The sequence below is a fragment of the Myodes glareolus genome, chromosome 5 (genome assembly GCF_982192425.1).
Source record: "Myodes glareolus chromosome 5, mMyoGla1.1, whole genome shotgun sequence".
Lineage (NCBI taxonomy): Eukaryota > Metazoa > Chordata > Mammalia > Rodentia > Cricetidae > Myodes > Myodes glareolus.
The window spans coordinates 86,652,949-86,797,127 of NC_142030.1; the positions used below are offsets into that span (position 1 = coordinate 86,652,949).

Genomic DNA, 144,179 nt, shown 5'->3' on the forward strand with positions numbered 1-144,179 from the left:
ACATATCATTAGACCCAAATTTTGAAGTCAAGATATCTTTAAAACATTTATATTGGTTTAGCTTAGCAGCCTATCCAATGAAATGTCTCTCTATACTTAGCTCATTCACAGTCAAGAAATTCAAAGAAAACACAATAGTATACATAATCTAGACTTTCTGTATACTTTCCTTCATTACAGGGCTTATTTTTCTTTATTCTTTTAATCTATGACTGTCTGTATTCTGTCTCTTTAAAGACTTGGTTTCATTTTTCAGAATTATTTCTTTTTGTGACTGTTTATACCATTTTTCTTCTCTCTCCCCAAGCCTACTTACACATTTTTTTAAGCACACTGTGTTCTGTTTAGAGGTTTCTTCTGTCTGAATAAGTCTTCGTTGTGTATCTGTAATCATTTTTTGACCAAGAACAGTTTTAAAATGGTAAGCAACTTTGTCACAGTGGTCCTGGATGCTGTCTCTGCCTCTCTCAGCCTTTCAATATGGCAGAGATAGTTTACCACCAGCTCTGGGATCATCGGGAAGGAGCCATTCTCACCAAAGGAGTTGGTCTATGCTGCCACCAAGTAACTTGCAACATGCTGTCCACAAACCCCATTCAAGTGCTCAGCTTCCTGAAAGAGCCAGGCCTGCCCACGCATCTAGTACAAACCAGGAAGTCTTCTTAAAAGAGCCACACAGATTTTTTTTTTTTGCTGAGTTGGGAATACTTCTCTTAAAAGAATGGCACCTCTGCTTGCTTCTAGCAAATAGGACCCACCCAAGAAAATGGTGCTACCAAAAGGTCATGCTTAACTCTGTTCTTTGTGTCTAATATTTCTCCCCAAGTTCTCTCAGGTTTTTTGTAGATGCTGTTGGCCCAGAGTGGTGCACCATTTTGAAGGCTGAGACTGTGCTTCATTTCCTAGCTGCTCAGAATAATCACATAAAAACAATAGCTTAGGCTTCTTATTAACTAACTTTTACATCTTAAATTAACTCATTGCTATTATTTTATATTTTAGCATGAGGCTTGTGGTTTACCCGTAAGGTTCCAAGGTGTCTGTCTCCTTTTGGCAGCTATGTGGCGTCCTTTGACTCCACCTACTTTCTCTCTATAATCTCTGCTCAGATTTCCCACCTGGCTATTTTCTGCCCTACCATAGGCCCAAAGTCACTTCTTTATTAACCAATGGTAATAAAACATATTGACAGCATACAGAGCATAATACCACATCAATTTTGTATCCTGTTACTTTGCTGAAAGTATTTATCAGCCTTGTAAGCTCCCTTCTGGAGATTTTAGAGTTTTTATACATAAAAATCATATCATTTGCAAATAACTATACATTGACTTCTTTTCCTATTTGTATTCCTTTGATGTCTTCAAATTTTCTTACCACTTTAGCTAAGACTTCAAGCACTGTATTGGATAGGTATGGAGAGATTGAACATTCTTTTCATGTTTCTAGGGGTTTTTTGTTTGTTTGTTTTACAAATGCTTCTGAGTTTCCCTCTGTTTAGAATACTGTTGGATGTAGGATTCTTGCATATTGCATTTTTGAAGTGGAGATCTGAACCTCATATCTCTAGTTCCACCGGGACTTTTATCAGAAAGGGGTATTAAATTTTGTCAAAGATCTTTTTTGTATCTAATAAGGTAAGTCTCTATGTGGTAGATTATGTTTATTGATTCGTGTATGTTTAACCATCCCTGCATCTCTAGAAAGAAGTCAACTTGATTACAGTGAATAATCTTTGTGCTCTTAGGTACAGTTTGTAAGCATTTTATTGAGAAATTTCAACAGCTACATTCTTAAGGGAAATTGATATATAATTTTCTTTTTTGTTGAGTCTTTGTGTGATTTTCCCATTGAAATAATAAGTAGCTTTATAAAAGGAGTTTGGAATTATTCCTTCAGTTTCTATTCTTCAGAATACTTTGAGGCATATTGGTGTGAATTCCTTTGGAAAGCCCAGAATTCTCTATTGAATGCATCTGGCCCTGTACTATATTTTAGGGAGAGTCTTTATTATACCTTTTATTTACTTGGTGTTATAGCTCTGTTTAAATTTTTTATTTAATCTTAGTTTAACTTATGTAGGTCATGTAAATTAAGAAAAATCATCTTTTTTTCAGTTTGGTGAAGTGCTGATTTTAAATGTCTTTATGAGAAAGTATTTAGTTTTCATTAGAGTAATGGGAATTAGAAGCAAGATTAAAAATACTTTGAAAAAAGTGGGCAAGAATGGTTAAACAGACACCATTCCTGACCTCAAAGGTTAGAAGAGTTATTATGAAAGACAAGTTGATGGTATTTGCTCCCTTTGTTTCAAGAAGATAGAAAAAAATAGCTACCTTGGAATGATTCATATGGTCTGAAAAAGAATTTGTGTTTTGAACTTGATGGCTCATGCTAGCAATTGGTGCTGAGGCAGGAGAACCACTGTGAGTAATTGGGCAGCCTGAGCTACGTAACATAAACCCATCTCAACAAACAAGCAACAAAGTATTAGCATAAAATAGTTCCTAACTGCATCCTAAAAACTTGCTAATACACCCACAGGTAAGTGAAGTTCTCACCCTTAATCAAAAAAACCTCTCTTTACAGCAAATGGAAGCCATTACGGAAGACCACATTAGTCGAAATGCAAAACAGCTGATCGTATTGCCCAGCCCCACTGGACACATTTACAGCACACACCCTGCATCTAATGCTTTGGGAGCATTACTGCTGAACAGGGGGCAGACGGATTGTAAGAGCAGAGAACCAGGAAGTCTGCTATGAGAAATGATGTTGCACCCATGGTTTCTTAACAGGATGGCTGTCTAAACAAGACCTGAAACTGACAGCAACAGATGGGCTAACACGGAAAGAAGATTTCTTCCAGGTCCCTGCTCTAGACAAAGGACTATAGGCAACTAATGATTGCTGAAGGAGGACAATCTGTCTGCCACAGGGATGAGTTCTTTAATTGAGTATCAAATACCAAGTGGTTAGCTCTGAATTCATATAAGCAGTATAATATAAGCAGTAATAATATATATAATACATATGTCTATAATATATGTATATAGAATATATAATAAACTGCCTATATTATATAATATATACATATATTGTATGTAAGGGTAATATATAAATATGTATTACAACCTGTAATATATGCAACATGTATATGTGTGTGTGTGTGTGTACTGTATATAAAAATAATTTTTCAGACCAGGCGGTGGTGGCACATGCCTTTAATCCCGGCACTCGAGAAGCAGAGGCAGGTGGATCTCTGTGATTTCAAGGTCAGCCTGTCTCAAAAAACAAACAAAAAAAAGTTACATAATCCTCATCCTCATATTCTGTTGGCCAAAAGAATTGTCCAGTGTATGAATCCAAGCACTGGGAATGTAGAGGCAGAAGAATAAGTGTCGGAGACGGGAGGAGGTCAGTAGGGGTTGGAGGGAGGGAGGTGTGCTGATGTACAGTTGGACGGCCCAGTACAGCGCTGTCTCTGATTTCTGAGCAGCAAGGCTTCTCTCTTCTCTTGCTTTGTGAAATCACAAAGCTTTGTTGAATCTTATTTTGTAATTGTCTTAGAATCTCCAACCTTTCTATGATTCATCATTTTCTATTGAATTTTATTTTGTAAATGTCTCAGAATCTCTAACCTTCCTATGATTCATCATTTTCTGGACTTAGCTTACTGCGTTTGAAAGACACACATAACTGATCCTTTTCCAGTCTCCAGGAGAGTGCATAGCTGCCCACATTTCCTCGGAGACAGACCCCGTTTAGTGCTTTCGTCTCCTGGTTCCTCCAGGACCCTGCCTTGTGACCTGAGTCGGCCTGCAGGCTTGAACTCACTTAAGGCAACTGTGTCTCATTTAATCTTCCAGCCTGAGCTTTCACTCTCCCTTAATGATTACTTCCTTAGAGGGTTTGCAAGTTCAGACAAATCCAGTTTGGCCTCTGCCCCCTTGTCATTTAGCTCAAATTAGGAACCCTGCAATGTCTCATGTTGGACTGTTTTCATTTGGTCTCATGGATTATCAGATAGTGTTCTGAATGGCCTTGTCCCAGAAGGTTTGCTGGAAAAGACTTTCTCTGTAAAATTGCAACTTCCTATCGCTCCATCATTATTTTAGCAAACAGTCTGTCAGGGGAATATTTTCACAGCCATTGGATACCAAATAAGCCACCCAGCCTATGGCCCTTGCTGGGTGGGAACAGTCCCATCTGATAGCAACCACATTGCTTTATATAATTAAAAGAATAAAGGAGTCCCATTATAAGAGAACGGATGATGCCTTTGAAATGTCTAACTTCTAATATTTCTAGAAATTCAATCTCCTGAAATTTCTTCCAAACTAAAGAAAATAGAACTCCTTTCCAGTTAGGACTTTCATGTTTTAAGTTCCAGTCAAGGTTTTACAGCAAACTTCTAAATATCTGAAAATGAGCAGCCGCATAGATGGCCTGGTGCCATCTCTCTCTGACTTGCTTCAGCAGTTGGGAGAAATTCCTCCAAGATACTGAAGTCAGAGACACTGCTCCAAGACCCTGAAGCAAAACAAGACACTCCTCCAAGACTCTCATGTCAGAGGGAATGGGCCTAAAATTCAAGGAGGAAATGAGCCTTTGTCTATTTACTTGTCAGTAAACTGGCACCCCTAACATCACTTCTGAACATCTAAGTGACTTCACCTTGCCAACTTTTGGAACCCAGACTAAAGTATTCAGGTGATTCTGACATTTTGACACCAGAAAATTAAACAAAATCCCTTAAGAACTTCATTGTTGTCTGCCTTGTTAAGAAACAGAATAATGCAGAAACAGATTGCAAGTCTTAATTCTTTTTAATCCCAGCATTGCATTTTTCTTATTCTATATTGCTGAGAAAGTTGGCAAATTTATCCTAAACACAGAAAACTAAAGTTATCATTATGAGAAGTTACCAAAACTTTGATCTCAATTTTTCATTTGACCAAAAACTTTATTAGAAAATATAAAATTTTAATTGGGGAAATTAAACATCTATAGCAAATGTATCTGCCTAGAAGACTGATGAATTGTTAACTGTAAAACTGTAGATCAGACACCTGGATATATCTTAAAACTTACACAAAATTGGGTTGCGTCCTAAAATATTTTACAGTTTGTAAGATGTGTGTCTTTCCTCATAAACATCAAATTCTTTTTGAAATTATACTAAATTTTATCTTAAATGTTGTGTATTGTGTTTGCTGTTCATTTTCACAGAAAAAAAACTAGCAGAAAATTAGTATCTTAAGAATCAATGCCCTGGGTAATTATGTCCACTTGTTTTCTAACAGTTGCCACAGTTGCCATCAGAAATACCATGGTAGACAGTCTCAGACTTTTGACAAGCAGCATCACACTGGTGGGGCTAGAGAGATGCAGCAATAATGAAGAACCCTCCGTGCTCTTGCAAAGGACGCATTCCTAGTACTCACATCAATTGATTCATAATCAACTGCAATTCCAGCTCCAGAGGATTCAAGGCACTCTCCCAGTCCCTATGTGTGCCTGCACATACATGCACATCCTGTCCTCCACTTGCTCCATACACAAACACATACACATAGTGAAAAGTAAAATAAAATATTTTAATATACATTTTTAAAACCTTAAGTTTAGAGGTTTATGTTCAAAGTAGGTCTACTTGGGATAAAATGGAGATGTAACACTACTGCATTCTATTGAGGCTGAAGAGGTTTCATTGCTTACTTTTTTGTAATATTTTTATTGACTATTTGGAAATTTCACATCATAAACCCCAAGCACACTGACTTCCCAGTCCTTCCAGGTATGCTCTATCACCTATGTGACACCTCCCCCACAAACAAAAAGAAAGAGAAACTTGTTGGAGAAGGCCCGCTTGTTATTTTCCAGCTGCTCAGTTAGCTTAGTCCCGAAATAATCACACAGAAACTGTATTAATTAAATCACTGTTTGGCCCATTAGCTCAAACTTCTTATTGGCTAACTCTTACATATGAATTTAACCCATTTCTATTAATCTGTGTATCTCCACATGGCAGTGACTTACTGGCAAAGCTTTGACATGTCTGACTCTGATAGCTTCATGGCAGCTTCCTGACTCTGCCCTTCTTTCTCCCAGCATACAGCCTAGATTTCCCCCACTTAGTTCTGTTCTTCCCTGCCATAGGCTCAGAGCAGTTCTTTATTCATTAACCAATTAAAGCAACACATAGACAGAAGGACCTCCCACACCAGAAAGTCAAATTTGTATTGTCCATATATTCACTGGAACATGGCCAAACACCCAGTGGCCATCCCCTTAAAACTCAGTTCTACCCTACCCACACCACTCCCAGGCACCATCAATTGTGGTAGGCTACACCTTAGCAACCTATCACAGTTTTTAAGAGTTCTCTTTGATGGCTTTATGTCTAGGCTGTTAGTTCTTGTGGATTGAGAATAGGGGTAGAGGTTGTTACAGAAGCCTTCTATGTCCCTCTGTCTCCACTATGCATCTCTAGTCATCAATACCATGGCAAAAGTAGCTCCCTTGTACTTTACAGTCAACAGGAGCATGGATCACAGACATCCACATGGTCTCCAGCATCAGTAGTTGTCGTGGACTTCAGCATGGTCTCCAGTAGCAATACAGACCATGGACATCAACACAGCACTCTGCCACTGCATGAGTCATGGACTCTAGTAGTCTTTCGTGTTGGACTTTCTCTTGGGGACAGCCCACTCCCAAATAATCACATGGAGGCTTATTAATAATTATGAAAGGTTGTCCTTAGCTTGAGCTTTTCTACAACTAGCTCTTATGTCTTAAATTAACCAGTTTTTATTAATCTGCATTCTGCCATGTACCTGACGTCCAATTTCTTCAGTGTCTCTTGGACATCTCTCATGTACCTAAATTCATCCTGTTGAGTTCCTCTCTCTCCAGTAAGTCCTACTTAATCATTCTCTGTCTAGTTATTGGTCATTCAGTTCATTATTAAACCAATCAGAAGGTGCCTTTTCAAAGAACACCTTTAGTATGCAAAAAGATTTTACAGACCCTTTGCCACTGCCTGGGTCATGGATGCCATCACAGCCCTGGGCAGTAGCAAAGGCTAAGAACATCAATATGGTCTCAGATGCATTTCTTTTGATAGTTTAGGGAAATTGCCCTTAGTGCTTTGTTTATGGCTCTTTCCTCCACTTTTTAAAAACAAAAATGAGTCTGATTTGTCTCATAAACCTTTACTCTGCTCTCTTCCTCTGTCGCCTTCATTTTTAAGGGCCAATGACAACATGGGGGTCAGTATAATCTACCTATGATAAATTCATCTTATTGGCAGTCCTTTTTAAATTTTTTTCTTTGTTCTTTTTTAATGTATGATGTTTCTCCTGCATGTATGTCTGTTCAATATGTCTGGTGGCTGTGGTGATCAGAAGAGGGTATCAGATCCCCTGAAACATGAGATACAAGCCCCTGTGAGCCACTATACAGGTGCTAGGAATTAAACCCAGGTCCTCTGAAAGAGTGGTCAATGATTTTGACCTCTGAGCAATCTCTCCAGCACCTTGATCATCAATCTTTAACTTTGATAAGTAATAACACATTCTCATTTCTGAGAATTGGGACAAGTTGAGTGCCCTTTCTATCAAATACAGATTTTAGTTTTCATGAACCAAAATAAAATTATGTTCATTTGACTTCCAATTACCAAAGCTGACTTTCCCCATACACTTTTTAAGGTTATTTCTTTTATATTTTTTGTTGCTTTCAGTTTTTCAAAACAAGGCCTGGTGTAGGAGGTCCTTCTGTTTATGTGTTGCTTTCATTGGTTAATAAAGAAACTGTTTTGGACCTATAGATAAGCTATAAGAGAACAGAGCTAAGCGGGGAAAACTAAATGGAATGCTGAGAGGAAGAAGGCAGAGTTGGAGGAAGACACTATGAAGCCACTGCCTGAGTCAGACATGCTGGAACTTTGCTAGTAGGTCACAATCTCATGGTGATATACAGATTAATGGAAATGGGTTAAATTAAGATGTAGGAGTTAGCCAAGAAGAAGCTAGAGCTAATGGGTCAAGCAGTGATTTAATTAATACAGTTCCTGTGTGATTATTTCTGGACAAAGCTAGCTTGTCAGCCAGGATGAACAAGTAGGCACCCTCCATGCAAAAAAGGCCTTCCTTTGAAGCCCTGGCCGTCCTAGAACTCACTGTGTTCTGGCCTCATGCTGACCTCCAACTCACAGAGATCGGCCTGCTTCTGTCTCCCAAGTGCTGTACATCATATTCCCGTTCCCTTTCCTCCCTCCAAAGCCTCTCATATCCTTCCTTGTTCTATTTAAATTCTGTCAGGGTCCAGCCTCTATGGGTTCATATGTTCATATGTAGGGACATGTGGATGAGAAATGTTAGGCATACAGATTCAATGCAATGCCCATCAAAATCACAGCAAAATTCTTCAAAGACCTCGGAAGAATGGTACTCAACTTCATATGGAAAAGCAAAAAACCCAGGATAGCCAAAACAATTGTGTACAATAAGAGAACTTTTGGAAGCATCACAATCCCTGACTTCAAAATCTATTACAGAGCTACAGTACTGAAAACATCCTGGTATTGGCATAAGTACAGACAGGAGGACCAATGGAACCAAATAGAAGACCTGGATATCAATCCACACATCTTCAAATACCCGATCTTCGATAAAGAAGCAAAAAATATCAAAAGGAAAAAAGAAAGCATATTTAACCAGTGGTACTGGCATAGCTGGATATCAACATGTAGAAGAATTAAAATAGACCCATATCTATCACCATGACAAAACTCAAGTCCAAATGGATCAAAGACCTCAACATAAAGCCAGCCACACTGAACCTTATAGAAGAGAAAGTGGGAAGAACACTTGAACACATTGGCACAGGGAACCACTTCCTAAATATAACCCCAGCAACACAGACCACTGAGAGAAACAATTAAAAAGTGGGACCTCCTGAAACTAAGAAGCTTTTGTAAAGCAAAGGACAGGGTCAACAAGACAAAACGACAGCCTACAGAATGGGAAAAGATCTTCACTAACCCCACATAGACAGAGGTCTGATCTCTAAAATATACAAAGAATTCAAGAAATTAGTCACCAAAAGAACACATAATCCAATAAAAAAAATGGAGTACAGACCTAAACAGAGAACTCTCAACAGAGGAATCTAAAATGGCTGAAAGACATGTAAGGAAATGTTCAACATCCTTAATTATCAGAGAAATGCAAATCAAAACAACTGAGATTCCATCTTATACCTGTGAGAATGGCCAAGATCAAAAACACTAATGACAACTTATGGGAGAGGATTGAAGGGAGGAGGGGAGAGGCAGGGGAGCAGAAAAAAAAAATGTAGCGCTCAATAAATATCAATAAAAAATGCATAATAAAAAAAGTTAAAAAGTAAAAAAGTGTTAGGCAGAAAAAAAAACAGAGACACAAAAGAAATAGACAGAGGCACAGGATAGAGTTGGGAGGGCAACCCAAAAATACTGAATTCACCCGGGTTTCTTTTCATATGCTTTATGTAAGTGGGGACTCCATTTTAGTTTCCCGGTCACCCAGACCAGAATAATTACACAGAAACTATATTAATTACAGCACTGTTTGGCCAATGTCTCAGGCATATTTCTAGCTAGCTTTTACATCTTAAATTAACCCATTTCTATTAATCTGTGTATCGCCACAAGGCTGTGACTTACTGGTAAGGTTCTGATGTTTTTCTCCTTCAGCAGCTACATGGCCTCTGACTGACCCTGCCTTCTTTCTCCCTGCATTCAGTTTAATTTTCCTGCCTAACTCTATTCTATCCTGCCACAGGCCAAAGGAGTTTCTTTACTAACCAATAGTAATAAAACATATTCATAGCATATAGAGGGAAGACCCACATCAGCTTTATATACAGGGGGAAGAAGCAAAAGACTTCTTTACCATGATACAAAGAACAAACAGAGCAATTTTCTCTTCAATACCTGAAACATTGAGTAACTATATCCTGAGTTAAATATTCTATTGTTTAGGCAGGACATGAAGCAACCACACCTTAGGCCAAGCAACCTGTAGATAGCCACACCCTGGGTCAAACCTCCCATTATAACCTTAAAGGAACAAAATAACTTGAACACTATAACCTTTAGTCAAGGTGGAATGGATCCACTTCTGTGGGTTTCAACACAATTTCATGCTCCCTTTTTCACTAATTGTTGTTACATACATATAAGTACATACATATATTTATTATGATTTTTATATAGTTTATATCAATAGACTTGAGCAGTCAGTATACTGTTATTTGCATGTATATTTTTAGTGCTAACCATTTGATATTGGATAATCAATTGGTGTACTCTTCCCAAAGATGGACTTTCTCCAATACTTGCATACATTTTTTAGAAATATTTTTGTAAAGAATAATTTTAAAACCCTTCACCTAGTGGGTCACTTGGTAGCTTTTGTATGAATCATTAAAACTGGCTAAGTGTATGCTGCTGTGGCTACTGTCATTTCTCTCACTGACATCAGAGGTTTAATCAAATATTTCAAAAGAGAAGATGCATCTATATTAATATCCCTTCTGTACCGTGTATGATTTTTGTTTCCACAGATTCAAAGCATGTATGAATTTCATTCATTTGCTCCCCAGATAGCAAACATCTTTCATTCAAAGACTGTATATATGAATAAAATTTAAATATTAACATTCAAAGTGGTACCAAAATATAATAGAAAACAGTTCAGTAGTTCTCTGCCACACTACTTTTCTATTAGGTACATACATCATAAATATATTGGATTTTATAGTTTAAGAGAGAATTCAAGGCCAAATGAACTCTTGTTTTTATTTCAGTTCCAGCACATCTTCAGCTTTGTGACACTGGGAATTGGTAAAGGATCCCAGGATCCTAGAATGACAACACAGACCTTGGTACCAGAACACAGATGCTCACTGTGCTGCAGGAGCAAAGAGAGATGCTCACCGTGATGTGGAAGAACAGATGTTCACTGAGCTGCAGGAGTCTCCAGCATCACCTTCCACCCTCTGCAGCCCAGAAATAGTTCTCACCCCTCCCGGGACTCTTCTCCCTTGAATATCTTCCCTTTTCTCAATGATTTGGTGTCTTGAAGACCCAGCATATCTATCACCCACAATAAGAGTAAATTAAAGGAGGGAAGTTGTCTATCCACGAAGTCATGAGTGTCTTTGCCTGGTTATTTCAAGCAGATGTTTAACACTAGTTCCTGTTTCATGAGTGTTGAGAACTCAGCCTGCTGCTACAGCAGAATGCAGTAAATTACTCAGCCCGATGCTCCTTTTCCTATGTCAGGCAGCCAAATACTCACTGCTTTGGCCCATGTTAGTCCACTTATTTCTCTGTTACCTACCTTCTTTAGCTGTAAATAGAAATATTTTGTGAATTGACCGTGTGTGTTCTTAAGGAATATTACTCACAAATTTGCAAGTATTGTCATTATTTTCTGTACTGGTAAACATGCCCTTTCCTTTAGTCATATTGATAATCAGAAGGAGGAGGGATGCTAAACTAATCATGGATTCAGTAGGACAAGAACTAGACAATTATATAAGACTCCATCAATATCTCTTTTTATCCCTGTAAATTAATGGGTGTGGTTGCTTTGTTGTCATAGTGGAAAGCTGACTAACATGACACTCTGTGCTGAGAAGTGGGGCTGTCCTTGTAATTGCCCCCTAATAATTCTTATTAGGGGGCAATAAGATTGCAAATGGATTCTTAGAAATAGTTTATATGATGACCGTGGGAGAATTTTTACAAATGGGCTAAAGAAAGCCTATCAATTGTGTCAAAGTTTCAGGAGACTGGAACAGCAATGGTAATTTGAACATTAAAGGTCTATGGCAATAACATTTCACATAAAGTGGAAGCCCTATTGGCAACTGTGCTAACAGTTACCATGTTACCCTAGGAGAAAGAACTTGGTTTTCTCTGTCCTCACACTTTGAAGGAGAATGAGCCTCATGATGGACCTGGATATTTCTAGGCAAAAAAAAAATGATGGAGTTGGATTTCAAGGCAGTAAAGTATTCAGGTTGTTGGTAAGAATTTCTGTCTGGTTTTAACCAAATCTCAATTAACAGACATGGACCAGGAAGACATGGACCTTAACTTCAGAACTCATGAATAAGGCACATGCAAATGTGCATATATACTGATATGTGTATATGTATGTATGTGTTTATATATATGTATGTATGTGTGTATATATATGTATATATACATACATACATATACAGTCACTCATATATGAGAGCAAACACACACACATAAATACACACATGCACACACACTGAAAACTTTTGGAAGTAAGGAAAACTTCTGCATAAAAGTTCAACAATGCAGCAGCAATGAGGTCACTAGCTCTGTTTAAAGAGCCAACCACTTTACACAGGAACACTCGGAAAGACGTGAGAAGCATCTCTGAACTTAGCAAGGCCTTGGCTATCACAGACCAAAGATACAGAACTTCAAATTTAAAGATTTGCCAAATCACACATTTCAAGAAAAATGCATGTATAGTGAAATGTGAAGTGTAATGAGTACGCAGAACAGGCTCCCTTATCCATCTCCCCATTGTCTGACGGCAAAGCACCCCACTACTGAAGCTGTGGTCGAGAGGCCCAGGCCCAGCTCCTGCAGGCACAGCCTTAGTGTGAGCTACGTGGTTCTTATTTGAAACACGGAATGTGAGCAATGTGGGGCCATAGAGGTTTCCACTGAGCTCTCAAGGAAGCATGAGGAGTACACAGTGAAGCTAGGGGAGTGAGGAAGAAGTGGTAATGGAAGCCACGGAAAGTACATGGCAATAACAGAGAGCATTCACCAAAAGAAGGTCCAGGCAGAGAGAGGCTGTGATGACCACAATCAGTAAGTGAACAGGCGGAGGGTTGCTGCAGCCCTTGGGGCCTGCTGGCTACCACACTGCTACCCGGAGGACAGATGTGAAGTGTCAGAGTGTCAGGGTAAATGTTCATCCTGACAGATTTGGGCTTTGATTCTAGCCCTCCTTTTTTGAATAAGAATGTCTGTCCCTTGTCTGCCCCATCATTATATTTTATAAATAAGTAGTCTTAATTTTTTTAAGAGGGATCACAGAGGAGACTTTAGACTGGGACCTTAGAGCAACATTGGGTCAGTTAAGAATGTGTTATTGGAGATGGAATGAATCCACTCTGCTTTGTGAGAGGGACCAGAAAAAGAATGCTATAATTTAGTTGATGAATGTCCCTCAAGGGACCATGTGTCTAAGCTTTGGTCCCCAAGGTGACATCATTGATTCATGGTGGGATCTTCAGGAGGTGACCTAGTGGTGGTAGGTCTCTGGGTCAGTCGGGGAGTGACTAATCCTGGGTTGAATGGTCTGTTTAACCATTTGGAAACCTAAATCTAGGAACTTCTTAGTTTCAAATTGAAATCTTATTTTTTTATCGCTTTGTATTTTTTATTCTGTTTTGCTTTATCCCAGATTGACCTTACACTTGACACCAGACTGAGGACAACCTCAAACCTGTGTTTCTCCTGCTTCAGCCTTCCAAGCACGCACCACCGCATCCGGCACATCCTTTGTCTTTCCAAGTTACCTGTTTCTGTGGTAACAGGAGGCTGAGGACACAGTCACATATCATTCTGCCTCCTGATCCTAGCATGATCCCTTTCTTGATGATCCACTTATTTTCTTTAGACAATCATGCAGACTCTGATGACTGTCGTTACTTTGAAGTGGAGAAAATGGAATGATCCTCCCGTGACTTATTACATTTGAAACTCTTGCTGGAATTAGCTGCCACGCACCCTCAACAGCCATTCCCTGGGTTCTGGAGATTGATGACACCAGGTGAAGATGCTGCGAGGCTGGGGCTGTGCCGGTACTCTGGCTGCTGTTGCGTTCAGGGAAGCTACCCTGCATGTCAAAAGCAAGCATAAATCTAGATTATATTCACTGTGGTGTGAGCCTTGCAAATCAGTCTTAGTAGGGGTTTATTATTAGTAGGGGTATATTATGTTTACATAATTCTGCAGGCAGAGTACTCAGAAAGGTTGTACAGCCCATCATCTACTGACCTCGCCCACGTCTGACCCCAGGAAAGACCTCTGGACACTTGTGGTTTCCCTAGCAGAAACATATCCTCATTTCTGTCCTTCAGTGTCAAGTAATGCTATGTGGCTCTCAAAATACATCCTCAGATGGTGGCACAGGCTTGTAATCCCAGTCACTGGAGACACTGAGGCAGGAGGATCATTAGTTTAAGCAAGGGGAACATAGTAACTTTGAGTCTGGTATGCCCAACTGACTCAGTGATATGCCATCTCAAAATAAAACATTAAAAAGAAAAAAGACTGGAGAGTGTATCTCAGTGGGTGGGAGCCTGCCTAGCATGCATGAGGTCCAAAACTCAATCCCAGTTGTGGATAGCATTTCCAATATTCAAATAATTCTTGGACTTACAATATCACACTTTTCCTTGTTCACATAATTTCATATTTTCTTAACTGATCTCCTTACCTCTAAATCTTATGATGTGTTTAAATGTATGCCAAATAATTTCAAAGCCTAGCTTTGCAGCGACTTCTAATTTAGCACAGAGTGCAATGCAAATTCTCTATTGTAGCCTACATTGTCCTGTGCTGTCTGTCTCTTGAAGCATTTCTAACCCCTTCTTTTCCAGAATGAACTCCATTTTGTTTCTTAAATAGAACAGTTATGCTCCTAACGTATGGTCATGAACATGTTTGTCTCCCCCCTTGAACTCCTCTTTTGGCAGGAGACATGGGGTTGAGACTTTGACATCATAACGTTTCTATTTGAACACAATAACATCAGTGCTACATCGCAGCTAAAATCGTTTTGAAAAACTCAGTCTGCATCCCTAACTCTGTCACACCTCTTTGGTACATTTTACTAACAGCTCTGGTTTGTAGTGATTTGAGGATGATCCCCTGCAATACATGCGCTGAGAATCTGGTTTTCAATATGACAGTATTGAAAGGTGACGCTGTTTAAGAAGGAGCCTACTGGGAAATCCTTGAGTCTGTTAGCGGGAAGGGAAGATCAACTTCCCTGGCCTCTTGTTCTGTGGTTACATCTTCATCCCACATGTGTTCTCAACACAGAGAGAGCATCTGCTATGAGGCCCTCCCCAGAGTTGAGCCAGTGATGGGATCACAGTTTGAACCTCCAGAACTGTGAACTCAGCAGATCTTTTTTCTTCATAAAGTTATCCTGCCTTAGGTATTTTCAATATAGTAGTGAAAAAACAGACAAATCCATTCACTATTATATCTTTAGAGCCTAAATGAGGAAAAACTCAACACACATTTTTAAAATCTTTTAAAGGTCTAGCAATAATTATAATAGTAAAGGAGTTGGGATTATACACACCACACACACACACACACACACACATACATATGGAGATAAGTGTAGAAGTACATACTTACAATCCTAACTCTTGGGAGTCTGAGTTCAAGGTCATCCTGGATTACATATGTAGTTAAATCTTTAAAAAGGAGGTTTTTGTTTGTTTTTTGTTTTTGTTTTTCAGATAAAGAACAAAAGAGAACTGTAACTCGCATGTTCCACAGACGCTCTGAGACACGGGATATTATCTCAGTGATCCAGCAGAACGAGGAAAGCGAGACAGAGGTGCAGAACAACACAGCTCAGTCTCTTCCGTCTTTCCGGTTTAACCCAGTTCACTGCAGAACACTGGCCTGGCTTTGGTCTAGCCACTGGTTTGTTACACTTGAGACTGATTTTCCTCCTACTAATGGTGTACCGTGCACTGGAGAAGCAGGAAGAGGTGCCCTGAAGAATAAACCCTGTCACATGAATTTGCTAAGGCTGTGTGACAGGGGAAAGAAGCAGGGGTTTCAAATGCAAGCCACAGGGGAAATTAAACTTGAGACCTCTTGTTTCTTTCTAAAGAAAGATTGGGGCTTATGAAACCTAGAGCATGTGGAGAAGCGTTATGAAACAGGGATGTGTGCTTGTACGTGTTTCAAGTTAAAAGGCATACACAAATAAAATTTTATGTAGTTAAGTGTTTAAATTTAGGAGGAAACATTTGACTAAGGGGGCATATTTATTAACCTACAAGGTGTCTCTTGGGCCCAAACCGACATTCCCTGGTATCTTTCCTAGTTCAAGTGTGTACTAAACCCCGGGAGTTCAATTCCAAAACTCTGTTTTTTCTGTTACTAATTTTAATGATCACTAAAAGCTTGTATGCATTTTCTGCTTAAATGCCACACTGTTTTCTGAGTCTGAAAATTCAGACTTCTAAAGCTGTCGGTGCCAAGGAATGTTCCCATAACTTCTCTTTTTTAACAGAAATATCTGCTCCTTGCTTTGTTTTTGCACACATAAAACCATCAGGCACAAAACCTAACCTAGAGCATTGCTGAGTCTAAGGCAAGAGAAAAAGTCAAAACTGGGAATGATCCTAACCCCAGCATCCCAAAAACACATACACATACAGTAAGCTACTTGAGTTTTAGAAAAGAAAACATTCTAAAAAAAATAACTTGGCTATTCTTGGATTTATGGGCCAAATGGCTTGATCTTAAAATGCATTTTATAGCAGAAAGCAGGAATACTGTTTGGGAAAGTAACATTTTAAAAAAATTCAAATCCAAATCCATCTGTGAATCAGAGGTCTGAGATCTCTTCTTGGCATCTCTCTCCTAACCACTCCCAGACTCCCACAAACGCAGCACTTTGGGTTTATAGCAGGTAACTATTATTCTTCCCGGGTCACAACACTGCACAACTGAATGACTAAGAATGCAAGACCCTCATCAAATGGTAAAGTTCTATGCACATCCATTGTTGCTGCTCTGCTCGGTCCCTACCAAGAAGATGTATCTGAGCAGAGCAGGGAAATGTTTCACGCAGCCATCACTGCCTAACCTCCCAGCAGTTAGAGCAATTTCCTTTTCCTAAACCCTTGACAAAAATCACACAACTACAGCCTAAATAATCCAAATGACGGGAAATTACATGGTTTTACACATGATGGCCTATACCATTGCCAGATATTTCCTCCTTTTCATTTCATAGCTCCTACCACAACCAGACACAAAACCCAAATACCCTATCTATTCTCTCCTATTTGTTGGTAAGTCATTGCAAAATTTGCTATGACTTACTCTTGCATTAATTAAGTTGTGCTATGGTATTGCTTTCTTTTTCAAATGTTGTGACAAAATACATGATTAAGACATGTTAAGGAAGGAAGATTTTTACTTTGGCTCCCAGTTCTGCTGTATAATCCATCAGCAAGAACCCGACACAGCTGGTCACATTGCATCTATAATTGAGAAGTCATGCATGCTGGTGCTCAGAGAGCGTGCTCCTTTTAATTCAATCTGAAAGCCCAGCCCTTGGAATGGTGCTGTCCACATTTAGGGTGGGTCCTCACACTTCAGTTACCCCAATCTAGAAGCTTCCTCACATGTATGCCCAGAAGTTTTTTTTCTATGGTGATTCTAAATCTCATATAATTAACAATCAAGATAAGCCATTATAGTTGTGATACACGCCAAAAATCAGAGCGGAATTAGAGTTAATCCCTATCTTCAAGTAGGGTAGCAGTCAGAATGGAGAGAAATAGAAAGAGAACAGTAGTCATTTCAAGTTAGTGGCACTCAACAGAGACAATTGGTTACTAAGAACACGGGGTAACAAGGACTGAGGCAACTGGATATTGTCTACCAGAAACAACTATGGTTCCTACGGCTGAGGCATCTCTGATATTGGGGATTACAGAAAGCAGCCACTTTCATATGAAGAAAGTAGAATAGGCTTGTACTCCAGGATGCAAGTGTTCCAAATTCAGGCCATCATGCTTGTATAGCAAGAACTTCTCATTGAGCCATCTCCCTAGCTCCAAAGACTGTGTGTGTGTGTGTGTGTGTGTGTGTGTGTGTGTGTGTGTGTGTGTGTGTGGTGTGCTTGCATATGTGTGTGTATTTTACATGAACATGCTTGCATGTGGGAGGTGTATATATGCAAGTGTGTGCATGGGCATGAAGAGGCCTGAACATCCATAATGATAGAGAGGCATGATAAAGCAAAGCTGTTTCCCTTATAATGTCCAGAAAGCAAAAAGAGAGAAGAAAAATGGATCAACTACAAGACAGCCTTCAAAGACATTCCTCAAGAGACATACTTCCTCCTACCATGATCCAGTTCTTAGCTTCCCAATCAGTATGAACTTGCCAATAACTAAGTCCATCAATGAATCTAGCATGCTTATGGCCCAATCACCTCCAACTAGCCCCACTAAGTATGGGAATTGAGACTTAAGAGCAAAATCTTACTTCATATTCCAACCACAATAATCCCTGTCAGAGTGAGACATGTTGTCCTTCTCTCACGCCAGACCACAAAGGAAAGCCCCTTAAAGTCTTTCAAGACTACTGGTATCCTTACGTTTGTACCTTAATCAGTTATTTCATAAAGGACTGCTCTTTTAGCAAATCATTTCTGGGAAGTGTCAGGGGTCTGCTCAGTGGTTGACAGGTTCCAGAGAGGAGGCAAGATGTGGGAAGGATTGAGTCAGGTCGTGATGGTTAGTAGATTCTTGCGGCCTGGCTGATCAGCAGTCAGAATGCTTCTTTATACAAAATTTAGTAAGCAGGCATAGATTCATATTGTTCTAAAACATGGATCCTATCATTTTTGTTTCTGGACATGTTTAACATTTTCTCTTGAACATTAATCATCATTAATGAACCATGACAGAAGAGAGTTATCTTTTATAATCTTTTTCCCTCAAGGTTAGCCATCGTTGATAAACAGAGTAGTTATCTTTTATAATAATTTTTATTCATCATCCCCATAACCCAGTTTGTAACAATCTAGAGGCACATGGCAGCCTGTTCTCAAGATGGTAGCTCTGTGGCCTCAAGGACACTAGACAGAAAGAAATCTTCAAACAAGCCTGGGGATACTGCCATGTCCCAAGCAATGTATTATTAACTATTAATGGTCAGAGTGCCCCCCGAAACTCTTCAGGCCAAAACTGCTGCAGTTATTACTCAATTTCTGGCATAATACAATACATATTTTATACCTTTATAGAATTTGTGGGTTTTTTGGTTTCCAATGTGTTTAATTGGTTGATTGGTTGGTTGGTTGGTTGGTTGGTTGGTTGGTTGGTTTTTCGAGACAGGGTTTCTCTGTAGCTTTGGAGATAGAATTTGTTTATGTGTCTACTCCTAGCATTCTTTTGTTCCTTGGCCATATGATACCATGGTGGTTCTACAAGAGCTAACTTTACTAAGAACGGGAGGTCCTGGCGTTTCTTTCTTTGTATCTTCCTTCCACCTCATTCTTTGCTCATCAGTGTAAGCCCTTCAGTAGGGTAGAGGTAACCTCAGCTAATTTAACTTTATTGCTGAATATGCCAGGCAGTCACCTGAATGTATAGTAGGAAGAGATTTGTAATCTGACCTGCTGCCAAGTTCTCGCCAAACCTTGCTGACCCTTTAAGTTTATTTTGCTTTGATTATCTTGTTCCTGAGTAAGTACAGGGGCAGATGCTTCGAGAATGTCTCAAAGCCTCATAAAGAGACCTCTGACTTCTTTATGTGTGTCACAATCTCCAAGGCATAAGGAAGACTTTCAAGTAGATAGGAATATTTCCCTAAAAGTTGGAGGGGTGGTATACTCAGGACTGTCCTGGTGAAGCTTAGAAGCAATACTCCTGGGAGAAGGCACAAATGAGTCACAAGAAATTTTCCAACAATCCAATATCCCCAAATTGTACACATAATAAAAGTTCCCCAAGTATGCAATAGCAGAGATCAAAACCGGAAGTGGCATAAGGGCCATCATGAAGCTCAGCTTTGCTGGATCTTTGTCGAGCAGCTGTGCTGGCTTTATGACTTTTGCCATTCTCATTGGATATGGCTCCACCAAGGAAGATCCATAGAGCATAGAGTGACTCTATTAGAGTCTATACACAAAAATATACCACAGTATTCGTAAGCCTGTGAATGCCTCCTTGTCTACTATGTTCCCATTGTCAGTGTTGATGATTTAAACATGATGCTTTGGTTACTCATTGTCTTTTACCCAAACCAGAATGATATTAACCAGGAAGTGGCAAACTGCAGCCTACGGGCTAAACATGGCCTACTACCTAGTCATTGTTCCCACAGAACATAGAGCTTAACCTTTGGTTTCCATTTTATCTATAATATCTTTTATACTCCCATCGGAGTTAATTCATCACATTTCACAGACAGAGATGATTGATAGATAGAAATGTAGATAAATACCTAAGATAGATGGTATATATGTAAAGATATGTAAGATAGACGATATATATGTAAAGACAGGTAGATAGATAGATAGATAGATAGATAGATAGATAGATAGATAGATAGATAATTGATATTTAGCAAAAAAAAAGGAGTTTTAAAGGGAACACTTATTCTAAAGACACCTTCCAACCTATTACTTAGAAGACCCCAGCACTAATTCCTGCTGCATTAAAAGGGAATTAGCCTCTGAGAGACCGATTCATAGTGCTGAAACATATACCAAAGATGGGCCCAGACATCATATTTCTTCACACAGAGAAATATGTCATGGCATATGCTATGCACCTTCATGTGATGACCATATGCTATGCACCTTCTCTCCTGCCACCAAGTTAGAGGACAGCCACAGCTGAATCAGAAGTCATTCTCTTGATTTTCTAGGAAAAGATTTATTGGCAAGCAAGGAAAAGCATAACAAGTACATCATTAGTGCTTTTTCATGTGTAGATAAACTTACAAGATAGTAGGAGGCTATGCAGTAAATATGGAAATAACGTATAGGCAGTGAGAAAACTGGAAATTTAATAATACCAAGGTCGTGGGAAACTCCCATCAGATCACAATGGAGACCTTGTTAGACAGCGCAGAAATAGCTGAAGGCAATGCTGAGAGTTCTACAAGCCACCTCCTTTCCCTGTGCCTCTGAGATGACCCAATTGTCATCAAAATGCTACAATTGTGTCTCTAGATTTGCAACTTATGAAGTCCATGTGATCTCTTACTTTCAGGTGACTTTGTCACTCTCAGTTCTAGGGTGTCATACATCTTGTGATTGCACACTCCAACAAAAGTCCATCACATGATTATTTATTTATGACTCTTTCCACATAATTCTTGTGAGAATTGAACAATACAGTTTGTGTGAACGTGCCTATTAAGATTCCAAGCAGGTAGGAGGGGCTCAATAGTACATACTACAAGAGGCAAACGTCACAGCAGTCAATTTGACTGCAATACAAGGTGTACTAAGCTACACATGGTATGTGCAAAGCATTATATGTAATGATGCATAGATGAACTATTCCTAGGATTTCTTCAGTGTTCAATGCATACAACTGAAATTATTTCTTCTTCGTCTTTGTCACTTTTCCTTGGCTATAATCCACAGCATACATGTCTGATGTCACGTGGGGCCCGGCATTTAATACTGCACCTTAGAAAGGGATTCAGCTCCCACTGAGTGCAGCAGAAACATCACTTCTCTGTTAACTTAGACCCAGCCAGGGTGCTGCTCACGTGGGCTTGCAGCTACCCAACTCCTGTGGATTTTACATCAGTTTTCTCCAAACCTGGTTTTATAGAACCGATTTCAATGGAAGCAAAAAGATCCAAAGAGTACATTTGCTGACACTATTTATTTCTTCTAGACAACAGGTAGCCTGCTTTCCTGTTTGCATAGTGGCACCATAACCCATATGGTAAATCCAAAACTTTAAAGTCACAATCTGAAGTCACACATCTGAAGAGCCAACGCTATCAGACCTGAAACTGCTCTCAACTAACTTCATCCTTTCGCACCTATTGAGTCATTATTTTTTAGCTAATTTACCAAGCATATCATGGCAGGAATTGTTCTAAACACTTTGAAGAATATTGCCTACCCAGGCAGGGGTAGTGTATAACTTTAATTCCAGCACTCAGGAGGCAAAGGCAAGTGGATCTCAGTGAGTTCAAGGCCAGCCTGGTCTATAGAGTGAGTTCTAGGATTGCCAGGCTGGCTATACAGAGGAACACTGTCTTGGGAGGAAAAACATTACCTCATGCTATTCTCCTAATAACCCTCCGAGAAGCAACCCTACTATTATCGCAAAGCAAAGAGAGGCGACAGTACCCTCTCACACATGCTGCCTGTGGATGTGACTATGAATGCAGGCAATCTGCCTCCAGAATGTGAGTCATCTCCATTTTGCTTCTCAGACACTTAGTTCAGGGTCTCATGATTGCTATCCTCACCAGCGTCAGAGCCCAACCGTTAATCTCGCTGTCTCCAGGCTGGTCTCTCCCTGTTTGAACTTGTTATCTACACGTGGGTTGTAAAGACCCACTGAGGGTGAAACTGGAAATGAATAAGAAGAGAAATCGTGGAAACTCATATATAGCACAAGTATTAGCTTGTTCAAAACTAGGACGTTCTTCTGAAAGAGTGCTGTCTGGGCCAGCCACTGACCCCAGTGCAACACGAATTTATGCTCGGGCCTTTAAGAACTTACAGTAGATCCCACCCTTACCCTGAACCCCAGTCAGAGGAAGAGACTTACAAAATAAATAATAACATAAAGGTGTGTAAATCTTCACTTTTATTTTATAAGCACTCTCTAAAGCATGCAAACTGTAGGACAATGTGACCCCAAGTCAAGGAAATGTCCAGCTACAAAAGAAAAATCAACAGGTAACTTAATTAACAGAATTAGCAGTTCTATAACAAACATGGGGTTGTGTTTTGAATCTGGAGTGGCTGCCACAGGTTCATGTGTGACACGTGTTTCCCAGTTGAAAGTATTTTGGGAAATCTGAGTAATCTTTAAGAGGTCGAGCTGGCTAGTGGGTGCTGGGCATGAGAAGTGGGTCTTGGAAAAGTAGGCATAGCTCCCACTGGGTCCCATTCCATTCTGTGTTTCCTGGTCCACACTGGGACAAGAAGCGTCTACCAAAAGATCCTGTCAAGCCACTCTACCATGAGTTCCTACCTATGATGAATTGGAACTCTCAAAAATTTGAGCCGAATAAACTTGTCCTCCACTAAGGTCGTTTCTCCCTTCTTGCAGCAACACAAAAGTAACTAACTTGCCATATAACCAGTTCGCAGATCTCTGAAACTTGAGAGCCGCAAATGACATCAGTGAGAACCCTGAGGTTTGAAATCGAATTGTCATTGGAAGGTCTTAGAATCTGATTGGTTACTAGAAGAAATCATAGGCACATTTGAATACTTGAATGAAGAAAATCAAACTAAAAGACCGAGAAAAAGATTTAAAAAAAAAAATAACCCAAGAACACAGATGGTGTGTGAAATGTCAAGTGATCTATGCAAATGCAGTCTTAGAAGGAGTGAGCAGAGGCGTGAGAGTGGATGAAAGGACTTGAGGGAAATCAGTCAAAAAGTTCCTAATTTATTTTAAAAATAAACCCACCAATTCAAGAAATTTAAGAAACTCCAAACTGTTCAAATTAGAAAAGTCTCATCTAGGCACACTACAATCAAGTTTCTAAATATAACATGTATAAAAAGGAAGTCCTGAGAGAATTTAGACAAAGACAGCATGCTACCCTTAAATAAATCACGATAAAATGACCTCTGAGGTCTCATTAGACAAATGTAAGCTGAGAAACAATGAGACATCAGTTTACAAGATGAAAAGAAAAGACAGGAAAAGGAAGGAAAGCCGATTGGAGAGAGGGTAAAGAAATGAGAGAGGGTATCAAGTATGACTCCAAACACCATACACCAAATGGCCTTAGTGATTGGTTTCCTACAGATCTGGAAGGTGAAGTTGAGGGATGAAGGTGCTGGCCTGGTTGAGGCATGATGGGGTCTCTCCGAACTGCAGGCCAACAGCTCCCCGAGTTCTCCCAAGGAGAGATGAGGGTAAGTCAGTTCTCCACCCTTCCCACATATGGTTGCTGATCTCACAAGGGCTCTACTGTCGTGATCTGGTTACTTCTAAAAGTTATATCTCCAAATTCTTTCCTAATCTCCTCCACACCGGGGATGAAATTTCAGCATACTAATTCTAAAGGCATACAAACATTTATAATACAGAAAACAAAGTCTATATTCAACTGAAAAATCTTTAAAAATAAAAATGAGGCCAGGTATACATTCTCTAAACCCAGGAGGATCTCAAACATTTAAATAAGAGATGTAAAGCAAAGACATACTTTAATTAATGAAGCCTTGAATTCATCATCAGAAAAATAAAACACATACAAAATAAAAAGGTCTCCAAAGGAATTAATTCCAAAAATAAATATCCCAGAAGGAGTCAAAAGATCTAGAAACATTCAAAAAGAGACTACCAGGCTGCTAAGTGTCTAATAACTGTTACAATATTAGTTACAAGGAAGGCAAATTAAAAACACATTGAGGGAAACTTCACACCCATTAGAATTGCTAAATTTAAAACAACTGACAATAAATATTAGCACTGGGCATGTTCACACATATTCTATCTCCCAAGATTTGCCTGACATGCACGAAACTTTGGTTTGATCTCCAGAATAAAGAAAAATGTAAATAAGTAGAAAACAGTATTGGTATTTTCGAAGCAACTAAAAACTTACACTTTTTTTTTAAGTGGGAGACCAATCACTTTTAAAACATGCAGGGATACTTTTTATAAAATTAAAAATTCACAAGCTCCAACAATCTGTCTTCTGGGGAAAACTGCAGACATATATGCACAGAAAAACTTGTAGAAATATTTGAAAATCCAGAAATGAAAACAACGTGAGGATCCAGCTGCAGAAAGACAAACAGAAACTATAAAAGTGCACGTCTACACAATTAAAAAAAAAAAAAAGACTGAAAGACTGAGACAGAAGACAAAGTGAAGAAGTACCGAAAGCATTATTATGTTAAGGGAATGTACACAAAGTATTTGACTCCACTTGTGTGCAGCCCAAGAATGGTCCAAGCGCCTCACTCTGCAAGGCCCCAGGAACTTGATCTGCCTGGGACAATGAAAGAATGAAGGACAGAGACACAGAAAATCTGGGATCAGTTGGGCTTGATGCTCTGATGGAGACCCCTCAGAGTCCCAGACTTAACATGTTCATTATATACAATTGAGCAGGGAAGCAGAGCTATTGCATACAGCTGGATGAGGAGACAGGCTTATCTAATCCCTGCAGGAACAGTCAGCAGGGACGCAGTCTTCAGAGGGAAGAAAACCATGGTGGGCATTGTCTGCATACACTGTCGACAGACCTGAAGTCAGCTTTACCATCCCTATGAGCCTCACTTGAAGAAGGCTTTGAACTCCCAGGGACTCTTCAAGGTACTTGCATCCTTGGTAGGGCCCTGCCCTTGTCAACAACATGAAGACAGTCAGGACTTCCCTTGATCCTTTCAGCTAATCTACGTCGATGGAAATCACAAAAGTAGTTCTTCTTATTGGAACTGAATAAAACAGAACACAAAGGAAACCCTAGGAAAACTGCTCTATGCCTTCATTTGAATGTGAACTACATTTGTCAAAACCCATCGACCTGTATTTTAAAGATATGTCCTCAGTAAATAAACATCCATTTGTACTGATTACAACTAACAAGCCAATTTGTTATGTCCCCTTGAAGTGTATGCCTTCCGCAACTTACAAAAACTGTTTTGTTTTGTTTTGTTTTTTCTTGTGTTTCAAGACAAGGTTTCATTGTAACTTTTGGCTGTCAGGGAACTCACTCTGTAGACCACACTGGCCTTGAACTCAGAGAGTTATGCCTGCCTCTGCCTCCCTAGTGCTAGGATTAAAGGCGTGCACTACCAATGCCTTTTAACCTACGCTGCAGCTGGCAGCATTTAGAACTAGACGCAATCAAACATTCTGCATTTTCATTCACTATTGAAGCTAATGTCCATCTGGTTCTGAGCATGGCACACGTCAGTATTTTCATGCGCAGTTTCACTGTTAGTCTCAAATTTATCATTGTTACTTAATGAAAACTCACACCGCATCTAACAGCATTAGGAATTGCTCTGAACTTGTCCATCCTCTCCAGTTATGTTTCCAGGTGGAAATGCCCACAAATCCTCAAAACAGGGCCATCAATCCAACTCTAAACAAACGCTTAATTCCTTTGTCTTAGTGATTGTTCTAGCATGTGCAGGCAACTCAGACTGGGCCATCAGAATCTTCCAAATATCATATCTTTCAAAATCAGAGGAAAAGCATTTTTTGATTTTTTTATATTTTCTTGATGAATATAATCTGGGGGTTTCTGAAAGTACTTTACTGTACTTCCAGAAATCAGGCAAGTTTATGATCTAAGAACAAAAGTTAAATAAAAGGAAACCTACAGAAGAAGAATTCTGAACTATAACTACAGTTGGTTCCTACCTTATTGGATGCAGCTAGAATTGCCAAGTAATAAAACCAGACAACGATATAGGAGAGGAAGCAACAGACCAACATCTCTCACAAAAATTGACATGAGAACCTGAAACAAAGCATTGCATCTTACTGAACAACAATTAAAAGGAATTAGAGAGGCTACCAAAGAAAAACTTATTAATGTCATTCATCATATTGCCAAGCTAAAGAGCTTGACAATATCTAACACCTATTTATTATAAAAACCTACCAACTGGGGACTGATGGAGATAGCTCCTTCAACTGCACACTTTGCAAGAATGAGGACCTAAGTCTGACCTTTAGGGCCCACAAAAAGAAAATGTAGGGTGTCACATGAGGTCTTAACACAAAATCTACAGGCAACTGAGTAACATAAGGAGCAGGAGAGGTGACCCTTCCTAGGAGAGAGCATACCAATTGGTTGTTCAGTTCCAGTCAGCCACATACATGCAAGTAACATTACATGAGCCCAGTAGGTTATACTGCCCTTTCAGAGGATCAAAGCACAGCACCTACGCCAGGAAGCTCATAGCCGCCTGTAATTGCAGTCCCAAGGAATCCTCTTCTGGCCTGCATGGTACTTTCACTCCAGGACACATAGTGACTCCCACCCAAGTACATGTGTGCATATGTAATTAAAAATTAAAATCTTTTAGAAAAAGAACTAAGTGGATAAGCCCTGTAGAAATGACACCAGAGGCTGTCCTCTGGCCTCCACATTCTAATACACACACACACACACACACACACACACACACACACACACAAAATTAGTTTGTGTAAAGAAAGAACTCCCTCAACTTCCTAAAGAAAATCTACCTCTCAAAAAAGTGAAGTGCTTTGGGTGGAGGAATGTGCTACACACAAATATCCCACTTATACAACTGAGCATTCCGTAGCCTTTTATTCTCTGCAGTTATAAATCACTGTATTAATCACCATCTACTTCAAAAGGAGATTTGTCTGATGTGGTTGGAGAGATGAGCTAACCTGTGTGTATAATTTAAGTACTTGGGGGAGCAGGTTATTATTGTGTCCATTTAGCAGGGGAATAGTATTACGATCTTCCCTAGGGCCTATGTCCTAGCCATCCACAGATTTTTTTGTTCCAGTTAACCATACTAAGCATGAGTTCTGTCTAGTGGAATGGTCTTTAGACCTGAGCAGAAAGTAGTTGGTTACTCCCAACACATTCAAGCCACTTTTGCCCCAATAACTTGTGAGGCCAGTCATTATTGTAACTCACAGGGTCTCAACTCTGTAAGGCTGTTGATTACTTTTTCCCTGATTACATTCATAGAACCTTTCAACACTATGAAAGCTAGCCAATAAAGATGAAACGTCTGGGTCAGCTCAAGTTTGAGTCCTCCATGCCCTGTAAATAAACTACGTGGTGTTTTAGGCTATAGGATCTTAACCATCAAGGTCTGAGGGATAATCAAGGAAGAGAAGAGAAAAATTATAATTCAAAAAAGTTATACGATTCAGAGATAACACATAGGTTTGCAGTGAAACAGTATTTGCTGGACATGACAGGGCTATTGCACACATAAACTCACTGAAGCATGCACAAGACCTGCATAAGACAAAGCCAAAAAAAAATCCCATCATAAAAATCATCATAAAAAGGCTTGTAGCTTAATATCATTCCTAAGGTTAAGAGTCTCATTGCTTTCCTCCTAGGTCTGAGAACTAGGTAAGGATATTTCTTACCACTTCTACTAAGTATTATAGAAGAAACCAAAAACAGAACATCAGATAACAACCTAGACGGCATCAGACAGTGTGAGTTTGATAATTTAACATTTATTAAAACTGAAAATATTTAATAAATAAATAAATAAAAATGCAAAAAAAGAGAAAATATATGTTCTGCTAAGTGCATTCTTAAGAGGATAAAAGATAAATACATATTACAAGGATATATTTGTAAAACCTTCATTTGTTGAATTACTTATATCTAAAATATACAAAAATATTTTAAAACTCAACAATGTAAAAGCAAGTCCCTCTTAAATTAAACATCAACGACAACAACAGAAACACCTGAATGGATACTTCAGAAAAAATCAGCTACCCCACTGGTAATTATGGATAAGAAAAGCTGTTTAACACAGATGGTTTGGGGGCTGTCACAGCAGAGCAACATTGAGGCCCTAACTATACACCTGTTAGAAGGGCAAACACTAACAAGAAAAACAATATAAAAAACTAACAGTGCTGGTGACAATAAGGAACAGCAGTACTGTCACTCATCGCTGATGGACACACTATACTACCACCACTGTAAGCTACAGTTGTATACAAGGCAACAATTGCATTGCGAGATATTTACCTTATTGAATCTAAGACAGGTCCACATGAAAGCCCTGAGCATGAGCATTTGTAGTGACTTTACTCATAATTGCCACACACTGGATTCAAGGAAGAGGTTCCTTGGTCAAATGGACGTGAAAATGACCTAGTGGTCATTATTCAACCAGAAAATGAATTGAACTACCAAGCCAAGAGAACATGGAGAAACATTAGTAAGTGAACAAAGCCTTATGGAAAAATCTGTATGCCGATAAAGTAAAAAGGATGAGTGGATTCTAAGATACACAGCAACAGCAGACTCAAAAATTAATAGATATATTACAATATTAATTAAAAGAGGCTATTAGCTTTAGAGTTGGGGCATAGGAAGGCTTTGATGGATGGGAGTGAAGTGGACCAAGAAAGAGAAAAGAGAAAACAGAAGTAAACTGATTCTCTTTCAATTAAAAATATAATTAAAACAAAGGTGAGTGTTTCTGACGTGTCTGATAGAGTGATGAAAGACTAGGTGACCACGTGGGCTGTTTAGAGCCTTGAACACTGTGTATGCTGCCACCATGAAGGAGCCTGGACATTGCTTATTTATTAAAACTCAAAGAAAGAGCTATACAAAGAAAAAATAAAATCTATAGACATTTATCATAGCATAGCAGTATTAATTACAAGAAATGTGTGGTATTGATACATAATAAAGAAACTTTGTTAGAGGAAGGTGCCTTACAGGAACCCTCTATGTATCTGTTCCACTTTTTTACTGATATAAGTTGTTTTAAAAATACATTCCATTACATTCAAATAAACAAAAAAATAAGATGGAGCTAAGCATGGTGGCAGGTGTCTGCAGTCCCAGTGTTTGAAAGGCTGAGGCACTGGAAGAAATATTTTGTATGTCAAGATAACCTTAAATCAATCTAAAAGTATTCAATTAGTTTCAAAAGTCCTCAGGAGATAAATTGAAGTGGCTTTCACTAGCAAAAATTATTTAATTTGCTCATCAATAAAAATAATAGCTGTAGTGCACTTAGACATATTAGCATGTTTGTTTTCATGAAATTATTACAATGTAAACAAGAGTCTAATGAGTCCTCAGATGCTAATACATGTATAATGCAATTATATAAATATAACATAGAGTATGTGCAATGCTAATGTATTTATTATGTTACATTGACAATTAGTGAGCAGAAGCAAACTGTTCTCCTGATTTTCTCATGCTAATGTACTGTTGGTTAGTCCAACGGAAAGAAGAATCATCATTTTACGGAGCAGGTTATATATAGGAATATATGCATATGTTTATACATCTTATATATACATATGATATATATTATGCAATATCAATGGGGGGAGACAAGAGCCATATGAATTTGAAGGAGAATGGAGAGGAATTCATGGGAGGATTTGGAGGCAAGAAAAGGAAGGGAGAATGTAATTAATCTTTAAAAAAGAAAATCACGCTTTTATTCTTCTAGTGAATTAGTTATTTTAAGCATTAGGCAACTAAGTCTAGTACTATCACAAAGGGAGAGAGAATCAGTCATGTTTTGCCTTCAGGTAGAGCACTCCATCTGCAAAATGGTCTTGGAAAAAGCAAAATAAAGCTGAAATCCACTAATACCCCCAAAACACGCTACATCGAAGACAGAGAAAACCACTCAAATTTGTAAAATATCAGAACTTTCTTTTCAACAACAAGAATAAGCGCAAAATAAGAAAGAAAGAAAAACAGAAGTAGAAAAGAAAACCAAAAAAAAAATAAAAGAAAGGTTTTTTTAAAAAAAAATCAGTTGCTATAAATGGGAGCATTTGAATCTTGATTTGAGCAGAATATAAATTAAATCCACACATGATATTAATGAAAGCCTGATGCTCTGCATGGTTCTTGGATATTTGGCATATGAAGAAATTATTCTTTGATCTGGGGTTTCATTGTGTTTTCTTTATATTAATAAGTGAATTCTTGTGGAGAGATACTGACATGCCGAAAGATGAATTAAGGTGATTTCTGACACTTGCTTCAAAATTTTAGGCTGAAAGTGAATGTACAGTGAGCAGCAGAGAATACAGAAGGAAATAACCGAGAAGACACCGATCATATATTCGGTCCACGTTATTTTATTATCCTATTCTTGTTCGTGAATAAAACCCTTGAGGGTGAAATGTTTGTCTTTCTCTACTTCTGGGTGGCCATTTTGTTCTGTTGTCCATCAGATACGTTGAAACCTCCTTATGGAATTGGAAGCTTGTTTACCCATAAAGCAGTTCACTTTCCTCTTAGCCAGGCTTTCATCTGCCCCAAGGAAACCAGAGACAAAACGCACAAGAGTAGTTGCGCTCTGGCTAGGAGTCAGGGAAGAGAGTTAGAGGCAGGGGCTATCCGGGAACCTCCCTTCCGTGAGTCCATAGACACGGATCTAAACCTAAAGTATTCATGATTCATTTGCTCTCTATGTTCAGGAAGGCCCGATTCTCACCTAGCTTTAGAGCAAGTCTGCGGAGGGACACAGTAAGTTTGTAGACCGGGAGTTCTCCTCCAGGAACACCTGGCTTAACTAGTGTGCCTTCATCCTTGCTGTCCCTTTGATAGTGAACTCAAAGATCTAGCTGCTTTAATTGGCAGGAGGGGGGGAGCCTTCACTCATAATTCAAAATAGTAATTTGATGGTTTTCTCTCTACTCTCCTAAGCTCTGCAGATAATATTTATTCTGTGACCTTTGTAAAGGTAAAATATCTAAAATTATTCAAAGTTCTATTCTATTACCCCAACTTAAGATTCAGAGTTTGCTATGGCTCTTTGTGACTCCACCCTCCTCCGACAGCAGGTACTCAGCTGCAGAATGATGTTGGCAATACAGCAAGGGCTCAGCCTGGAAACTCCAAACCCTGAGGGCTTCTTTCTTCCTCCCTTTCTCCCTTCCTTCTCCCTAGTCTCTCTCTTTTTTTTTTTTTAAGAAACTCCCTCCTATCTGAGAGGAGCCAAGCCATTTGTTCCAGGGTGTTTTGCATAATAATGGGTCCCTTCAGTTTCCAGGCTCGCAAAGAATCCAGTTGCTGAGGGAACCAGGCAGTAACATCAACAACAAAAAAGAAAATTGCCCGGTTTTTTTTTTTTCCCCTGCTGAAACTGCTCTTATTCTTCATCTAAATTTTCAAGCAATTTTATCTTTTTAAATGTAAATACTGGTAAGGATTCGGAAAAGCCATCCAGCTATTAACACTTCAGGTGTAATTATTACTCTTCCTAAACTCTACCTTCTCGGTGAAGCCGGCTCCTGGAGAAGTATGATTACTAAGTTCCTTCTTGTGTGGGCCCCTAGACATCTTCAAATAAATGTCTGTAGGTGGGACGCTCTGATTACAAAGGCTGAGTGAAATTAATGTTATTAATGTCCCAAGGTGTGAAGTAGAAACCGCGACTGGCTTTCCCTGAAGAACTCTGTTGATTGCGCCTTGAAGCTACAATCTGTCCAGAGAGGCCCTGAGACACCACTTTCCCGGCTCTCAAGCTAAGAAGAAAATGGGCAACGGGGGTGCATTGTGAAGTCGCGGTGCTGAAGAGCAGTTTAACCGAACTAATGATAGCCGCAGCAGCCAGAATCACGGGACTCGGCAGACATCTGCATTTTGTGTTCTTTTCTGTCTCCTGCCCCCTACTCAGGAAGAAAAAAACTGGCTAGGAGCTTTGTCTCCAAGCCGCTGCCTCTGTGAATCTCCCTTCGCCGGGAGTCTTAGAGAAATGAATGTGCAGAATGCCTTCAGTTCCTTCTGTGTTTTCACTTCCAGAAAGGACAGACCTGTAAGGTGCCCTTCAGGAGCTGTTAAACACATTTTCTGAAGCCCTTTAAATGATGCAGCCTTTGGGGGGTGCTAATCTAAATCTGCAAGTGATATCAACGGATAGATCCTCAGAGTTAAAATTCCTGGAGTTCTTTCTGGGTCCCCCAGCTTAGATCATTCTTGACAAATTTAGAAAACTTGATTCAGACTACTATGTTCAGCCCACATCATTGGTCCCAATCATGAATTTAATCACTCATCTCTTCATTCATTCAAGGGATCAGTCAAGAGGATTTACTGGGCATCTTTTATGGGCTATCGTTGTATTGTGTTGGCCACATAAACGAGAGTAAACTCATCCTAACAGAATGCACAGTCTAGGGAGGTTTCAAACACGGCAGCTTGGACACAGTGCTCTGACGGCCAGGGAATGGGTAAAATCTATTCCGTGGCCCGTGAAGCAGTTTTTTAAAAGGTTATGACATTCTGGCCTGTAATGGAGAAGTACTCTATGAGAAGAATTTGTATTTATGATGTGTTATTTACAGTGCCAATGAGGCCTCTCCCATACACCCTGCAAAAAGTCAAATAATAAAATAAAACCACGATTATAAAGTGGTAACAGAGCTTTGATCTTCGGTGTCAAGAAATCCTATCTCCAGAAAGCCCCTGTTGACTGTGGAGGAAGTTTGCTCATTAACTTTTACACGACTGCCCTGTTACATCCCACCGCTGGTGTAAAGGAAAGGATCCTGTTTGTGCGGAGGGTACACTGCAAGCGTCAGCGATTTGGGCTGTTACTGCTACATGCTACTAATACAGACATGGCTTCATTGCTTTAAGAAAGATTATTTTAGCAACTTCTGAACTCAGGTAATAGAGGTTGAAGAAAGTTAAAAAGCATGCCTAATTTAAAACTCTCTTCATGTGCTAACCTGGCAGATAACTTCCAAGAAGTATTCTTCCTAGAGACCAGCCTGTAGATTGACATAAATCAAAATGCCATTTTGCCACCAGGGAAGCAAAAGTATAAGCAGTCCAGATTATCCAAAGAGAGTTTTAGGATCACATTGACTTCCACTGAGCTGTCACCTACTGAACCACTGGATTCTGAGGTCCCCTTCCCTCACACTTTGCTCAGAGGCGGCTGCCTCCTTCAGCCAGCTGCTCTCTCTAGCCATTGTCAGTTGTTGTGCCTTGGGTTCAGAAGTGTCTAACCTAAAACATACTTAGAGTGATAAATATCTAGGGCCCCCCAAACCCTTTCAAGGTTGTCCATTTGATAGTTCAGTTATAAGTATCAAAGCAATTAATAATTAAAACCAAAACAACAAAACCTTGGATTATGCTACCTTCCTATGTAATTTGGCTCTGTATTTAATTTTGGCTCCGTGTGGGGAGGAAAGTCACTTTGTGTGTGTGTGTGTGTGTGTGTGTGTGTGTGATTGAGGCATAAAATGTATTAGTATGACCTTCCTTAAGTTGCCTGCAATTCTAAGTCTTTGAATAGAGCAACAGAATGATCTCACAAATAAAAAGCACAACCCTCTAATTCTCCATGCTGGACTCTGAGTACCATGCCCTGCACCTGAACAACAGACCTTGGGCCAACGGAAAACTATCTTCTCAGCTAGACTGTTAGAGGATGTGAAAGGAAAAGTATCAGTCAGGACCCCAAGACCAAGTTCTCAGCACAAAGGAGAGTTATTCACCTCAGAGGGACAGAGGGCAGGGAATAGAGACAAAGACAGAAGATAGAGGACAAGGGAGAAGGGGAAGGGAACAGAGAAAGGGGAAAGGGAGCAGGGATATTTGTCATACACTCCCCCCGGGGGAGGGAGATACAACAGATTGCCTGTGGATAGGGAGGAGACAGAGATGGCCCATAAGCAAATCGAGGTTTGGAAAGGTAAAATGGAAAGCCTGTGTTAGGACGAGATGTTTAATTTTAATTGAGCATGTTAATTATGTGAGCCAAAGGGGGCTTTTGATTGCTGGACTTCAATACTTTGATTTCGGGACCTTGGAAGTCAGCCTCTGGAGGAGGAAGTGGCCAAATAAGGGAATAGACTTAGTGGTTAGCTTTAGAAATGTAATCTAATGACTTCTAGCAAGGCAGAGGGAATGGTAGAGAAAGGCAAGGCCTGCTAGAGTCTTGTTCAGGTGGGCTAATATTCCTTCAGGATGCAGCCCATGAGGTAGCCAGAAAGCAGCCAGTGTCCCCTCCAGTTATATGTCTCCTGACACAGCTTCTCATGGTTAAAACACCTTAGCCCAACTGTCCCTGCTCACTCATGCTACACACACATGTGGAAAGTGGTCTCACGGTTTGATTAGAAGTACTATCCAGATTGCACATTTTCCTTCTGCTGTGAAAAACTGCAGGTCTTATGGTGCATTAGACAGGCAAACATTTCACTGGTGAGAATGGGTGCAACCACAGGTGACGTTAGAGGGCACCAGTCCATAAACCCCTCCTCCACAGACATGTTTGTGCAGGTTGAGTGAGCCAGAACACTGACTCAACTGCAAAGTGAAGAAATGAAGAAATGACTGGGATTTAACACACATACACACACACACACACACACACACACACACACACACACACAAGCCTTAGATTTCAAAACGTTCATCCCTTCCTTATTTTAATCCCCCGTCTCATCCACAGATGCTCTTTACCTTGGCTTCAACTTTCCACTAACTCCAGCCTATAGCCCTTGCCTCTCTACAACCACCTCCTTTCTTCTACTGCAGAGTCTTCTAGTTTCTCCTTGACTTCTATACTGTATTGTGAAAGCACAGAAAGAAAGAACTGTGTGCAAACAATACATATGTCCTCAGCAAGTATAAAAGGGAAGCCTCCGAATGAAATACTTTCTGGTGCTGTCATTTGTCACCTCATAAAGCTGAAGGAAGAGCCCCAAGAAAACAGGGCATAAAAGGCAACTTTTATCTGAGTGTAGGTGAACCTGAGAGCCTGGGAACCACCAAAGAAAGAAGCCCACTAGTTCGTGACAACCAGAGGAGCTACCACTGGTCCAGAGTGTACAATGTACCAGGGCTTCTACAAACGTAATCTGATCTTTTCTTCAAAGTGATGTGGCAGGATGGATTTTATTAGCCTTGTTTTATAGGAGAAGAAACAGCTAGAATAATTTTCCAATTAAGGCAGACTTGGGGAAACTCAGGACAAGACACAGGAAAGCACTCAGTTCTTTCACTGTCTCTGATTCTTCAGGAGAGGTTCCCAGTTTGTTCAGAGGTAAAGAAGGTTAAATCTCCATGGTTCACTCAGATGGCTTTAAAACAAAGCAATAATAATGATGATAATAATAATAATAATAATAATAAACCTCTATCTGCTCCTACACCTTTTAAATATATTGGAGCTAAAAGAGAAGAAAGGGAATCCTGCGGTAGAGGCACTCAAACCTTCCACGTGGACCTAATTTAATGTATTTCCATTCCTGCCCTGCTTTCTCTTTCTCTCTACAGCCTGCCAACAGTCTTTCTAATTGGGGGCTCACTCTTTCTTCTTAAAATAAGGAATAGCAGAAAGCCTTCCATGTTCCACTTTTATGGAGGGGACCCAGAAACACATTAGTTCAAGGCGCTCTGCATTCTGTTTTCCATACCAAAGTGATCCTTATAAACCCCAGCTCACTGTATAATTAATGACCCTGTTTCCCACACGCTTTCGGGCAGAAGCTCATTACCAGTGCGGGTCAGAGAAAACATTTCTCTGGTATGGGACTGCACAACTGAATGTGTGGCAAGGAATGTGCGTTGTCCTTTGATGCCTTGTTCTCTGCTCCAGTGAGGGGCAGCATGCCGGGCTGCATAGGCCGTCACTGCCTTGGTGTGACAGAGCCTCTGGTTTACCATCCATTCTGGAAAATGACCTCAGACCAACCGAAATCCCGATCACAAGAGTCCTTCGGATGCCCCTGTAAGGAGAGCAGATGTCCGCAAGGGAGTAGTCTGGATTCAGCCAACCGAAACAATTTTTAACACCATGTGAAAGTTGATATTTCTGGGAAAAAAAAAAACTAATAGAGGAGCCCCTCCCGGCTCCATTTGCTTTCCCTCACAAATCGCTGAGGCATCATCTCCGCTGCAGATTAGAGCTGTGTTTCTGTTTCAACTTAAGCAGAAAGAAATCATGTGTTCTCTGAAGCAGAGAGAAAATCTACAGAATAAATCTGTTACGTGGGACACTGGAATAGTACGGCTTTCTGTGTCTATAAAATCGGCTACATTTTACTCTTCAAAGCAGAGCTGTCGATAAAACTTGCTGGGCGGAAGACATGTACTACGGCTCACTCTCCACCATGGTCTCTAAGGCCCACATAATTGTCAGCCACCTGAACTACGGCTGGTGTGCCCAAGGAACTGAACTTTCAGTGTAGCCACATCAAACTGATATTGATCTGATTAAATTTTATTTCCACTTAAACGTAAATAACCACATCTGACCAGTGTTCCTCCTATTAGACAGTACAGTTTTAAACTATTTAAACTTATGTAATGAGCATTTTGTCTCTCAAAACCCTAAGACCAACGGCATCTGCTGACTTTCACCATCCAAGAGAAGTCACTGGGCCTGTGACTGCCTTAATCTATGGCCCTGCCACCACGTGATATAACTGAGCCAACTGCTTGAAGAAACACTGGTACTTAGTTGTTTACTTAACTTCCCTTCCGTGCTGTTTTAAAGCAAGAGCAATCGGGCATGGGCAGGAGCTAAGCGAGAAGAGCCCAATATTATCCATTTGTACTGTTTTATTGTCTTTGGAAAGGCCTGTGGTATAACGGAGCTTACAAAGAATGAACTAAACAAATTGAACCGGACGTAGCACAGTACTAGGGTGCCTGTCTACAGGCCTAGGCTCTGGGTTCAATTCCCTGTAATATAAATACAAAGAAACCCTGCTTCATAGGGAGCCATTCCAATAAATCCCACACTTTGAAGAATGGGGCAGTAGGGATGTTATGAGTTCAAAACCCACCTTTACTCCATAGTGTGTTCCAGGCCAGCTTAGACCAAGGAACAAAACAGTCTCAAACACTAAGACAAGCATTTTATAGGAATAACTTTGTAGTTTTCCCTTTTGTTTACTCAGCTTTCTCTCAATCATTCTTCTAGACTATTTTTCTCCTGTCTGGCTTGAGCCAGAAAGTGTGCTACACTGTCTGGATTAAAGAGAGCAATTGCTCAGCCCACAATGATTCCAAACAGTGTTGCATTACTGTTTTCAGTAGTGTAGACTGAACCCAGAACACACAGTAGACCAACTCTCTACCGCTGGGATTGGTGTTTTGAGACAGGGTTTTGCTATCTAATTTGGTGTAACCTTGAACTTACTTTGTAGCCTAGGCCGGCCTGTAATTCAGGATCCTTCTGTCTCCATCTTCCCAGTGCTGGAAATAGAGGCCTATACCTAACACAGTATTGTATTTTTTAAGTAGGTTATTTCTCTCTGGGATTATATTCAGATGCTTCAATCAGCAATAAAGAGCCTCTCTCATTGATCATGATCTTCCTAATTTGCTAGAGGTCATCTACATTAAAAAAAAAACCCTACTAATACATAAAAGCTGACTCTTCTACTTCTTCCAACTCATTAATAAAGACTGAAACCCACAATATATCTACCAAATTTTTAGATCTAGTTCATCTTTGTCACTATAAGAAAAAAATTACAGAGAGATGGATACTTTCCACGAATGTGATCTGTGTAATTTTGAAGCATCTTTAGGGAAGGAAGAAAATCCCTCTGTACACATCGGCAGTTTCCACGGTGCAGCTTTATTAGGTGTGAATATCCTTAAAGACGCACACTGTTCCCACCCACCCAGTCAATTCGCCTCACAGATGTTTTTAAAGGTGTTCTGACACAATTACCTAATGATTATGAAACATAAGTAAGAGTGAAAATTCTTCCAGCAGGCACACTTGTTATTTATAGTTTGCGAAATCGATATTACAATCCCGAGGTGATGCACAGCACTTAATTTTTCAAAAGCAGCTCGAAGAAGTAGTCAAAGTATATTGAACACACATTGTTTTCCGTACAAACAGCAAAAGATATGAAAACACATCAGAGAGTTTTTAGACTAAGAAGTAGTTTTAGGTTAAATATTGGGTGGGGAGAATTAAATAATATTTAGTAGATATTACTCCTTTCATTGAAATATTCAGCCTTACTCAGTCCTATATCTTAAATGAATATCTTCCTAGGAACTGAAGGACCTACTTTTTGGTTTACTAAACATTTACTCTTGTTTTTTATAACTTGGCATCCCATTAGCATTCGGCACATTCCTCCCATTAAGACACTTGGATATGTTTGGTAACACTAAGGTGTTACATACAGGGGTCCCATCCTGTCTGTCAGGATACATTCTTGAAATTCCTAAACGGAACCTGAAATAGACTCAACCCCTCCATACATACACATTGTATTACATTTGTCTTGTGCATACATGTCTATGGTAGAGATCTTACACTCACAGCAATAGATACGCATCATCTAACCTTAGATAGCTAACAACAGCATGCTGTAAAAAGGAAAATAAAAACCGCATAGGTGGACCCTCAAAGTATCTTGTCATACTGCCTTCATCCTTCTCGTGGTGACATGAGATGGTGCGGCGCTGTTGATGTGATGAAATGAGTCTCATCCTAGGCTTCGTGACGCAGCGCTGGTCTTTGTTAGTCTTAGTGTAACGCAGACTACGCAAGAGTCACCAAGCACAAGCACTGCCTTCCTGCCACGGTCATCCTGTTACCTAGGCAGCTGTGACGCAAGCAGGGGCGCTGATGGACAGGCTGCTCAGAGAGATGCAGAGGCAAAGGTGCAAGATGTCATCATGCTGCTACTTCCTGCAACAGAAAGTGGACTAAGGGAGTGGCAGGAATAGAGACAAATCCCTAAATATTCCTGCGGGCCAGGGAGTACTGTTCAGTTTTCTGGAAAGCTGATGGAAACTATCATGCTAAGTGAAACAAGACTCAGAATAACCAAGTTTTCTCTTATGCATAAACTAGATGTGTGTGTGTGTGTGTGTGTGATGTGTTTAGGTCATGAAACTAGAAGATGAGAGGGAAGAAGGAGGCTTCAAGGGAGGGGAAAATGGAAAGCATTCTGCAGGAAAGCAAGGAGGCTATCTGTTGAGTAGGAAAGAATAAGCTCCGGGTGAACAGGAGCCATGGGGGAAAGAAGTGGAGAAAGGATATAAATGACAGAAAAATTATGGCACACATGTATTAAAATGTCAAAATGAAACCTATTACTTTGTATACTAACTGGAACTTTTTAATCACATCATCAACAAAATTAAACTGGGAATATATATACATATGTGCATATGCATATATCTATATACATATTCAAATACACACATGTGTGCATTTTTGTTACAGGCTATGGAAAAATAATATTGTCGATAAATTATCTGGCAAAAAAAAAATTTCCAAAATTTGTAACTAACTCCTAAAAAGAATAACTTTAAAATGCTTAGGAAAAATAGGTAAATAAGCCTAGTATAAGAAATTGTATAAGTAAGATACACAGAGTCAACAATATTTAAAAGTGATGAACACACCAGGAACACAAATGACAACCAAAGCATGATGTGTCTCACATGGACCTGAAGGCCAAAGTCTAGACAAGAGCAGGACCAGTGACAGTTCTCGTTTTCTCCTGCTGGGAGGACCGCCGCCTTAGAGAGTTATTCTGCATTTGCATGTTATCCAAACACCTACTGAATAACCTGGCAATCCTATTCCTAAATATGTACCACTGTCCTCCCAGGCTTCCCCACAGTCAGCAGTGCTAGGCCTGGACTCCCCCGGTCAGATGGTACTCCATATTGCAGAATAAACACTGAACCCCAACAGGAAATCCTTCCGGGAACTGCCACTACAATTCAGGACCTTTGGGAACTGGTATAATAGAGACTTTCAGAGGGATTTTTGTTATCTTCATTTAACGGTTGCGTTTAGAAACTGGTGGGATGTTTGCAAAGCTAACATTTTTATATAAACACCCACAGAACATAAAAGTTAAACTTTATATCCTTGTGTCTTTCTGTTCTAAAGAAAATTGGAATGACACCAGATTTTAAATTGTCCTATTTATTTGTTTAGAATACCACTGCCTTTATTTAGATTGTAGTTTGCTAGGCGAATGGTGGATAGTTACAACATATGTTTGATAAATTATGTTTAATTATATATCTTTAAAATAATTCCCTGGGCACACTGACTGCTCTTCTAGAGGACCTGGGTTCAATTCCCGGAACCCAGATGTCAGCTCACAATTGTCTTCTCCAGGTGATTCAATGCCCTCTCCTGCCATCTGTGTGCACAGATAGACATGCAGGCAAAACAAACATAAACCTAAAATAAAAGTAAAAGCAACCATTAAATAAAATAATCCCCTACTTATTCCTACTAAAAGTATGGCAGAACATCAACATGGATTCAAATACAACTATCCCTGTTCACCATGAAACTATGTGTACCTTTTTTTTATTGAAGACAGATTTTTATCCATAAAATACGTTCAGATTACAGTTTCCCCTCTCCCAGCTCCCACAGATCCTCCCCTCAAATCCAAATTCATACCTCCCCCTCTCATTAGAAGCATCTGAAAAAATAAATAAAATAAGATAAGATAAAAAACAAATCAGAATAAAGCAAACAAAAAACAAAAAAAATCAAGTATAAGAAACACACACAGCTGAGACACACATTTGCACACACAGAAAACCGATAAAACACAAAAATCAGAAACCACAGTGTATACGTGAAAGACTTGTAATGTAAAACCATGTTCAGACAAAACATTATGAGACATAAATAAATAAACTCCAAAACTATTAATGAGTTTATTTTGTGTTGGCTGTCTGCTGCTGGGCATGGGGCCTGCCCTTAAGTGTGGTTTGTATACCTGTGTGACTCTGCTGAAGAAAACCAGTGTTCCTTTGCCAGGACGCATCAGTTGGACAAAGCTTCTGGATTAGGGTTAGGGGGTGTGTCTCCTGCTCTTCACAGCACTGGATCCCATCTGGTGCAGACCTGTGCAAGCCCTATGCATGGTGCTGTAGTCTGTGAGTTCCTGAGTGTCAGCACTGCTGTGTTCTGAAGGCCTGACTTCCTTGGTGTCCTCCATCCCCTCTGGCTCTTCCACTCTTCCCACCTCCTCTTCTGCAGGGTTCTCTGAGCCCTGAGAGGTGGAATTGGATGGAGACCACATACGTGAGGTCGAGTGTTCCAAGGCCTCTCACTCTATGTATGTTGTGGGTCTCTGTATCTGTTCCCTTCCTAGTTTCCTCGTCTGTAAAATGAAGGCAATGATCCCTTCTTTAAGAACTATTTCAGTCATCAATGCCTCCTTGGTCTTTTCTAACAACTTTCCTAAATATGGAAGTCAGGTGACTTTTACTATGATGCCCAGAACCCACTAGTGGTTCCCAAAAGACAAAAAACAACCATTTCACAACAGCCACAAAGCCTGTTATCCTCCCGAACCCACTCCCATTTGCCCTGACATAGCCTTCAACTACATACAGTTTGTTAAAGGGTGGTAATAATCAATTCCAGTAGGCAAGGATTTTTAAAAATTTGTTCTTCTCTTTTTTTTTTCCATCTTTGCAATTCTTTACTATTGTTGTTCTCTTATATTACATCCCAACCACAGTTTCCTCTCCTTCCACTCCTTCCAGTTCTTCACCCTCCACACACCTATTACTTTGGATGCTAACCAAAACATATTAATCAAATAAACAACAGCAGGCTCCATGATTGTCACTGCAGTCTCTGTGCGACCCGATGAACCCTGTCTAACTGATTCTGTGGGCGGTGTTTTCATGGTATCCTTGACCCCTCTGCCTCCTATAATCCTTCTTTCCCCTTCCTGTGGGGTTCTCTGAACTCTACCTAATGTTTTGCTGCGGGTCTCTTGGTCTGCTCTCATCATTTGCTGGACGGAATCTCTCAGATGACAACTGGGCTATGCTCTGGTCTATAAGGATAGCAGAATGCTTTTTCTGTTTGTTTTTTTGTTTGTTTGTTGCTATTTGTGTTTGGTTTGGATCTTTAAACATGTTGAATCCTAAAAGCCTCAAACACTGCCTGGTGTTTGGTTGTGAGGCACATCTAAATACCTGTCGACTGCATAAGACAATTAGAGGCAAAACCAGTCTTGGAACAGCCTGCTCCACAAGCAGTAGCTGCTGCCTCTCAGGACTTTCTCCCTCTGTTGTTATAGCTTTTTTCTCTCTGTATTCTAGTCCCATGTTCTCCTGTTGCAAATTCTTCTATTGCATGGAGGTGAGTGAAACCACAAAAGTCCTCATGGTTATATTTTCTCTCTTCTAATGGGAAGAGGGAGCTTTTCTCCTGAAGTGTTAATCAACTCACCTAGTGAAGGAAACAAAATGGCTACCCAAGTCTAGCCCATAAAGTCACCGTTTTTGGTGAGTCTGGCAAGTGCACAGCAGCAATCTATAGAATTTCTATTAAAATAATAGAAAACATTTCCTAGGTCTTCTGTGAGTATTCACTGAGTTATATGAAAACAAGATATAACAGTGCCAGGAAAGAAGTGGCCTATGATTCATCATCATGGCTTTGTAGATGAAGCCTGAAGATAAAGAATAAATACCCCGCCTGCAGATCATGAGTCCGACGAGTGAACAACAGCCATCATGTGACTCACTTGCTTTTACATACATCATATACTAAGTGATAACTACCAAAGCACAGCAGAATGCTTCAGACTCTGATGGCAGAGGAGAATGCAAAGCATCGTTACAACACTCTACTTCCTCCAAGGTTTTCTTTTCTGTTATCCTTTCCCTGATAATTTCCTCTTGTTCTGTCTCTGCACGGGCATATGCTGCTTGCTAAAACCATGTCTCTGAATAGAATACTAAAAATCAAGGAAATATCACCTTAAACTTTTAGATGTAGCAATAAAAAGATCGAGTGTGAAATTAAAAACTAGAAAAGGAAGAACTACATCTTCATAAATAGTGCATACCGAATAAGTTCTTCACGACAGTGACAATTATGTCTAAAGGGCACAAAACATCTAAGAATTCCCCTACATTCCTTTAAGATAAGCTACAGTTTGCACACAGCCCAGGAAATGTACCTAGGTCAGAAGGCAATGAAACGATGGGTCTCAGATTCAAGCTCTGTCCTTTTGAATCCAAATACCACAAACTTCCCTATCGGAAACACTGGTGCCGGTGAAATTACTGCTGGGGAGATGGCATTTTATCTGTTCTTCCCAAGTTTTCCCAGTGACCGCATTTTAATCCAACACCCCATTGTCATGACTAGTTGACAGCTGCAATCGTCTTCGGACACCAGACCCAATGCAGCTCTGTCCATGGTCAAATGCATGCTGTCCTCGCCTCCTCTATGCCTGTGTGGGAGCAGCTGCCATGTGGAAGCATGCAGCCAGCCATTACACATTTTCTACGCCATCCCGGATGTGTGTCCCGAGAGAAGAGTTGTTGTGATTGATTCAGTGTCAAAGCATTAGAAGATGGAAATTCTTTCTAAGGTTCAGAGAGAGACAGAACCAGCTACACTGTCTAGCTTTTGTCTTTTCAGTGATAGTAATTCATAAGACTTTCTAGAAAGTGTTTCAGGAAGGGCTTTTGTAAACAGATGCCTCCTGGCTTGATGTATGAATGAACACCTCCCACAGATTCTGGGCAGGAGAACAAATTTCATGCAAAATGGTCTGCTAGTTTCCAGATACCACTTCTCTTTCCTACCCAGCAGTGCAAACACAGTCACCAAGTTGCCGGAAGAAGTATAAGGTAGTCCTTTAAAATACCAACCCCGAAAGCCGACATACTTCCAGTACACACGTCCATGTTGTGAGCAGCTGTCTGACTTTGGAGAAGTTACTGCCCTTGCCATAGTCTCCATCTCTTCAGTATTAAAAATAATAGATCATTTAAAATAATAGAAAACATTTCCTAGGTCTTCTGTGAGTATTCACTGAGTTATATGAAAACAAGATATAACAGTGCCAGGAAAGAAGTGGCCTATGATTCATCATCATGGCTTTGTAGATGAAGCCTGAAGATAAAGAATAAATACCCCGCCTGCAGATCATGAGTCCGACGAGTGAACAACAGCCATCATGTGACTCACTTGCTTTTACATACATCATCTAGTGCTTTATATCTTGTTTTTAACACATACAAAATGTTAATTAAGAATGATGTTTATGATCTTTTGGCTCTGTCTTTGGCTATGATCTCTGAGTCTTGGATGCAGGAATTGTGTTGTGGCTATATTAGCTGGGGCTGGGGACTACATGATCTTTATATTTTGAGTATTTGTAGCTTGCTGTAATGGCCTCTACCTGTTGTTGCAATGATATATTTCTTTGATGAGAGGTGAATCCCATGCTATCTGTGGGTTGAAGGACAAATGGTTAGAATATAGTTAGAGATTATGCGCGTTCAGTAAAGTGGTGGTTGTAGGTTCTCCTTCAAGACCTGTGAGTTCACTCATCCTGGAATCTGACTAAGTTTCCAGGATCAGGCATTGTTTCCCCTTCCTGAGTGTGTCGGAAGTTCAGTTAGAGAGGTGTGGTTACCACTAGTACGTGTCCCACTAGTGAATGAACCTTTAGGATTACCGTGCCATGCTGGTCATCACTGTAGTGTGCATGGTTTGAAGCTAAGTAAGAGTACTGGTTGGTTCCCTCCTTTGGAAGCTTGAGTGCTCTTCCACACCACGAAAGCTAGTCTTCAGGGAGAAAATCTTCAGATCAGATCCAGCTCATTGACCTCTGGGCCCTGTGTCGAAAGTGCCTGGTGTCTTCAGCAATAGGGTCTTATCTTACACCTCTCAGGAGCAACCAAGCATGTAAGCAATAGCCTGTAATATTTTAGAAGTCTCTTGGATAGCACTGACCAACGACTAAAAATATGATTTCTCATATTGGAGTTTTTGTTAGGTAGTCTTTGACTGTCAACTCAGATGAGAAAATTCAATTTAAATATATATATATATATATATATACATGCACATAATTATATGTATTACAGTTTTTTAATAGATTGTTTAATACTGTAAGTCCTTATGACTTTTCCAGGTATCTTTACTGTTATTTTAATTTAGAAGAAGGAGTGAGAAAGGTTTAAAAAACCCTATTTTTAAAAAGAATAAATGTTTTGTTTAGGGACTGGAGAGATGGCTCAGTGTTGAAGAATATGTGCTGCCTTTGAAAGAGACAGGATTCAGTTCCCAGAATCCACATGGTGACTCAAAACTATATGTAATTACAGCTCTGGAGGACCTGATACCCTCTTACAACCTCTGAGGATACGGTTTGAATGTAGTGCAGTTACATACATGCAGGCAAAGAATCGTAAAATAAATATAAATAAATCTTTTAAAAATGTTTTAGAGATCAAATGTTTTAAAATGTGCATTACATGAAGGGGAAACTTCATCTGCCTTTAATACATAGCATAATTTAGGCCATAAGTATTTCCAGGCATGTAATTGGAGGACTCTGAGAACAGTGCATGAGCCACGTCATATTTCAGAGGCTGTTAGCCTCTTGATGAGAGCAGCATAGGACATGTGTCTTAGATTTCTGAGATTATGATTTTATTGCTCCGCATGAGTGAAAACTGATTTCTTTCCTATTCAGCTAATTTCCTCTGTAAATGGGCATCAGCAGAGATCCTCTTAATAAAGTATGGAACATAAAAATGGAAAACTGACTATTTGTTTCAGCCAAACAGATGAAAAAGAGTGTAGTCACAAGCCTCGGCCATGCATCCGTCAAAGGGAAATGTCAAAGTCAATGTGTGTAGCCATGAAGGATGCTGCACTCAAAGGCTGGCCTTGCTGCGTAGAGCAGGACATTTGAAAGCCCAGGACACCATCTGTACTATGAATTACTTTTCCTTTTCCTATTCGCTACCTCCTGCCTCTTTTATTTTAATGATAATGAAACTCTGAATTAGGTATTACATGTCAACCTGAGGCATGTCTTGAGTGCCCTTGCATTTATCACCAATACAGGGCCCATCGCCTCAGCACACATTTACAGGCTGGGCTGCATTCCATCTACAACAACGCACAAGGACAAGACAGAAAGACTGGAAGCTGACAAGAAGCACACTGATGTAATATATGTACCATGTCATGCTGTCAAGTCAGAAAACACTAGAAAGGCAAAGCAACACTCTTCTCACTGAAGCAATCTTTTTTCTTTTTTTAGATTTTCAGAAAGAGATCGATTTTTAGATTGTCTGAAGGTAAACTGTTGGCATCACTTCTGAAGAGATGCCAGAAGTTGGTCCTTCGTCAGTATTTTCTCAACTATTTAGTTATGATTCTAATATATAACTTACATTAGAATATTGGATTGGTGCTGTTTTTAAGTATTGTATAAGTTATGTCACTGAATATAAAGAATCATAAATCAAAAATAGCTATTGATTACTATATAAAGTATCAGAATGTCCCAAAACAATCATCAGTGACAATCAGTATCTTCTTCTGCTTATGTGTTAATATGTTAATCTACTAAGGTATTTACTTAGATCTCACTAGAGAAACAAAAATCTACTTTTCTCCCCATGGTGCTCAATGGCTAAGGAAGGCAGTAAATATATCCAAGAAATTACAATGTGTAGTTTTTGTGGCACAGTGATCTCAAATCATATCTTTGAATAACTGGTCCCTCATAAATTATTAATCCACTTTCATAGTCCATATAATGTAAGCATAAACATAACACTAAGTGCACTCTATCCCCACTAGTGCTAGAAGATGTGACAGAAGAAGAGATGCACACGATACCTCCTGAAAGACTTATTAGAGAGTGTGCAAGGCAAAAGACATGACAAGCAATTCAAACACAGACGCCAATGAAAAGATGACAAATGCTAGGGAGAAGGCAGGGGCTGTTGGTGACAGACCACCTGGTACAACCGCTCTGGAAATCAGTGTGGAGGTGACTCCGAAAGCTAAAACTCAGTATATTACACTACCCAGCCAGCCCACTCTTGGGAAGACACTCAAAAGACTCTACTGTTGAGACTCTTGCTCATCTATGTATATTGCTGCTTTCTTTACAATAGGCAAGTAATGGAAACAGCCAAGACATACATCATCTGGTGAATTGATAATGAGTATGTGGTATAGTTACAGAATGGAATGTTAATCAAATGTTAAGAAAAAATTATGAAATTCACAAGCAAATGGATGGGACTGAAAATAATCATTCTGGAGAAAGGTAACTCAGACCCACAAAGCCAAACATCAAATGTCTTCTCTCCTTTCTGATTGCTTACTTTGAAGCTTTAGATACATGTGTTTCATTACCCATAGAGATCAGGAAATTAGTGGGACGCTGGTGAAGGGGGTCTTTCAAGGAAGGAGGCGATAGAATTCATTGCTATAAAGGCTTAAAGAGAGATTAAAAGATGGGGCTAAGTTGGGGTGGAAGCTAGAAGGACAGCATAGAGAAAGGAATGCAAGATAAAGAACACTTAAGGTCTTTTTGAAAGCCATATGGAAACCTATCTACTAATGTAGAAGCGCCAATGTGACTATGTGGTTTTGTTTTTGTTTTTTGATATGTGTGTGTGTGTGTGTGTGTGTGCTAAACATTTGTAAGTTAAAATAAAATGGAGCTACCCTATAGTAGGATGACAGTGCCCCTAAAAATGGCATAGGCTAATGAATAAAATATTGAAAATTCATTACCTCTTCAAAAATGTTTAGCCAATGAGTTCTCATAAATGCCCAAACATTACAAACTACTGCCATAGTTCTTGGCTTCCCACTAGAACTTGACAGTAAGACCCTATGGTCTAAGACACCACATGCCTGACTAATAAAATATGGATATGGAAGGCTAGCACTGACCTAAAATATGCATCCCTACTGACTAGTTTTTATAGTGTTGGAAGGTATTATATACAGTATCTGAGATAGAAAAGTAATTGGTGATACTTACTCAATTATGAACCCTGGGTGCTAAAATAATAACTGGTACACTTGTACAGGGATGCTATAAACAACTTTGGAAGGACCAACAACTTTCTGATTAGATATTAGTCCCTTTCCAAGGATGAAACCCATACTTGGCAACATTGTAGGCCAAGAACTGGTAGCTAGACAGGTTATAGGCCATATGGCAGAACCTACTATTATTATTATGCCAGACGTTCAAACAGTAAACTGACTCTTAATGAGGTATCATTATACTCTTAGAGTAACACATATCTCAACCCTCATCAGAGAAGCTTTCACTAGATGGCGATTAACAAAGAGACCCACAACTGCTCAAGTATAGAGAATAAGACTACAGAATTCTCAGCTCTAAATGGGACATCTATACACAACTCTTCCCATATCTCAAGGATCACTCTGGAGTATAAAAGCCAGAAGTTGCAGATGACTATAAGAAAATATTTTCTTCCAGACATAGCAGGGAGGCTACACATATGAACTCACAGCATTTTTGGCAGCATGCACAAAGCCTGTGCAAGCTCAGACCAGATCAAGCTCCAGCATGGAGAAGGAAGGAGGTCACAAAGACACAGGCCTTGCTAAGGAACTCTTAACAACTGATAACTGCATAAGAGGACTGTCACTGGTAAGTTGACCATGCTCCAGTGGATGGCCACGCATCCAAGAATATATTGGCAGCACAAATCAGACTTGGTGGGTATATATGAAAATAAGAGGGAAAAGACACAAAGTTGGGTGAGTAAGAAAGGGAAGGGGTATAGATCTGAGAAGAGTTGAGACAGGGGAGAGTACAGCCAAAATACTGGGTACAAAATTCTCAAAGAGCTAATAAAAGATATTTTTTTAACCAGAAGATAGGGGAAAGAGATGTGAAATTCTATCTTCTGTGCATGGCACAGCCAACTTAATCATGACTTTACAGTTCTCTACAAAGGACCCTTACAATACTAAGCCTATCAGTAGCCTGTCACACATCATGGAGGAACCCATAGGGCTCTACCCTGCTTTGCTGAAGTACCTAACACTGACAGATCCTCAGGAAGGAGCAGTCATTGTCTTCAGTTGGGTACCAACTAATGATCCACTAATCTTTAAAGGACAGTTCCAAATCCATGGTCATATAGATGATCTTGCTTAAACTCACTGATCTAGGAGAAACTTTTAAAAAGGGAATTGTATGGCGGGAGGGTTAGTGGGATGGATGGAAGTTAAGAAAGGATGGGGAATTCCAATAATCAGAATACACTTTATATTCACATGAAATTGCCAAAGAATTATGTGGGATTCCCCTCTGTATGCTATGAATATGTTTTATTATCATTGGTTAATGAATAAGCTGCTTCAGCCTATAGCAGGGCAGAATATAGTCAGACTGGAAGAGATATAGAGAGAGTAGGAAGAGTCAGAGAGACACCATGTGCTTGCCGAAGGAAGCAGATGCCACGTAGCTGCCCAAGAACCAAGAGGTAACAAACCACAAGCCTCATGGTAAAATATAAAATAATAACATAAATGGTCTAATTTAAGATGTAAGTGCTATCTAGAAATATGACTAAGCTATTGATCAAACAGTGTTGTAATTAATATAGTTTCTGTGTGATTATTCAGTTCTGGGCAGCCGGGAAACGAACAAGCAGGCTCTGTTTTCAAAAGAACGAATTCAATAAATGTTTAAGAACTAATAATCAAAATATCTACCACCCAGATACTATGAATTTGCTCTTGTTTGGAAAGGGGTGCAGGTGTAGTTCATCAAGGAACCAAGATAAGATCATTCTGAACTAAGATGGGCACCCAATGCTATGAGAATGGTCTTTTGAAGGTAAGAGAAGGGAGAAGACATGCAAAAAAGGCACAAAGGAAAGTTGGCTGCAGAGGTTACAGTGAAGTATCAACATATCAATAATTGCCAAGGGTTGTGGGCCACCAGCAGACACTGGGGGGAGGGGAACGACAGGGAACAGCCTCTTATTTTGAGAACCAGCAGAAGGAACTGATACTACTGAAGCATTGATTTCAACCCAGTGCCGCCCAAGCAATAAAATCATGAATTTCCGTTGTCTTGAATCACCCACACTGAGGCAGTTTCTTGCAGCAGCCTCATGGCTCAGATGTAGAGGGCTTGTCCTGGTGTTTGAATTAGCAGTTCTCAGCTGGTCATTGTAGGCATGTGTGTTCCATATTTGTGGTGCTCGGAATTGAATTTACCTTACTTGTGTGATACAACTAAACGTTTCAACTAGAAATAAAAGTCTTAAATGCTACACTAATTTTCATTCCCATATTTTCCTTAGAAAATGCTGCCAGAAGTCCATTTGGATTTCATCAAAGGTCTCTTTGACTTAAGAGTCAGTCTCTTAGAGAAGGATAAACAGAATGGGGAATTAGCTTGAGGGCCCCCATCAGTGCCGGAGCTAGCCACAGAAGACCCTTTTTGTGACAAGGTTGCCCTCAATTTTACTCTTACATTTATGGCTCGCATTACCCTCTCCTCTTGTGACATTCCTATTTGCCACTAATTGACCAAATTAATCAGTGGGATGGGAAATAATCGCTCACTGGCTGTCAAGCAACCCTCGTCACTTTGTGACTTTCAAGGGCTCAAAGCCATTCAGTTCAATTAGTTTCATTGTTTTACACAATGTGCAGTATGATCACTGGCAAAATTTCTTCACGCTTTGTTCTCTCTCTTTCTTCCCCATGAGACAATGAGACATCTTAATAAATATGCCAAAAATAGATGCAGACCTGTGACATCCGCATCAGACCTGACCATGGTGAAACGGCTGCCTTTAAAGGACTCTGTGATCCAAGATTACCCACCGAAAAATTTCTGATCTTTTTGAGCACCCTTGTAAAGTCTTCAGGGAAGAAAGAACAGATTTTCTGGTTGTCCTAAAAGATCAGTGGCTAATTACAGCTAATTACAGTCAACTTTCACCTCTCAGTGCTAATGGAAGGCATCCCTGATGCTGGCAATCCCCACCGGGCCATTTTCTATTCGATTTCAGCAAGTAAAAGTACAAAGGGCATTTAGAGTGCAAGGTTTTCTCCTAGTTCTTTGACAACCTACTGAGTGAGTCAAGGGTTAGATTTTAGATTGTCTAAAGGTAACACGGAAACATTCCTATTACCCCTTGGTCAACATATTGGCCTTATTATTACAATTACATTTAGACTAGAATTAGAACATAATTCACATTCTTTAACAGACAGAGCTGAGAAACGACTGTTAAAAGAAAAATCCAGAGCAGATGTGACCTTAAGCCTGGAGGCTGATGAGACTGATGGTGATAATTAATAATCATAACAAACAACAATGAAAGTTCCCATTGCTGGGCACCTTTTACACACCAGGTGTACACTGGGCATGATCCTGTGAGGTACTACCATCTTCATTTTATGAACAAGAAATTGAGACTCATGAAAGTTATGTGTTACCCAACAGAAAATGACCAAATATCTTACTCTATTTAGGCCGCCATAGCAAATTTCTCACAGTTTTGGAGACTCCAAGAATGAGTGTCTGGGAGGGCCTATTTATTCTATTATTATCTCTGATAGACAGCACCTTTTCAGTGTATGTCAGAAAAATCCCATATACCTATTCTTAAAAGGCTCTAATTCCTTTCATGAGGACCCCACCCTCATGATCCAATACCTTCCCAAATGCACATACCCTAATACCATCATATTAGTGAATAAATGTCAGCATATGAATATGACTCAAAGACACTATAAATAATTAGGCCATTCTAATACTGAGGTAAGATTCAAATGGGCTCTTACTCCAACTGAATAGGATCTTAGTTTCTCACTCCAAATTGTTTTATTTAGTTCCCTTTCACGAGACTGGGCAAAAAAGACTGAACAATGTCTACCGATCAGTTTAAATCTCCAATTATATGTCCATGTGCGTGTTGCATGCCCAAATGATACTAAACTTAAAATAAGATTGTATCTCAATAATCTTATGCTAACTGGATGAGGAACTGTGGCTCGCTGGTGCTGCTCAGCACCGAGAGTCTGTGATATCACATACCTACAGCCTGGAATGCTCAAAACTCAAAATGTGAAGTATGATTTCTACTAAATGCATCTCATTTGCACAAAGGTAAAATTAAAAATGAATAAGTCAAGCCACGGTCAGTCAAGGACTGTCTATCCTAATTAAATCACATTAGAGCGTTAGGTGCTTGGCTAATACAGGCACATTAACATCTCTCTGAAGAGCATAATTTTTTATGACAGATGGAGCTTGAGGGTTTAGCAACTGAAATTTTAAGAGACTCTAGTTAAAAGTTGTTTTATTTAGAAGGCACTGACAGGGATAGATCCTGAAAAGCCCATTAAATTAAGACTCTGCTACATAAATGTGTCAAAATCTTTCTGCCACATTAACTTAGACCACTGCCTAGTTAATACCTCAAGGGACATTCCCACCAAACAAATTCAGTTCATGTGTCTTTGCTTTGAATATAATTTCTTCCAAAAATATACATTTCTTTTAAAATAAATTTAAATTGGATATTCTAGGAGAAATGATAAATATTAGAATATCAATAAAAATTACATATTCTCAAAGTGATTATATTCTAACATAGTATTATTTTTAATAATTTTGATTTAACTAATAATTTCATACTATGATACTGATAATTAGATTACTATTAGTAAAGTCCATTCTCCTTGACAAATTGATCTAACCAAATACTGTGCTACATCCCAGAATCAAGACATGATCAGTAGGGCCCACCCACACGCTGATGGAGAAGATACACATATGCACAAATAATTATTTCTAGCAATAGCAGCCTATTCTAGCTGTTAGCAACCTAGCCATTCACAGTTGTCTCCAGATAGTGGAATCGTCTTGCATATCCCCTACTCACTGAGACTTCTTATTCTATCATCTATCCTTAACTATTTAATTATTTGACTTTATAACTTTTCTCCACTCTGCCCAGCCCTCCCACTCCCACACTCATTGCCTTTGCTCAGACTGCTACCATCTCTCACCTGGGCTTCTATCGCAGTCTGCTCCCAGTCTGCCTATGGGTACCTGAATCCATTCCCAGATTTTTTCCACACAGAATTACTGGGCCAAAGTGAAAACCCTCACTGCCTACTAATTTAATAAATATATTTTCAGTCCAAAATGGGGTCCAAATGCAAAACATTAAATCTTGGATGGTCAAATAGTAAATGTGTGACCTTGGCTACTACTTACACTCTTGGGTACTAGTCTCAATCATGTGGCTTGTCACTAATAATTGCTGGAAAATCCTGGGTATAAGTGAGAAGAATTGCAAATGAAATACAAGGTTTTAGAAATCACTCAGTATGAAACAAATAATAGTCATGATTTTAAGCTCTTTGTCTTTCACTGTACCAATCATTTTGGCTTTACCATCGTAGAAACATTGATAATCACCTGCCGGTGCCAAGCTTTCCTGGACCACCATGGTTTTCCATTTTACTGGAATGATAGTCCTTGGAGGTCAATGATCAGCAGAAAGCAACTCATCTGACATCACAATCTTCCTAAAGCAAGTCACACACCTGGCACAAATCACTCATGATGTGGAAGGTGATGTATGCTGTGAACATGTTTTATTGCCATTGGTTAACAAAGAAGCTGCAGAGTACTACACAGCAGAAAAAAAGAAATAACGACATCTTGAATTTTGTAAGAAAATGGGTGGAGCTAGAAAACATCATTTTGAGTGAGGTAACCCAGTCACAGAAAGACAATCATCACAAGTACTCACTCATAAGTAATTTTTAAACACAAAGCAAAGAAAATGAGCTCAGAAATCACAATCCCAGAGAACCTAGCTAACAATGAGGACCCTAAGAGAGACATACATAGATCTAATCTACATGGGAAGTAGAAAAAGATAAGATCTCCTAAGTAAATTGGGAGCATGGGGACCTTGGGAGAGGGTTGAAGGTGAGGGAAAAGGCAGGGAGGGGAGCAGAGAAAAATGTAGAACTCAATAAAAACAAATAATAGAGAAGCTGCTTTTGGTCAATGGCTTAACAGATTAAAGCCAAGCTGAAAGATATATATAGAGAGAGAGAGAGATAGCCAGAGTCAGAAGTCATGTAGCCCCACCAGAGACAGACGCTGGATGAAATCTTGCTGGTAAGCCACAGCCACATGACGATACACAGATTAAGAGAAATGGGTTAACCAAAGTTATAAGAGCTAGCTAGCAATAGCTTAAGTGATTGGCCAAATGATTAAAATAATACAGTTTCTGAGTGGTTATTTTGAGTCTGGGCAGCTGGGACCAAACAAGCAGCCTCCAACAGCATACTTGGAAGGTATAAAGGCTCTGCTCTTTTCGGCCCATAGCATAATAGCTCTGATGGGAAACACGAGAATCTCATATCACATGCTTGAAGCTTTATTAGACATCAAATTTTTTTTCTGTTGAAGACACATTGATTTCCTGCTACTTAACAGTGAAAGTACTTACAAAAACGCTTGCAGCCCAGTCTGCCTCAGAATCTTCTACAGATGACTGAATACATGATGCTTGTATTTGGACCTGGCTCATTCACTGCCTGCCTAACAATGAATCTCCATCCCTGATGGTAAATGGGAAGCAAGAGATGGTCTGATTGTTAAACTGCTGCTAATTGGAATGGCGCGTTAGAGAAAAGGATGCGAGATGGTTCCTGTAAAATCTCCATCTCATATGCCAACAGGACCCTCTGGGATAGCAGTTCTCAACCTGTGGGTTGCAACCCTTAGGGGAGGGGTGAAAAATGTTGTGGAATATTAGCTTAAGATGTGTTACATTCATTTATGTTGTGGAACATTTGTTTAATGATGCAAAGATGTGTTGCCTTCGTTTTTGTTAAATTGTTAATTCTGTAAAGTTGTATTACTTTGCCTGTCTAAAACACCTAATTGGTCTAATAAGGAGCTGAACAGTCAATAGCTAGACAGAAGGAAGGGACAGGCGGGGTTGTCAGGCAGAGAGAATAAATAGAAGAAATCTAGGCTCCATAACAGAAGAGAAAAGGGAGGAGTGAGAGAAGGAGGAAGAACGCCAGGGTCCATCCAGCCACTTAGCCAGCCATCGAGTATGAAGGAAAGAGAGAGATATAGAATAAAGGAAGGTAAAAAGTCCAGAGACAGAACATAGAAGAAGAGAAATGGATTTATTTAAGTTAGAAAAACTGGCTAGAAACAAGTCAAACTAAGGCCTGGCATCCATAAGTAAAAATGTCTCCATGTGTTTATTTGGGAGCTGGATGGCAGGCCCCCAAAAAGTAAAAAAACTATAGTCAAATGACCCTTTCACAGGGGTCATGTATCAGATATTTGTATTATGATTTATAATATTGGCAAAATTTCAGTTATGAAGTAGCAACAAAAGTAATATTATGGTTGGGGGGGTCACCACATCATGAGGAACTGTATTAAAAGGTCACAGCATTAGGGAGGTTATTAGTTATGTGTACTAGGCCAATACAAACTGGACTCCATTGGACTCCATGGTTATAAAGTTGGGTGGCAGAGAGGTATGGGAGGACCTGGGAGTTAAAGGAAAAGAATGAACATTATGAAAATATAAGATACAACATTCTCAAAGAGTAAGCGAAAACACTTTTTAAATCTTCTATTACCTTTATTCATTGGAAACTTCATTACTTTCTATTTTGATTTTTATCAAATCCTTCATTTTGCTCAATTTGTGTATAATTTGCACTTATTGTTAATTTTTTAAAATAAGATCTTAAGTCATTAATTTGATCTACTTTTTTTCTAAAACGCATCCAATCAAATAATTTCTCACTGAGTCCTTCTCTCGTTGGCCCCATGAATTTGAATATCTTGGGTTTTAACTTTCATTTTCTCGGAAATTTCTTCTTACTCATGTTACATTTAGAAATGTTTTCTGAAGAAGTATACTTTCCATATTTGTTAAAATTTATAATCCCACTGACCACAAAGATCAACTAACCCAGGCAACCATGTTGGTAACTATGTAAAGCTAAAAACACAAAAGCAAGTAGAGCAAAGTCAGTTTAAATCAAATTTACTAAGTTGCCCTTTCATGAAAGAGAAATCTCCAAAAAGTAATCAGAAGAAAGGCCTAATTGTATAAGAATTAAAGGATTGATGATTGCAGGTTTAACAACAGAAATAGCCACACAAACGGTCAAGTAATATTTTAAAGGTATTGAAGAAAATAATTGCCAGTCTAGAATTCTACACTGAGAAACAAAAACTTAAAATCAAAGGGAAGAATTCAAAGTACAAATGACTGTGCCATAAGCAGACCCACATGCAAGAAAAGTTAGAGCATTTCTTGGATTGGGTCTTTTTACTACCCTCTGTGGGGAAAGTTAGTGCAGCCCTCCACAAAGGCCACTTGACTTTAGAAGTCTACATTATTCAAAACGGTGTGATTTTGATAAGATAAACAGCTTCATCCTTGAACTAGAACAGAGAATCCAGACAATATATTAACAAATGTGATCAATCAGTTTTGTCAGAAGCTTAAAGACAGAATGAAGAGGACATGAGAACTCTCCAATAAACGATATTGAAACAATTGGGCATCTATACGAAAATGGTTATAAACCTATATTAATGGTTTATGAAAAATAAACTGCAAATTTATTGCAGACATTCATATAAAACTATAATTATAAATAGTTACTAAGAAAATCTGGTTTAAAATGATGTTTCCCTTGAGTTATAGGGAGAGTTCTTAGTGTGAAAATCATGAGCTGTAACAGAACAAATCAGTAATCTCCCAAACCTAAAACCTTTGCCTTTTTAAAAACACATGAAGCCACACACATAACAAGGGAATTTTGCCTCAGACATAGAAAGAACTATATTATGAAAACCCAATTTTAAAAAGAATGAAGTATCTAAAAAGACAGTTCACAGCAGAAGATATGAACATACGGAGATGAAACCCACAAAATATTTAAGGGCAGAACAATGCTCATTCAATACAAATCCTCTTAGAAATTTAAAGAGTCAAAATATTTCCCATTCAGTCAAGAGTATAGAATTACCCTGTGAAACAGTAAGGAGGTTCTGAGAAATGACAAACAATGAGTCTAGAAGTCTGAATTTCACTCTATCTAAAAAGATGATTAGTTATGACCAAATGGGACTTATTCTGGGGATTTAAGGTGAATTTAATATATGAAAATCAAGCAATGATACCAGATGTAGCAGCTCAAAGCTAAGCCTGTCACTGAGAAGGGTGACACTGGATGATCATGACACTGAGACTAGCCTGGGATAGGCAGAGAGCTCCTGTCACAAAACCCCGACCAGTGTAATAAAGTGACCAACTGGAAAAGTGTGTGTGTGTGTGTGTGTGTGTGTGTGTGTGTATGAGAGAGAGAAAGAAAGAGAGAGATCATCCAAATTAAAACAGAAAGCATTTAGTAAAGTCTTTTTGTTGTTTTGGTTTTGTTTGTTTGTTTGGTTGGTTTGGTTTGGCTTTTGGTTTTAGCAAAACTACTGTTCATTTATTTTTTATTATTATTCATTATTTATGGGAAATTCATTTATTTCCCATAAAGTTGGGAAAGTGATGGAGGCACATTCTGTTTTTTCTACAGAAACAAAACCTCTTTATTCTCCTGGAAACATAGACGTGCCAATGACCTAATTAAACATGGATTCAGAAATACACAAGTTAAAATCACAAAGAGAAAAAAAAATCAGCAAGTAACCTCTGACTTCTGCAGTGAGCATAGAATATTGCTGTGGCTATGACACCATTAGGAGAAAGGAAGCTAAAGCCTGAGTATCAGATGTATGGATTATATGTATTCTAATACAAGGGGAGCCAAGCCAGGCTATGCAGTATTTTTGTAAGAATATGCACAAACATGTGACAACATATGACTTTTCTCATATGAGAATGAGAGAATAAACTATTAAAGGTCAACTGAAAGTAATGCCAGTCTTATTTACCAATGCCATTGCGTTCAGAGCAATCATGGTAAGAAAGATGAAGTGAAAAACCCTCACAGCTCACAACATTACCATGAGAATAAATAAAATGTGTTTCTTCCCAGTTGGGAGAGCAGAAATTAGAACCTATTGAAGAGATAAAATACGTTATTATCCTATAGTCCCATTTACCCATACTATTTTCAATAGACATCAGATGCATTAACCAAAAAGGTTAAATTAAATGACTTAAAGACTAACTCTAGACTTATTCTAGCCCAGCCAAATAGCAGCTTTAATTACAGCTGCTGGGGCAACCATGTTCATCACTGCTTTGTCATATGTATAGCACTCAAGGTGCAGTACCACTAATTTGGGGGAGACTCCACAGCAGTTCATACTTAAATGGGAAGGCAGTAGAACTACGGTTTCCCCAAGAGGCTGTGCCAATCTACCCTCCTCTGTCATTAGCAAATGTTTCAGAAGTCTGAACCACCTAGGGTCCTGCAGAATATTACTGTAGCCTCCTATAAGAGCTACATCTGGTTGACTGAACAATATAATCCTTAGTAAACTATACAAATTATACATACTGACTTAGAAAATGTGGTAGTTTGAATGTAATTGGTCTCCATAAACTCATAGGGAGTGTCACTATTAGGAGGTGTGGCTTTGTTAGAGGAGGTATGGCTTTGTTGGAGGAAGTGTGTCACTGTGGAGGCAGATTTTGAAGTTTTCTGTGCTCGAGATACCGCCCACTATCTGACGTCACTTCCTGTTACCTTCTGATCAAGCTGTAGCCAGCACTATGTCTGCCTGCATGCTGACATGATCCCTGCCATAATGGCAATGAACTGAAATTCTGAACTAGAAACAAGTCATCACAATTAAATGTCTTCATTTAGAAGAGTTGCTGTGGGCATGATGTCTCTTCACAACAATAAAAACCCTAACTAAAACAGAAGTCCCTTATATGCTACTGTTTCCAACAGGAATATGTGAGTCAGGAAATCAAGGGTTATAACTCAGAGTAATGTCATGTCACATTCCTTGGGAAGAGTTACTGAAGGACCTGAAGCTCTAGGTTAGAAGTCCTGGTCTTCAGTGAAGCACACCCCATAGAATATGCCAAGTCTCACACTGAGCTGCAAAGTGTAACTTCTCCTCGGGAACTTTTGACTTGTTCAAGGAAGGAGAGTGGTAATCAAGACAGGGCATTCAATATTCATCAGCAAGGTATGTGTCTCTTTCACTCTCTACAGAACTAAAGTGAGGAGCGCAGGCAGAAGCAGGTGATCCACTTGGATATACTGGGGATTACAGCTCCTTTGTCTAATATGTTAGTGTAAAAGGAACTGCAATTTCAGACAGGCAAACTATAAATCATTAGATCTAGGACCAACCACATCTTCATTGATGAGAATAGGAACCATGAACTTTTTGGAGAAGCTGGGTTTTGGAAATTGCTCAGGAGTTCCTCTGAGATCCAATTATTGAGCTGGTCATCGCTGGCTACCTCATAGAATCCACTTTTGATCGCATATCACAATTCAATTAAGAAATAGTTTGTTGTTATTGCATAGAATAATGGAGTGTTGTTCAAGATGACTTCTTTATTTTCATGTCACAGAGCATCCACCTAAGAAGCTTTTCCACCATTTAGTTTGCTACAAAGCTGAACAGCTGTTGTGGTCCACATTGAGTCCTTCGCAAATTTTCATGCAGCAATAGGATCGGCTTCAGTGATTGCTCTACATTGGCCACTGTCAACTTCTGATGGTGGGGCACTCACGCCTCCTCTTCAAGGCTTTTATTATCTTCGAAAAACTTCTTGAACCACCAGTGACCACAGTGTCCCTTCACTAGCAGATCCTCTGCTGAATGCATTGTCGCTTTGAATTGTCTGTACTGAGTGACTACACATTGCAAACCTAAATAAGAAAATTACTCAAATTTGCCTTTTGTCTAGCATCACATCCATAGCACAAAGGAAATATAAACAGTCAGCAGCAAGTCTCTAACATAAAATCATAAGGTGGGCAATGTGCATTAAAATGATGTAACAAATTCACATTTATTTATTAAGGTATATTGCAATGCCAAAAGGCAAATTTCAGAGTACAAAATCTGCAGTTATTTCTGAACCAACCTAACACTAATGAGAATGTGCAGCAGCTGTTCTAAGGAAAGTTATTATGTCCCGGGGTTCAAATGTCAGAAAAGAGGACTTGCACCACACCATCAACTAAGCTGTGAAGACCTGTGTAGCTCAGTCCATCTGCTGAAGCTAGGGAACATGTATAAAGAACAGTGGACAACAATTAGAACCAATCTCACATGAGATTGACCTCAACAACAGACCGTGTATCCTCAGACCTAACCTGCCTCACCCTTAAAAGGCATAATAGAGAAATTGCATCCTAAACGTGAATATGACTTACAACAATATAGTGAAAGTGGTTTGTCAAGAATCCCATGTAGTTGCCACTTAGATATCCCTTCAGAAGAGACTCTGCAAAGAGAAGGATGGCTAAGGAGTTCCCATCTCCAGCTGCTGTAGCTTAAGGATCCATCATTGGAGGGACCCACTCTCTACCAGTTTTTTACAGAAGGACCACGTACAGTAGATGCTGAGGTGGAAGCTATTGTCAAAGGAGCAGCAGGCCACTTCCCGCCCGCCCAGCTCCTGGCCACCTGGCTAGCTTATACCCCAAAATAACAACACACAAATTGTATTTATTTAAATACTACCTGGCCCATTATATCTTGCCTCTTATTGGCTAACTCTCACATATTAGTTTAACCCATCTCCATTAATGTGTATCGCCACTTGACTGTGGCTTACTGGCATGAGTCTAACCAGTGTCCGTCTCAGAGAGGAGAGCCATGGCATCTGCCTGACTCTGCTTTCTTTCTCCCAGCATTCTGTTCAGTCTACTCCAACTCTAAATTCTACCCTATCAAAAAGCCAAGGCATTTTTTTTTTGACCAATGAAAGCAACACATAGAAAGAAGACCCTCCTACAAAAGCATTCCTGGAACCTGCTCATTCTACCCTTAAGTAGGACTATGCTGACTTGTGATTTTCTTCTGCCTTCACTCCACTATGTTTGGAAAAGAGATCCCCAGAACCATACTTTAAGGAAGGCTCCTCCATGTCCCTTCTTGTCTTTCTCTCCACAGCATACTGAGCATCTTTGACCTTCATGGTGCTTGATATTGTTTAGGAATGAATGACTAGTCACAAAAAGAGGGAATGGAAATATCAAAAACTAATCCAGAGAAGATGCAATCAGAAATGCTAGGAATAGAGCTTAGAAGATCACTGACTCAAAAGACACTCTGCAGACATGTCGGTTTCGGAAATGAACAGAGAGGAAGTTACGATGGGCCCTGACCCCCTTGGACACAAATCTTCAGAACACTTGTGTCTAACCATGGCATTCCTCTTGTTAGCAACATACTCAGTTCTGGCTGTATTGGAGCTGAGACCATTGCTGCCTTCTGGAAATAACTCAAGCCAGATGAGGTGAGACACAGTAGCTCCCTGGGCTCTGAGCTTCATTTGGGTTAGTGATAGAAACCCTGTATCTCTAAGCAGGTTATGATACCATTCCAAATGCACAAAGACTAAAACATGAAAGAAGCATGCCTTAGGAATGTGTTACTCCTGACTTCTCATCTGTGCTAAGAGCTTGGTAAATTCTTATACTCATTTCTATCAACTTGATTTGAAGAACTGTATCCTAGAATTTCTCCTTGCTTTTAGCACTATTGGGCTCAGTGACTCTCTGTCTTCCACTTGATTTTGCTATTTAGACTTTTTATTTTGGTCCTTTATTTTATCCCAGGTATTCCTATGTTCATATTTACATTGAGTATATATTCTCCAGTGTTAGCCCAAGAAAATCCAACAGCCATCTTCATACCTATATGTTGCAATATGGAGCGGTGGGCGGTGTTCCTGCCGCCCAGATCCTGGTTAGCTTACACCCGAAATAATTACACAGAAACTGTATTCTTTTAAACACTGCCTGGTCCATTATATCTAGCCTCTTATTGTCTAACTCTTACATATTGATTTAACCCATTTCTAATAATCTGTATGTCACCACAAGCTCGTGGCTTACCAGGAAAGATTCAGCATGTCTGACCTGGCAGTTTCATGGTGGCGGCTCTCTGACTCTTCCTGACTCTGCTTCTTTCTCCCAGAATTCTGTTCTGTCTACTACACCCACCTATGTTCTGACCTATCAGGCCAAGCAGTTTCTTTATCAATCAATGAGAGTAACACATAGACAGATAACCCTCCTACAACACCTAGAGAAATAATTTCATCTGGTAGTGAAAAAAAATAATTGCATTATTAACAGTTACATTTTTTAAATCTCCCATCCAGAATCCATATGATTTGCATTCACTTTTCAGAACTGTAGAGAATTAAATGCATGAGTACACACTGAAGTCTCCCAAAACCAACAGCTTGAGAGCACTTATTATGAAGCCATCAGGAGCTGATGTCACTTGAATTAGACACCAAAACTGAAATTTCCAAAACTGTAGCCCATGAGGTAGGTTTGAATTTTTTTGTTTTGTTTTGTTTTTTGAGACAGGGTTTCTTATGGAGGCCCCAAAAATATGAGCCTATTCTACTTTGTCTGAATGTCAGAGAGTTTGAGCCTGTTCAAAGTTGTTGACAGCAACTGTAACTACACAGCCTGACTTAGGTGTAACATGAGGGGCCTTGTTTATTTGTGTTTTCTGTCCTGCCCGGCCCCCCAGCTGTTTAGTCCCAGAGAAAAATCATACACAGATTTCTGTAAGTTATAATGCTGATTGGCCCTTTAGGTCAGGCTTCTTATTAGCTAACTCTCACATCTTGATTAACCCATTTTTCTGATCTAAGGTAGCCATGTGGCTCAGTACCTTTTCCAGCTGGCAAATCACATCCTGCTGCCTCGGTGATCTGGGCAGGAGTCAGGGTATCAGCTTCCTCCTCCCTAGAATTCCTCCTGCTTTCCTTGCATCATTTCCACTTCCTGTCTGGGTTTCCCACCTACACCTCCTGCCTGGCCAATCAGCGTTTATTTAAAACATGGTTGACAGAATACAGACAATTCTCCCGCACCACCTAGGTTGTGTTTCCTTGGTGTTTTGAACATTGAGATGGCCCATAGAGGTAGATCCACTCCACCCTGAACAAAGGTCAGAGGATTCATGGCTACTTCTGCTCCTTCTTTTGAAATAGGAGGTTTGGCCTAGGGAATGGCTGCCTTCAGGACACGTGGTCTAGGGAAGGTTCACTGCCTAAACAAAATGCTTTTCTCAAGAAATAGTGACTTGGTGTCTCAAGTATTGAGGCAATAACTGTTCTGGTCATCGTTTGTATTGTGTTAAAGCAGTCGTTGGCTGTCTTCCCCCCTTTTGTGTTGAGGTATAAAAGTTTGGACAATAAACACTGGTGAATTCAGCATGCAGTATTCACTGAGTTGCCCTCCTGTTACCCACCACAGCTAGGATCGTGACAGAAGTCACCCCAGAAAGATGGCTCCCGACAGTCTCTCTGTGTAACAGCCCTGGCGGTCCTGGAACTCGCTCTATAGAACAGACTGGCCTCAAACTTCACAGAGACCCTCCAGCCCCTGCCTCTGGAGTGCTGGAATTAAGTTGGGCACCACCACCACCAGGTCAGGTTTGGGTCTTAATCTGTCACCTTTTAATAAATTCTCAAAAAAAAAACATTAAAAGAAAAAGAAGAAGAATGTCCGAATGTGAGAATTTTCTCTCACAAATAATCCCTCCTCCTTCCCCAAGAAGAATGTCGTGCAAGGTCCCACTGATGCTAAGCTAGGGCTGTGAAACCCTCTGCAGGACCTCTGTGCCAAGGCTGAGAGCTGGAAATGGGCACAGGAACGGCTTTCAGACCTAGCTCACCTCCCCATAGGAAGAAAACAGTACAGGAGCATCCGAGGCTAAGAGAGAACTAAAGAAAAGAAACAGCAGGTTTAAAAGAACCGGCAAGAGAAGGACCCGGAAAATATTATAGGACAATAAATTATAGTCCACAGCCAATCCAGATGTCGGTTCATGGTACTGCAGTAGCCACAGCACGGGGAGGCTCAGAAACCACATTTGCCACGTGTGCACTGCTCTGTATTTAATGTTTAAGCTCTTTAATTCTTTGTGTCTATGAAAAGCCTCAGTCAGAAAATCCAGATGGACTATATTAATCAGAGCACATAATTTCAGTGGTAGACATGCGTATTCCCAAAGCCTGGATGTATTCCGAGAGCCTTGCAGGGCCTCCTTGTCTTGAGGGAAAAAATACGCTTGGCTCGGCAGCATTTGTTAATTTATGTAAGAAGGAAAGTGAGTCGCATATAAACATATGGAAATATCCAAATGCCAATTTTTTTTAAGGTTTGCTCCCTGAGTCCTCATTTTCCTTTAGCCTGGGGTTGGTCGTATCAACTTTTAACGTTAAACAGACTCCTTGCTTGGAGTGTGTGTGTGTGTGTGTGTGTGTGTGTGTGTGTGTGTGTGCGCACGCGCGTCTGTGTCTGTGTCTGTGCATGTGTGTGTATGCGCGCATGTGTGTGTTTCAGACCAAGTAAAATTAGTGTTTTCTTTGGACAGAAAACTGACAAAGAGCAGGAAATCCTTACTTTAAGATATTACAGTCAAGGGTCATGAACATTCTAGCAGGGGTTACTGCCATCCAGAGGCAGAAAGCCCCGAACTGCTATCCCCTATTACAGCTTCACCATGAAGGAAGGAAGCCAAGAAAAATGTGTAGGTTGTTGCAGGTTTGTTCATTAAACCATTTATATAAAAATAAAACTGGAAAATGCCAAGATTTGATTGTTACTGAGTCTCTGGTCCTCCTGTGGTCATGAATGACGGAGACTCCAGCACTCTCCAAAGCTGGTCATAGAGAAGAACAGAAAAGTAGCCCTCAGATCTCAGGATGACCATTGACACACTTACCCCAAGTTCTGGAGTCTACACGAGTCTTCGAACAGATACTTTTATTAAAGCTACAGTGCCGCAGCGATGACACTGAGGTTATATGCTAGGGCAGCTAATACAGGCAGCCCATTATCCTTCAGCACAGGAAAATGCTCTGTTTCCTGCCTATCAATTGTCATTTTGGAAGTAAAGACATCCTTCCTGTATAATAATGCCCGGCGTTTGGACGAAAGCACATGGACACAGGAATTGTTTTAGTGGCTTTAACAAGTGAAATCCTGAGTGTAGGTATATCTGAGCACTGCGCAGTTACTCTAAGGAGCTCTGCCATACAGGCTTGGGTGCTGAGAAAAGCAGGTCCATCCATCTAACGGTCTGCCATTGGACAGTACCACTAACCTGCGTGAAAGAATTTCATCCTAGAGATAAATGTCTGGAGATATACATATATCCTGGGGTTGTTTACATATTAGTAGAAGTTACAACTCAAAAACTATGTCAGCTTAAGTTTTTAACAACAGAACAACAGGCACAAATAATTATATTTTCCATTTATGGGCATTTATTTTACGCTCATGGTAGATGCAACTGTTTTGAAATAGGTTTTAAAACTTGGGAAACACACACACGGTGTGAAATATAAACCAAGTAAAAATAAAATGTCTCGATGGACAAAGCATACTTCAATTTTCTAGCCAAATCCAGTCCACATGAATGTAAACATTTTGAGTCAAATAAAATGATTTATAATTGCAAAATAAAATAGTGTTGACTATTTTCACTCTAAAAGTATTTAATGCAGTGCTAGAATATTTTGGGAAAGGTGCTCTCAAACAGTCTAGAGGAAAGATGGGAAAGGCTGCACCCGTTAGTAATAGAAACAGTTGTGGCTTACAAAACACAAACAGGAAAGCAAGAAGCCTATGCTTCTCTCAGCTCCCTTCCTGTCTTAACGCTGGGCTCCTCTTCTGTAGAGATCTTTTCACTAGATGGCTTGCATGTTCAGGGCTGTCAGTGCCCTCTGCTGGTTTTCTACTTGAAGTGAGAGAAAGAGGAGGAAGGGAGGGAGGGAGGAAGAGAGAAAGGGAGGGGGAGAGAGAGAGAGAGAGAACAGGCGGAGACAGACAGAGGCACACAGAAAGAAAGAAAGAAAGAAAGGAAGGAAGGAAGGAAGGAAGGAAGGAAGGAAGGAAGGAAGGAAGGAAGGAAGGAAGGAAGGAAGGAAGAGAGTTCATTCAAGTCCTGGAAAATGGCACTGCCCTGATTACACAAGAAAAATGAAAGATTTCGCTGATCTTGGTTTTTGCTTTATTGTCGTCTTAAACTACTTCTGCCAAAGATGAGTTGTGAAAGAGCCTGTTCCTGAGGCATTCTAGACTGCTAAGTTCAGCATCAGGGAAAGAGCGTTAGGATGGGATGAAGGGAGAAAGAGATACAGACTTGAGGAAATATACATTAATTTTACATATACATATGCCACTTACAAAAGGCCCAGGCAACAGCTGCTGCTACTCCCCCCACCCCGCCCTCACCTGCTTACAGTTTCTGTGAAATAGAATGCATTAAGTAGAGGGTGGGAAGCTGCGCTGGACATTGTCAGTCCTCACCTCCTGCGGGCACTGTGTAAAAGTTTAGCAAGCAGGCGTGTCTGAATCCTGCCACTTAGCTCTTCTCCTGCTACCCTCCCCTTCTAGGGTCAGTCTCACTCTTCACTGGGCTTCAGTCCACTTTCCCTGCTTCTCTTTTGTCCCTTTTGAAGAGAATCTCCAAAGAACAGTCGGATGATTTTTTTCTCTTTATTTTTATTTTTATTTCATGTGCATTTGTGTTTTGCTGCATCTGTATAAGGGTGTCAGATCCCCTGGAACTGAAGTTACAGACAGTTGGGAGCTGCCATGTGAGTGCTGAGAATTGAACCTGGGTCCTCTGGAAAAGTATCCTTAACCACTGAGCTACCTCTTCTTCTCAAGTTGCATTCACATCTTGCCTCTCCCCAGTCAAGGGGTTTCCCAGCATATTTTTGAATACAACCCCACCTGTTTTGTTTTTGTTTTTTGTTTTTTACCAATGTCCTCAGAAGCAACAATAATGACTGGTACAAAATAGGTAGATGGTTATGAGTTTGTAATAAATAATGAACAGATGAAAGACATGCAAGACTATACTAAGATATTATCATGCAGTCAAAAAATAAAAAATAAAGACAAAAAGTAAAACAGACACTGAACACACACACATGAATGCACACACATACATACATGGATGCACATACATGGATGCACACACATACACACACGGATGCACAAAACACATACACATATGGATGCACACACATACACACACATGGATGCACATACAGATGCACACACACAAATGCACAAAACACATACACATATGGATGCACACACACACACACATGGATGCACATACAGATGCACACACATGGATGCACACATATACACATTTGGATGTACACACATGAATGCACACACAGATGCACACACGGCAGCACACACAGGTATGCTCACCTCTCAGATGTGTACTTATCTTCTCCTAAGTTGTTTTCTAAAGAAACTGCTCTGGGAAGCAAAGCACCATACCAAGTAATATTGACAGGGAGCTTTTGATATGTAACAGTAATGGATCAAGCATTCATAAATGCTTTTAGAATTGAAGGTATGATCAGTAATTAACACTCCTTATAACCTTGATGTAGGCGCTATTATTATTACTTAGTTTGAAGATGAGAAAAACAAAACAAAGTCACATAGTCAGTGAGCAACACATTGGGAATAAAACTTCTGATATCTCACTTCATCACCCAGGACCACACTGGAAGTAGGGTAGTCATCTTGAATGCCAGGTGTTCACCGGCATTGTCTAACTAGTTTTTACCCAAAACTAGAGATGGACACATAGGAGACAGTAATGAGTGACCCACCCCAACCCCATCCCCATGTCCTTGCCTTCAGTGCCAGGGAGAAAGAAAACAAAAATAAGCATTGTGTCTGTACAAACAAAAGTGTATCTTCCAAATGAAAATAGGGAGATGAAGTTAAAGGGTTCTTGTCCACAAGGGAAAACACAATGAGACTACTGAAAATACTGATGACACCAATGACAAGAAGCACAGAAAGGTGCAGAGAACAAACAGTAAGTACTAGAGTGATCATGGTACACGCCTTACACACACAGGACAGGGAGGTGAAACACTGGACCTTTTATTTATTTCTAGATTTCCAATTCATTACTCTTTTAGGCCAAAGAAGAATCAAAATTCAATTTCCCTAAAAACTTACTCTAGAGAAATGATTTAAATACAATGTAGGCTCAGGAAAAGGTTTTAAAATCTATAAAGAGTGTTCATCACTCACTGACAGTGTTTAGTCTCCCTGTTATCTTCCATACCTAAGATTGTTCCTTAGACAGAAATTTCTCACTAGCACATTCCATCCCTCAGTTCCAGAGCTCACATCTCATTCATGCTTGCTTTTAAACTTACTCCAGAGAGTTTTTCCTGCATAAAATCACCTGACAGAGCTACTTCCTAATTCTTCTACTTAGTATCAGTTCGTGGAGTGAAATGATTCATATTCATAGACTTGATCTTTAATGGAACTCTCCAGAATTCAAATGTTACCTAAAAACAGTATCTAGGTTGTAAGAGTTGCAGATGGGTTGAAGCAGAGACCAGGGAAGCAAGGTTCCATCCCCAGCAGAATTGTGGATTTCTAATTTTAAAACAAATTTTAAAATTTGAAGTCACATTAATTTTCTGCCTATACTAAGGGGTATGTGCGTATAGGCAAAAACAGCTCTTTGTGATGTCTGTTTTTTGGGTAGTAAATATTCTTTCTATTGTCCAAGTATGGATGGAACATATGTGTCTATGTGTTACTTTCATTGGTTAAAAAAGAAACTGCCATGGCTTTTGATAGGACAGCAGCTTAGATAGGCTGAGTAGACAGAACAGGATGCTGGGAGAAAGAAGCAGAGCAGGCAGACGCCATGGAACCAGTCGCCAGGTCAGACATGCTGAATCTCTTCCCGGTAAGCCACCACCCTGTGGTGCTACACAGATTATTAGAAATGGGTTAATCAAGATGTGAGAGTTAGCCAGTACGAGGCTAGAGCTAATGGGCCAGGCAGTGTTTAAATGAATACAATTTTTATGTTGTTATTTCAGGTGAAAAGCTAGCCATGCGGGAGCTTGGTGGGACAAAAGCAGGTCTGCTTGCCTCTTTACTACACATATGCGTGTCTACCAGACTAATTCACCTTTGTCTTTGATGCTGCTATCACTCCCACTAACTTAAAACTCAAAACATGGTGTGGCAATTATCATCTAGACACTTCTTTCATTCTCCCAACATAATATTTTTATTGATTCTTTGGAGTATTTCATACCATACACCCTAATCACATTCGCTTCCCAGTCCTTTCCCTGTCTACCTTCCCCACTGCCCTTGAGACCTCACCCCAACAACAACTTCTAAAAGTCCAATTTGTATTTATATACTAACTGGAGTGTGGTCAAACTCTCCGTGGCATGCCCCTTAAGTACCACTGAGTCCTTCCCCTCCCACACCCCTGCCAGAAGCCTTCAGTTGTGAAGAGCGGCACTTCAGCATCCTGTCACTGTTTTTAAGAGTTCTCTTCCATGGCCTCCTGTTTACGCTGTTACTTTCAGGGGTGGGGTAGAGGTAGGGATAGTCACAGAAGTCTTCCATGTCTCTCTTTCTCAACTGTGCATGTGCAGTGGTCAATATCCCTTCCAAATTAGCTTGTTTTGCTCTTTATGGTCCTCAGGAACATAATAACAACACAGATCACGAACATGACTCCCATTTGCAGCATGACCACAGACCTAGACAAGGCTCTTGGATGCAGCTGGAACTATGGACATCAACACAGACCCCAGCTGTAGTAGGATCATGGACCGACCCCGTGCGGCCCTTCGCAGAAGCGTGAGTACAGATATCACTATGGCCCCTGGTAGCAACCACCCGCTTCAGTGTGGTTCCTGACAGCAGCATTACCCATGATCATTAACATGACTGTAGCACAGACCACAGACATCCTTCTGACCTTTAGTGGTAGCACAGGCCACAGACATCAACACAGATCCTGGCTGCAGTAGGACCACAAACCTCAGACATGGCAGTATGGAGCCACATCACCATGGCGTTAGGTAGCAGCATAAGTCACTCAGATCAGCATGTGCCCTACTGACTTCAAGCTGCAGCATGAACTACAGACACCCACGTGGCCTTAAGTGGTAACATGGGCCACAGACATCAACACAGACCCTGGCTGCAGTAAGACCATGACAGACTCAGACACAGCCCTCAATGGCAGCCTGGACCCAGACATCACCACGACCACAGATGGCGGTGCATGCCACCCAGATCAGCATGGCTCCTGTTAGCAGCATGGCTCATGGACATCAACATGTCCCAAGGTGGCAGCAAAGATCAAACGTAGACATGGCCCTCAGTAGCATGGGCCACATACATCAACACAGGCCCCGGCTGTAGTATGACCAAGAACCCAAACATGGCCCTCAGCAGCCACACAGACCTGGACATGACTACATGAACCACTTCTTAGCATAGAATCTGAATCACATCTGTTGCAGACAAGACTTCTCAGCTGCACAATAATAACTAAAGAATAAGAAGACATTACGTTGAGAAGGAACTGGAAGGGCATAGAAAGAGCTTGAGGACATGGAGGGGAAATGATCTAAGCACAGTGCGCATGTATGAAAGTCTCTGTGTCACCCTATAGACTACTCCACCGGAAAGGGTTGCATGCACATTCTTTGCAAGCTCATCTAGCATATTGCCAAACAGGCTACACTCCTGGCTCTTAAACACACATTAATTAATTAATTAGTCAATTAATTACAAGTTAATTAATTACAAGTTAATTAATTGATCACTAATTAATTATCATCCTAGAACTGAACTAGAAATTACAAACAGAAAGCTAGGAGGAAACACCCAAATACTTGTGGAACAAAAACTGTATTTTAAATGTGCACCAGTAAACAAGCTGCAAGAGGATTTAAAGAACATCTCAGACTAAAAGAAAACACAACTTAATAAAATGTGTGGTAAGCAGTAAAAACCTGTTCGGCGGGAAATATTAAATAATCCCAAAACTGATTGTGGTTATGGCATACACCTCAGCAACCATATTTTGAGGTGTTTACTCAACTTCTTTTTTTTTAAGTTTTTAATTGTGGTGTGTGTGTGTGTGTGTGTGTGTGTGTGTGTACACATGTGAGTATAGTTGCTCATGGAGGCCAAAGGCATTGAATACCCCTGGAACTGGAGTACAGGTGGATATCAGCTGCCTGACATAGATGCTAAGAACCAAGCCTTTTTCGTTTATTTTGTTTTCCTGTTTTTCAAGACTGGGTTTCTCTGTGTAGTTCTGGTTGTCCTAGAACTCACTCTGTTGACCAGGCTGGCATCAATTTAAGAGAGATCCACCTGACTCTGTCTCCTGAACGCTGGATCAAAGCATGCACCACCGCTGCTCCAGCCACTCAACATTTTAAAATCTCAAGTTCACACAAAAATCTATATACAAATTACTGCAATACTTTTAGATATGGAAATTATACTTTAATATATTTAGTTTTAAAATCTGATATATAAAAAATCAATTTTATTGTTACAATAGTCCTAATTTTCTTCATAATAGACCTTAAATAAGTGATGAGACATTTTATGTTCAAGAAATAAAATGTTCTGCACTATTAAGCTGTCCACAAGCTATCCATATTTCAAATAATACAATATGTTGACACATAAATAAAGTAAATAATACAGGATGGTCATTAATATAAATATACAATATGATTTACACTTCTATAAAATTACTATATAAGGGAAAACTTCAAAGTTTGATAAAATGTTAAAGAATAATTTTTAGAATATACACAGGACAATAAGGACAATGGTAATGACATTCTGCATTAGGAAATTAGTTATTCCCGTTATAAAATATTACTATAAAATTAGAACAACTAAGTAGTGGCATATGAGTGATCAAGTAAGCCAAGAGGAGATGAAGCCCAGACATGAGTACATTTGTGTGTAAATGGTCCACACTAGCTTGGTAATGCAAATCCGTGCAAAAAGGATGATACAGCCATGTGACACTCACCAGTTCTGCAGTAAAAGTGAGGTCTTGGTTCCCCAAAAGACTCAGCGATAAGTTCCAAAGGTGCTAAATCACTAGATGTGAGAAGCAAAAAAATAATAATAATAAATAAATAAACTTTAAAACAGTAAAAAAGATGTCTTTGGAGCCTAGCATCCAGTAAGGATCTTTTTAAACACAAGGATGATGATCTGTAGCGAATAAGACTGATTTTCGTATAGTCAAAGGAAATGTCTCTTCACTAAGTGCTACAGAACTCAGATTGAAGAAATAAGCAATAGTCTCGGAGAACATGTTTTCAATATTCCTAATATAAAAGCAATTTGTAATACAAAATGGACCACCAGGCTCACCTGTTGTGCTCTTTGGTCCCCACATGATGGCACTATTCTGTAAGCTGGAAGAGAGTTAGCAGGTGAGGCCTATCTGAAAGAAATGTTGGCTGAGGATACACTTTGAAGCAGAAACTCCTTACTGATCCAATCCTGTCTTTGCTGCCTCCACCATGTAGTAAGGAAGGTCCTTTGTCACACTCCCCAGCTGCCATGATGTTCTGCTCAAGCATATGGGCCGAGCAAACATGGACCAAACACTCTGAATGCATGGGCCCAAGTAAAACTTCCCAGCTTGAGTGGCAGTTCAAAATGCAAGTAGCTCAATTAGTGTTTAAGGGTGGATAATTTTTTAGAACAGCAAGAAAGGGGCAAACAGAACAATGGGTCAACAGAAAAATGAAGTATCCTTCTGTGGGGTAGTTTATACAAGACAAATTGCATAAATCTTTTAAAATGCTAACCTGCTCCCTTCCCCTATCCTTGCTGCCTATAGCTGGTGGGAGAGCTGGTCCTGCTTCTCAGCGGCTGCAGCAGGGAGAACGGGCCCTGCACCTCACCTGGGCAAAACTGTACAGCTGGCCTTAGTGGTGTGGGTGCCAGTGACCCAGCCTGAGGGCATGAGAGCAGTACTGACTTGGCTCCTTACTGCCTGCTGCAGTGGGTGAGCTGGCCTGGCCAAGGCAGTACTGGAGGGCTTGCCATGTTGGTGTCAATGAAGGAAAACACTGGCAGGCTGAACAAGGCAGCTGCCACCACCACCGAGGCCCAGAACTACCACCATGAGTTGACCCTCCCCAACATCCACCTCAACTATGAATGGCTGGAGCACGTGCAGGTGCCAGATCTGCAGATCCAAAGCTGCAGGCTGTCCATGATACAAGGCAACAACAGGATATTCAAGAGGAGTCCTAGTGGGGGCCCAGTATCAAGGGTGTAGCAGAAGTCAGAGGCCTCTAACCAAACCAATGGTTACAAGTAAAGATGTATGGACTACAGGGTCTATTGTGTGACTCGCTCTGTCACACTGCAGCTTCCATAGCAAGGTGTGTGTGTGTGTGTGTGTGTGTGTGTGTGTGTGTGTGTGTGTGTTTGGTTGTTTTCACTTTTTGCATTTTGTTTTCATTTTCCTTTTGAGTTTTTTTTTTTGTTTTGGAAGGGGAGATTGTAAGGGGAGAAGATAGATACGAAGAGATGGAGAGATGGGTGGGATCAGGATATAAAATGTGAAACCCAAAATAATCAATTAATAAAATCATGTTGCATAAAAAAATTCCCTAACCTTGGGATAGTGGAAATGTAAATGAAGAAAGCACCGAAGAATCACTCCCCAATTCTTCACAACAGTGTGCTTTCTGCAGAGACTGGCTAGCAAGGGACATGGGAGAACAGCACGAGCAATGCCCCTGTGGATACGCAAAGACCAGGAGTCCAGCGCATTCATTTGGACCATACCATGACCCTGAAGATGCATGTCCCTTACACACCAATGCATAAGTCTGTGGCCCCATTTGCCACTGCTTTTCTTTGCACATAAAACAGAATAAACCTATGGAGCCTGGCTCTATATCTACGGTCACTTTGCACAAGTTAATCTGTGTGAGCCCCTGTGATTGAATGTGGGAAATAATTACAATAATGCCTAACAGAATGATGACATGAATTTGTGATTTTCCTGTTAGTCTAGGAGGTGGGGTAATGAGAAATGCAGAAACCACTTCGTAAATGGAAACTCTTATTACCCAGGTGCAGCACGTCCACACCCTGGAGAGTTGTCCCTTGAAGCTAATTATCCCGAAACCTTGCCTGTATTTGTAGTGCAGATGGCATTTTCTCAAGAGGACACACAGTAGCTGCCTAAAGCCTCTGGGGCCCCAGACTCCTTGCCACTTGTGTTTGTATGGAGGACATGCAGCACATGCCCTCAGCCAAGTGACATTGGCTAATAATATTCATACATCCAGCACGATTGTCAGAGAAACACCATTTCTTTGTTATTGGAAGGGAAAGTCCTCTCTAGTTGGGAACTAATTCTAGCTCTGGTTTTTAAGAGAAGTGGGTAAAGGGGTTGTTCGAGATGCCTTAGAGGTTTGCAATAACCTTTCTTTGCTGCTATGAACTGCCCCCAGACAAGCAGGAAATCATGTGTAAACAATTAACATGACAGATGCCCCAATAGTCTTTTCCCTTTAGTCTATTGAGTCCCAAACTAACCTATTAAACTGACTAAGACCTGCTGGAGAATGAGCTCTAGCTAGACCGCTGTTGGACTGAATTCCAAAGACAAAAGCAAGGATACCTTCTGGAGGGCAAGCCAAATGTACACGCATCTCAGCCCCTCAAAGCCAGAGAAAATGACAGACAAAAAGTCTCAAAAGACCATATATTTTGACTTGAAAAATCCTAGTTTCTATCTGTTTTCCCTGTTTTCTTCCTTCACCTTCACTTTGCCCATGTTTTGCTCTTCTGAGACAAAGGGAGACTTTCCCAGGCTTACACTGTATATTCTGGTTAAGTAATTGAGAGGAAAACAATACAGCCTGCGCGGCTCAGAGCAGGTCGCGATACAACCTAGTGGCCAAACTCGAAACAGCATCACCTCAGGTGGCAACACAGAGCAGAGGGAAAGGAGAAAAATACCCCACCTTCCTTCCCACATTGTAAGTCAGCCACCTCACTTTCAAGCCTGGCTGAGTTCCTTTTAGTCTAATGAAGCTGCTAAGGTCACAAGGGCAAGAAGGCAACACTCAGATTCACATTTTAAAAAGCCACAGTAAGAATTGTTATAACTGATGTTAGAAAACTATCAACATAGCAAATGTAGCAAGGGACAAATAACAACGTTGAAGGCTTTAATTCTCAGTGAAGAATAATAACACTCAATATCTACTCACCCCATAGACACCAAATTATTACATATAAAAGGAAGTGAAAAAGCTACTAAGCATAAAGGATTTAAAATGTGTATCTTGACACTAGATGGCGTTAATGTTGACAAAGCTGGCAAATGAGAGCGTGCATGAAAGTCATACTAAGTACTTTTCTCATTGCTGCTTCCGCACACCCGAGGAAAGCATCCCAAGCAAGAAAGGACGTATCTGTAACTTGCAGGTTGAAGGGATTTAATCCATCGCCACACGGAACACGTAGCAACAGGCACGGGAGGCAGCTCGTCACATCTGCCCATATTCAGGAAGCAAAGAGTGAACAGAAGTAAGATTTAACTATCAAACCACAAACCTAGTCCACGGCGACCTACCTCATCCCAGAAGACTCCAGCTCCTAAACGTTCTACAACCTTCCATGATAACGCCACCATCTGGGAGCCAAATGTGTAACATGTGAGCCTACAAAACACATTTTACATTCAGACTACAGGACTTCGAGCGTACTAGAAATAAATGTTGTTTTAAGTAAAAATAAATCACACAAAAATTGACTACACTCAAACTTGTATCTAAAACCAGTGAGGACCAGCAAGAGGACTCCTCAGGTAAAGGCACTTGCTATCCATCCTGAAGACATAAGTTCAATTCCCTGAGCCCGCCTACGCACATGGTGGAGGACAAGAACCAGCTTCCTAAAGCTGTCCTCTGAATCTTACACACACTATAAAGTGCACATTCTCACACAAATAAATACATAATAATTATAAAATAAAATTAATTAAATAATTATAAAATAAAAGCCAATCAGTGAAAAAATTGAACAGAAATAGCATTACAATAGTAGCATAAGTAATATAATGTACTTTAGCCATAATACACAAAACCATAAACTAATAATGATCTTTTTAAGAGACTTCTATTTGCAGTGTTTCCAAATAATATCAAGAGACTTTTGCATTAAGATGAAAGTCAAGCTGGTAGAACATAATGACAATAGAACAATGGATCTGTGGATATTGTCACATTGTGGCTCAGAGAAGGGATAAAATAGTAGATCACTAGTAATCCAGATTTACTAGCTAATAATAAAAGACAAACAAATAAACAAAACAAATCACATGATCAAAAAGAACAATGACGAGAACTCTTAAATCAACAATAAAACTAATTTTGTGTGTGTGTGTGTGTGTGTGGTGTAGTGTGTGATGCTAGGGATAGAATTCAGGGCCTTGTACATATTAAGCAAGCACTTAACCACTGATCTACATCCCCAGTCTAAAATTCAGCTGTTTCCTAAATAGAATATAGAATTTATATACAAAAGTAAGAAATTATATAAACAAAGTGGACAGTTTTTTAAGAAATGATTTTTCACAATTCAAGACAAGTAAATCTTTCTTTGTTTTGAATTAGTTTTTTTTACATTTTTCATATAATATCTTTTGATCCTATGCTTTTACCTCCACCTACTCTTCTCAGATCCTTCTGCCTCCCTACCTACCCAACTCCATGTTCTCTCTCTCTCTCTCTCTCTCTCTCTCTCTCTCTCTCTCTCTCTCTCTCTTCCAAAAACTTAAAACCACAATAAAAATGACATGGAGTCTGTTTTGTGTTGATTGATTATTCGAGAGCCTGCCCTGGACTGTTGATAAACACAGTGTCACTCCATTGAAGAAAAATGGCTTTCCCCCTCCTAGCAGGTATCAGTTGCAAATAACTTCTTACTTAGGGGCAGGACTTTGTGCCCACTTCCCCTTCTCTTCTGGGACTTTTTTCCTGGTATGAATATGTGTAGTCCTTGTGTATACTGTTATAGTCTCTAATTCGTATGTTCATGAACCCTGTTGTATCTGGAAGACACTGTTTCCTTGGAGTATCTACCACTTCCAGCTCTTACAATCTTCCCGTCTCCTCTGAATAAATTTCTGAACATTGAGTGTAGGCATTTAATGAAGACATCCTATTGAGAATTGTGTACTCCAAAGTTTTCCACTGTCTGCCATTGTTCCATTGTGGTTCTCTATGTTAGTTACCATCCACTTCAAGGAGAAGCTTCTTGAATATAAATAGTTAATATACAGCAAAGGACTCCATCATTCAAGCAAAGAAGCAACCTAAAGAATGTGAAAAATCTTTCCCAATTATACATCTGACAGAAGGTTAGTGTCTAGAATATACAAGGAACCCAAAACACTAGATATCAAGGAAACAAATAAGACAATTTTAAAATGAAGTGCAGAACTAAACAGATCTTAAGAAATGAAAATGAAATGGCAGGGAAACACTTTTAAAATGTTCAACATCCTTAGCCATCAAGGAAATGAAAACTAGAACCACTTCATGATTTCATCTTGCCCAAGTCAGATGACTAAGATCAATAAAACAAATGGCAGCGCATGCTGGTGAAGACTCAGGGAAAGGGAATATGTATTCCTTGCTGGTGAAAGTGCAAAATGGTGCAGCCACTGTGGAGCCAACGTAGAGCTTCCTCAAAAAGATGCAAATCAATCTACCACAAGGTCCATCTATGCCACTGTAGGGCATATACTCAGAAGAATCTACATCCTACTATAGAGCTACTTGTTCATCCATGTTTCTTGATGCGCTCTCTATTCATAAAATAGAATTGGAAACAGCCTAGATGTCCATCAATTGATGTATTGATAATGAAAATGTGCCACATTTACACAATATAATGTTTTCAGCTGTTAAGAAAAAATGAAATTACAAAGTATGCTGGTAGACAGATAAATCTAGAAATGTCATCCTTGGCAAAGTAATCCAAACCCCCCCAAAAAAAACAATTATTGCATGTTTTCTCTTAGATTCGTTTTCTCTTATATATGTGGATGTCATTCTTTAAGCTCTAAATATGTGTGTTTTCCTCAGAATATTCATAGAGTTTAGGTGGTTTTTAAGGGAATGAATACTGGGGGGGATCTACCAAGGAAGATGAAACAGAATGAGGTATTATAAAAAGATAAGGGGAAACTAAAATTGGAGGATTAAGTGGTAATGGGGGAGGAGATTAGAGTAGAGAAGGGAGTGTGGAGAGGGATATCTAGCAAAAAAAGACCTTTTGAAAAATCCATGTGGAAACTCAGAAACCTTCCTAAACTATATACATATATAAAAGGATTTAAATGAGTTGCCATAAAATTGGGGAAATGATAACTCAATTAGACATCATATACTGCTCAGTAATATCCCAAGAACCAGAACGGGGTTGCATATTGTAGAATCATTAGCCAAAGAGGTCCCACACATACCCCCAACATAGGCTGTTGCCAATACCAAATTTTTATTGGATTTAAGGTTCATGAGCTAGAACCCATACCTGACACTGCTAAAGTAGTCATGAATCTAAGACTGGATAGGTCATAATAGGAGGGGAAATGATGTGGTATGCCTCTCTGTATGCTGTGAATACCATTGGTTAATAAAAGACTGCTTTGGACTTATAGCAGGGCAGAACTTAGATGGGGAGAAACCATGGAGCAGCTGCTGGAGACAGACATGCTGAAACTTTGCTGAACAACCTTATGATGATGCACAGATTAATAGAGATGTGTTAAATTAAGATGGAAGAGTTAACAAATAAGAAGCTAGAGCTAATAGGCCAGGCGGTGATTTAAATAATATGGTTTCTGTGTAGTTATTTCAGGAGTCTGGGCAGCCAGGAAACAAACAAGCAGTCCTTCTTACTACAGGGAAAACTTACTACTGTAATTCTAAATGAACACAGATATAAAATGACTTCTAATGACATACTGCTATACTCATAGAACAGAACATTACTCAACCTTCATTAGAAAAACAGGAGAATGTTTGTAATAAATTGAAAAAATAGGAATATATTGAAAAAATTTGTCCAAACTGACTCTAGAAAAGATAAATCTATTCAGAACATTTAAAAATACATCCCCTTTACCAAAAAGCACTCCAGGAGGATTTTATAATAAAAAAATCTTAATTATTAAAATACAATTAGAACCTACATATAGAAGAAAATTTCCCAATATTTTGAATTACATGTTATTGACCAACAACTTGAAAAGATTGCACATTACATTCCACCCCTTCTCTCTCTTCAAACATAACACAATAATTTCATTGATTAATTTATGGAGAAAACATAGTCAGAGGGCAAAAATACTCTCATTTCCGTTTTCATGAAGTACAGAGGACACTTCCAAGTGGACAAGAAGTGCATGGTGCACGTGGAGCGTGTGACCCCCAGCATCCGAAGCAAGTTAAGTCAGGATGACACTCAACCAACGAAGATTACTGCTACAGAGAAATCTACTTTCTTCCATGATTCTTGATTCTAGGGACCTCTGTCTGCAATCACAGTCATGTCTCTAGAGTTTTGGGGGTCTCTACCCAGGGCTTTCTGACATAATGTGAAGGGCCCACTTTATAGCTATTATTTAATGGTCAAATTAAATTGATAACTCAATAAACAAGGGCTAAGAAAAAACACCTAAAGATCCTCAAATGTATTAGATTGGGATGAGATAGACTGTTCTGACATCATATATGGCCCCAAAACTTCGAGTTTTAACACCAATATGTCCTCTTTCTACATAATATACACTCAATGTAAATCAGTGTGCTCACACTATCAGCTGTCACTTGTGGATCAGGTGACTAAGCCATTACTAGGATTGTGAAAATAGTCCAGACACATTTTTCACTGTTTTTTGTATCCAATAAAAATAAATTAAAATAGAATTGAAAAATATATTGTTTCTTCTGATGTTAAGGCTTCCTACTTACTGTAAAATTATCAATATTTAGTCATCCCATGAATAACTTTGAGATATGGCATCTAAAATTGATGTAGAAGATCAATACACTTTTTATTCCAAGTGGATTGGATTTCAATCCACTTGGAATATTTCAATATTCAAGAAAGATGTACAGTTCAGAGGAATGCAAACATACAAAACCTATCCCAGCACTATCCTTAATTCCCCATCTATACAGTCTTTATCTGAGCACCACATTTTGTCTTTAGGAGGGCACTGTGTGTGACTGTGTGCGTGCGTGTGTGTGTGCACGCGTGCACGCGTGCATGCACTCATGTTTATGCATATTTGTGTAGGCATGCACATGTGCTCATGTATGTGTGTGCACGGATATTTGTGTGTGCATGGATGTTCATGTATGTGTGTGTGGGTGTGGGTATGTTTGTACATGTGTGTGTATGAGCATGCATGTGTGTTAATATATGTATGTGCATGAATGTATGTGTGTGTGTGTATGAATGTGTGTTTGTGTGTATATGTGTGGGGGTGAGTGTAGGTGTGTGTACAATCTCTGGAAATGAGTATAAGGATCTTTATGTTTCTGGTAAAGACCTTGATGGAGACTAGATTAAAATGTGACCTAACTCACTTGACCCGCCCATTCACAAACCTGTTCTTTCAGGAGCTGTATGTGCCATAGACCATGCCTGATCTAGAGGTGTGGTACATAGCAACAGAGAGGTCACACATCTGGTAACATCTGTTTGAGTTCTGCTGTGCTTCAACTCACATGTTAGAAAACAGACCATAGGCACATGCTGCATGTTCATGCTCTCTGCTAAAAGTGAGATCCACCCTATGGGCCGCAGAAGAGGACTTTCTACGAAGAAGCAGAAGTGTGCTCTCTGAAAGATTCAGAAGAACACCGAGTATGTTTTCTAACTAAATAATTTAAATGTCTATTTCCACATTATATAACATAATATACATATATATATATATATAATTGCTTACTATATGCTTTGAAGTCAAGTCAATTAGCTTGTATTTTGCACATAATCAGAAAAACATAAACCAAAACAAAATTTGTTAAATTATTTAATTTTTCTCTTGCTAGTTAAAGAGGTAGGCATTGGTTCCAAAGTAACAAAAGTCTTTCAAAAGTCCTGAAAGAGCCTTTTACTTGCATGCTCAGAGAATAATTTTTGTTGGCACATCATTAATAGTGATATTAATCCTATTTGCTGCTATTTAATCCTACATGCTGCTGATGTAACACAGAAAACACAGCAATGTACACATGTGGGAAAGTATCTATACCCTTGTTAAGGTGACAGGCTAGATATGGGACTGTGTGGATTCACTTAATAGCATTCCGTTTATATAGAAAAGAAATACATAGTATAGCAAATAGTATTTATTTATAAATAAATAAATAGTATAAGCTCTCCAGATACATTATGACTATAATAAATCACAGGGGAAGACAGTTATGAATACATTTCCCTCTCAGAAGGAAACTGAAAGGTCTAGTTAGATTTCAGATGCTGGTCGACTGCTGCCCTCTTCCCTTCTCTCTATTCCTACTGATTTGCTCTATCGGGACCTATTTACCTAAACAGAAGTTGAGGGAAAGACAAGTTATTCTGACACATGACAACCGCTTTGACAAAAAAACCTTTGCAGACAGGGAAATTGAACACACTGGAGAAAATAGGGCTGATTGATTTACAGCAAATTCAATCAGTCATCTATCCCTTTAGAAATAGTCAACGTTTATGGGAATGTTGGCTCAAATAAATGTAACTTTTAAGAGCTTTAGTACAACTGAGGATATACTGTGACTAGGAATAAAAGTCCTGTTCTGGTTCCCTTTCTATTTGTTTTGCCCTGAAACTCATTTTGGAGTTGTAAATTGCACATGCATTGAGCCAGAAGATGGACAGACAGAGGACAGACAGATGCAAATAGTTTTTAAACTATGTGAAAATGACATTTTATAAGTCAAAGTAGTTATCCATGTATGTGGAAGCCATCCTATAGCTAAATTAATAGAGATAAACTGATATAACCCTTAAAATGTCAAGCAACGATTTCTCAATGGACATTTACACATAAATTGAGACAATCAGATAACAGCCAAGTCAAGTTGCAATTCATTTCATCCTAAATTTATTTCGGGTACTAAACTGAAAGCTTAATTATATAGTCAACATATTTAGAATCACATGTCCACGTCTATCTTACATTTTCATTTTAGGATCTCGGAAGCAAAAACATTCTTCAAATCTAAAAAGAGTAAATTGACTGCCAGGTAAACCAAAACCAAAGGTAGCAGAAGAAGACTTCCCCTCTCACAGTTACAGTATGCTTCTCCTGAAATCCTAAACTATGCCACAGACAAGAAAACCCACCATTTAAAAGATAAAACTTACTGTGTAATAATCCTGTGCCTCCAACCTACTAGACAAATTAACCCAAAGGTATCTGGATTTTTCTCAATTCGCGGTGACCAGTGTCATCTATTTTGTGAAGAAAGGTGATGCTCAGGAAAGGAGAGACTGTTTAAGGTCTGACTGTGTGTTCTCTACCAATGTCCAGGTTTACTCTTCTGCTCCTTAGTGTTTCTTTCAAGGCCACATGGGATGGACAGAGTTCTGCAGACTGGCCAGATAATATAAGGATCTCGGCTTCTTGAGGTTTTTGTACAGTTCCACCTTGAGGCCACTGTGTTACATTGGCTCAATCCTTTATATATATATATAGTCTGTTCACTATTCATGCATGGATACAATGTCTTTGGCTCCATCTACCCCCCACTCCTTTCCCTTCAATTTCCTCTGACGTCTGTCCCACAACTTTGTGTGTCTCTGCCCTCTGCACCTGGTTTATGAGTCTTAAGCATGAGATGAAGCTTGGAGGGCATTGTTCATCTGCATGGCTTTGTTCGTTAGCTATTTCTTTAAAACAGAAGCTAGATAGAGTAACAGTTTGTAAATGTCTTCGACAGGGAGAACACCGTTTTTAAGTGATCTTAAGGCCATGACTGATTCCACTGAAGACCAGAATTCAGCACACTCATCCTCTGTGGGTACAGCACTCTTCGATGAGGGGAAATGGACCCATGCACAAAATTGATCCCCCCACTCAATAACACATCTGCTAAAATACCCTCTTGATTTCAGCCAAATTCCCACCACGACGATATTACATGTAGTTGAGGGTCTTATAGGCTAAGACAGAGGACATGAGCCACAAACCAAACACCTTCAGTACAAAACTGGCTCAGGTTCCCCTCCATTCCACCATGATCCATTGGATAGTGAGTGAGAAACAACTGATCTTGTTGAAGACAGATAACTGCAAAGTCACAGTATCCAGGAGGGGAATGGACAGATGTCCCCGGAGCACCCACTTCTGGTTTCTATGACTAAAAGCAAGCCTCTGTAGGCAGCTAAGCCCATGAGGAAACAGCCTGATCCTTAGTTTTATATTATATAATCATATATTTTAAAACTCTCCTGTGATGATCAAAGATAAAAACCAACAGTGGATTTTATTACATGTAAACTGAGGCCATGCCAACAGGACACATGGCACTGATGGTTGACTCTCAAATTCTTAGCTGTGATTTCCCAGCCCATTTGACCAGCTCTTATGTTCATTTACATAAAGACTTTTGGCAATAGCTTCCATTTGTCGGCAGTTTTTAAAATATTGTCAGAAAAAAAAAAACATGAAGAAAATCTCAAAAGAATGAAATCATTAGAGCAAGTTGTATTTGTATATTTGTAGAGAGGCGGTGCCTGTCTTTGAAGGCAGCTTGCGGTGATAATTCTATACACATTTCTTTAATTGCCTGTGCCTGGAATCTGCCCTGACTGGTCTGGCTGCCTCTGCTCTCCTGTAAACACTGTAAAAATGAACTGCTGCCACAAGGGATTGTCTTCAGAGACAGGCCACTCGGCTAAAGCATATGCCACAGTGGCAGCTCGAGGGAGGGAAAGAAAACCCTTCATCTCTTCTGATGATTACTAAATGCACAGTGCTTTTCCCCTTAGTACTAGAGAGGATGCGGGTGAGTAACAACTATTATTACTGTTAGTATTTTACATTGAGCACCTAACCAGCATGTCTTGGTGGAAGCCCTGAGTTGGGCATGGAGTGCACTTAACCTCTTCCCAAACAGCAGCGCAGTGTGATGTCAGCCTCACAGCTTCGCATGCTGATGAACTAAAGCCACTGGAGGAAAAGACTGTCACCCGCAGCCGCACGGCCCAGGGCCTCTCCCAGCCATAGTCATCGCTGGTGGAGCTTGAAATTCTAATTCATCCAACAATCAGGCAGCTGACAGGCTCTTAAAGTGGGCAGCTGCAGTCAGCCGAGTTCTGAGCAAAATAGAGCATCCTAGAATAGAGCTTTCACCGGGACAGAGGGATCGATACCGCCTGCCCATGGTGTCCGCATATGGGAGTGCCTCCCAAGAAGCTTGCTGGTGGCTCAACCAAAACCAGAGAAAAAAACAAAGTGTAAAATGGTGCATAGATATGAACACCAAAAAAGAGTATCTAACTGTAATTGGGGGGGGGGAGCAAAACAAAACTTCTAATCTTATAACAGGTAAATTCTATGTTTCCTTGATGAGTGTGGGTGATGCCTGCAATCCAATAATAAGAGCAGAAATAGATGAAAGGCAATTTGAAATAAGCTAAAATGTAACATAACCTGCAGTGACTAGAATAAAGTCTGTGTTTTAGTGTTCAACATGGAAAGATAAGTTTTAACCAGTGCATGGAATGATGCAGCTTTAACCAGTGCATGGAATCATGTAGCTTTAACCAGCTCATGGAATGATGCAGCTTTAACCAGTGCATAGAATGATGCAACTTTAACCAGTGCATGGAGTCATGTAGCTTTAACCAGCACATAAAATGATGCAGTTTTAGCCAGTGCATGAGACGATGCAGTTTTAACCAGTGCATAGAATAATGCAGTTTTAATCAGTGAAAACTAGTTTTCAAGCCAATGCCACTAATGAGAAAGATGAGCAGCATTTTTAATGCCACTCCAGCAGCAAGGTTTCTGGAGTATTCAAAAAAGGTAAGGTGTGATTTAAACGGCTTCCTTTATTCATGTATGTACTCGCTGTTGGCATGGTCACTAAAGCCCGTGATTTGCTAGCACCAGGGGAAGAGTTGGGGGCAGATGAGTAGAGAATTGGGTCTCTGCCTGTGGGGAACTGAATGAACAGCTTTCATTGCTGAGATGCGACTAATAAAATCTCAGGGACAGATACTGGGGTTGAACCTACAGACCAGACCACCAAAGCAGACAGCCAGTGCCTCTTATCTCCACCTCAATTTGAAAATAGTGATCCTGCCTCCAGGAATCTCAGAATGAGACTGAGAGCTGTCTCTTCCCATTTTATTATCCTCTCTCGTTCTGGGATTAAGGGCGTGCACCCCTACTGCTTGGTTTCTATGGCAAGCTAGTGTGGCTACTGGGATTAAAGGCGTGCATCATCTCTGCCTGATCTGTAAGGCTAGTCTGTGAGGCTGTTATACTTTCATGATCTTCAAGCAAGCTTTATTTATTAAAGTACAAATGAAAGGCCACTATATATTGCTTAACTTTTAAAACAAAAAAATGTGCACTCATATCCTATATTTAATGTGCATTCATATCCTATATACAACATGCTCTATTTTGTCCTTAGACTGCAGATGGACTCTTTCAAATGCGCTAAGAGTGTAAAGAAGGCTTTCCAGGTGCAGTGAACGGGTACAGGAGACTGCAGTGGTGCGCACTGCAGCTTACAGACTAAGGTGGAGTGGAGACAGTCTAAAGATGTAACCTAGGCCAAGTTTGTGGGACACTTTGCTCCACAGGCCACCCTATGATTGTGATTTGCATATCGTACTTAAACCATGCTGTAGGGAGTGACAATCATACTGTAGGGCGATGTAAACGGAGAGCAAGGCAGCCTAGGTTTTATCCTAGCATCTTGCCAGCATCCTGTGCTACCAGGCACCAGTTAGTTAGCCCCATGGAGTCTGACTTCTCAAATACAAACTGAGAGAACCTGAACCAAACGTTCGGCACATTCCCTTCAATTCGTTCAAGCAAAATAGAGGCTGTGCTCTATTTCCTCCTAAATAGGTATGTAAATACATTTCTAATCTGATGTCAGAAGTTTAATTTCCCTTAATGGAAAGATTTAAGAATTTAGAAATGCCATTGTGTTCTGAAGCACTTTTTAAACTTGTTCGCTAGTAGTAAATGAGCTACGTTATAGACAGAGTGTAACTCCAGAGCTTACTCTCAAAACATAATAAATAGCAGAGATATGACCTTAGTCTATACCACATTGCAACACAAATGTCAAAAGCAATGATTTTATTGATTATTCAGTTTTATCAATACCAGGCCTCCCAGAAACGCCATGCTTCTTATCAAGTCCCAACTTGGACTTAAGGACTCTATTCTTAAATTGTGCGGGTCGCCATATCTGTAATCCTCCTGTTACTGTTGAGATTTTTGTCCAGATAATGCCTTATCTCTGGGATTTCTCGCCTAAGATGCAAATGTCCCTGAGAGAGCTCATCCTGGTGAGCCCTGAGCCGGGAAGTGAGAATGCAGGTGTTGTAAATGGTCACCATTACACACCATCACATCAAAACAGAAAGGAAATGTGAAGTGTGCGGCCTTGAGGGGGCTTTTAGCACAGGGAAGCCTGGACAGAGGCCAAATGAAAGCCCTGCAAAAAAGGAGATTGGGTCACAGCAAGAAGCCTAAAGGCAAGTAGACCGAAAGAAGGCAAAGCAGCTTGCTCTTGTAATCCTTGTTTCAGGGCGAGTCCTGAAGCCAAATGTTTGCCATCTAGTCAGTAAAAGGTGAGCGAACTCTTCCTAGCTAATCCTGAGATGTTTTAATGACTGAGCCATGTTCACGGACACGTCAAGAGTATTTGAAATTAAATGAGATATTGCACATGAAATGATTTGGATCAGCTCTCGGGTCCGAAACAGATGGTATTGTTTTTATCTGATAGCGAAAACAAGGGTAAGGGGCTCCGGCGGATAAAGGGAAAGGAAGTGGCTATGTAAATATATAAAATTGTAGCTGGCAGCATAAGCTAATTTAGTCCAAAATGGCAATTTTGCCCTTTCTTAATCATAACATCAATCTTTCACTTCTGAGCAGAAACATAGGTAGATCTGAGAGTCTTTCCCTGCCTGAAAAGAGCAGAGAAATAAAACAGAAACAGGGTCCTCCTGGGGAAAGAGGCTGTGGTGGTTTGAACAGGAATGGCCCCATAGGCTCATATATTTGAATACTTAGTCATTAGAGAATGTGTCGCTAAGTGTGACCTTGTTGTAAGAAGTATGTCACTGGGGTGGACTTTGGGTTTCAAATGCTCAAGCCAGGCCCAGTGTCTGTCTGTCTGTCTATCTATCTTATCTATCTCCTGCCTGCCGACTAGGATGTAGAACTCTCAGTTACTTCTCCAGCACCATGTCTGACCATGATGAGAATGGACTGAACCTCTAAACTGTAAGCCAGTCCCAATTAAATGTTTTCCTTTATAAAAGTTGCCATGGTCATGGTGTCTCTTCACAGCAATAGAACAATGCCTAAGACAGAGGCTATAAGATCAGTTGATGACAGAGTGCTCAGAAGACACAGGGAGTTCCTCTGGAAAAAATTCTATGCTTGGGGTAGAAAAAAGTAAGTTCTAAATATCAGATAGCATATACAGTAAGTTCCAAATATCAGCTAGAATTTATACAATTACCCAGCATCCATTGATACAATGACCTAATGGTAGACACTCTGAAGTCACCTTTGAACCTTCCATTTATGAGTAATGGTGGTCTGTGAGTTTCCACATATCTATGCAGCCATCCCCTCAACAACAATTAGCAAGTGACTTTAAAACATTCTGTTTCTGAAAGTCATGCTTGAAGTTGATTTTAGAATTTTGAAAAGCAATCCTCCATTCTCCAACGGTTGCACTTAATCAAGCTTTGAAGCACTTTTATAGTCATGAATCATAGCAGGCATAAAGTAACCCCATTTCCTAAGAATAGAAAAAAATTCTTATTCCTATGGGAAATTTGAGTACTTGCCTTCCGTAATTTTCAGGTAATACAAACTTAGATGTATGACACTTGATTTCCTGAACAGTTTGAAACGCTGAATCACATTAGGCCAAATTCAGCCTCCAAAAATACTGCACCACTCAAAATTCTAATCCTTTTAAAAATATTTTTACTCAGGTGAAGAAAAAAGCAACAGAATGAAATGAATTATGCAATACCATAAGCACAACATAAAATACAGGTAGCCCAAACCACATTTTATATTTCACAGTGTTTGCAAACAAAAAGATTTGTATTAAACACCGCTAAAAGCTGTGAATGAGGCCCAGGAAAATAAATTAAAATAAGAAATGGGGATAAAAGAACAGAAGAAAGGAAAGAGGGAGATCCTAACTTAGAACCATGATAGTTTACTGTAAACTAGGAAATGTATTTAATGTCATTATCAATATTTGAGGTCAAACATTTCTTCTGTCCAGTTTGGCACACATGTAAGTATGCTTTGGTGCATCAACAATCTATCAAAATAGCTATGTGAAATACAGACAGAAACTCTGTCTGCCTTTGGATAAATCTGAAACTATCCCAAAACAAAATGTTTACTTTTTAAAATGGTATATCTTTGTCCAGTGTGTAGTTTGGCAAGAGTGTCATTCCATTTCATCTTGCAGACTTCAAGACACAAATTAAAATGCATCAAATCACCTGAGAGCTAAATTAACAGTCCTCACTCAAAGTTGTAATAACCATTCATAACGATGTCCGTGGAGCCTGCAACCTCATTAGGAATCAAATTATAGTTGAAGGATGATTTGTGAATGACAGGATTAAAACGCCTCTATACAAATTCATATGGTTCTTGGGAGAATAATAAGTTAAATTAGTAAATATTATGTATTTTGTATTTCCTTAAGAAGGTATAAGAAATTGAAACTTATTTTCACTATAACTGAAATAGTAAATTATTAATGAGTTCCAATTAAGTGACATGTTATTGATTCGTTGCTCTGTTTGGAGGAAGAGGTCCTGAATGAACATACAAATGAGAACATAGTGAACCATGTTGTGCCACTAATCCCCAGTACTTCCCCCTAGTGGATGTATATGTGTGGCTTGACGCAATGGAAAAGCTAAGTCACTGAGCAAAAATGAATAACTATGTTAAAATCTAATACAGCAAAGAAAAAATAAATTTAGTTCCTGATTTTGCCTCATAAAATTTCTCACAAAGGAGAGGCTGGAGACATGACTCAACTGTGCTTACCTAGAAAGCACAGAGACCTGAGTTCCATCCTTAGAATCCGTGGAATAAAGCCAGGCATGCACCAGAGACCATATTGATGTCAGCAATGAGTGCTGCTGCAGGCGGCTGAGTTCATGTCTATAATCCGTGCTGCTGCTGACTGCTGGCGGCAAGGTAGCTTCGTCTGCAGTGGGATCGGTGAATTGCACAGAATTGCACACCCACCCACAAAGCAGTTCTTCCAAATTCACTCCTATTCTATCTAAAAGCAATGGGGCCAGCAAGATGCCTCAGGAGGGAAAAGTGCTAGGTACACAAAAGTGACCTCTGACCCGTGGAAGGAGAGAAATGACTCTCAATAGTTGTCCTCTGACTTCCACACATGCACTACGGAATTGCCTGTGCTCCCACAGATTCATCACACACACACACAGAGAGACACTAATAATAAACAAAATAATAAGTAAATAAAAGAAATAAAAGGCATGTTTGAATATCTAGGTGAGATCTGATCAGAGGAGCATCAATAGAACAGTAACCCATGGCAACAGATGCCAGCCTCAGCAGCACAGACAGTGGCTATCAAAAGCCATATTCGGTTTGTAATGGTCTGATCCACAATCCTCCTAGGTAATTAGTCCTGCTCCCACTCTAAAGATATCTAGGAAGAATATGCATATAGTGCTGCATAGTATTAGGCCAACTTTATACAATCATCTGACCAGAAAACCTCAATTGAGAAAAATTCCTCCATAAACAGTGGGCAATCTGCAGTGCATTCTTGTTATTAATGATTGATGTGAAAAGGCCCAGCCCAATATGGGTGGTGCTACCCCTCGTGTGGTGCTCCTTGGAGTAATAAGAAAGCGTGGGGAGGCAGCCAGTAAGTAGCTTCCTCTATGGCCTCTGCTTCAGTTCCTGCCTGTGGGTTCCTGCCTTGAGTTCCTACCCTGACTTCCCTGGATGATGCACTTCAAGCTGGAAGATGTAATGCACCCTCCCCTCCAGCCAAGTTACTTTTGGTCATAGTGCTGTCTCACAGGAAAAGAAACCCTGATAGAATGCATATGGGGTCCTTCAGCTGGATATTACATCAGTTAGAAGATCTCTTAGCTACAGCTTCCCCTTATTTTTGCTTACAAATTACTCTGTAATTTCATATAAGAGAAAAGAAGGCACTAGGACCTTAGCAATTCTAGCACTCTCTTCTCTGGTGGGATGCAAAGAAACAACCCCTGGGGACTGATTCCCTCCAGATGACTGAATAAAATAGTTCTGAGACTGTGACCCTGACTGGTGGCAAACCAGCCTCCCTAGATGATTTCCCTTCTGACAGCACAATGCATCCCACAAAGCAATGGCCTATTTAGTATCACAATGCTCCTTAAAGATGCTATGAATGTATTTCTAAAATATATAGGAACACTGTTAATGCGGTTTAATATGGCTGTCTTGACTGAATTTGGATTCAAATCACAATATGTTAAGAAAGTAAAATCTCTTCATGGTATCTAGCATGGTATAAAGTTTCTATTAACAAACTTCCACAGTAATACCTCCAATTGGGTAGCCTGGGTAATAAGAGTCCCACATGCCTTATGATTTTCAGACAGGCTTATTTTAGTTTCTTCGATTTTTTTTTAACATAGGAAGTTGAGGCATTCTACTTAGACACTGAAATTAGCAAATTACCTTAGGTTTACAATTCTGTTCATTGTTTTTCTTGGCAATCTCAGAACAGTTTGGGAAACTCAGTTCTAATTAAAGTTGACAAAGTATTTTAGGTCACTGGACTTGCCACTTGTGTTATTTTCCAGCCAGATTCAAATGGAAAGCACGTCCCTACTCTGCACACAGTTTTGTCCAGAATCCTTCCTCGGTGAGCTCAAATGACACGTTCTTAAAAACTCAGGTTGTTGATAGCTGGACACAGGACAGTTTTTGACAGAGAAGATGAGGAATAGATGTACTCTAAAGCTTCCGTTCCTTTTTCTCAAAACAAATAATGCTACTGTTAGCTTCCTGTGGCAAACTACAAAAGACCTTAGACGTTTGTCTTCAGGGTCTAAGCTGCCCTGCATTTCCTACATTGTTTGAAGAAAAGATGAGCTAACGTACACTGTCAAGTTCACCATTAATGAAATAGAAAATAGAAAAATGATCTTAATGTCGTGAATTCTAGATGCATGTTATAACACTGTATAAAAATTAATGTGAAGTGTTTTTTTCTAGTGGCGCTTCTAAATACTTCTAGTTTTCTATGACTTGAGCCCCTGAAATAATCATTATAAGTAAAATAAAGTACACGAGCAAAGATCACAGAAAAAGAAAATCAGACTTTGTTTTTTTTGAATTTGCCTTTCAAGTCTTTATGTAAACCAAGAAGCAAGAATATTGAGATCTGAGAGAGGTAATGGAGAATCACCTATGAAACAGGGGAAGCAGGACTGTGAGAGTCTCCCACTCCCTAGCAAAACCTGAGGATTCCCACCAAATATACTGATTTATCTCCACCACTGCAGAACCTTTTCCCCCACTCACCCCTCATTCCTTGTTCTGCCTTTGGGATACATGATGTTTTCCTGAAACCAAGAATGACATTTATGTTGTTATCCTGAGTCAGTAGCAGTTGGGCCCAAGTAAGTGGCCCAGGACTCAGTGACTGCCCACACCCACGAGTTGGAGCAGGAGCCTGTGTGTAAGGCGTGCAGATGGACAGAGTCCAGTTAATACTAATGAGGGCAGCAACCAGTGCATAAATGGAGGTGAAGCAGACAGTCAAGAGGACAGCCAGCCAGTACTGGGGAAGATCATCTGGGGATAGTCAGGTTTCCTATAATAAGATAAAACAAAGAATGTGTGTGCAATGCAATGCATTCCAGTAAGATAAACTCAGGCTTGGCCTAAGAAAGGCTCAGCAGCCCAAGGAAGCTCCCTTGAAGTTCAGAGAGCGGGGTGGGGGTGGGATGCAGTGGGGAATGGGTCAATACATCTAGAAGGTAAGCAAGAAGGGAACTGGGAACCTGGTCTGGGCAGTCCTGGGGTCCTGAAACACTACCAAGTGGGAAAGAGGAGAGAACAGTGAAGGATTTCAGTCACAATTAGTTGGACAATGGGTGCAAATGTATCATAGAATAAATGGAGTTTAAAGTTATGGAAACTAAAGAAAATTATAGTTAAGAAACACAAACGAAAGGAAATGGGGAACAGGGATAAGGAAGCCAAGTAGGAGAAAGAAAGCAAGATAAGAGAGAAGGAAAATGGCAGGGATGTAGAATGCACACGGCAAAAGACAGAGCATTCATGAAGTTTAAGCAAGCAAATCAAAGCCAAATAAGACAATTAAAAATGAAAATACGAAAGTGACGTTTTTAATTAAAATAATAGGTAAAATAAAATATAATAGAGTCAGTTGAGGGGTGCGGAGGTTTGGGTGTAGAGATGTCACAATGCCAATGATGCCAAATGTTCTACTCTCCCAGAAGAGCAGATCAATTGTAGAGGTGCTATCTGGATTCCCATTACATCACTCCGGCCAATCAGGCAGAGTGGCCTACTGGGTACCAGATCTCTTCCTCAGCATCTGCTTCATGCAGCATATAAATCCGCAAGCTAAAATTTTGCTCTTGCTGTGTTTGCTCCTTCCGCTCTTCTGTCCGCAAATCAAACAGGAAGTTAAGGCATTCTATTCCCATGATGCTTCTAAGTTAGGGGTGAGGGGGGACTGTGTCCTTTGTTAGGTTGAGCAACTGTGCATCTTAACATCTCTTTCATTGTCTCCAGGTTACTGAGACCTGCCCTTGCCACTGTATGCTTTTCACCTCTTTAAGAACCAGACGTCTTGCTTTTAGAAACACAGAAATTCAGCAAAGCACTATTTGTCTCTCCTCTTCGATGTCAGAACCTCTTACTCTTTGAGACATTGTCTTACTGTGTAGCCAAGGCTGGCCAGGAAACTTTTTTTTTTTAACACAGTTGATTTTCCTCACCTCAAGTTCTTTGTCAAAACACAAGCAACTTGGATGTTCAGCACACTCAACACTTTGCATGTAAGTCTCTCAAGTGTCCCTCATTCATTCCACTTTATTCCTAAATGTTGCATTACAATATGATAAATTAGGAGTGCTGCTAGTAAGCCAGGGTAGGGTCAATTTTCCGAGTTTTAGGTGCTCTAGAGTTCCCTTGGATACACCAGTGGTGGAAAAGGCAGCTGTACATCCTTGTAGGCCATGGAAAGCCTGAGACAATCTCGGCCGCTCCTCTCCTTCCCTCTTCCTCCTCACTGAAGCCCTGTCCATAACTGAGCATAAGACAATCCTGCTCCTTTCTTCTCCAGCATGTATACTTTCAAATATCCTAAATATAACAGTGTGAGTTCCACTTGTGAGCAATGTTCTTGCCTCTGGATTGGTTAATCTTCATGATGATATCTTAGTTCCCTTTCCCATCATTGTGATAAAACACCCTGACAAACGTCCCTTAACAGAGAAGGGGTTTGCTTTAGCTTACAGTTAGTTCCAAGGAGATAGCATCTATCCAGGTAGGGAAGGCATGGTAGCAGGCTAAGAAGACACCGTAGGAGGAGTAGGAAGCTGGCAGTATTTACAATATTACAGTATTTTTAACGCTGTATTTACAATCAAGGAACAAACAGGGAACCGGAAGTGAGGTCAGGATGTACAGCCTTAATCCCTGCCTCCAGTGACACACTTCCTCCAGAAAGGCTCCCTCCTAGACATAGAATAGCCTTCCCAGACATCATCACGATGAGGCAACCAAATGTTCAAAGCACATGAGCCTATGGGAGACATTTCACATTCAAAACATCCATCCCTGACTCCTACAGGCTTGTGGCTACCTCTTGATGCAAGATCCATTTAGTATAACCTCAGATAGCCCCATAACCTGGTAATGAAATACCAAAATCTATAACTCTGTGTCAGGTATCTGGAATTCATAAAGTAACTGTGTCCGTTGGAACAGGCTGCCTGGGGCACATATACTCTCTCTCTTAGGCTCTTGCCACTCTTCTCGTGTACTTTTCCAGGGAAACAACTCATGGCTCTGATAACTTTAAATTCCTGGAGTTTCTACTGGAATGTTGGCTTCACCTTCTCAGCACCGCACCTATTGACAAAGCCACACCATGTCCTCTTGGGGGTTCCTTTCAGGACTCCAACCGTGATGTACAAGGCCTGGCCTCATCCGTTCTCTGAAACTCTGGAGCAAGACTCCAGGACCCCCTTAGTTTTGCATCTTTCAGGCCTTCAAAACCGTTGTCACATGGACAGTACTGCCAAGTTCTGTTACTAGCTTTGGCCAGAGCCTGGGCCTCTTGGACCACAGTTATATCCAATTCTGTGCACTGAATTTAGGGAAATTCTCCTCTAGGCAGTAGCTTTGGAGGAGCAGTGAAACCTCTCCCGTTCATTTCCAGCTCGTGTTTCTTCATTCACAGAGTTGGCCTCTTCACATGCTAGAGCCTGTGATGGCTGGAATCTTGCCGTCAAAGCACCCGTCTACTGTCTCAGTTCGAGAGTACCTATGTTTCTATTTAGTGGTGCCAATCTCCTTACCAATCAATGATGCTTTGCTATCTGCAGTTTGCTTGTGAGAAACTTTATGTCCAACAATATAATCTATTGTCCTTAAACTCAGCTTCACTCAGATTCTCAGGACATAGGCAAAATAAAATGAGATTCTTGACCAAAACAGCACATGAACGACCTTTTGCTAAATTCCTGGCTCTTTCTTTGTCTCTGAAACTCCAGGAGTTGGGTGAGCCTCCACTGCCATCATCCCCCTAGCACCTCCACTGTCTATGCCCCCAGTAGGAGAATGATGAGGCAAAATCTCAACCCGAACTCTAAACTCCTCCATAAACCCCCTGAAAATCAGATCTGGTGTTAAAAAGCAAACGATCTCATTCACCTAGTCAATAGTTTCACCTCTGTCATTTCTCCTCCTGTTACTGTGGAACTTTACTACAACCCAAGAGAGGAAAAAGTCTGTGCTGACTCCAGCTCAAGGCACTGTCCACCATGGCAGGAAAGTCAACAAACGTGAGCCTGAAGGACCTGGCCCATGCATGCCCGGGTCACAGCCCAGGGAATGATGGATGCACACTTGCTAGTGCTCAGCTCTCTTTCTCCATCTTATACAATCCCTGCTTTAGAAGTGGTCTCACCTACCATTAAGATGGCACTTCCCATGAAACCAAATGTAAGTTCATTGTAGAACAACTCTAGCTATGATTCAAAAGTTAGCTCTATATTATCTTTGCTATTCAAAATAGTTCCCATGCCAGGTGGTGGTAGCAGCACACACCTTTAATCTCAGCACTTGGGAGGCATAGGCAGGCAGATCTCTGAGTTAAAGATTTGGTCTACGTCTCTGTTATTTTAAATGTCATCCCGTTTATGGCGATCTCTAGCCCAAGTGCAATGGTACTGAGTGATTCATGTAACAAAAGGAATTCATAGCACTCAGTGGTTTCTGTTGCTTACTTAATTCCTTATAGATATTTTTTATGTGTGGAGTAGTCATGCCTGCATGTGCATCCGTACCATGGTGTGCCTGGCGTCTGAGGAGGCAAGAAGAAGGCATTGGATCCCCTGTATCTGCAGTTATGGATGGCTTTGAAAAACCATGTGGATGCTGGGGATGAAACCTGCGTCCTCTGGAAGAGTAGACAGTGCTCTTACCCTCTGAGCCATCTCTCCAACCCAAGCTCTCGGTGTTTGGCTACTCAGGTGTTCGGTATGCAAAGGTTCAGTGTGTGCACACATGGTCCTAGATGACTTGAAGAGAGGCAATTCATGAACTTTACCTTTACGCTGGCCACAAGACCTTCCTAAACATCTCCCTTGCTGCTTTTTTAAAAGTCATGTTAGTCAGCAAAGGTGTGATTTTTATGTCCTCACTTCTTTTTAGATTCTGCACAATAATAATCATAACAATAACAATAAATAATAATAATTCATTCTGTGAAAAATAAAGTAAAACATTCAACAAGGAAAAGTATAAGAAATTTGAAAGGGAAGAAAATATTTAAAGTCTGTCCCCAACTTCTCAGACACTTAAAGACTTTAAGAAAATTCTCAATAGATGTGGTGTTCTGTGGTTTTGGAGGATATCTTAGTTGCTGGGTTATAAAACATTCCAAAATATGTTTCTAAGTTGAATAAGTTATGTATGTCACTGAGATTGAGATAGCAAGTAATGAAAAATGTCAGCATCCTGGTGAGAATGTTTACTGGGTGGCAATGAAGCAGGGGTAAGGCTGGCTTTATGTGCCATCTTAATTATTTGGAAAGAGGAGTAAACTTTTACAGATTGCATTCTGAGATGGTGCTAACTTTAATGATGCTACAAAAATAATTAATGGGGGAAATAAAATGTGCCATGGCCTAGAACATTTGGAAATATGATCCATGAAATAAAAAAATTTAAATTAAATAAATGAAAAAAGAATTTTGACAATTATTGAAGAATAAATTTAAAAGAAACAATTCAGTAATTCTGGGGGTTTCATAATATCTACAAGACTAGAAAATTGCTTTAAATATAACAAATATGGATGTGGGTTTCAGCAGCTGTTGTTTAATTCACTCAAAGAAAATGTAGACAAAATTCCTCTTAGGGACATATAGACTCTGGAGAAAAGAGAGGAAAGTTTTGAAACAATTTAAGGGAGCTGAAGTGACATGTCCCATACTTTTTGGTATGGAACAGAGCAAGAATTATAAATGTTATGTTGTCTAAAAATGTATTGGATGTATTGTAATTGAGATGATCCTTAGTTGGTCTGTGTGCCTGAAACATGACTACCTTTAAGGACTCTTTATGATTGAATGCCTCTAGCACCAGGACCATCAGAACAAAAGCCTTCAGGTTCCGGCAAAAGGGGAGATGGTAAAACCTGAAATTCTCCTGCTATGTCCGTGTACTATTAAAAAATTTCTCTATTATTAGGTACATTTAAGATCTAAATAAAAAAACTTTAAAGAAAGCTTGCAGTGTCCTAAATTGAAGTAGCAATTGGGCTACTTCTGCACCTGCGCGTGGTACCGCAGTGGATGAGCAGGTTCTAATCTCAGAAATGGGTTTTCTTTGGACCAGTCAAGGAAGAGTTAGAACTTCACCCTCAATGTAAAATGATGAAGCTGCACTCTTAGGGAATAAAGGATGCAAAGAAGTTATCACTAATGCATGGAGACAAGGAAGTTTGTTTCTGCTGGGGGTTTTGGGGACAGGGAGGAATTCTCTGAAATCATCACGGTCACTCACTGCCGCTGCCATCTTTCCATATGGTATTGTTTGAAGATCTAAATTCAGGTGCCTACAAAGTTATAAATAGTTCAAAATAGAAAAATCGGCATTTGAAAATATCCCTTGCCAAGGGTGGGGAGGGAGGCTGAGGAGATGGCTCAAGGGCTAAAGGACTTGCCGCATGAGCATGAGGACATGAGTTTAGAACCCTGGCCCCCACCTGGAGTTGGCCATGGAGGAATGCTTTGTAAACCTAGAACTGAGGAGGAGGGAGAGGAGAAGGGCACATCCCAGGAACTCCAAGTTCAGCGAGAAGCCAATATTCAAAAACAGGATGATATCAGAAGTCAATCTCTAACCTCTACATGTGTAGACACACACACATACATACACACACACACAGAGAGAGAGAGAGAGAGAGAGAAAGAGAGAGAGAGAGAGAGAAAGAGAGAGAAATACAAGCACAGACACAGAGTCAAATCACAAATTAAAATAGGACAAAAGGAAGTCATTCATCTTGAATAAATTTACCTATAAAACCAAAAATTTAACAGGGGAGAGAGGGAGAAGCTTAAATAATGACCTTGCTAATTATTGCTGCTGTAAGAATGTGCCCCAGACAGAGGCAACCACATAGTAGGAACAGTGTCTCGTGTTCCAGAGATTGGCCACAGTGCCGACAGGATTGGCTTCCTCTGCAGCCTCTCTCTTTGATTTGGAGAGCACCCGTTTCCTCTTGTCTTCCCACGGTCTGTCCCCTGCATGTGAGTATGTACGGACTGACCTGAGACCATTTGTAACATTCACCATGATTCTTCTGTCTCCAGGAACTATTAAATAGCCTCAGTGTCTTACTTTGTCCCTTACACTATCTTTTTCTCAAATTTCATTTAATCAGATATTAGTTAATGAAATCATTTAAATTGTCTCTTTAAGGACCCCATCGCCAAATACAGTCACAGACTAAGAAAGTAAAAGTTAAGGCTTCAACATGTAAATGGGATGGGTGGGGGAGCAGTGCAGGCCATAGCCATGATTAAGAGAATCGAAAAGGCAAGCAGAGTAGAAAGGAATTCACACTATAGAAAACCTTCAAAGGCAATTCTGGAAAAGAAAAATTCTGGACATGAAAATTCTGGAAATTCTGGAAATCAAAATTCTACAAATGGAAAGACCAATTAGATATAAAAGAAAATCTGCAATTTAAGGGACACAATTGGAGAATTATTTTGAGTGCAGCAGAGACATTTAGAGGAAGAAAATGTAAGCCAAGAGTTAGGAAGAAGCTCTTCTGCTTGTCTCAGACGAGCTCCTGGCAGAGGGCTTAAGAGGAGACAACACAAATGGTGGTCATAGGCACACTGGCTCAGGATGCCTGCCAACTGGGGCATTCTAGACAAGACAATCATGAGAAGCTGCCCCTGAGTAAGCCAGCAAAAGATGAGAGTTGAGATAGAGAAGACAGAAAAGGTGGAAAAAGTTCAAAAACACACAAAGGGTTGTAGGCCATTGGAAAATTGTAAGGAAAAAACAAAATGTCAGTGGGTACTTACCAGGCAAGGTGAATTCTACAAACCCTGCATTAGAACTACAGCTGGCAGTGGTTGCCAGTTTTAAGAGCTGCTCAATGGGCCATACTACTAGAAGCATGGAAGACAGGGGGTGCTGAGTGTGGTCTGATGAACTATGGGGCTCACTTAAGAAGTTCAGAGGGAAAAAAGGTATATTGCCTAGAGATCATTCTTGTGATATTTTGGTCAAGAAAGTGACTGCCTTTTGCCCTTGTCCAAACAGTCTGCCTGAAGCTAAAATGAAGATTTGGATTCAGAAAAAAAAAATCTCAAAACAGCCTAGTATAAACTCTGTCATGTGGTTTTTAGTAGTAACTCTAATGAAGATTTCTAATGAAAAGGAGCAAGCTGAGCAGGATAAATTACAAAATGTAAATTTTTGAAGAGAAAAAGAGCACTAAGTAGTGGAATGGATCTAAACCCTATTTAAGGAAATAAATGAATTAAGACATGAAATGAGAGGGCAAGATTCCACCCAACTTAGTTTCCGACTTGTGAAAGGAACTAAAGAAAAGCTTAGAGGTAGGTGTGGTGGTGCACACCCTTAATCCCAGCACCGAGAAGGCAGAGCTGGCGGATCTCTGAGTTTGGGGCCAGCCTGCTCTAATGAGCAAGTACAAAGACAGCCAAGTTTAGGCAGTGAAGAAAAACAGAAAGCTGGCAAAAATGTATTAAACAAGGTGCCCATGTTTCAGACCCAATAAGCAGCAGAACTTGGCAGCTCAGCCACATGGTTCTGGCTTTAGATTAAGAATAGAAGAAAGGAGTTATGGAAGACAGCTACTGAGGCCAGGCATGTGTCAGGGGTATCCCTGAATGGAGACCTAGTAGAGAGACCTTTGGGTGAAGCTGTGAAGTTGAAGTCTGAACTGCCTTGGAGACTCCAAGATGTTTGAGATGCGAGACTTACGGGATACTTGCCAAGGAGAGCTGCTAACAGGGAGTGGATCCAGGAGGAAGAAGTGTGCTGCAGTAAAACCTGAATGGAGTTGTTGGAGATCTGAAGAGCATCTTGATACCAGACATGGAGATGCAAAGTTTGGGTTTGACCAGCTGGTTCCAGTCTTGCTTCGGTCCTGTATTTCCTTACTATGCTCCCTTCCCTACAATGTGGAATGGTAATGTATATTTTATATATATATATATATATATATATATATATATATATATATATATATATATTTCCTGTGTCATTATATATTGGAAGCATATGATCTACTTTTTGATTTTGATTTTGCAGGGAACTACAGTTAAGAGGTCGCATGAGTCTCAGAAGAGACTTTGTTCTTTGGGATTTGAAACAGTTTGGGACTGTTACTGACTATAGGGACTTCTAAAGTTGGACTGAATACATTCTGTGAATTATGATATAAGCCTTTGCAGGCCAGGGAGTGGAGTGTGGTGGTTTGAAAGAAAATGGCTCCCGAGGGAAGTGACACTATTAGAAGGTGTGACCTTGTTGGAGGAAGTGTGTTACTGTGGGGAATGGGCTTTGAGGTCTCTTCTGCTCAAGCTTCCCTCCTTGTTACTTAGCTTCTCTAGGTCTTTAAATTATAGTAGCATGGCTATCCTTTACTTTACAGCTAAAATCCACTTATTAGTGAGTACATACCATGTTTGTGGTGTTGGGTCTGGGTTATCTCACTCAGCATGATCTTTTTTAGTTCCATTCATTTGCCTTCAAATTTCATAGTGTTGTTGTTTTTAACAGCTGCAGAATGTTCCATTGTGTAAATTACCACATTTTCTCTATCCATTCTTTGCTTGAGAAACATCCAGTTTGTTTCCAGGTCCTGGCTATTACAAATAAAGCTGCCATGAACATAGCTGAGCGAGCATTCTTGTAGTATGGTGGAGAGTCTTGTGGGTATATGCCCAAGAGTTCTATATTTGTGTCTTGATACCTCAAGATTGATTCCCCATTTTCTGAGAAACTATCATATTGACTTCCAAAGTGGCTGTACAAGCTTGCACTCCCACCAGCAATGGAGGGGTTTTCCCCTTGCTCCACATCCTCGTCAGCATGAGCTGTCACTTGTGTTTTTGATCTTAGATATTCTGATGAGTATAAGAAAAAAATCTCAGAATCATTTTGATTTGCATTTCCCTGATTACTAAGGGTGTTGAACATTTTTTAAGTGAGTCTCAGCCATTTGAGATTCCTTTGCTGACAATTCTGTTTAGATCTGTACTGCATTTTTAAATGGATTACCTTGGCCTGTTGATATATAGTTTCTTGAGTTCTTTATATATTTTGAATATCAGTCCTCTGTCAGATGTGGGGCTAGTGAAGATCTTTTCCCATCCTGTAGAAATGATGCCTAATGATATTCTGCTATACTCATGTATTGGTGCCTAGCCCACTTGTCATCAGGGACTCTTCACCCAGCAACTGATGGAAACAGATGCAGAGACCCACAGCCAAACAGTAGGTCAAGCACAGACAATCCCACAAACAGAGGAGGGAAGAACTGTAGAAGCCAGAGGGCCAAAGACACCACAAGAAAACACACAGAATCAACTAACCTGGCCTCATAGTGGCTCACAGAGACTGAACTGACAACCAGGGAGCCTGCATGGGACTGGCATAGGCCCTCTGCATGTAAGTGGCCATGGGTATCTTAGACTTCTTGTGAGACTCCTAACAGTGGAATCAGGGGCTGTCTCTGATTCTGTTGTTGCTTTTGGGACCCTTTTCTCCTACCAGAATTTCTTGTCCAGCCTTAATAGAAGAGGTGGTGCCTAGTCTCACTACAACTTGATATGCCGTGGCTGGCTGATGTCCATGAGAGGCCTATCCTTGTCTGAAGAGACAAAGGAGGAGGAATGGATGTGGGGGGAATGGGCGAGATCCAGGGGGAGGGATTTGGAGGAGAGGAGGGCGAAAAAACAGTGGTCAGTGTTTAAAATTAAAAAAAATAAATAAATACCAAAAAGTTAGTGGATGACTACAAGGAAGCATCATCTTCTGAACACAGCAGGGCAGCTGCACATATGAACTCACCGTGACTGGCAGCATGGGGCAAACTCAAGCCAGACCAAATGCCAGCATGGAGAGGGGAACTGGGTACACAAGTCCACCCTAGTTACAGAGCCATGGGCAGTTGTTAGCTGATGGGGATAAGGGGAGGTAGTTTTCTTTAAGAGTATTGTCCCTGGAGAGTGGACTACCCTCTAGTGGAAGACCACACATCCAAGGATATTTGACAGCACAAATTAAGAACTTTTTCTTACAAGGGAAACAGAGTTGTGTGTATAAGGACGAGGGAATGGACCTTGGAAGAGTTAGGGGAAGGGAGGGGAATATGACCAAAGCATGTTGTATGAAATTCTCAAAGAACTTATAAAAATCATTACTAGTCAGCCTTACTGCATGTATTAATTTATGTGTGTATGTGTGTATACACACTACAGTGTATGTGCAGATGCCAGAGGGCAACCTGAGAGTCAGTTCTCTCATTCCACCACCTGAATCCTGGTAATACAGCTCAGGTCATCAGGCTTGGCCATAATTACCTTCACCCATTAAGCAATCTCACCCACCTTCCCCCAAAATCTTAAAACTCATATGGAATCCACAAAAGGGACAAATATCCACAGCAACTCTGATCATAAAGAATAATGCCAGAGATACCACAATATCTGATCTTAAATGATAAAGTCTCAATAATAAAAATAGAATAATAAAGGCAAAAAAAGACATGTGGACCAAAATAATAGAATTAGAAGACCCAGAAGTAAAGCCACACAGGTATAGCCACCTAAATCTGTCAGATAAATATGTCAAAAGCATGCAGTGAAGACAGTCTCTTTAACAAATGGTGCAGGGAAAGTGGAATTTCCACACTTAGAGGAATAAAACTAGATCGATATCTTTTACCCTGCAAAAAGAAATCAATATAGATCAAATATCTTAATGTAAAACCTGAAACTTTGAAATTCCTGGAGGAAAACACTTCAAGATGTAGGCATCCAAATACTTTCTATAAAGGACTCTAGTGTACAGAATGGAATTTTATTTAGATGTAAGGAAATATGAAATCATGACATTTTCATGAGCTGGATGGGGTCATTGTGGTAAGCAAAATAAGCCAGACCTGGAAAGAAAAAGCATTGCATGCTTTATCTCATATGCAGAACCTTGACTTAAAATTGTATATGTGTGTGAACGTGTGTGTGTGTGTGTGTGTGTATGTGTGTGTGTGTGTGTGTGTGTGTGTGTGTGTGTGTGTGTGTGTATAATATGAATCTGGAATTAGAACATGAAAAGAAAGAATGGTTGGTACAAACTCAGGAAGAAACTAAAATAAAGATACTATGTGAAAATTAATTAAACTTGATATATTTTTTAAAGGACTAATGTAAGAATACAATGCGATATTAATCATTGAAAGGCAAAATGTAAAATGATCTCATTACAAGCAGTTCAAAAGACAGGCCCTTGACAGGCAGATACACAAAGAGAGATTTATTTGTCCATATTATACAATAAATAATGTAATGTGTGTAAATTTCTCTCTTTGTTTGCTGGCTCTAGATGCTGTATTTAACTGTATGTTTGTACAATACATCTTCTCTTTCTTGGTTTATTTCCAGAGTGGTTAATATCTGCATCATTTAAGTGAGAAATTTTTGTTGTTGTTTTTGTTTGTTTATTTTTTGCTTTTTATGTTTGGAGGCTCTGTTGCTATGTGAGTATAGCTCATCATGGATGAACTTCTTCCTCTGGGGGCTTTTGCACTCCCTCTCCCTCTATCTCAATAGCTCTATATCTCTTTATCTTTATATCATTTCATCAGACACTAAAATTGTTAGTCTAGCTTCTTTTATACACTGCACACCTGATATATTTTTATGATGTGCTTGTTTGAGTCAGGATCTCACTCTACAACCCAAGCTGGCTTCCACTGCCTCTGGCTTCCAACTGCTGGCATTATCTATAGATATTTTTAATTGAAGTTCTTTGAATTTCCTGCCCTTGCCTATGTATATTTTAACTTATGCTCCTCTGGGGTCGAATTTTCAATCTCTTTTCAATTTTACTTGGATTTTTGTTTGTTTGTTTGTTTGGTGTTTTGTTTTATTTTCTAACCTCAAAGGAGTAACTCTAACACCCAACAACACTCCCCTGGCCAGAGTTTAGCTGCGTGTCCACACCTAGCACTGAGCACAGGAATTCTATTCTAATCTTTTTTGGTAAAGAAAGCAAAGAATTTCTATTGGGGTCTTGAGCATCCAAAGACTCCCCCAGAAGGAAGACTCATCCATAAACTACTGCCACCATAAATCCAACCCTTGGTCTTGGATTTCTAGATGACCCTTTCCAACAGATCCAAAACATAAGTGATTCGTGATCCCATAACCACACATCAAAACACAATTAGTCCCACCCTATTTTTTCTATATCCAATTTATAACACCAGAATGAAAAGAAGGCTATCACAACTGTTGTGTCCATTTAGGGAGGGGAAACTGGTACCAACATGGAATCACTCATCCAGAATTGTTCTCAAATGCTAATCCCTATAGCCCCACCCAACCAGGCCTTAGTCCATGGTAAAGCCATTTGACACACACAGTACTGGTCCCCTGGAAGAACTGCTTCATTCAGCATCTATTACTTCCCATACATTTGTTCTCTGGGGTACTGTTTTGCCTGTTGTGCCCTGCTCATGTCTACATCACATACGGGAATTACAGTGATGCTCTCTAGAGCAGTGTAGATCTTTAGCCAACTCACTGCCTGGCCAGGACTCTGGTCAAAGGGTTTCTTGGTGAATTAGGTAGCAAATAAGCATAGCATTTGCTGGACAAGCTTGTGTTGCTTTGAAAATAGAATTTCCTGAGCTGTTTAGCAGACTTTGAACCTACTTGTTTTCATGAATTCCATATGCAGGTTTCTACAGCCAAGAATCTTGCCTAGACTTAAAATTCATGCCCCAGGTCCTGCCTATCTCTCCTCCAAGCTTCAGGATGGCTTGCTTGAGGTCACATATAACACAAGCATGAGTAGGAAGATGACATTCTTAGAATCTGAGCCACCGGAGTGGCTTGAACTCTGTGACCTAAAAGTCTTAAAAGGAAGTCAATTTTTTAATGTAAAATAAACTTATCCAAACACATTTACCTCACTAGCTTCTCATTCTGTACCATAGGAAATGTTACATTATTCTTCTGGAGGCTTCAACTAAAAGAAGAGGTTGCAAATTGTTTGGTATACCAAAGTAGGCTGAACTTTGACATGTCTGAAAGTAGTTTTTCTATGCTTTCAACATTCCATGGGAATTTGGCTAGGTATAAAATTGTAGGGCCAATGGAACTCACTTTTTCTTTCCTTTATGCCTTTAAAAGTTTTACTCCTTTTTCTTCTGGTTTGAAATAGTGTTGAGAAATTTTAAGTTTACATTATCCCTTTTCGTTTCCTTTTAGGACTTACTAGAAGTTTCTCAAAGTGGTTGTTTGTTAAAATGTGGTTGGTATGCAGCTAATGAAATTTCCCTTGTTTGGCCTATTTAAAATGTTTATATCTCAGACGCCAATCTTTTACTTCCTGTCTTTTGTGTGAACTTTGAAACTGGAGTATAATATATGTGACCTAAAGCATGTAAGAGTTAGGCACACAGCTCAGGGAATGTTCTCACGTCGTCATCACCCAACTCAAGAGAGTCCCAACATCCCAGCTTGCTGTGAGAATGTCTCTTGGTAATTTCAGAAGCTACACCCATAAATTTTTACCAACATGACTGCCTACTCATGAGCCGAGCAAGGACAACACCAATAGACAAGCCAAAGTGAACAGGGAAAGACCACAAGGCAACAAACCTACACAAAGAACTAGATGCCACCAAGGAATGCTAAGAATGGGATAGATAATCTCCCCCAGCACAGAATGCAACAATTGTTTATCCAACACCAAATGGTAAACTCTGAAAATATACACACAGTACCATTATACAGACTGAGCAGGTTATATTTAGAAATATATATGTACATGTATATATAGTAACAGCAATTAATAAAAAAAGAGGCCATTATTTAGAAAGAGACCAAGGAGGAGTCTATGAGAAGGTTTGGGGAGAAAAAGGAAAGGGGAAAATGGTGAAATTACAGTATAATCTCAAAAACTAAAAGAAATCATAGAAAAGATTCTCTCAAGATCACAGAAGGGAAATAATTTTAACTTCTGTCATCATTTATTACTGTTTATTTTATTGTATAAATAGCAATAACACAGTGTGTACCCTCTTGGATCTTTATCCCTTGACATCATTGTGTGACAGACTCATCCATCTTGTGAGGGGAAACAGTGTATTCTTTTCATAGCTCCTAAGTACTCCATCTTAGGACCATTCTCTCAATTTATTTTAGTTTCTCCTTTGATAGACATTTGAGAGGCTTCAGGACAGGACTATTATAAACATCACAATAAGACTTTTCGTGTCTGCTAAATGCACATATGTGTGCACTTAGATTGGGTACAAACCTAGGAGTGAAATTTCTGAGTTGCAATGTATGCATAGGATTAGCTCTAGTGGGTATTGTCAAACAACCTACTAAAGTGGCTGAATTCATTTAGACTCTTGCCAACAATACATAGGGGTTAAATTATAACAAGATGTTGAATTCTGCTAATTTTGCATGGTGGAAATATGATGTTTATTAAATTATTGTTCATTCCTATATGTTTGAAGACTCCAAACTTTTAGTAGAAGTAAAAATTTTGAAAGTGAAGGTAAGTTCAGGAAGAATGTTCAATACAATAAGGTGAGACGACTTGACTGGCATGCCCCTCCCCCTGCTGTGGCAGGATGTGTGTAAAAGGGAGGAAGTGAAAAAAAGATGCTGACTATTTGGATTCAGGGTTCTTTGACTAAGAAAACACAGAAACTACGTGAATAAGTTCAAGTTCTACTCAAGTCTCCTCTGAATTTCCTTATAGTTGCTCTATACTCAAAATTACCCTTTTAGCAGGGTCCTTCAATGGCCTACTCTCCACTCAAAGTCAAGAAGCATTTACAGGACATTTAAGAGAAAAACCAAAGGGAATTCTGGGAGTGGGAGAAAGCACAAGGCAGAGCAGATGAAAAGACTTCAAACAAAAGAGTGGTTCTTAAGCCACTGCCTGGCTGTGCCTGGACAGGCCAAGGGGTGAAATGAGGAGTCCTGTCTAGCTGGCTGTCTAGCTCCGTGCGTGAACCATAACAGGAATGTGGCTGCCCTAGCCGAAGGAAAGCACCATTTTGTGTATATTAGTCTCATAGTAGGCTTGTTTACAGTACACTTTTCATTCTGGTCAGAGTAGAGCCAATGGTTATACTTGAATCAGCATTTCTGGGGTAAGCTCTGGGAATGTGTTCCACAAACAAGCTTCCCTTGATGATGCTGGTGAGCAGCCAAGTTTGGGAACCACTAATATGTAATCTTTTGTATCCCTGACTTTTGGCCCATATACTTGAATAATTGAAAGTCACTAAACCATGGATACTTCTGGCTCTTTCTTGGAGGTCAAGAAAAGTTCATTCGGGGGCTGTGAGTTCATCTGGACCTGCAGACAAGATGTGATTTGCCTGCATCTATGATGAGAGAGCTCTGCAGCATTCATTTCTAGCTCGATAGGAATGAGCTGACCCAAGCCACCGGGCCCACCAAGAGACAGCACCTCCGACCCTTCAACTCTAGAACACAGTGTGTGTTCATATGAAAGCTGCGTGAAGGCACTGCCTTTTCAACAGGTGCATGAAGGCACTGCCTTTTCAACGGGCATTTTGTTGGTCACTTTAAAAAAAATACTTAAAGGAAGATGGCTGATTTGTTAAATTAGGTGCCCATCATGTGACGTTTCCGAGCAGTCAATCTAGTATTCCAAACATTCTGTCCCATCCAAAGCAGGGCGTTTTATTCCATATGTTCTGCTAGGAACATCTCGCCAAACAGAATCACCTTTTCTCACATCAAACAATAATCACTCTTCATTCTTTTATTTGCTTTCTTTTCCCTGTATTTTTTCTGAAGATTTGGAAAGTCTTTTGATCCAGCAAAACTCCGCATACCGCATTTACTTACTGTGTCCTTCTTCCACGTGGGATAATCCTTCAGATACTGAGGACTTGGACATATAATAAAAGATTCAGTGTTGGCAAATATCCAGTGTGGTATTAAAGGTCATGATCAACTTTTAACAGCTTCGAAACCAAAATCTCAGTGTGGTTCTTCTGCCTGGCAACCCATGTAGCTGGTGAGAGCCTGGAGCTGTGTGACAGTCTCTCTCCCCAGGCAGGTCTCAGGGTGTGACATTTCCGACTCCTGCCACAATATGAGTGGTTTTTAAGTTATATTCCCTGGAACCTTAGCATTCCTGCAGGAAACGACAAATGTTAAGATAAGGTTTGTTTATTTTGCTGAACTATTACAAATCAAACTTTAATGAGGCAAATATTACTATCCATTAACTTGTGCGGTCAGGTTCGTTGGCTTTTGTGTTCCTACAATGAAGTAAAAGTTCATCTAATAACTACATTTAAACTTTGTATAAAGGCACCGATAGCTGAATTTTTGTGTCCACCCCATTCAGCTCTAAAACCACCACCTTGTTTAAAGCAGTTTGTCATCTCTGCATTTCTGCACCACTGGGCAGTCCTCAGCCTCGCTTACTGGATATAACAGCAGAACTGGGCACAGCGACCTGACCTTCTTTTCTTTTTTTATTTTTAATTTGCTTTGTTTAGATTTACTTATTTTATGGGTGTCTTAGTGTTCTATTGATGTGAAGAGACACCATGACCACAGCAGCACTTATAAAAGAAGGCATTTAACTGGGACTTGCTGATATTCAGAGGTTTAGTCCATTATTGTGAAGGTGGGAAGCATGGAGGTATGTAAGTAGACATAGTGCTGGACTGTGAGTTCTACTTTTTCATCTGCAGGCAGCAGGAAGAGAGAGACACCAGACCTGGCTTAAGCATTTGAAAACCCAAAGCCCACCCTCACTGACACACTTCCTCTAGCAAGGCCACATTTACTCCAACAAGGACACACCTCCAAATCCCTCTCAAGAAGCACCACTCCCTAATGGCCAAGCATTCAAATACATGAGCCCATAGGGGCCGTTCCTATTCAGACCACCACAACATGTCTGAGCGTTTTGCTCACATGTATGCCTATGCACCACACACATGCCTGGTACCTTGAAGAGGTCACCTCGAGTTACAGTCAGTTGTGAGCTGCCACGTCGGTGTTTGAAATTGAACCCAGGTCCTCTGCAAGAATAACACATGCCCTTGACCACTGAGTCAACTCTCCAGCCCTGTCTTTCTTTTCTACATGTGGTATCTAGGGCCTTGTGGTTTCTGTTGCTTGGCCCTTCTCAATTGTCATTGCTAATTCCTTCTCCCCTGTCATGTTGCACTACTACAGAGATTTCCATGTCACCTCCTTTTCTCTATAACCATCGGACACAGTCACGTCCTTAAATATCACCCATATGCCATTAAGTTCACAAATCACACCTCGAGGCCTGTCACTCACAGGAGCATCAGACTTAGACACCTAACCACCTGTCTGAAATCTTCCCTTGTTTGTTCACCAACCATCTCAACTCCTCAACCAGCGAGTGTCTTTACCTACAATTTCTCCCTTTGCTCTGACAGCCACTTTGTCTTCTTCTACCGCTTGCTTAAAATCTTAACATTATCCTTGACTCATCTGTTTCCTATTCTACAATCCAGTTCACAGAAAACTCTGTGGGCTTTGTCTTGAAAACCCATCCAGAACACATTGCACTCTTTCCCCTGTTGAATCTCTCCCTCCCGCAGATCACCATCACCGGTCTCCTCAGTTACTACAAAAGACCCCTGAGTTGTGCTCACCACTACCTGCCCAATGTCCGCTTCCTCTGACCCCCACAGATTATTCTCAGGAGGAGAGCCAGAACAATCATGTTAAAAGGTAAGGTAACTCACATCCCTCTGCTGTAGTGCTCTAAATGTCCTGTCCCTTGACATCTATGACCACCTTTCCACCTCTCTTCACCTGCTCTGCTTTAGCCACATTGACCCCTTGCTGGTTCTCCATTGACACGCCTGTTCCCACATCAGACTTTTATACTGAAAGGCATCAAGTGGGCACAGAGGAAAGACCTTTCTCTTCCAGGAAATCAACAAGTTCAAGTCTCTCTTCAACGTCAACTACTTATTGAGGCTTTCCCAAGCTACTCTATTGAAAACTTCAACTTCTTCCCAATGTTCCTTATCTAGTTCACAAGAACATACCATCTTGGAGCCCACATGAGGATAATGTATTGCTTCTGTCCCTCATTATATGTATGCTCCATGAGAGCAGGGAGCACCATGTCATGGGCAAAGTCTCGTGTGTTAAACACCTACAAAGCGTCTGCCACATCATGAGCGATCTGTTACTAACCAAATGCTTCTTGTTCTATAATGCCAGGTAAAGTGCTTGCCAGCTCTCACCAGCAAAACTAGCTCTAAACATATAGCATTCGCTTCTAACTGAAGCCCTCTCCTGCTGTATATGAATAGTCATACGTATGAGAATATAGACCCTTACACTGCCTTCCAATTTTCATCCACTTAAAGATGGGCACTATTATTTTATACTTCCCTTAAATTGGGCTTATTTTTCAGTGTCATTCAGTACTTTCTAATCTGTCCTTATAAACTGTGGATTTTTTTTTAATCCAAAAGCAGCATGTATTTCAGGATAAATATGTAAATTTTGAAAATGGCCTGTGGCTTTAATAATTATTAGTTGTGTGAAAATAGTTATAACATATTTAGGCTATTCAGAAATTAATAACTATTTCAAATCAGTGACAGCTGACCACTGAAGCATTCAGAGGCCCACCAGACCACAGAAACATTATATAAACAATGTGACAATCAGTTCTGTCATTTGCAGAAGTTGTGAAAGCTTCAGGCATATTTTAATGAGTGACACATTTTTCAAAATCCCTTATCATGATGGTGTGTAAACATCCTGGACAACTCAATAGCCCTTTTGATGCTGTACCTTAGGGTTCCACTGACTGCAACTGATAAAACATTACTCTTTGACATTTAGCAGATTGGAAAGGTATAAATGCTTTTGTCTACAATTAAGGCCGAAGATTAGAGAGCGAATGACAACTGAGTTGCATGTGCCAAGTGTGTGGAGCTAAGGTAAATAAATGAATGAGCGTAACAGGAAAGCACAGTCAGCACTCCTCATTATCCCTACTGAATCAAATGTTCTTCTACTCTGCCCGGCTTTCTCCATCCATACAAGCAAGGGGCTTGGGAGCCTTGGCCCTGCCATCTATGCGAACAAGGGGAACGAGCTAAGATGCTTGAAGCCCTTGTTTCTCCTCAAGAACGCAATCAGAAAAAAAGCAGAGCACACAGTTAGGTAGACATGACCTTGGTGACATTTCATGCTTTAGATTCTAGTCCTCAGGTTTCATTCAGATGCAGTAACCCCCTCCAAGTGATATACTGAAGAATTTAATGCAAACTAAAACCTCAGTGGCCGTTATTAACAGAATAAATGATAAATCATAATTAAAAATAAAGCGTCATCCATGAGAGATGACGAAGTGAGTTAATTGCTTTCTCTTTTCATGGGATAGTTTTGCCTTTGTGATCAACCAGCCTTTTGGACACAAAAGCATGTCATCCTATACTTACTTGAACATGATTTACTTTCGTAGAGAATTTTTTTGTAATCTCTGCATAGAATGCTGCCATCCCATTAATAATCACTTCTCATGCATTTTCATTTTGATGTAATATACAAGTTACCTTGTTAGTATAGCCTAGCAATAAAGATACTTTCTCCATGTGGGCTAACTTGATCATATCAAATCATAAGTGTGTAAGTCATCTTTTCAAGAAGACCTTCCTAGATATTTTTAATTATTTTTTATTTCTGAGATTACAATGTAATCACATCATTTCCCCCTTTCCTCCCTCTAAAACTTCCCATCCCTCCCAACTTTGTTCTCCTTCGAATTCATGGCCTCTTTTCTCATTAGTTGCTGTTACACCTTCATCAACAGTTACTGCCTGAAGATTGAGAACACATGTTGGGATGGGACCAACTTAGCTTCATTCATAAGCAGCTTCAGAAAAGTGAGTTAACTGCATCCCATCCCGCTCATCCCCTGGAACACAAGAATAATAACACATAATTGTGGGATTTGTTGAAGAGATAAATGAAATAATACGTACAAAGTTCAGAGATTTGACTGAGTGTAAGGGCTCAACAACAAGCAGACATAGTGCATGACACATTCAATGCTTTGCATTGCTTTTCCTGCAAGTTGGCCCTTGTCAAGGGGCACATCCGCACCTCTGGATGACCGCCCTGAATCTCCAGGCCCTGACTTTCTGTGAGCTGACTCCTTTGCAAAGGCAAGGGCAGGTGCTCTCTCAAGGGCAATCCGCTCTCCTGAGCTTGAACCCCACGAGCTACACGCTCACAGGCTAAGAACTAGTTACAGCTTTGTTCCGCCTGTTCTGACGATGCACTTTGCTATTCCCTCGCGCTGCAAATGTTCCTCTCTTGAACCCATCAGTTCACAAAAACAAGTTCGGCATCCCCTTGTCATATTTAATATGTCAACTGTACCATATGCAATCCTGTTTTTGTTTAAGCTCATGAGAGTTTATAGAGTGTGGACCACGCAAACTTCAGCCTTTTAACTCCAAGACCATTTTTCATTATATTTCTTTGTCAGAGGGATCTGTTTGTGTATAATTAAATGTGGCTTTCTTAAACCTTTGCAGTTGGTAGCTTAATGTATTTTTGTTTTATTTCGAGTACAAAGGCTATAGTATGCTTTTGTTGGCATTCCTGCTAGCTGGTATGCCAGCTACATAATTTTGTTCCCTGCAATATGTCAGCATTTGAGTGCCTTGGGCTCAACAGGTGGTATAAGATAAGGCTCTGGCAAGTCAAATGGGTAATGCGGTTATTTCTTTTGTCAAATTATAATTAAAAACAGAGCTTGAGTAAAAGGAGACTTACATTTCGCCAGTTTAAAGAGAGCTCGGCGTGCAGCGCCGATCAGTTTTTGTAACAAAGGCCCATTAGGGAGGAAGCATACTGTCTGCACACACATACAACACCTCCTGATCCAGAGGCTCATCGCTCTCTGGAGTTTACCGCATGACCCTGGGTTGGAAGCCCTGCGTCCGGAGGTTTCCATGTAGCTGCAACCAGGAGTATAAACTTCAAGCCATGCCCAGTGTGTTAACAGGAAATTTAAGGGTGCGTATCCCCTGCCTTGCAGAACGAAAGAACTTAGCAAAGCTAAGAAACTCTGGATATTTTACTTAAATCATATGCTTTCAATTTTTCTTGATGTGGGATCTTGGTCTCTAATGATAAGACAGGAAAGGAGGGTATATCTGCCATGAAGACATTAGAAAGATCCTTACTCCTCCTAAACGTGGCTTTATGTCTGATGCCGGTCAATGCCCACAGTGTGCAGTGGCACTGAGGAGCATATACACTTGACTGTTTCTCTGAGAATCCTTCCAAGTGGAAGCCACGCCGACAGGGGGTTGAATGTGCTGCTTAGGCGCTCGCTCCCATATGTTGAGAGCCCTCTGAAAGTGACACTCCAGGCACCATCCATATGCCTGCTCTGTTCACAGGAAGAAGTCACATGGCATGGTCTTCCTCCAAGCCAGAGGAACTGGGATTCTGGCTTAAGGTCTGGAATCAAGACCTGCCAGAAATCCACCATGCCATCCTTTTTATTCCAGAAGTATTGGATTCTAAAGCAACAATCCATTTACTTGGGCCTATATAGGAGGCTCATCTGAAGGATAAAAGGAAACATTCATCTATCCTTCTTGACTGTATGTCAGAATCATATATACTTGACACCAATAGACATGACACAAAAATTTTACTAAACAAAAATCATTTGGGAGGTAAAGCATGACTCAATGGGAAGCCATATAAACCTTTCACCTGACCTTTCTTTTCTGCCCCAAATAAGATAAACTTTAGCTAAGCGCCTCTTTAATTTTTTTCTAAACATATAGATTTCCTAATGTCTACATACAAAAAGACTCAGAGAATCTTGTGTGTAAATGCTTCTTAGTTCTAAGGTAAGGACTTACATGATTGACGGACTAAAGGACAGCTATACTATATGTCTATGTTGATTTTATTTGTGCCCGTTTCCTGGCTACAGATAGAAAAGGAAAAGAAGTCATTCCCAAATAAAAAGCCTAAAGTATTTAAATGGTGTATATATAATTTTTTAAATTTTACTTATTTATTTAATGTGTACTAGTGTTTTGCCCGCACATACTCTGTGTCAGAATGCTAGATCCTCTAGAACTGAAGTTAAAGACAGTTGTGAGTTGTCATGTGGGTGTTAGGAATTGAACCCAAATCCTCCAGAAGAGCAGCCATTGCTCTTAACTGCTGAGCCATCTCTCTAGCCCGCTGAATATATTTTAAGGTTTTGAAAAATTGAATATATGCCCTATGTTACATTTTACCCATGATTCTGGTCTTGGCAGTACAACTGTCAGGGTGAGCAAACGGGCAAATGATTTCTCTGTTAGTCTATGCATCTCTACCAATTAGTTTGGAGGGCAGGAGAGATGGCTCAGTGGATAAGAGCACTTGTTTGAAAGCATGAGAATTAGAGTTCCAATTCCAGCACCACTTAAAAAGTCCAGGTGTCTTGGGGACTGGAGAGATGCTCAGTGGGTAAGAGTACTTGTTGCTTTTGCAAAGGACCTGATTCAACTCCTAGAACCCACAAAATGGCTCACAACCATCCCTAAACCCAATTCCAGGGAATCCAAGGCCGTCTTCTGAACTCCTTGGGCACCAGACATGCACATGATACACAGACACACAGCCATGTAAAACACTCATACACATAGAAGAAAATAAAGAGATCTAAAAAGGTTTTAATGGATTTGGACTACACCAGAGGTGTGCAAATGACTGGGGAAAAACCCAGTATTTTTCTCTTTTCTCAAATAAAATTCCTACTATCTAAACCTAATCCTCACAGTAAAATGGGCCATCTTCCCAGCAGCCTGACATCTCCCATTTGAACTCCCAACTCCTGGCTCTGGAAAGAAAGCTAGAAAACATCCAGGGTTTCACCATTTAGCCAACCAGTGCCGACCCTCCAGAATCCTACCACTGTGTAACACCAGCATTTGTAGGATGCAAAGTCCACCGCCGCACATCTCATTCTGCTTTATCTGATGAAGTAACAGCAGTGTGGTTTCCCTGCTTTAGAGATGAGGAAGATGAACCTCAGTGAGATCAGGCGATCTTACGTCTGGTGAATTAGGGATTAAACCACAGAGCAGAACCTAGAAGCTCTCAGCCCTTCACTCTCCACAGAATGCTCTTTTCCATAGAGTATAGTCTAACCAGGCTTAGTGATTTTAATTCCTGCAAGACCCACCAAAGTCCCTAGGGGTTTCATCAAAAGCATGAAGACAACGCTTTAGGGGAGTTAGCAGAGAAATGTGATTGCCAAATTCCATAGTTAACACTGAACCCTGTAAAAGTGAACCTTTGTCATTTAGCATCACATCAAAGGTAGTTGCTAAGATCAGAAATGCTCATTGTCCTTGCAGAACTTAAATCCAGATGTGGTCGTCAACTATTTCATACTGGACATTAATCCTGCGCCAGTAGAGAGTGTATGGGGCCAAAGTACTCCTTCTATTTTCTAAGACACTGAGAGAACACAAAAGAGAAAAATCTGTCACTGTAAACTGTCAATTCTCTCCAAACTTCTTTTTCAGCAATACCGTTCTAATTATAATTCTCACAAAGTATCTTTAAAAATCACAATTATTCCAAGTTTGAGTGAAAAACTAATATGTGAAAATTCTTGTGAAACATTGGCAAAAAAAGAGAAAGGAATGTATTATGGAATGTTAAACATATTGTGAGCTGCACTAATTAAATCCTTTAAATACCAGTTTGAAATATAGATAGGTAGATAGAAGAGGAAACTTCAAAGTCAATGAAAACCAGCAGTTTTCACACTGTCCAGCCAGGACCCAGGGAGTTCCTGAGGTCCTCCTAGAGAGATGTCACCACTCCAACACTACTCCTGTCCTGACCATGTAGCATTCATGTGAGACCTGAACATATGACATCGCAACAGCTGACTTGGTGGTTCACCACTTCGACTGCAGCACTCATGAGGTATAAGGAGGTAGATCTGTGTGAGTATGAGACCCTGTCTAAAATAAAACAAGAAAGGGCAGGGGGATCTTTAGAAGCTACACTTCAGACAAGTGGATAATATCCAGAATTTACAAAGAATTGTAGAAATTAAATACCAGGGAAATAAAACTTCTAATCACCAAATGGGCAAAAGAGAGAGAGTGGGGGGGAGGGAGGGAAGGAGGGAGGAGGGGAGGGAGGGAGGGAGAGAGGGAGGGAGGGAGGGAGAGAGAGAGAGAGAGAGAATAACAAATTGGCTGAGGAGACAGATATATGAAGCCAGCGGCCTTTTTGCAAAAACCAATGAAAGAGAGCTTGACTCACTGAAGCACACTATTCATGTTAACCAATATTTGACACATTGTGTTTAATAAGTATTTAACTTCTCTCTCTAACAGAATGATGTCATCATTGTGGGGGACTTATTCTTCCCTCATTTCTTTCAGTGCACGCTGTAGAGAGCTCATCCCACAGAGTCTTTGTCACACTGCCATGCCTCCCACTTCTAAGAAATTATGAGTAAACTTCTTCCTTCACGACAGTCACTTGCCCATCCACATTTTATGGCTTTTAACTGAAATATGCCTTGAAGACTATCCCAGACTTGGAGAATTAGTTTTCAATCCCATAGTCTTTCTTAGTCTACTCAGCCCCATGGAAGCTGCCACATGATTCTTACCAAGGTCTTGTACTTATAAGAGGCCAGGCTTTAGTAGCTGACTTCCTATCATTGCTGACACTGAACCCAGTGACTCCACTTCCATTATTCTCTCCCTCCATATTTGGTTTCCAGTATCCTGCCTGATGCATTACACCCTTAATGGCTCTGGTCACTATCTTATTCTCTGAGTTCCCTTTCTACATTTTGATGTCTTGAAACTTAAAAACAAAGCTCCCCATTTCCAATCATTCCTATAATCTACTCCACAACATTTCAGCCCTTCCTTACTCACTGAGAAATAATTCCCAGGCATCATTCCAGGCATCTAGCTGTAAAACAGAGAGACACAGTCTAGGCTTTCCAGTAGTTCCAATGATTCCCTTTAGGTGATGGAGTGATCCTCCTTTGTGTATGAATCTGAACAGGATGGTGGTGTAGGTCAATTCTATATTCTGTCAATTATGTTTTAAATAAATGCTGATTGGCCATTAGCCAGGCAGGATGTGTAGGTGGGACAACCAGACCGGAAGTAGAGGTGGGGCAATGAGAACAGGAGTATTCTGGAAAGAAGGAAGCTCTTCCCCCATGTCCTGCTCAGACCACCAAAGAAGTAGGATGTGACCTGCCCTGTTGAAAAAGGTACTGAGCCATGTGGCTAATGCAGGCAATAATGGGTTGATATAAGTTATTAGAGTTAGCAAGAAGCCTGAGCTAATGAGCCAATCAGTTTATAATCTTATGGAGACCTCTGTATGATTTTCTTTGGAGCTAAATGGCTGTGGGAACTGAGCAGGACAGAAATCCCAACAAGCCTGCTCCTCGTGTTACAGGATAGGATGTTGACCCCTAACTGGACAGGTGCTCCATGGTATTCTAACTGCATTAGTAATTATACTTTCAGGTCCTCACATCGAAAGCTCCTCAAATAGCTACAGGTCAGAAGCCTGACACATGGCAACAAGAGGTAACATTCTATACTTACGGAAAAGAGGCAGGGTTCAAACAACTTTAGAGAATGCACAGGACACTAACTGGGATGAATCACTCAACTTAGCCTGGAAATAAGACCATTTTATCATTGTTGATCAAATTGAATTCATTCAATTCAAGCTCTTTGTGGCTTAACACAAATTGGTAATAGGTGGGGAGAGGAATATCATAGTGAAAAGCTAATATGGTTGAGCTCATTACATTTCAAGGTATTTAGTTTAACCAGTCAGGGTGGCTCATGCCTGCAATTCCAACATTTGGGAAACTGAGGCAGGAGATTCTCCATAAGTTTGAAACCAGCCTGGCTGCAGAGTAAGCTCCAGGTCACCATTAGCAACCCTTCTTCAAAGAACAAAGTTTCATTTAATACTCCATACCTAAGAAGTAGATTTTATTGTCTGAATTTTATATATGAGAGCATAAAATTAAATAACTAACCCAAGATCATACAGAGAGCAAGTGATTGCCCATGGTTAGCTGAGTCATATGCCAACTCTCTATCTCTTAGGACATTTTCTATCTGTCTTAGTTAAGGTTTCTATTGCTGTGAGGAGACACCGTGACCATAGCAACTCTTATAAAGGAGAATGTTTAATTGGGTGGCTCACTTATAGTTCCAGAGGTTAGCTCATTATCATCATGGTGGGACATAGTGGCATACAGGCAGACACAGTGCTGGAAGGCTTAGAGTCCTGCATCTTGTCCTACAGGCAACTGGAATTAGTGTCTGAGACACTGGGCATATCTTGAGCATAGAAGACTTCAAAGCCTGCCCCCACAGTGACACACTTCCTCCAACAAGGCCACACCTACTCCAACAAACCCTTGCCTCCTGATAATGCCACTCCCTGTAGTGACATTTCATTTGTATTTTAATAAATAAAGCTCGCCTGAAGATCAGAGAGTAAAACAGCCCCACTGGTCAGCCTTACAGACCAGGCAGTGGTGACACACACCTTTAATCCCAGTAGCCACACTAGTTTGTCATAGAACCCAGGCGGTAGTGGTGCACGCCTTTAATCCCAATCCTAGAGAGGAATATAAAACGGAGGAGACAGCTCTCAATCATTCTGAGGCAGGATTGCCATTTCAGACTGAGGTAGAAGTAAGAGCTAGTGGCTGCCTGTTTTGCTATTCTGACATGCAGGCTGAACCCCAATTTCTGTCTCTAGGTTTTTATTAATCGTGCTACAACTCCCTACGAGTTTATGGGGGCCAGTTACATTCAAGCTACCACACTATCATTTAAGAGTGTGCAACGATTTCTATAGAAAACCCTCACGTTCCTGGCAAGCACAGGTGCAGATTCTGGGCTGCTCTTCAAGCCCCTCCGGTTTCTCTCACACCACAATCATCACATAAATTGTCTGAGATTTTTGTTAAAATGTAGATTATGATTCAGTGGGTCTAGGATAAAAGCAAAGAGTAACTATTTCTAAAATGCTCCCAACGTCTGTTGGTATGGCTAGTCCACAGAATACGCTCTGGGAAGGTAATACCTCAGACCACTCCACTGCATTTTATGGGTGAGAAAAATCAAGAGTTGTTGTAAGAATCAATTAACCAGAGAAAGAGCAAAGAAGACCCAAAGCCCACTGCTCCTTGTACTTCCCTATATCTCTATATCACATAAAAAAGAACATTACAGAAGAGTATGTAGTGTAGCAAGTCTAGCAATAGATATAAAAATTAGAAAAATGCTCACACTGGTACAACTTTCTGCTTTTTAATTTTTCATAAAGAGTCAAAATGTTAGGGACAGTTTTTTAAACCTCAGTTACACATATTCTGGAAAACATTTGAATTATATTAAGTTTATATGCAAGTGTCAGTTACTGCTAAACAAATAACTTACTATAGGAACCATACGTGAATTACAACGATTTTTAAAAACTGCTCTGGGGCCTGAAGACATGACCTGAAGACTAAGGAAACTTGCTGTTGTCACAGAAGCCCCAGGGGCAGCTCACAGCTCCTGCATGGTGGCTCACAACCATCCATTCGTCCATGGGATCTAAGGCCCTCCTCTGACCCCCGCAGGCACAAGCCAGCATATGGTATACATACACATATGCAGGCAAACAAGCATGCACATGAAATAAAATAGATATATTTTTATTTCAATATAAGAGTTTATACTTTTATTTTTTATTTTACTTAAGAAACCACTTTAGTTATAAAAAAACTTCTTCAAAGGTTTAAGCCTTTCTTTCAACACAAAAATTTCATAGATGTAAAAAAAAAATAATTCTCCAAGTCTTTGTCCCAGAATAAGTAATGTAAGAAAATATAAACCATTATAATATGCAAAAATAACAAATACATAAAAGTAATTGCTTCCCAGATTTCAAACACGTTGCATATTAGGCCATAGTTTTTCCATATTTTTTGAACCATAGAAGTAAATTCCCTTTCAAAGTTATGCATGCCAGAACTAAATATAGATACCATGATAACCACAATAAGAAAAGGAAACTTGAAGAAAAAAATGAAATACCAACAATCAGTAAGCCATGGGGATTATTTAACTATTTCATACTAAACTGCCAAGTAAAGACAAAGTCTTAATTAGAGCAGTCATCTCATGGAGGTGTGATTCTTAGGCTGATGCAGTTTTAAGTGTTGGACAGCTCAATTTGTCTGAGATACAGCCAAGGCAAAGCTCGTCTTTCTTTATGGGGAAAAAAAGCATAATTAACACTGTAACCACAGACTAAATAAAGTTATTGGCTTTTTTGTCTCTTTTGTAAGCATTCATTAAAGTCGTCTTTAAGAAGTATCATAACAAGTATCTAAAGCCCCTTTAAGTTGCCAGTTACCAACATTATAGCACGTGAATTGTCCCAAACTGACTGACATCCTCTTACTGACTCTGAAACCCCTTTTGTTTAATTCATAGCTGGCCAGAAGGATGGACAGAATTTGGGACACAGCGTGTTTCTATTAATGGACTTCATTGTTCCTTCCATCTCCGTCTTGCGTTTGCTATCCACTGCTTGTGGAAGGTGCATGAGGAATCATCCCAGCTCTACATTAGACTAGACGGTAGAATGTCCCACACTACCGTCTCGCCAGCAAGAATGATGCGACACACTTAGAATCCTTCTGCAGAAAAGCTTTAATGCGTCTTGAGAGAGAGAGAGCATAAGCTTACAAAGCGGAGACCCAGAATGAGGGAAACCCGTCCCTTATATAGGAAACAGTCCTCGCTTCGGACGTGTCACTCTTGGATTGGTCCGCTGCCCATCAACCAGATGACGCCTTGGGAGTAGGCAGGGACAGCAGCAGTGGAAAGTTATTAAAGGCGTGTGCTACAACACCTTGAACTCACAGAGATCTGTCTCTGCCTCCCAGGCATAGGGATTAAAGGTGTGTACTGCCACACCCTGAAGTCACAGAGGTCAACTACCTCTGCCTCCTTAAAGCAATGGAGAATGTGGTTGCGGCCCTCCACATCTCCCCCTTTCTTACTTCTTTGCAGAAAGGCAACTCCCTCAGAAGGCAAAGATAGAGGTCGTACTTCACAGAGCGGAAACATTATAATGGGCCTGCACGGAATCTGCCCCTAGGTTCATGACACCTGGAACTTATCCGGCCTGCCCTCTGCCATTTTTCTGGGAAAGGGAATATATGGCAGGAAACCCTTATGCAGGGCGACATATCTCTCAGAGAGGGCCATTCTCTGTGTGAGGCTCTTCAGCTCGACAACCTTCAGGGCTAGCTAAGCTAAGCACTCCACCCTGTGCAATGGACCATTGTCCTAGGGGTGCAGGAGCTGGTTGGCATAAACCTTACTGCTTCAGCATAGATAACCACACATCAGTAGAGGCTCCCTGTTCCAGGGCAGCCAGCGCTTGTGCAATAACCACTTTGTCCCTACGGCTTTGGGATTTGAGTCGGCAGACCATCCAGAGGAAAAACACTATTCCACAGCATAGGGCTGCTCCAAACATTCCCACCCCCACCCATTCTTTGAAGTAGGAGATGAAGGACACAATCCAGGACTGGAATCCTTCGGCCAAGCTTATAAATCATCTCTAGGAAGGTAGGGAAGCTCCAGAGTCTTATTGGTTGTAAAAAACCGAGGAAACACCGCCAATCTATGGCTGACTGGTGTCGGCTTCGGGAAGGCTGGGAGTATCCCCCATCACTGCTCCATCATAACCGTTGTCATCCATCCGCAAAATGGCAGGAGGAACAGAAGCCAAATCTTCAGGCAAGTCCGCATGTTGTGGGTCACTTTTCACCGTTCGGGTCAGTCTCTCTGGCACCCAGAATGGGTTTTCCTGATCCTGCAGGAACACACAAACAGCTCCCCTGGATCTCAATAGAATGGGATCCGGGCCTTTCCATTCATTAGAAAGCACATCTTTCCATTTAACCAAATCCTTGGGCCGCTGCGGATCCGAACAATGTTGTGTTGCCGCATTCTGGCCATTATCATCCAAATTTAAAAAATTTATAGTAAACAGAGCCATGGCAATGGCCACTCTTGGCGTCGGGGGCAACTCCTTCATTATTCCCCCATTTTGTTTAAGTAGATAAGATTTTAAGGAGGCGCCGGAGGGGCGGTTGGGGGAGGGCACGGCTCATAAGGAGGTGGATGGGCCGTTTGGGATGACCTTTTCATGGCCCTACCACTGGAAGACTGTGCCCCATTATGGGGATATCTTTCCCTCTCATATCTAGCCACTTCTTCTTCTAATTCTGCCTCCTCCTCTGTATCTAGTTCTTCTACCTCTTCTCCCGAGCCAGAACTTTCGTTCTCATGCTCACTTTCATGGTCATTTTCAATTTGCAGAGCCTCGAGCTCCTGCAGAAAATATAAACTGCTGTTCTTTCCTTTTTTCTTGTTGTTGGTATCAGAAAGCTTTTGACCTTGTTGGTCAGTCTTCTCCCCCGTTCTTATTTTCTTAGAACCACCGGGGAGTCCTTTTTTCTTATCTGGGACTGTCCTTTTCTTGCACGCACCCAACCTCTCACTGCGCTCAGTTTCTGACATGCTATCCTGGACTTCCTCCAATACACTTCGTCCTTCTGCAACAACCGCCTGGCAGGATTCATCTTCTAAGCAATTCCAACGTGATCCCAAGAGAACTGCTAAAAGAAGTACCAAGGCCTCTACGAAACCTTCCCAAGGCAGAGACAAGTCAAACCCAAAATCAAAAAGTTTAGGAATAGTCATACCTCTCTGAGCAAACAGACCTGCAGTTCTGAATCCTCCTTGTGTCCAAGGGGTCTCCGGTGGTGCGAGCAGTGGTTAGGGTCCCCCGGCGTCACGGGTTTCGGCACCAGATGTCCCGTGCTACCGTCTCGCCAGCAAGAACGATGCGACACACTTAGGATCCTTCTGCAGAAAAGCTTTAATGCGTCTTGAGAGAGAGAGCATAAGCTTACAAAGCGGAGACCCAGAATAAGGGGAACCCGTCCCTTATATAGGAAACAGTCCTCGCTTCGGACGTGTCACTCTTGGATTGGTCCGCTGCCCATCAACCCAGATGACGCCTTGGGAGTAGACAGGGACAGCAGCAGTGGAAAGTTATTAAAGGCGTGTGCTACAACACCTTGAACTCACAGAGATCTGTCTCTGCCTCCCAGGCATAGGGATTAAAGGCGTGTACTACCACACCTTGAGGTCACAGAGGTTCATCTGCCTCTGCCCCTTGAAGTCAGAGGTTAATCTACCTCTGCCTCCCTTGTGTTGGGATTAAAGGTGTGTACTGCCACACCCTGAAGTCACAGAGGTCAACTACCTCTGCCTCCTTAAAGTAATGGAGAATGTGGTTGCGACCCTCCACAGTAGAAGACACCAGTGGTAGGGGTGGCAGAGCAAAGTCCCCAAGACAGAAAGGCTAAGCTTTTAATCCTAGAACTCCCATAAGGTCTTCGTCCATGGGCAAATCACTACAACTCTTTGACCACTATGGAGCGATGGCTTTTCCTGGGGAAGATGCCACATGCTTGCCTACTCACACCAGATAGGGAACTCACAACAGAACAAAGTATGGACACCACCAGAGTGCAACTTGGTGAAACAATGAGTTATATTGAGGTTACTCACAGGAGCACAAAGTATTCAAAGACAACTGCCTCACCAAAACTCACCCCAGCATGCACGCCAGTTCATAACCACCAGGAGCACACTGCACAGCCTGCAGGTGCCCTTCAGCAACTCTGGCCTAAGCCTTTTCCAGGAAGTTCACTTCTTGCTGCTTCTTCCAGTCATCCCCCAGCTCTCTTTCCACTGTATTGTTTCCATTTTGGGGTCTTCTCATCTGACAGCAAGAGAGTTGATACCTGCTGAAACCATTCTCCATTACCCCAACATACAAGACAATGGTCCTTAAAATCTGCAGTGTCTAGGAATTTCACCCCATTGGCCCATGTGGTTCACACACTGAACACCATGGCTATGGGAAAGGAGATAAAAAAAAAAACAGCATATTAGGCTTGAGTCTCCTGTCTCCCTCAGACCCAGAGGTGAACTAGGTCCCTGAGGCACCTGGATTAAGAGGTAGGATGGCCACCATCTCGTCAGCAGGATGACCATCTCCTTAACATGACCAAAAGAAGTGTAATCAGATAACAGCACACACAAAACTAAGATGAACTCAGGATTTATCTTCCTATCTCTAACCAACGATCAGCCACAGTCATCAAGTAAATGCACAAATTTATGTTTTGAGATTCAATATTTTGAATTTTAGTGTTTCTCCCAAATTTATACTTGATCTCTTCTCAAAACTGAGATGGTGTCCTATGCCCCCATCGGGTTTATTTTTATTGTTTCTGTCCATAACCCAGAGGAAAAAGAGAAATTGTTCTAGGTTTCCTCCTTTTTCACCTTGTACACAATACACCACAGAATCAACCTCCAAGAGAGCTTCCAGAGTGTCCTGTGGCCAGCATACCACTGGCGTTTTGTTTCCAGTTCTCACTCTGCGCCCAGAACTGTGCAAAGGGCTGAGGCTCTGTGCTGACAGTTTTCACCCCATTCCCTCGCCCTCCACACTGGCACAGTGATGATCATATCTGTCCTTGGTTTGGGAACCTTGAAAGTTCCGTAATGACTTGCCTTCACTTCTAGGTAAGACAGAAACTTCATAAGATACACATGACTGTATGCTCCTCCCCTCCCCTGTTGTTTTGTGAAGCAATAGAACTGAACAAATTGCACGCTGTATACCACGCTGTTCCTTTTAACCCCTGACTGAAGCTTCCAAAACATAACTTGATCAGTATTACTTCTCCACTAGTCATTCCTTGAAGCCATGACCATACCCCCCCCCTCACAGCCTGCTCAAAGTGACTGTCACACCCCATCAGTGATTTCAGCCATTACACCCATCCACTGATGCCTCTCCCATTGTCAAACAATTCAGGACAAGGATATGGACTCATGTTCTTTCCTTTATCTGATCACATAGTTAAACCCAGGACCTAGTTAAACAGGGTGCTTAATTGAAGTGAGTGAGTAGACACGGTTAAGAGGGACATCTGGTCACACCGCTCTGTGATACTTGCTCTGTCCTGACAATAAACTGCACACAAGTCATGTGAAAGTCACAAAGGTAGAGAGGGAGCCAATATTCAAGATTTGATCTTCTTCACTTGTCCTACACACTCTAATTTCTTTGACCCTCAATAGAATTGGTATTTGTTAGGCACTAGATAGTCGGTGAACTTTCATATATGCATTTAAATGTTTATGACTGAATGCAATGAAATGCATATTTAATGGACATGTATGTGTGCATGTCCATATAAATATATTGCAAGTATTTGGTGTCAGGTTGCATTATTATGCAGCATGTAAGTCTTTTCTAAATCCTCTTTCCCTGTACCCTTATTTCCTGTTACATGGATGCATGTGGTTCTTTCACAGCTGATAGATATTCTGCTCTTACTGCTGGTTCACCCGTGTTTAATTTATCCACGCCACCCCCCTGAAGCTGTACCTAGTGTTTCTTGAAATATAAATTACAGTTCAAGACAGATTTTCCTCTCTTGTCTAGATTCTAAATAGATGGGAAGCTCACTGTCTCACACAAGGCTTAGACGAGAAAATACACATTAACATTTTACTGAATTCGGTCATTTAAGCTTGGTCCTTTTCCCAAGGAGGAATTATTTACAAATAAGCCACCTCCTTTATTTAATATGTCTTCTTTCCAGGAATGTGTGAATTGCCTTATATTTTAATTCTGAAAGTATAAGGGTTTTCCCCAAAGCACAAAGTATAGCTTAAATAATAACGACTAGAAGAAATTTAACATGTGAACTGAGTTATCTCAGACCCCACTCCTTCCCCTGCCCTTTCCAATTGCTCCCTCCTTAGACAAAGCACAATGACTGTGTTGGGGGGGGGGGCTCTGTTCCACTGACTTTCTTTTCCCATCACCCTCTCCTTCATCATCAGTCCATCTCAGGAATTAGGACTCAGTAGGTCAGAGTAAGTTCTTGAACAGAGTGTTTATGTCCTGAACATAGTATTTCTCACAGATTCTCAGTCTAGGATATTCTAAGACCTCCCTGGTTGAAGAGGCCTGAGATGTGCAGTCTAAAAGGCAATGCCACAGCAACTGGCTTGGCGGGTTCTCCAGATGGAAATGCTCAATTGATGGATGTAGCTGTGGACAGATTGACAGCTGACAGTCTGTCAAGTTCAGAATACAAAAGACTAAGAGAAGCAAGAAACAGGACTCGTATGATGCTTTTAGTTAATACAAATTAATAGTGCCTGTGAAGGTGATTGTGGCGGGGAGAACTGTGTCAATTTACTGTCAAGTTTCTCATGGAAATCTCTTGCAAATAAACTTTAATTGGGTTCTTACACATTTAGGCAGCTCCGTCTGAAACATCTTCTGCAGTTAAGAAGCTCGCTCACGTTTCTCAAAAAAAGTGACTGAAAAGCAACCTTTTAAAAAATAGCTCATGAATACAAATGGATTTTAATAGGGGTCTATTATCGCCTCAACGCTTGTATGTAACTCCATTAATATTAATGAGAGTTAGACGTATGCATTTATGAGAGATGAATAGACTCTTAGTGTGTTTACTGCAGGATTGTTTTGCTTGTCCACAAAACCTGTGGTGTTGAACTTAGCCAGAGTTCCTAGCAACAAAGAAATGTGGATTTTGTTGTTTGTTTGTTTTATATTAAAAAGAAGAAGAAGAGGAAGAAGAAGAAGAAGAAACTTTCTCTGATTTTGTATTTCTTTTTTCTCCCACTCTCTTAAGGATATACCATTTCATTGAAATAGGAATTAAAAATAATATGAATTTCTTGATCTGTCAATTTTTGCTTGTGTATAAATGATTAATTTGATAGAAATGAATATGCAGTGGCCTGTTTTCATTTCTCTGCTGGATTAAGGTCCATCTCTGTAAGATGGTTTGTCCCATCTCAGGTCTGTGAGCCTTCATCTCCGAGTTTGTTCTGACTCCTGCAGAGGGCTCTGAGATCATCAGAAGCTTGCTGGTGATTGACCTGTTTGGCCTGCACGTGAGTGGCAACTGTGAAAGACAATGCAGTCTTGCTGTTCCCCATTAAGAGCTGGACACAGTGTTAGCTTATGGCTAAGCGGCTCCAGAGGCTCCCAGGACATCGTTCAGCTTCTCCTTACCGTAATCTCCATTAGAAACGAAGCACTTTGGCGGAGAACAAAGATGTGCGTTGCGTACCGCCTGTCAGCCTCATGCATGCAGTCATTGGTTATCCACTCACTAGGGTCTCATTTTCACTCACCCTTTCTTCCCTTTGACAGGCTCCCATCTGAAGAACAACAACCATGAACATCAACAACACAGCTCCTCTCGGGAGAGAGAGGATCAATATGACGGGAAAGTCGGATGAGCTAACCTCTTCCACTTATTTAAGTGACGCAGCTCACGACCACTAACAGAGCCTTTCTAGACTGAGAATAGGGAGCACTCTTGTGGTTTCTGGCCAAACACCCAGACATGCTTTGTTTGGTAGGAAGTGCTCACATCAGGGGGATTCTTGTTTTCTCCTCATCGCATTCACGTGTGTCAATTGGAATTGAGCTGGAGATTTCATAGAGAAGACGGAGATATCAAGGAAAGGCATCTGCTACCTCTGCCACGGAGAGCAAAGCAGAAATATTGCTAATCTGTGCATCTGGGAACAAGGATGCTAGCAAAACATCTCGTGACCCGCAATGACGTAGAGGCTAATGAATGGTGCATGAGACGGAGGTTACTTTTTCAAAACGTTGAACTGCGCTCAGTTACCATGCCCTTAGATCAATAAGCACATTTAGATAGTCTGATTAAAAACTGCCTGAAAGCAGAATCCATGATGGTTAGCAAAAAGATACACAATGCTTGTCCTTTTCTACATCAACTGACCGTCAGAGTAACGCAGAGTAACATATTATCAAGGCAAATACGCTTTGTTCGGATAAGAAATTGTAAGGTAATAGTTTTTAAAAGAGAAGAAGAAGCGAACAGCTGTAGGTATGGGTAGCAGTAGAGCGCTTGTCTTACTCATGTGCAAGGCTCCAGGCTTAATCCCAGCGTGATGATCTTAACTAGTTAATCAGTAAATAAACCAGGTCTCTAAGGACCAAATGGATGTGACCAGTGAGCACACCACTTATCAAAAGCACTTCAATAAAAATGCTGTAAATCACCTATTATTCTTTGAAAATCTGAGATGTTTGTCTGGCGCTGCACAATGTGCCTTTCCCCAGTGAACTGTCTCTCCAGTCATACATTACTCATTTTTAGAAAACAGTTTTAGGGTTCAGGAAAAAGCTTAGTCCGTCAAATGCTTCCCTTACACATGTGAGGACCTGAGTTTGGAGCCCAAATCCACATGGACTCACGTTTGTGATAGCAGCACTGAGGGGCAGGGAAGGGCAGGTCCCTGGCACCCCCTACCCAGGCAGTCTAGCGTACCAGGTGGGCTCCAAGCCAATGAAGGACCCTGTCTCCAGGAAAAGGAAACGGTGGCTAGACCTGAGGAACCTCACGTCATTCTCTGGCTCCCCACGTATGAGCATGTGCTTAAACTATGTACCTACACACAAGCATGCACACATGCATTCGCAAGAAAGGGAAAAAAAAACACTTTCTAGCTTAAAGAAGTATATAAAGAAATTCTGAGTCACAAAGAAGCTTGGAAACACTCATTACAAAATCATTTTAAATGAAACTAATACATGGAATTTTATTCATAATATTGTCCATAAAACACTTGAAAGTATAAGAGTATATGCAGAGGGCCTGGGGTTGAGATTACAAAGTCCAAGGATGGTGCAGGAGAAGATTGGCTTTGCATTGATAATATTGATATAAGGACTCTAGGAGGCATGCTATAGCAACCAGGATGTCCACTCAAGGTTTCCAAGATACTGAGCAAGTGCCATTATGGTCCTGGAAGGAGGTGTGAACTTAGCTAGTTTGAAGCAGGTCTCCAGGCAATATGTGAAGTATCTGGAAACTGACAAAAAATATTTTTTATTGACTTTTATAGAGCTCTACATTTTTCTTTGCTCCCCTCCCCACTTCAACCCTCCCCCATGGTCCCCATGCTTCCAATTTATTCAGGAGGTCTTCTGATAAAGATTATTAAGGTATAAAGGTCTGAGACAGTTTTAATAATGTTCCAGGAAAATATAAGGCTACAGTCTGGACACTGGGGCAAGAACTAGACCTGTGGAACACACAATTCGGTAGGGTTGCTGGTGAGGAGCAATGTAATTTGCTGGATATATAAGTTCAAATCAGCAAAGGGACCATGGGAGAAACCATTATGGCCAGTCTAGGATTCTTAGCATTCTGCAAGCTGCTTCAGTCAGCATTACCTCAGGCTCAGAGTAGCACTTAGACTTTTCACAACAGTGTCTCAACAGTGAGACACTAATTACTTCAGAGAGGTTTATGGGCAATGAAGAAAGTTATTATAGAATTTGCCTTCAATGTGACAAGGCTAGCCAATTGGGTAAGAAACTGACCTTGCCTGGACTGCTTGATGGTCTGCTGTATGAACTGGGCATCAGGACCAACAGAAAGTGACTGCTGAACTTCCAAAAGATAAGATGGCGCTTCAGGGTTCCTGCTTCACAAAAGAAACTGCCAAACATTGTGCAGGATACAGAAGAAAGCAACTGACAAACTTTGCCAGTAGAAGGCAGAATGGATCTTCAAATTTCCTGATTCATGGAAAAGTTTGCCAGATATTATGGGCCTGTAGGCTGAAGATGGGTGCTCTAGCATTACAAAAGAACTTTGGGTGACTATCCAGGCAACAGAATGTCTCTATCATTTCTAGTACTTTGGAAGGTACTTAAAATGAACTCCCTGTTTACTTAGTGTATCCTTCTGGGGTCTTTGATGGAGTTGAAAACTAGAGAATTATAATTACAGCTTTTCTTAGTTATGATAAAAGAGAAATTAGATATAACACTTTAGACTCACAAAGATAGGATAAATAATGTTTTCCTTAATTTGCCAAATGCAAAGCACTAAATATTATAACTATAACTCTTGCTTGATAACTGTTTTGTATATGTAATTTTACTGTGTTAAGGTTAAAACCTTTCTTTTTAATTATACAGGAAAGGGGAAGTGATGTGGGATGTCCTTCTGTATGTGTGTTGCTTTTATAGGTTAATGAATAAAACTGTTTTGGCCAATGACTTAGCAGAGTAAAGCCAGGCAGATAATCTGAATATATATATATATATATATATATATATATATATATATATATATAGAGAGAGAGAGAGAGAGAGAGAGAGAGAGAGAGAGAGAGAGGGGGGGGGTGGTAGGCAGAGTCTAGCAGATGTTAGCTGGCTGCCAAGGAAACAAGACATGTAGAAAATGAGGTGATGCTATGGTCCTATGGCAATACATAAACTAATAAACATAGGTTGATTTGAGATGTAAGAGCTAGCTAGAACTACGTCCTAACTACTGGCCCGCCCGTGTTGTAATTAATATACTGTCTGTGAGATTATTCAGGTCTGGATGTCTGGGAAATGAAAAAGTGGTCTCTGTCTACAGTGTAATGTGAAATGGCTAGTGAAAAGTTCATAATTACTAATTACTCATTTCAAAGGTACTGAAGAGGATGAAATGCCAGATGAATAGCTTTAAAATTACTTTTAGAAAAGATCAACGAAAGGACTGAAGAGAGGACTTGGTGGTGAAGAACACTTGGAGCTCTTCCAGAGGACCAAGTTAGGTTTCACCATTCACATCTGGTGGCATACAACCATCTCTAACTCCATCTCCAGCATTCTAACCTAGGATTCTTGCCTCTGTGGGTGTACACACACACCTTTTTTTAAAAAAATTTTAAAAGATTAATAAAGTACAAGAAAAACTTTAAAATAGTTGAATGAATTAAAGAAAACAGCTCAGATAATAAATGACAAGTTTAATAAAGAAAGATATTGACAGAATGGGTTTTTGAAATTAATAGCTAAGCAAGTGAAGTATAAAACCCAGGGGAAATTTCCCCCAATTAAGCTAGGTCTAATAGGAAAAGAAAGGTGCAGAGTTCAAGACTTAGACACTAATGTGTAACAGTTTCCTGTAAATTGAAACACTCTGGAGAGACGCTTGGTAAGACTTCCAAAGTAAACAAACTTGAGGACCAGGAACTAAACAGCTCATAAGCTTCAGGAAGTCCCTAAAATATACAAGACTCAACAGGGTTTTGTTGTTGTTGTTGTTTTATGTTGTGTTTTTTGTTTTGTTTTGTTTTGTTTTTTTGCCTAAGGTTTTTACAAGCAGTAAGAACTCCTACAGAGAAGAGATTCTCTGACCATTAGCGCTGCCAACAGCTTCTGCATGACACTCCAGAGATGTGGGATTGCACAGAAGAGCTGGGCTGGCATACAGGATGTGCATCTTGGCCCAAGCCTGAAGGTTATGCGCAGCAGGCAGGTATAGCTCTCCAGATGTGTCAGAACATAGGATGTTCAAACCAAACTATGTTAATTTTAGGGATGGGAAGAGAGTTGAGATGCTGTGGGAACTCCTTCAGTCAATAGCCTTTAAGATACCTGTCCACTTGGGCATGGTCTCTCTTACTATAAATGCAGGTGTAAAGCTTGCCTAGTCACTCACTCTCCCTCTCTTTCAGCTGCTGGATTCCATTTCTGTGCCCCCCTTGTGCAAAGGACTGTTGATCTGTGAGTATACCCTGAAATAAAGAACTCTTTATTATACTCGATTATGAACTAGTGTGGGACTTTTTTTATCATGCTCATCTATATCTGGTGCCCATGTGGATCCTGACTCCATGTTTTCTGGGACCAGCTCAAAAGGTCTGCTGCCGAGGGTCTCCCACCCCTGCCTACCTGGCTTGATTTCACCTATGAAGCAGGTTTTTGCCAAATACCTGCCACAGTGGAGTTACCTCTTTAATGGGCCCACCACTTGGTGACTGGGAAATTTCCTGGGCTCCCTCCTCCCGGCCACTTTTCCTGCCATATGGCGACTTGTACAGCTTCAGATTTGTGTTCCCAGCTTCCAGTTTGTGTTCCTGGCTCACAAGGTCTGGGTTCCTTGATATTCTGGCCACCAAAAATCTCTCTCTGTTTATTGAATTGATTTAATTGCTCTTAACTTCTCAAGCATATTTATCAGTATTTAAGTAGGTGGCCACGTGGAACCAAGCAGAACTGTTCACACTGTCCTGTCTCTCCACAAGGCACCCACAACCCTGACACCTACTGGCCAATAAAGATTATTACACCTACAACAATTACTGAAATCCCATAATGGAGGTAAGTTCATTTGATTAATAAAATCAATAAATTTGAAAGTTATATAATTGCAGACAAGATCACCATCTGAAATTTAATAACCTTTATGCATATACAATGGATGGTATTCTTCAAAACTGATATGGTTTTTCTGATTCATCCATTTTTTTGATACTGGAAAATAGCTTTGTCTTTCATATTATATCCTTAAAAACGGTTTAATAACAGAGCCAAGAATGAGGTACTTTTACAGATGATGCAGTCTTTACAAACTAATAATGAGCAGCTAGCTGACAGGATTCATACCATCAAAAATTAATTATAGCTAACTCCATCAAAGACCCCAGAAGGATACAATATTACCTAAGTAAACAGGAAGGGCATTGTAAACACTTTCCAAAGTACTAGAAATGACAGAGACATCTTGCTGCCTGGACAATCACCCAAAGTTCTTTTGTAACACTGGTTAATTAAAAAAAAAAAAGCTGCTTTGGCCTATGGCAGGGGAAAATATAGCTAGGTGGGAAATCCAAACAGAGGGAGAAAGAAGGTGGAGTGGGAGGCCGGGCACATAAGCCACAAGGCACATGGCGATACACAGATTACTAAAAGTGGATTAATTTAAATATGTAGAACTAGCAGGTAAGAAGCCTGAGCCATTCGCCAAACAGTTTGAAATAATTATTAAGCCTCAGAGTGGTTATTCCGGAACTGGTGGGCGGGAGAGAGATCTCCAGTAACACTGGTCAAATACACCTGTTGCTTCTATTGTATCCGCACCCTGGGAGGGCCAAGTCCACCCTAATCTCTTACACTTGATTGCTCACACACCAGCCAGAATTACTCTTTCCAAACAAGCCTTAGCACACCCCTGCTTAGAAGCCTGCAGGGACTTCCTTACAGCTGGGACCCACAGCCCCATTTGCTCTGACCCCTGTCAGTCTCCCTCTTCCTCTGTTTTAGCCCTGCTCACTTCCAGTTCCTTGAAGCTATTTGCATGATCCTATCCCAGGGGGTTATTAAAGACACCCCAGTGCCTGGAGTGCTCCTCCTGGTATCCAGACTCAGCACTTTATCTGACAAGCATGGACTTAATGGGCACTTTCTCTACTGGCCTGTGTGAAACAACTCTCTCAGCCCCAGTTCTGTCCCCTTCATTCTTTTCTCCACAGCCCATAGGTTGGGAATGTCAGAGTAAACACTGCCCCCACTCCCAGGCATCCATTGACCCCCCTTTTCACTGTGTGATGTAATACCATTTTCTTTCCCAGTGCTCTTAAAATAATGAAAGCAGGATAGAGATGGGTGCTTTCAATCCCAGCAGCCGAGCAGAGGCAGATATGAACCTCTGAGTTCCAGGACAGCCTGGGCTACACAGTGAAACCCTCCCTCAAAACAAAACGAAACACAAGACTTTATTATGTTATTTGTGTTTCCACACATGTGATTGCTTTCTAGCACATATGCAAGGTACATGTGTGATCAAAGTCTGGCTTTCGGGAGTAAGTTCTTTCTTTCCATCACGTAAGTACCAGGGACAGATGATTCCATAGTCATTCACTATGAAGCAGCCCTCCTGGGTCAGCTCAAGCTACATCACCTTACCTACACCTGGCCACCACTTGTTACTGAATCTCTAAGATACCCCTTTGACCTATGTGATGCCAATTCTTAGGTTGTCAACTTGACTACATCTGGAATTACCTAAAACTCAAGTGGCTGGGTATACCACTGGGTATACAAGTGGCTGGGTGTGAGGGAAGTTTTTCTTAATTAAATCATTTAATATGTGAAGATACACCTTTTTTGTTTGCTTACTTGTTTTTGCTTTTGTTTATCAAGACAGGGTTTCTCTGCGTAGCCCTGGCTTCCTGGAACTTACTCTGCAGACCAGGCTGACCTCCAACTCAGAGATACACCTGCCTCTGCCTCCTGAGTGCTGGGATTAAAGGTGTGCGCCACCACCGCCAGGTTGGGAAGATCCACTTTTAAGATGGCCACACTTCTGCTGGCAGCCTAGATAAAGGACAGGGAAGCAGTACACTCGCTATCTTTGCCTGCTTGCCATCACTCTCGCTGGCAGATTCATCCCTTCACTGACATTAGAGCCGACTTCTGAAGAATTCTGGCATACACGGAATACCAGCTGAGACATCCAACCTCATGGACTGAACAACTACTGGATTCTTGGTCCTGTTGTTAGACAGCCATTGTTGGATTAGCTGGACCACAGCCTGTAAACCATTCTAATAAATCCCAGTTATTTATCTACCTTGATTCATTTTTAGGTTCTGTTCCTCCAGAGAACCCTGAATATATCAACCTGGATGCCTGGACCACTGATACCAGTAAAGTAGGTTTATTGTTAAAACAGATTCAAAGCATCCAGCTCTAAATTAGATCTGCAGATTTTCTGTCCACCTAGCTTTGCAAGTTTTCTTGCATTTGCCACAAGAGGGCGCACTATTGTAATCTCCTTGAATTGCACCCACAGTGGAAAGAGATGCACCTAAAGATTTGTTTGTTTCCCAAGATGGCCTCAAACTCACTATAGCTCAGGATGACCTTAGATTTCTGACCCTCCTGCCTCAGTCTCCTGAATGCTGGGATGATACTCAAAACACCATCAACATGCCCTGCTTGCATTTCAATAATTTAAATTGGGGGTAGGGATAGGGATGGAGCTAGGGAGATGGCTCAACTATAAGAGGAGCCCTTGCTGTTCTAGCAGAGGCCCAAATGGAATTCAGTTGTGCGCACTACATCAGGGCGTTTACAACCAGATGCCCCTAACTCCAGGAGTCGTGACTCCATTCAGTCTCCATCAGCATGCACACTCGTGTGCATTCACACCTAAATAAAAATTAATCTTATGCCAAAATGAGGAACCGAGAATGTAGTTCAAGGGTAGAATGCTTGCTTCATATTTGTGAGAAAACCATTCTTTAGCTACTCCCACAATACACACACACACACACACACACACACACAATGTTAAAATTACTTGTCATAAATAATAAAACCTACAACTTTATCCCAATAATCACGAGATACAAATATTTTCGTAAAATGAGTGTGATCATCAGGGCTGAAGTTTAGTAGCTAAAGAACACTTCCTGTTCTTGTAAAGGATCTTGTTTGGTTTCCAGCACCCACTTCCAGTGGCTCTCAACCACCTGCAACTCCAGCTCTGGGTGATTAAAGGCCCTCTTTTTGCCTCTGTGGACAGTTGTATTCACAGGTCCACAAATTCTCAGGCACACACACACATAATACACACAAATAAAAATAAAAGAGATCTTTAAAAATAAAAAAGCAATGTCATTGATTTCCCAATATTATAGAAAAAAAACCTTTAAGACATTTGAATAGATCAAACATTTATTTTGGTGGAAGGCTATAGTTTTTGTTTTGTTTTGGCATTTAGGACTTATTTCATGTGTATGGATGTTTTATTTGCATGTATGTCTGTGCACTGTGTACATTTGGTGCCTGCAGAAGCCAGAAGAGAGCATTGGATCCTTGGAACTGGAGATAGAAACAGCTCTTAGCTTCTATGTAGGTGTCAGCTGGCTGGAAGCTGAACCCAGGTCCAGGGCTAGAGCAACAAGTGCCAGCAGAGCCAACTCTTCAGGTCAGTAGGGGGCTATTATTTTTAAGTATTGAAGATATTAAAGGCATTCACCACCATGTCCTTGTGTGTCTTCATTTATTTCTGAAAAAAAAAGTTGGAAAAATGGGACAGAGACCTGTATCAGTGTTCCTTTCCTAGGACCTGTGTGTGCTGTGAACAAGACAGAGAGAGCAGAAGAGAAATCCCCTGGGAGGCACATCAATCACTACACAGTAATTGAAACTGGGATGCATTGTAAACAAACTTTAGCTTACTAACTCCTAAGCAAGTAGGTCCCTCAGCCTTTGTTTTCTTTGAGCAATTCCCCTCTGTCCTAAACCACAGAGAGGTAATTAAAAGAAACAAATCTCTGGAGAGTTGGATGCCCTGTGGCCAGGGCTAGCCCTAGAAAGGGTTTATATTGTGTAGATGACCTAGAGGAGCTTCCAGCTCCCATACACCCCCACCCCCAAATATCAAGTGACTTGTGGCACCTAATCTGATTTAAGTAATAGTCATACACTCACTGACAGAACTATCCAAGAATGTTATGAAGTGAGCCTACTTCTTTTCCTATCCTTGTGGAATAAAGGGGAAAACAAAAGTCAGGCAAGCTGGAAAATAGATAACTAGGTTAAACTTACATGTTGGGGGGGGGAGTCTTATTTTCCAGCTTTGATCTGGTTGTCAGTGGGAATGGATTTGCCCAAGTGATGACCCACAGAAAGGCCAAATTTGTTCTTTTCCTGCTCCTCTTGAACCTCTTTTTTCAGTACAAATCCTGCCTGTAAATTGAGGTCAAACATGCTGTTTGGAGGAAAGTAGAGTGGCTTCTCCTCCCAGATAGTCTCCAGGCGTTTCTTCCACCCTTCCAGGATCTGCCTCCGAGCATCTGGTTGGGTGTGGCCAACACCATAGGCCAGCTGTGGTTCCAAGACCTGGAAGCCACAGAAATGCAGGATGCCCCTCTGGAAGAGACAGAACACAGAGTTAAGTCGCAGGAGCAGTCTGACAGACTGTACTGTCAACAAGTATCAGAAGTTGGTCTGGGAGCTGGAGAGATGGCTCAGTGGTTAACAGGGCTGCCTGTTCTTCCAGAGGACCTGGGTTCAATCACAGCTCACAACTGTCTGTAACTCCAAGATCTGACACCCTCATACAGACAGACATGTATGCAGGCATCATCAATGCACCTAAAATAAAATAAATTATATTTTAAAATGCACATAAAGTAAAATATATTAAAAAATAAGTTGGCCTGGAGGCTGAGAACTGGCTCAGCCATTAAGATTTGCTACTCTCTCAGAGGACCCAAGCTTGGGTCTCAGCACCCATGTGAAGTGCCTCACAACCACCTGTCACTCCGACTCTGGGGGACTGGACGACCTTTCCTGACTTCTGTGGGTGCCTGCATAAATGTAGCATACACACACAGAGCAATAACGTAAATAAGTAGAAATCTCTAAAAAAAGAAAAATAAACAAAACTGCCTGGGAGTTGGAGAGAGGGCTTGCTGGTTAAGAGCACTGGCTGCTCTTCCAGAAGACCCGGATCGGGTTGCCAGTACCCACATGAGGGCAATGCCTGTTCCAGGGGACCCAATGTCCTTTTCTGACCTTGACTGACACTGTATACATGTGGTACAGAGATGCATGCAGGCAAAACTCATAAAATAAAAATTAAAGTTTTAAAATTTGCTTTTGGTTTTTGAGACAGGGTTTCTCTGTGTTGCCTCGGCTATCCTGGAACTCACTCTGTAGACCAGGCTGCCCTCGAACTCACAGAGACCCGCCTGCCTCTGCCTCCCGAGTGCTGGGATTAAAGACATGCACCACCACCACTTAGCTAAAGTTTTAAAAATATTTTAAAAGGGTGATTTGGAGCTGGAGAGATGGCTCAGAGGTTAGGAATACTACCTGCTCTTCCAGCGTTCTTGAGTTCGATTCCCACCAACTACATGGTGGCTCACAACCACCTATAATGAGATCTGGTGCCTTCTGACCTGCAGGCAGACATGCAGGCAGAACACTGTATAAATAATTTTTGTATAAAGAGAATAATCTGGGCTTGCCAATTAGAGAGTCCAGTCAGACCTGCAGTGCCCTGGGGAACTGCCACAGTTCCTCCTCTTACCTTCTGCCCTCCCTCCCTTTCTGTCACCTCATTTAGCCTCCTTGGTGGCGCTTTCCTTCGAATGAATAAAATCTTGACACTGTGCCAACCTGGATCCTCTGCCAAAAGAGCCAGAAGTTCTATTACATTAGGGAGAGCGCTTGCTCCTTGGCAGTGGCTCGTGCCAGGGCATGTGGATGTGCACTTTTCTGCCACTCAACATGGTGAGCTTAGTCTTTACACCACACACCTCACTCACTGTCTTCTCCAAACCCCTTCCCTCTTCCAAGCCCACCTCCAGAACAAGCTGAATGAACTCAGTTCTTAACCTGGACTAGGGAGCCAGATGTGCTGCCCCATGCCTTAAACCCAGCACCCAACAGGCTGAGGCAGGAGAACTGCCACAAGTTCAAGTCGCCCTGGGTTTACATAATGAGACACCTCCCCCCTTTTGAAGATTCCTATTTTTATTTTATGTGCTTTGGGGGTTTGCCTGCATGCATATGTGTGAGGGTATCAGATCTCCTGGAAGTGGAGTTGCAGACAGTTGTGAGCTGCTATGTGGGTACTGAGAACTGAACCCCAGTTCTGTGAAAGAGAGGTCATTACTCTTAACCACTGAGCCATCTCTCAGTCCATGACATACCACACTGCACCACCACCATTCCCTTTTTAAAAAGGGGGAAGGCTGGGGAGATGGCTCAGCTAGTAAAGGTACCAGCCTTGCAAGCCTGATGGAGTGAGGTGGAACCCAGAGCCCATGTGAAAAAGTGAACGCAGTGGCATGAATCTGTATGCTAAGTCAAGATGGGAGGAGGGGTCACGAGAACTGCTCAGAAGCTTCTTGGTCTGCTAGCCTCTGCTATGCAGTACCAGGACTGACTCTCTCTCTCTCTCTCTCTCTCTCTCTCTCTCTCTCTCTCTCTCTCTCTTTGTATCTCTCTCTGAAAAAAACAGAATATTCTGGGGCTGCAGATACAATTCCAGGAACACTGGGGAGTCCAAGACTTTGACTCCACATGTTGAAGGCCGATGCACTTTGGTTAGGAGAGACTGTTGGACCATGTACCCCAGCAGCCTGGCTCACAAGCTCCTGAAGGAAAACCTGGTGCTGCTGCATCATTGCTAGGCTTTCCTCCTCACACCTCGGGTCAGTTTTCAGTTACTGCCTAGAGATTTGAACTCCGAGGAACGTTCAGCTAACTAACTCCCCGGGAAGTTCGCCCACAACAAGGTACCTGAAGTGGCCAGAGGGTGATGTTTATGTCCCCGTTGATACCCTGAAGAGAGAACATGGAGCCGCTACTCCCAGTGGTGAAGGAAAGCAAGGTCTTCTTATTCTGAAAGAGAAAACAAGTGTCACCCCCTCCTCTCCTGGGACCCAGTGAGTTAATGAGCGGGGCCCCAGGGAGACAGATGAATCCGTCCATCCTACGGGTGCTATCATTTCAGATCAACTCCTCTGCAGCTTCAGCGTGACTCTGCACATGTTCCGACTGAGGCTGTGACTGGCATGTGGCTGTGGAGAAGCCATGACTGCTGCACAAACCACAAACTCACTTCAAACATTAGGAGATGGCCTGGCATGGTGGCACATGGCATTAATCTCAGTACTCAGGAACCACAGGCAGGAGGATCTGTGAGGTTGAGGCCAGCCTGGTCTACAGAATGTGTTCCAGGACAGCCAGGGCTACACAGAGAAACTCTGTCTCAAAAAACAAAAGAACAAAAACATCGGTGGCACAAATCATTAATCCCAGCACTTAGGAGATGGAGGCAGGTGGGTCTCTGTGAGTTCCAGGCTAGGCTGGTCTGCAAAGAGAGATCCTGCCTCAGTTTTTAAAAATTTAAATTAAAAAAAAAAAGTTGCAAGATGTTTCTTGCCACTATGTATCCTCCAAATAACAAAGAGGTTTTTTGGGGGGGGGTTGTTTGTTTGGTTTTTAATTGTTTTATTTTTTCCAGGCAGGATCTCAAGTATCCCAGGCTGACCTTAAACTCTCTACGTAGTTGAGGATGACCTTGAACGCCTCATCTTCCAGCCTCTACTTCCCAAATGGGATTTTAGGTGTCTGACACCAAGTCATCAAATTTTCGTTTTATTTTTCCTATGGAAAATCTCAAACATGAAGAGAAAAGCAGCACGGCGAGTGTCCACCAGACATCTTAAAGTCTGGTTCCTCTGTCCTTCGCCACTCAGTAACCCCCTCCACACTCACTTTTTCATTTTTTTCTGGAATACTTTAAAACACAGCCCAAGGACTGGTGAGGTAGCCTAGCTGGTGAAAGTGCTTGTCACCAAGAGCGACAACCCGAGTCTTAACCCCCAATCTGCAAGTTTACCTCCACATATACACCGAGGCACTGTGTGCCCCTCCCACATAAACAAACAAACTAGGGGACTGGAGAGGTGGTTTGGGGGTTAAGAGCACTTGCTGCCCTCCAGTCGACCCAGGGTTCAATTCCCAACACCCACATGGTGGCTCACAACTGTCTGTAACTCCAGTTCCAGGGGATCTGATGCCCTTTTCTGGACTCCTTGGGTGCTGCACACGTGGTACACAGACATACAAGCAGGCAAAACACCTATATGCATGAAAAAATAAATAAGTGTAAATAAAAATCAAATCCAAAACATGGTCTCTTTTGATTTATAAGAGCTGTACAATGCTCCCTGGTCTTAGAGTCTTAGAGCTGTGTTCTTGGGGCAGCGCCTACCCAGCAAATGCTCAATGGTTCACCTACCCGGAAAGGACCGTTGTCATACATGGTAGCATATGTGTAGGCGAATCCTGCTACGAGCACTCGATCAAACCAACCTTTCAGAATGGCGGGCATTCCAAACCAATACATCGGGAACTGCAGGGCAGAAGACACCCACGATTAGCTCTAGGAACTAATTACCCTGCCGTCCCTTCCTTCCCTAGCCAGGAAGAGCTCAGGTGCTGAGCAACTGTCCACAGTGTCACCAGAGAGCACCTTCACCCTTGTGATTCCCTCAGGAAAAGTTAGCACATTTAGCAAAACAGGGATAACCCGGGGAAGTGCTTTGCTCCCTTAGTATGAACTACTTGGTGAGGTCAGGCTGCAGGATTGCTGAATGCCAAGAGTTTGAGGCCAACCCGGGTAGCATAACACACAGACACATACACACAGACACACACACACACACAGAGAGAGAGAAAGAGAGAAAGAGAGAGAGAGAGAGAGAGAGAGAGAGAGAGAGACCTCCCCCACAGACACACACACTAAAACTGGATGTGGTAGCAAGCATCTGCTATCCTAAAACTCAGGAAGCTAAGGCAAGATACTGAGGATTTAGGGCAGCATGGTCTACATACCTAGACCATCTCAAAAAAGCAAGAGAAGAAGAAATATAACAGGACATCCTATCAATTCAGAAGACTGAGGCTGAAAGATTGTGAGTTCAAGGCTAGCCCAGGCAGCATAGTGGTACTCAAAAATAGTCCCAGCACTCAGGAGGCAGAGACAGGTTGATCTCTGTGAGTTTGAGGCCAGCCTGATCTACATATCAAGTTCTAGGTTAGCCACGACTATATATGGAGACCCAATCTCAAAAAAATAAAATTAAATTAAATTAAAAAACACAACAACAAAAGAAATCAAAATAAAAGAAACACAGCACTAGAAAGAGAGTTTACATGTTAACAACACATACTTCACCAGGCAGTGGTGGCACACACCTTCAATCCCAGCACTCGGGAGGCAGAGACAGGTGGAACTCTGTGAGTCCAAAGGCCAGCCTGGTCTACAGAGTGAGTTTCAAGACAGCCAGAAGCACACAGAGAAACTCTGCCTCAAAAAAAGTTTTTTTAAAAAAAAATTTAATAAATTAAACTAAATTAAACTCTGCCTCAAAAAAAAAAAATTTAAAAAAAGTACATACTTCTCTTTCAGATGAGCCAGACTCAGTTCTAGGACCCACATTGTTAAGTGATTCAGAAATCTAGCTCCAGGAGATCCAACACCCACTTCTAGTCTCCACAGGCACCTATTTCCTACATAGACACACTCACTCACAGACACACAGCCTGTACAATTTCAAAAAATTTTCCTGATATGGTGAAACACACCTTTGAAATCAGCGCTCTGTGGGTTCTAGGACAGCTTGTTCAACATAATGGCTCGAAGCCAGCCAGGGCTACACAGAGACTGTGTCTCGAAACAAACAAAATACTAAAGAAAAAATATATGGTAGTGCCTAACTCAATAAGAAAAGAGGAAATTCTGTCCTTGGCCCTGACTCTTTTTTTCCTCCTAAAAACTACAGCTGCTGGCTGGGTGTGAATAAGGTCACATGCAAATAAGATCCGTTTCCATGGAATCCAACTGGTAGCAAAGTCCAAGTAGCAAGGACTGCACGGCGCCTTTGCCTCCCCAGCAATGACAGAAGATTTTCCTAAGAGCTTGTGTTAGCAGACGTCCTCCCAAGACGAGCCTCCCTTGTGCACACAGATCTACAATCCCATCATCAGACTCACTCAGAAGGTAGACCACTGGTCACTGTGACTAAGGTGTATCAGGGGCCCCATGAGAAAGTCTTATCTGGGCTACTGTTCAGCGGCAGAGCACATGCTTTGCACACTAGTCTGAGGCTCTGTCATCCATCCCCACACCCCAAAACTGCATATTATCTGCCCTCTGGTCCCAATGAAAGCTGAGGAGAATCTGCTCAAGTCTTTACTCTCCTCAAAACACGGTTCAAAGTTCTTGAACACAGCCAGGAAGAAAGCCAGGACAGAGAAAGAATTTGTAGGGCTTAGAGACATGGCTCAGTCCGTAAAGAGCTGGTCTCACAAGCATAAGTGCCTGAATTCACTTCCCAAGCACCCCCGCGAAAAGCTGGGTGTGGTCTCAACATGCTTCTAAACCCAGTAACTGCGGCTGCTGGGATGCTGCACATGCGTAGACGTCACTGTTACTCTCAAATGGTCCGGGATACTAAAGGAGCAGAAGTACACATTTCAGAGAGCCCACAGGGA

The 144,179-nt window shown here is 40.8% G+C and overlaps 1 protein-coding gene across 1 annotated transcript in view; it reads right to left on the reverse strand.

The window, feature by feature from the left end:
• Window positions 1–136,814: 136,814 nt before the first annotated feature.
• LOC148122130 (NAD(P)H dehydrogenase [quinone] 1) overlaps window positions 136,815–144,179 on the reverse strand; it is an 11,298-nt gene continuing 3,933 nt past the window's right edge. The window contains exons 4-7 of the mRNA XM_087906464.1: window positions 141,922–142,035; window positions 140,415–140,516; window positions 137,709–138,032; window positions 136,815–137,166 (exon numbers count right to left, since the gene is read on the reverse strand). Of these exons, the coding sequence (XP_087762590.1) occupies window positions 137,727–138,032; window positions 140,415–140,516; window positions 141,922–142,035 (522 nt within the window). The 3' untranslated portion in view covers window positions 136,815–137,166; window positions 137,709–137,726. The remainder of the gene's footprint in view (window positions 137,167–137,708; window positions 138,033–140,414; window positions 140,517–141,921; window positions 142,036–144,179) is intronic.